This window comes from Cygnus olor, chromosome 4, assembly GCF_009769625.2.
Source record: "Cygnus olor isolate bCygOlo1 chromosome 4, bCygOlo1.pri.v2, whole genome shotgun sequence".
Lineage (NCBI taxonomy): Eukaryota > Metazoa > Chordata > Aves > Anseriformes > Anatidae > Cygnus > Cygnus olor.
In genome coordinates this window covers 61,155,612-61,277,685 of record NC_049172.1, presented here as the reverse complement: position 1 = coordinate 61,277,685, position 122,074 = coordinate 61,155,612, and the positions used below count along the sequence as shown (strand labels likewise).

Genomic DNA, 122,074 nt, shown 5'->3' with positions numbered 1-122,074 from the left:
AGTAAAGAAGTGCCCCCTCATATTGAGCTGGAACCTCCTGTGCTTCAGTTTGTGCCCACTGCCTCTCGTCCTGTCACTGGGTACAACTGAAGACACCGGCTCCATCCTCTCGACACCCTCCCCCCAGATACTTATACACATTGATGATGTCTCCCCTCACTCTCCTCTTTTCCAGGCTAAACTGGTGCAACTCTCTCAGCCTGTCCCTGTATGACAGGTGCTCCAGTCCCCTCATAACCTTCGCAGCCCTCCTCTGGACTCACTCCAGTAGCTCTATATCCTACAGATGGCCCACCTCCTTTTAACTTCTGCTTTTACTGACCCTTGCTCTAGACCAGTCACAAAATGAGCTCCAGCACAGGCATGGAGCTCACCTCACACCTTCCTAAAACGAGAAAACCCCAAACCCTGCAACCTGACCACTACCCCCAGCGGCAAGCAAGCCGTCACTCCCTCCACCAAACGTCCCCATCTCCTCCCTCCACCAAACGTCCCCATCTCCTCCCTCCACCAAACGTCCCCATCTCCTCCCTCCACCAAACGTCCCCATCTCCTCCCTCCACCAAACGTCCCCATCTCCTCCCTCCACCAAACGTCCCCATCTCCTCCCTCCACCAAACGTCCCCATCTCCTCCCTCCACCAAACGTCCCCATCTCCTCCCTCCACCTGCCCCTAGCCTCAGCTGATTTCTAAACCTCCTTTTCTGCACGCATGAACCGCCCCCACACCCCCGGGCAGCTCCGCGCTCCCCACAAGATGGCGGCACAGGGGTTGAGGCACGGCTCCGCCCGCCATTTCCCCGCCCGCCATTGGCTCGCCCGGCAGAGGCGCGGCGCCGCGCAACGCCCCCTCCCCCCCCGCATCCCCGGCGCCCCGCCCCTTGGGCGCGCGTGCTTCGGAGGCGAGCACGCGCGCGGGGGCGTGCACGCGCCGCCGGCTTTTCTCGCGAGAGCGGGCGGCGGCGCTCGCGCCGATTTTGAAGCTGGGGGCGGTTGGCGGGGAGCGCGCGGTGCCGTCAAGCGCTGAGGGGAGCTCTGAGGGAAGCCTGAGGCGCAGCCCAGCCGCCTCTGGTGCCCTCCTGCCGCCTCTCCGGTCGTTAGAGCCCGGGGTGGGGACCGTGAAGGGAGGTCGGGGCCGGGGCCGCGGCCGCAGCCATGGGAGTGGCAAAGAAGTCTTTGGAAGTGAAGGAAGCCTTTCGGCTGGCGCAGAAGCCGCACCAGAACCACGCCAAGCTCGTCGTGGCTTTGAGGAGCGCCTACAGCCAGGTAGGGGGGCGGACGGCGGAGGCTGAGGGGGAAAAAGCGGTGTAGTGGTCCCCTGGGGGGCCTCTCCAGCATTCTCTCCCCTCAGTTTGCCGCAGAGGAGCCCTGCGGTTAAAGGACAAGCCAGGGCACGCCAGGCTGCTGTAGGGAGCCCATCTGGGGCGTGAATCTCCGAGCTGAGAGGGGAAAATGGGGCCAGAAGGCGCTCGGGTAGCGGGGAAGCCGGCGGGGTGACAGTGGGTGACGGGGACCCAGGGCAGCCGGCGGGGTACCGGCACTGCAGCCAGTAACCGGCAGCTCCGGGACGGAGCCTTGTGTAGAGGCTTAGGGGCAATGGGGCTGTTAAACCAACCGAAATACTCCGTGTTATTATACCTGAACTGCTGCCGTCAGCGCTTTAAACATTTAAATGAGCGGCGCCGATTATAAAACCGTTTTTTAAAGGCTGCTTTTGAAGGATAAGCCTGGTAGTTACCGCTTGCTGTGGTTTGATATTTTTTTTCAGTTGGAAGATAAAGCAGATTTCCATGAAAAATTCATTCATTTCCTTAAGTATGCTATGATAGTCTACAAACGGGAACCAGCAGTGGAGCAGCTGATCAATTTTGTGGCTAAATTTGTTACTTCATTTTATCAACCGGAGGAAGGGGAGAGTAGCGAGGAAAGAGAAGAAGATAACTTGCTTCTGAATTATGTGTTTAACTTTCTGCTTGAGGTACAGTAATACTATTATATCTTTAACATGACAAATAGGAACTTTACATGGTGGGGAAAACTTGCTCACGCTTATGGTGTTATCTACAAACTGTAAACTTCAAAGTGAAAGAAAGGCAGGGCTAGTGCTTTATGACTTACAAAACAAAAACATGTACACACACAATACAAAAAAAGGTGGGGAAGAACACCCCCCCCCCCCCCCCCTCCCCCGCAAAACAGATTTTAAAAGTTAAGCCTCTGGGAAAATATGGATTGTTTTCTTATTTGGCAGTGGGGTGTGTAATTAAAGGCTTTACTGTGGGTGCATTTATAAGTGTGAAATTAATTTATATTGCTTCACTGACAAGTAAAAATATCACAAGATTTTTCACATAGGTGTGAGTGGCACGGGTATTATTAATCTCTGCTTATTGCAAGAGTTATATGTAGAAAGAAGACCGTCAATTCCAATAGCATGAAAGCACAAATAGAGTTGTTATTTTTTGAGCTATTGTTTTGACATAGAAAAATCATTGGTAATGCCAGGATCACTAGTTGTTGTTACTGTTTTCTTTTTCTTTTAATGTTTTATGGAGACAGAGGATTAAGTTAGCTCGTGTAGTGGTCTGCACTGAGTAGTGAGCATGTTTCTTCCTTTGTGAAGGCATTGCCAGTTACGTAAAGTGCTGTTATTATACGTGGTGGGCCATAAATGTTTTTCAGTGCTGTGAATTTTTAATGTTATTAAAATAGGAAGGGGTTTTTGAAATACAGAAATGCATAGTTAATGTTCTACATAGAATATTAACTTCTAATACATGCATGTTAATAACCTTGTAATGGAAATGTAAAAAATGTGGTTATAAGTATACATTCTTGTTTTTTCTTCCCTCCCCACTCTGTTCCATTTCCCCCCTAGTCTCACAATGCAAACAGCCATGCAGTTAGGTTTCGAACGTGCCAGCTTGTTAATAAGCTTTTGGGAAGTATGCCAGAGAATGCTCAGATTGACGATGATTTATTTGATAAAATTAATGAAGCTATGATGATTAGACTTAAAGATAAATTTTCGGATGTGAGAATTCAAGCTGTCTTGGCCCTGTCGAGACTTCAAGACCCTAAGGATGAAAACTGTCCTGTTGCTAATAGTAAGTAGTATTGTTTATTTTCTTTTGTTTAAGAAGAACTTACTGGCTTACATTGATTTACTTTAAAATGGTTTTTTTTTAAGCATTGAGTAAGCAATTCTTAGAGGCATTCTTCATGCAGTTGTTAGTAAATAGTGGATCTCCTTGTGAGTGGAGGTTGTATTTACAAGAGTTGCATATGTTCAAGGGGAGAAGGCAGAACTGCCTGAAGGAGATATCCTTTGGGGCTTAAATCACACTGGGCTCAGGCTGTTCTATAAACTTTGTGGGATTTGCGGGATAGGAAGGGTAATGGTGTGTGTTGCAAGTTGGGATGGAGATACAATGTATTCTTGCTCTGTTCAGACTCTGAGTCTGCCCTTGACTATTCCTTGACTATTAGTTGACCTGAATTTGTACAAAAACACTTAAAGGATTAGAAATGGTAATAGAATAGCTGATTTTTGTCCAAATGATGGCAGTCAGCTATATCAGAGAGGCAAATTGGTTATCGGGATTGTTGACCTAAGTATGTTTAACCCCTGACTCTTGTTGAGTCTCGTCTTGCTCGTAGATCGGTTTCTTTAAGAGGTTAGTGCCTCTAGAACTCGGGTTTCTTCATGCTGTTTTTATGCTGTCTGTGGGTTTCTTTTCTGGACAGTATGATTCTTGATTAGACCTCTACCTCAAGGTTTGGTGCTATGGTAGGTGGACTGTATGTTTGTAAAGTTAGAGTACGTTAGTTAGCTGGGTTCTTCTTGTTGTTTAAGTACCTTCTTTGAAATTGTTTTCTAAATGTTTTGTTTAAGCTTCTTAAGAGCATATAAATTTCATAGTGAATCAAAGTAGTCCCAGAGCAAGAAAGAGAGTTCAAGTATTCTCTGATTTTAATTTTTTTTGTTGCTGCTTTTAACTTTTTGCCTGAAGAAGGGGTGAGAATATAATCAAAAGTATTGCAAGAGATATATACCTTTTTTCCTGCTAAGCAAAGGACCAATACGATCCTTTATCATTCTGTCATTCTAATTTATTTTTCTAACACCTTCAGAAAATTTTCCCTGAAGCTTTCGTGTAACTTATTTGTGAAGCCTGATGAATCCTTATTTCTCAGTAGATTTCCTGCCTTTCCTCCTCAATACAATAGCTTGCTACTCTGCTTTTAACATATTCCCTTTCAGTAACTGCCAGCTATTCTTCACATGGAGATGTCAATCTTCAATTTATAGGAAAATTTGAGGATCCACCTCAAAGGTGATGAGGATGTGTTGACAGTGAATAGAGGTCCCAAGGAGCCAACATGTGGAAACTTTTTTTGGTCAGTTAATGACAAAGTGGTTATTTGTAGGTAGGATCTAGAGCAGTGATTTTCAGAGTCTGAAGATTCTACATATGTTTGCCAATGCTATTTCTGCAGTTGATTTACTTTTGAAGTCATAGTTCAGTGTACAATTGCTTGTGACCCTAAACTGTTCACTAAAATTATATTGAGTGTTGTGCAAAAGGCTGAAGGAATTTAATAACACCTGTTCATTTTTCTCAAGTATTTTCTATTTTTTCTGTAATGTGAATTCTTCAGTCTCTTATAAAAACCTATTACTATTTTACTTTCAGTTTACAACACACTGCTTGAAAATGATTTGAATTCAGAAGTGAGACGTGCAGTGCTGTCATGTATTGCTCCATCAGCAAGGACTTTGCCAAAAATTGTAGGCCGCGCTATGGATGTAAAGGAAGCTGTCAGGAAGCTGGCATATGAGGTAAATTGCATCACTTATAATTAATTTCAAACACTGGCTTAGGGAAAGGCTTTAAATCTTTTATCATGTTTCACTCGTTAAACGGTAATACCAGTTAAATAATTCATTTTCATTTACCAGAAAGGGGGGGGGGAGGAGACTGAATACAAATTTTCAGGAACTTGCTTGATTAAAAATTACATTTCTGATAGAACTCAGCTCTTCAGGATCAGAAAGTAGCAAGTATATTATTCATAGTCTGCTATTTTCTGCGTACATGTTAGGATGTTTGCAAAGCAATTTTTCTTCTGTTATTACATAATAGATAATTGAAGTTAGAATCACAGCAGTAAAATGTGTAAAATACTTCATTTTTTGGTATCCCAATCAATCGTTACCTGTGCTTACAAGTAGAGGTAAATGGCAAGAATGTGTGCTGTCATACATATATATATATATGTATGTATGTATATCACATGTACATTTCTTGGTCAGGCACCATAGAAATTGTAGGGCAAGATCTTCTAACAAAATGTTCATTTTTTTTACACGCAAACCTAATCCGTTGTTGCTTAACTTAGATTTTCTCCTTTAGTGGCCTTTAAGAAAAATACATACTTTAATTATTTCATTGGTGGTATTAAGTGCTCTTGGACCTCAACAGAGTTGTTTTCATATCCAGGTGTCGCACAGGAGCTGAGTAGCCAAGTTTCTGAGCTATTTGTTAACTGCATTATATATTTTCTTCCATGAACTAAAATCTGCTTATTAGCTTATTGTCACAATGGCGTTGCAGGCTTTTACTGCCTTGCAGTTTTTGTGGATGAATAAATCAGTTTAGACCCATGGTTAGCTCATGAATTCAGTTATTAAAATTTGTAGAAATGTATTTTAATATATTTTTTTTTAAGGTTTTGGCAGAAAAAGTTCATGTGAGAGCTCTCTCGATAGCACAGAGAGTAAAATTGTTGCAACAGGGACTTAATGACAGATCTGGTAAGAGATCATCCTTTTTAAATATATTAATGCAAATGTTTGACAGAATACTTTCTAATGTAGTGCGGTTCATTTATGTGGAAGCTGTCATGGTAGTAATAAGGAGCTCAAAGGGAGCCATGAGATGTCAGGAAATGGTTAAGCGCAAGAAATTCTGCTTTACAGCTTTTTGGTTTCCAGTCCTCTGATAGTGGATAAAACAGAGAAGGATTGCATTTTGAAAAAACTTGAAAGCTGCTGAGCTCTAAAGTACGACTGAATTCTATAAAAATTGAAAGAAACAAACACACTCCACAATGTAATTAAACACAGAAGTGGAAAAAATGTAACTAAGTGTATTGTGAAACAAAAATGTTTCATTACATACGTCTTTGTGACCACTATGTATATTAAAGAACTTAAATGTAACTCTAATGTCTTTTGGAAATTGTTTGAAAATGTTTATGTAAGTTCAGAGAGAAATTTTCTCCATTTGTCCTTTAACTATCTTGAATATTACTTCTTTTTTGATTGACCTTCATTCATTTCGTCATGAAGCAGCTTTATTTGTTTTGATGTCTTCAGTGCTGTATCGTTTTTATATAAAGAGCCATTCAGAACATGTCTACAACTGAGTGTGCTATTGTTGCCGAAACACCAAAAGGTCATGTGTGTCTGGTAGAGAATTAGACCTGCCTACCTGGGAAGTGACTTTTTTTTTGCAACAGTAGTAATTATACACATCAGTTTCACAGTTTACTGAGTGTTACTGTGTTATCCAGGTATTTTGTTTGGGAAGTCTGTACTAAGACCTGTTGGAATTTACTCTGAGAATTTTCCTTGCGTAGTAATATGCTGCCTGGGAATTTTGAGAAGTGTGGCCTAGGTGGGTATGCCCTTGCAGAACAAGACAAGTACTATGGTCACTGGTAACCAGAGCTCTTAAAGGAGTGTCACATGTGCATGTGTTCTGAGCTACCTTTCCTCCTGGCTAGCTGGACATCATATCGTGTTCTTGATAGCAATGGAGGAGAGGATTAGCTGAGTGCTCTCTTATGCTGCATTGAACTACACTTAAAAAGAAGTCATCCTTCTGTATAAGTTTTAATCAGCATTTTTCCCATTTACTCTCAATTATAGGAATTTAATGAAGTTTTTCAGGTTTTGTTTTTGAAATCCAACACTGAAAAAATATTTTATTACTGTTTCTTATCAGTATACTAGTTTGCTGTTTGACCTCACCAGCCACTTCTCGTTTGTTGTTCTTCCCCACAAAAGGAGACTAATACTTGATCTTGACTGGTAACTTTTGTCTTCTAGGTGAATGCATTTCTGTTTTAGTAATCTTTGAAAACTGGGGGAGGAAGCTACCTTGACCAGTTTTTTCTCTGATCCTTCCTGTAAGGAACAAGAATTTGCTGTATTTCCTTACTGAGAAGAGACAGACTTTTCTACACAGCTTTTATTTCAGTGACATTGAGGTGTTAGACATAGAACTACCTTCTTTTCTGATTCAGAGAAGATACTCCCTTTGTCTCCTCTCTCTTCCTTAGGATGATTCTTCATACCAGCTATTGAGGACTTGTTTTTCCTGACACCTAGAATTACAAGGGAAAATACCTGCCAGGGTCTGTAGCCTCCTTGGATTCGTATACTCTTTGCTGGGCAAAAGAGGCTTATGTTCCAAATAAGCTGCGTTTATATACACATCCATTAGGTTTCCCTCATTTTGATCTGTTTTGCAAATTCTTGCAAAACCTTGAATGTGCATATCTTTATTGAACTTGTCTGCTTGAGTAAGTCCTGAGCTAACAGAAGAGGAATCCCTTCATTCAAGACTGCTAGGTTGGAATTCTGGATGTTTTCCTTATTTGTGTTGGAATGGGGGGTTGTATTTAAACCAGACCTAGAAAAGATCATCCATATTGTGTCTAATTCTGCTTTTCAGGGTGTATTTAGTTGTCAGTTCTCCATTCTCTTTCATGCTACTGCATTTTACTACTTTATGCCTTTTACTTCTTGGAGAGGCTTCTCATTCATAGAATATTAAGCTCTTTTGAGGCCTTTTACAGAACTTTCTGAACTCTTAAAGATATTGACGTGCGGTATTTATTTTCATGACTCCTGTATAACAGGAAAGATGAATGTTGTCACTCTGTATGGTCTTTGCCGTTTCCCTTATTGGATATTGTTTAATGAAAGGTCCTAAGAACATACTCTAATCACTCTGGTGCAAGGAAAAACATAACTAAAGACTCTTAGACATTCTGTTCCCCTGCCGAAGTCTATGTATGTATTCTAGATGTTTCCATACTTTCTTTTCTTGATGAATCTTACTCCACTGATACTGAAACTATTTGTTCATTGTGGCAATGGGAAGAGGGTACCTGAAGCATTTCTATGTAAATTTCACAATCCACAATTCAAATAATTGAATTAACATAATAATTCTGTGTGGCAAATCAGACCAGAGGTCTGCATAATAGTATCTTGCCTCTGAAGTGGCTAATTACTAAATGCCTAAAACGGAAAAGGTATATAACAACGCTTCCCTGAAATGTTTCATTGCTTTACAAGAATTAATGGCTCATAGTTTTTCTGGGATGAGGTGCTATCTGTAGGCATAGCTATTTTTGGTTAGAGGGTTCATTTATTCTTTATAGGGAAAAATGATACTGTGTCAAATACGTGGTAGTGCCCCACAGGTAGTTTTTAACTGTTTTTTTTCTTTAAGGAATCATAAGTTTAACTAAACAATAACTTAATTCTAAAAGGCCTTTATATAATAAAACGATTTGTGAATGTATGTGGAAAAGCTGATATTTCTAAACCTATTTTAAATTGTTTAAATTCTTATATTATTAGATGCTGTTAAGGAAGTAATGAAGAAGAAATTGCTTCGAGCCTGGTTACAGTTTACTGAAGGGGATGTTTTAGAATTGCTTCATCGACTGGATGTGGAAAACTGCCCAGAAGTGGCCATTCTAGTACTGAATGCTGTGTTTTCATTAATTCCACTTAGTGACAATGTTCAGAACTGTAAAAACCTTGACAGCAGGTATGCAGATTAGTTTTCTTCTCTGAAAGATGAATATTGTTTATAAGAAAAATATCAAATTAAAGGTTTTATCTGAATGGGGAGCAGAATAACTATTGCCTGTTATAAGGAGACTGATATTGTAATGTAAGCTATGGTGTATCCCTGGTGTTTGTGTCCTTAAGTGTTTTGGATATGTGGTTTTGTTTTTTTTTTCTTTTAAAGTATTCAGCTGAAAATGATTGTGGCAGATGAAGCAAAAGGAAAAACTGTAAAATGTCTCTGACTTCTGTTTCCTAGACACCCCAAAAAACTAGTTTGTATTTACTCCTCTCTTGAATTCATCAACAAAGCAATTTTTACTATGAGCAATAGGATTTACTAATTCTTATTTTTTTTATTTCCCTGTGCTGTCTGTACAGCTTAAAATAAAGGCAATACTCTTAAATTACAATTTTGCAGGTGTAAAGTATTCTCTTAATCTGTGATATTGAAGAGCTCTTTTTCTTCCTTCCTGTCCCCACTAAGGCTTTTGATTACCACCCCCCCCCGCCCCCGTTTTCTCTAGCCCTCCTTGGCTTCCTTCTGTTCTTTTTTGCTGGCCTAGGAGCAGCATAGTCTGGGGCTGTTCCAGTTGTCCGTGTACTGATTGGAGAATCCATCAGAATAGAGTTACTGAGCTTTTTCCAGCCTTCTTTTGAAGGTATTTCAGTTGTACTAGCAAGGCTTAACAGAGCTTTGAGGCTTTGTTTCCTGTGTTTACTTTTGGTACAATTTGACTAAGTGAGCTCCAAAGATGCGATGAAGATGCCTTGATAAATATTAAGATCCATAAAGATAAAATGAAAGGGGGAAAAATGAATTGGAAACTATAGGGAAATTACTAAGGGGAACAAAATGGTATGAGAAGAAATGGCTTGAGTTAATTGAAGAAACCAGAGTGGAATGGTTATTAACAGTGCTAAAAATCTTAGGTGATAAACTTAAATGACGTGTCCCTGATCAAAAGGTGTTAACAAAAACCTATTCTGTGTTTTTTGGGGAAAAAAGCGTAATGCCATCATATGAAGTGTCTCGCATTCTATTGTAGTAGCTTATGACTGATATTTTGAAATCAGTAGATGCTAGATGCATTGTACCCCAAAGCTACAGATGCAGGCCTGTCTGTCTTTAAGTAGCACCAATAATGGGGAAATAACTTCCTTACAGCCTCTGGAAATGTGCCAATATCTTAAGAAGTTCAAAGGAAAAATTTATATAGTTATGGACTTGTCAGTCTGACTTTGAACAACCTCCACAAAACAAGGCTTCCTTTCTAAAAAGAAAATCTCGAAGAAGTAGATCTGTTGGACTAACGACCTTTTGAGAAGCAGTGAAATTTATTCAGCTTGTAATGAGGTTACATGATTTATGCAAAACATTTGGCAAGTTCTTGCATGATACTTTTGGCTACAGCTTGAAGTTTCATCCACATATTGCCAAGGTGGTTTTGTTTGTGTCGTGTGCTTTTGTTTGTTGGGGGGGGGTAGGTGGGATGAGCAACCTAAAGGGAAAACAAAATTTTTGCTGATAGTCTGCAAACAAGATAGGATTCCAGTGAGTGCTAAATGCTGAAGTGCCACTGACGGTGATATGCTGTGTCACTTTGGGGTAGAATCAATGCACAATTTAATTTTCTGCTTCTGAAAACAAATAACGTGCTCAGCTTATAGTGGAAAAGGAGTGCCATTCCTATGAGCGATAAACTGAGGCTAAACTTGCAGAGGATGTTGAGAAGCAGTTAATTACTTTTGTGTTTGATAATTACTTTTTGTGTTTGACATACTATTATTGCTACTGGAATATTTCGTGAAAGTCTTCTGTTAAGAACAGAATAAACAATTCACAAAGATAAGCTGAAAAATAATGCAGTTAATTCATTTCTGCAGATTAATGGAGTTTAGTTTTCCAGAATTGCAGAGACACGGTAATGCTTCATGGAGTTAGTTAGACCTAGGTGACTGCTTTTGGAGATCAGAAGGGCTGAGCAGAGTGTTTCTGCAAATGGAAGACCTTGATTTAAAATACTGAACGTGAACAGCATTAATCTAAAACAATGAAAAGCTCAATGCAGTGAGAGGTTCAAGTTGTTCTATGTCCTTATTTATGGAAGAAGTTATTTTTGTCCGTCTATAAGTACTTCTATAGAGAGCATCTTTGACAGGATTTTATTTTCTGCTTAGGAAACTGTTTCTTTGCATTTATCGTCTTTGGCCATATTTTATTTCTCTCTTTGCTTTTATTTTATTGCTAAGAAAAGTGATTCCATTGGAAGACTTAACAGCTGAGAATGTGTTATACTGGAGATGTCTTTGTGAACATCTGAAATCAAAAGCTGAGGAAGGTGAAGATTTGCTAGAACAGATATTGCCAGAACCAGCAGTATATGCAGATTATTTATTAAGGTACGTTACACTTTAAAATTTTCTCACATTCCACAAAAAATAGATATTTTTAAAAGAGAGAATGTTGAATGCTTCAGCTCCTTAAGTTTCCTCCAAAACCAAAATTCTGTTTGAACAGTCATTTTGGGGATTTTTTTAATGATTTTTCTGAGAGGATTTACTTCTTATAAACAAAAACTGTAAAAAGCAGATAGAATATTTCAAAATGGTTTTCTCATTACTTAATAATTATGAGCAAGATGGACTTCTAAATTGATTGCATATAATTCTTTGCCATTAAAGCTAATAGAATATATTATATTATATAATTATATATATATTATATATATAATATATATTATATATATTAATAATATATATATTATATTATATATATTATATATAATATATATATTATATATAATATAATTATATATATTATATAATATAATATATAATATAATATAATATATTGTCCATCTGTTAGTACATAGGTTGCTGTATGTTTGGCAAAGAGCTTGCAGAAACTGACACATTTTTTGTTTTTTGTTGTGGTAACTTGTAAAAATAAACTAAAATCTGGCTACTCTCCCCAGAAATGTTTTCGAAACCAAAAGTACATTCCCCTCTGTCTCCCTGCTCAAGCAGGCATGTTTCCCAAAAACTTAAGTTCTAAGGCAGTGAACAAGCCAATTACAGAACATTTAACAAAGGAGCAACTGTGGATATTTTGATAAGTCAATCTTCTACCTAAGTGAAGAAAGGAAATTTTATTGGGATACTCATCCAGAAAAGTTTTCAGTCTTAACATAAACATAAGCTCAGTTCAAATTTTATGAGCGTGGAGAATGCTGAGAAATTTTAATGGAGGTATTACACTTGTAAAATGTAGAGTGAAGGTTCCAAAAATGATTATAAATCAGTTCTGCTGAAGAATGTAGTACTTTGATAGATGTTTCCAATTTAATAATGCATATTCTCTTCTCTCTTTAGTAGGGTGGTAGTATGCTAATAGTACTCCTATGAATTGTTGTCACTTTTCAACATTGAATGTGCTAATGTCTTTCATAAACATTTACTGTATAGTGTCTGTACTTCTTTAATATAGAAGTGTGGATGCGGTCCGGTGGGTAAAAGTTTTCTAGTTCATAATTAAAGTGTCCACAAAACATTTGCTCTCCAAACAAACAAAAAAAAGCTTGTTCCATCTAATCTTACTCCCTTTAGGGAAGAGACTGAGGAAGCTTTATAAGGTTTGCTGGTACTTGGTTGTAGTATCAACTGTTAAACTGTTCATTGGTGAGTAGTGCCAACAGTTGTTTCAATTAAGATTTATAGTTCTGGTGAAGTCTTTGATTTACTTGCACTGTGAAAGCATCAGGAGGAGCAAGAAACTGCAAGTCACTGACACCTAAGAACAAATATAGGATTGTAAGCTTCATTTAGATATCTGTTGCAAATTACATTACTGTTAAATGATCAGCAACTGCTGCCTATATTGTAATTTCAGATGGCCTTAAATAGTAGCTGCGTGCTAAGCTTTTTTCCTAATTTTGAAGAATTAAAAAAAAAAAAATTGCTAAACTTAGCTGTTGCTGAAAAGATTATGCAATGCTATGGTAAAAATAAGTATCTTTTTCAAAGCTCATATTTGTTTTTTATATATTACATTATATCCAGCATTGAATGTCATACACGATATGCTTCACACTGGATTTTCTGAGCGTGCACACTCAAGTTAGTAGATAAAATTTAAAGAACAGTGACTCTAGAAAAATGAATAAACAAGATAGTGATTACACTTTCTGTGCTATGTGGCTGTGCGCATCTGACAACAGATTGTTCTTCTGTGATGGCATACTTGATCAGATGCATAATTTAAAAGATGTATATTTTAGTGATTTTTTTTCTTGTAGCCAATATAACGTTTCTGAACATGTATTTGTGGTGTGTTTTTTCATTCCAACAGTGATTCTGAAGTAATTTATCTGTTCTGTTTCTATTCAGTTACCTTCAAAATATGCCGGTTCTTAGTGAAGAACAAAAAGAAGACTTCACTTGTTTCGAAAACCTGATGACAAAAGAATTTATAGGCCAGCAACTGACTCATATTATAGGCTGCATGGATACCACCGAAGAGGGAGGAAGGTAAATTTAAATAGAAAATCTGTGTTATTAGGTTTATGACACACATGCCTGTGGAGAGGCATAAAGTCTCTGTTGGGAAAATGACCTGATCAAATGGACAAAATATGGTTCTCTGATACTTGGAAAAAAAAAAAGGCACTGTCTCTTTAATGGAGTTGTTCCCCAAAGGGTGCAAAATACTGCCTGCTTGCTTTTATGGAAAAATGAGGTTTAATGCACATATAACATTGTTTGGGGAGACGAAAATTGGTTGTTTTTGTAACATGCTCTTGAGATTATGAAGTTACAAGTCTGTTCATTTGGAATTTAGTATATCAAAAATAAGAGGAGATAAATGGATCACGGTCTTACAGATTACTTGTAGTAGGTAGCTTATGAGTTTCTTGAGTTTTAAGCCCAATTTGCTAAAGCCTAGAAAGGTACAGGTGTTTTAGATGTCAAGCTGAATGGGACTGTTAGCTGAGGTATTTAGATGATGATCTAAAGTTTGAATGGCCTATGCATGTGAAGTAGTAAGAGAATAAATTTAGAAGTTCATACCATCATAGCTATTTTCAGAAAAATAGAAATCATGATAGTACAAACGTGGTAACAATTTTATACCCTCAGTGGAATGCGTTCTGTGTTTTGCCTGACTGTCAGGATAGTTTAATTTTTATTCTTTTTTTTCTTTTAAGTTTCCACCCGGATAATTTGTGGAAGCATTCTATACTATTAACGCTTTCACTGTTTTTTAATGGAATGATCTTTCTTTCAACAATAGCCAGAACTGATTTAAAAAAAAATAGCATTTTCTAATTGAGAGATCAGGTGAAATTGGGAGATGATAAATACTACTAAGTACGGAAGCACATTCAGCAATTAAGTAGTTATATAGAGAAGTTTCTCTTGTAATATATTCATAACACTAACTCAAAGTGGGTAAAATAATAGCTCTTAAATATCTTCAGTTTTCTTGAATAAGCAGATTTATTTTTTTCTTCTCTTTAATGCAGAAAGCATCTGTTACTTGTTTTACAAAGGATTCTCGTTCTGCCTGCCACTTCAACGGCCCTTGTGCCTCTGCTTGTGGAAAGATTACTTAGTATCATTAAGGATGATGACAGAAGGATTCAAATTGTAAGTAATTCCAAAGGCTCATTGTTTTCTGGGCTCTGCTTTCTCTGTATATCAAATAGCCTTTACAAATTATTGTAAATGAAATATCAAGAATTAAAATATTTTTAGTTTGGAAACATATTTGTTCTTCCCTGCCATACCAGCCTCCTCCCCTTTTTTTTCTTGGCATCGCTGCATTTTGTGCTCATATGAAGATATGAAGTGCTCTGTCTTGAGAGTATTTGGCCGATTTTGTAAACGTAATCCTCAAATTAGGAAAGTATTACGCTTCAACAGCCTGTTTCAAAATCCTTTGTCATACTAGATCCAACTGGTTTTGACTAGAACATTCAAAATGAGGATAGTATGCATTTCCAGATCTCAGATTTTTCTTCCCTCTTTTCAGCTGAGAGCAGTTCTAAAAATCCTTATAAGAAAAGTATTTTATATAGCAGAGTCCCTATATGCAGCATAATTATTTCAACTTGACTCCTGAAACATGGACTCTTGGTTTTGCTCAAATACTTTAAATGAGTCTTGGACTTTATGGACAGAGACCACTTCTGGAAAGCCTCAGTCTAGTGGGTAAAGCTAGGGTATAGGTTTGTTCCCTGATTATGTTGGGAGAGCTATAGTAATTTTAGTGCTACAATGCTAACAGAAAATGTACGCTTTTCTAATGTGCTGATGAAATGCACTGATTCAATATATTCTGTTTATTGGATAAAGCTAGAGTTAACTGAGTTAAACAGAAGTTAAACTGAGTCAATCTGATACAAGGCAAATCAAATTAAGACTATCCTCATCTCACTCTTTAGTTTTCCTCATATTTCATTTCATTTTTTATTAACATAGTGGGCATCACCTTAAAGAAACCTCTAACAGACTGAAAAACCCTCAGACTAGTTCTGCTTCCAGTTCTACGCATATATTTGGCTTGGAATTCAATTACTTATATTGTTCCTCATACTATGTATGGCGGTTTATAGACCTTTAAATGATAGTGTTAGTTGTATTTTGACTGAAATAGTAACAGATTTAAAAACAAACAAAAAAACCCAAACCCTTACACCTGTTACTAGCCTTTCTTTTTTAAATGTGTGTTCAGACCTAGAGACAGTGCCTATGTATTGTCAGCATAGAAACTCATAACTTATTAAAAGATATGCAGTCTTCTATTTTCTTGTTTACCTAGCTAACAGTAGGAAACGCTCAACATACTAAATACTTGCCTAACAATAGAAGACACTGGACTTTGATGGTTAGGCTACTTGTCATTGAATAGCAGTCAAATAAGTTCTATTGCAGTGACTTAACAACTAAGGAAAACTGCACAGAAGTTTCAGAAGGATGGTATCTTAAGTTTGTAAAAAAAAAAAAAAAAAAAAAATGCATTGGATCTGACATCTAAGCTGAAGTTACTTGCACTGATATTTTGATTGTAACAACAGATCGCAGAAATCACCTCAGAGGTTCGTGAGCCGATTGCTACTGTTGACCAGCCTCTTGATGCTTCTGAAATAAGAAAGCGAGAGGTTAAGGTAGGCAAATGAAGAAAAATATTTTCTAAACTTATCCGTCAAATAAGAGTTTTATGTAACTGTGAATTATTGATTAATGTTGGCTGATATAACTTAAGTTATAATATTGCAATGTTTTCCTTGTACTTTATATTTCAGTTGGCTCAAATAAAAGTGAAACTTTTTGAAGCAAAAACGGCTTTGGAAGAATGCATTTCTCTTCAGGATTTTAATAGAGCATCTGTATTAAAAGAGAAAATAACTGAGTTGGAACACACAAAAGCCGATCTGATAAAAGAAGCAGAGCAACCTGAAATTAAAGAAACGCGTGTGGAAAAGGTTTCTTTTTCCCATCTTGTATTACCAAATGCTAATTGTGTTTTGATGTCTATTCAAAATGGATTACAGTAAGCTTCTTTTTTGTCCTTGAATGACTGAAGAATTCTAAAAGGATCTTGCTTTTGCTGTATTTACTCTTAACCAACTGAAAACATGAAACTTGAATCTTTTCATCATTGCTTACAGATTAATTTTGATTAATTATCTTGCAAATCAAGTGTAGTGGAAATGTTTATTTGGGTAGGAAATAATTATGATTAATGTCCCTGTTCTCATCACTGCCACCATTTTTAATAATGACTTTTTTCTTTTTTCCTGACTCACCTTGAAGAATGATCCTGAAACACTGTTGAAGTGTTTGTTGATGTGTTATGAGCTTCTCAAGATGATATCGCTTTCTAAAGGAATTGGTCCAACCATTAATGAACTAATTGAATCCATGGTATGTAATAATAAATACTGCTTTACATTATAATAATAATAGATATGTCACAGTTGGCACTTGGGTGCTGGCACGATGGTTTGTGATTATTTCAGAGTTGTGCTGTGTCTGGTGCTTTTAAGCCTTACCAAAACTGAGTGTCTTGGAGTTGCAGTCCAGATATGCTGTTCTGAGCTCAGAATCTACATCAGAACTGGATGCAGCAGAGTTACTAAAATAAAATGGGAATATGGTAAATAGCTGACTAATGTTTGACAGTGTTGGACAGTGCTGAGTTCTAGTGTGCTGCTTACGCATCTGCTTACTGCCTTTGTTTGTACTTTAATTACTTGGATTTTCTATTAGCTGATGGTATGACATCTCTAATAAAGAATTCCAAGGTACCTTTGTCTGGAGCTAGTCAAAAGCTCTTCATCAGAAAGAGGCTGGAGCCCTTGTAGACTTTTCTTTCATCCCTGCCTGGTACAAGCAAAGATGTTTTATTTTAGAGCATTTCTGCCTCTGTTTTCCTGGCACCTTTGAAGAGCAAAATGTTTCTGTACTGAATAATGAATGCAATGGCATGGTAGGCCTTTTATAGTCTGCAAAATGTACTTAGCAGTTTTAGTTGTGAAGGGTGTGGATTTTAAGACAAATGTTTCTAAATAACACAGAATCTTAGCTATCACTGAGTGTGCTGCTTCAAGAAGATTTGAACTGTTTCCTGTGCAGGCAATAGAGAACCAAGTGGAAAAAAGCAATGTGCTGCTGTATGAACACGTGGTACATCCTCATCTGAATACTAAAGGCAATTCTTATCCCCTCTGTCTAGAAAGGTTATATTTGAAATGGAAGTGGTCAAGAGAAGGGTAGCGAGGAAATACACGAAACAGCTTCTGAGTGAAGAGTGACTAAATAGGCTACCTTTTTGTAACCTGGAAAAAAGAGGACTTAGGTTAGCATCTGAGAGAGAGGTCAGAAATCATGCATATTGTGGGGAAAGTAAATAAGGATTGGATGATCACTTCACCAGGTAAGCTAGCAACTAGCAAGCTCAGAACAAATGAATTAAATGAGTTGATTCTTCTCCTAATATGTAATCTGTGGAATTCCTTGTCACAGGATGTGTGCATGCTAAACTCTTGCATAAATTTTAAGGAACATTGAGTAAGTTCAAGAAAAATAAATATTACGGAAATTAGGTAGATAAAACAGTCTCCCAGCTCTGATGTCTCAGCTGTGAATTGCTGGGACCTTGTCAAGAATTCCTGGGAAGAATCTACTTAGCCTGTTTACGTAATACTTTGTAGGAATTTGGTTTTGATCTTTGTTATTAACAGGGCAATGGGCCAGATGATTTGACTCAGTATGGGCATTCTTAAAATTCAAACTGGAAAGAAAATTACAACACCAATTTAGATTGGCTTAAATATTGTGGAATCACACCTGATTTCTTTCAGATATATAATAATGTTCTAAGAAATCAGTTTTGATATGTCCCACAGAACCCTTTTTCTTTTTAATTAGGTCTTTCTTTAATTCTCACATTCATTGTTTATTCCAGTCTTCTTTCTCCAAGATCCTGCTTTCATTTTGTTGTTCCTACTGGGTTTTCACTGATTACATGCTTTAGTATATCTTATTTGTTGTTTTTTAAACTTAAACTCTTCAATTAATGCCAAAGTATAGAATGACATCATTGTAGCATACTTCCTGTATGGAGCCTCTCTTTTCTTTCACGTGGATTCTTACCATTGATTTCTCAAAACTATTCCAAGTAAATGGAAGTCACATCTGTATTTTGCAATTTGAAATTGGGTATTGTTTCTCTGCAAGAATGATAATGTCTTTTATGAAGAAATGTTTAGGTTTGTCATTTATTTCACAATGAGTGGTCAATTTGAGTTGATTTGAAAACAAATGTTTATTAAAACAAATACAAAGCACAATGCTCATGTGAGCCATTCTTTTAGTGCTGATTTCAAACAGGATACTCGAAATACCTTTCTGTTTATGCCTTGATAAACAGAGTATATAGTAGTTACCAATTTCCAATCCTGTAATGCACTACGTTATTTCTAGTTTTAGGGTAAGGAAAAGTTAAGCAGTGTAGCCGATTTTCTATTTTCAATTTATGTATTTCAATTACAAATTAAATATTATTGTTTCCAGATACTTCCTGGCATAGCGAATGTCCATCCAGCTGTGAGAAACATGGCGGTTCTGTGTTTGGGTTGTTGTGCTCTTCAGAGCAAAGAATTTGCCCGACAACACTTTGCATTGCTGTTACAGGTAAAATTTCTGATGGGAAATAGACTGATGGTTTATGTGACTTAGATCCAAGAGTGGTTTTATTTATTATTACAAGTTATCCTACACATTACTTGAGTAGCAGTGATTCCTGATTTTCTGAAGATCTGGATCTGGAGAGTGTAGTTTCATGTAGATTTTTCTGATGTCTAAAAATATTTAAGCTTATGTTATTACATCTTGGTAGTATATGTTTCCTTTGTAAGGCCACCTGTTTTGAGAATTTCTAGGAACTCTTTATTCATAAGATCTCACTTTCTCTTCCAAGTCTGCATGAAATCAGTCAAATATGTTATTACAATGTAGAATAGAGAAGCTGTAGGATTCTGTAAGCCTTCCTTTCTTGGGAAAACAAACTAAACAATGTGACTGTTCTTACATTTGTTGCATACTTACTGTAATCTGGACATACGATTTAATTTCCAATGACTAATTTTGTATGGGTTAAGGAAGAGCTCTTAATACTGTTTTACACTCTAATTAAAACCAGCAAATGATAGTGTTTTGCTTGTTTTAATATTATGGTCAAACACCTATGAATATGGAATGCACTGGCTGGACTCAAGAGAATGGCATAATTCCAACATGTCCCATCTTGGTAGTAAATGTTCTGATGCTCAACTGATTGTATAAAAGATGTCTACTTTTCAAACCCTGGCTTTAACAGACGCATGTATGTTCCCTGTACTTTATTACGAGTTTGTACCTGTGCACACTCACGTGAACTGACAGCAGGCACGTGACTCCCATAAAGGATGAGATTTGGAAAAGGTGTGGAGATAGCATGCTCTGCTCAGACAAGATGCTAGACCCATCAGCAGAAGTTAGAGTTCCTAAAAAGCTAGCAAAACATTTTTAATCTGCCTTTAATTATGTCTCATTAGAAATTAGATTGTTTAGGGAGGATTTGAGTTGTTTTAACAACTTAAACTTTAGATTTAGTACCTACAGAAATGAGTAACTTTAAAACCTGTATTCTTTGTATAGGTGTAGGTTCTCTAGGCTACCCAGCCATATCTGCTTTTACTTGAATGTTGACTTGAAACATAATACATAACCTGTGCACCTTTATGACTTGCCTGCTGTATTTCATGTACTGTTTATTTTAATTAAACGATAGTCTTTTAGAGCAAGGATTATGTTAGTGTTTTTTCTGTAGTGCCTAATACTATGAATTTAGTACAGACAAATAAGATTTTTTGTTTGTCCAATATCTGCTTAGAAGTTGAACGATAAGGTTACATCTCATACATGCATGGTACACGCATGCCCTCTGTGAGTGAAGTTGGACAGATTATTTTTTGGTAATAGAATTTCTCATCTTATCTATGTAATTTCTTTCTCGGAATATTATAAATCGCAGTTTAAGCTTCATCTAATATCATACCTTCATAGAGTCTGAAATTTGTTTAATTTAGGAAACTTTGTATAGTGCTTGGGATAATCTTGCTGAAGCAAAAAAGCTAATATCCACTTATGCTTAACATTGGTATGCTGTAACATTATGGATGTATTTCCCTTATTAAACCTAGGTTTTACAAATAGATAATATAAAGATAAAGCTCAGTGCTTTAAAGGCGGTCTTTGATCAGCTGGTGCTGTTTGGGATTGAGCCTTTCAAAGCCAGACCAGGCAATGAGTCTCAAAGTGAAGATGTACAAACTGGAACTGAAAATTGTGAGGAAGAAAGTAAAACAACAGAGAAGGAAGAAGAGACTGCTACGATTCAGAGCTTCTTACAGCTTCTTTCTAGTTTTTTAGACAGCGAGGTAAGAGATTGTTACAGAATATGTCTTGTTTTTGTTCTAAAATAACTTTTGCAGAAGGCTTACCATTTTATTACATTGCATTTGAATATTACGTTATGTGTAATTGAATGGTCTAATGTTAGAACGGTTGCCCTAAAACAATATAACTTTGCTACTGATACTGACTAATGTTATTTTTGAGCCAACTTTTGAATTCTCTACGGGTGCAAATATGTGAATGTAGAGAATTGGTAGTTGCAATAGGATGTAGACTATTTTACTACGAAGTATTAGTGAAAATGCTGACACTGTGGTAGGTATGCTGTGTATATGATCAATTTTTTCTTCAGTTTTCAGAACTTAGGACAGAAACTGCAGAAGGCATAGCCAAACTGATGTTCTCTGGGAGGCTGATTAGTGCCAAACTTCTTTCTCGTCTTGTTTTGTTGTGGTATAATCCTGTGACTGAAGAGGATACTCAGCTTAGGCATTGTCTGGGAGTTTTCTTCCCGTTATATGCTTATGCAAATAGGTATGGCCTTTGTAAAATATTATGTGAAAATGTACGTTTGTCTTAGCAGCCTTAGCAACCCTTTTCAAATTGCACAAATGCAAATCAGACCTAATGGTCTAGCTCAATCCCCTATGCATATTACTTTTGAATGTATGTAAACTCTCAACCCATGACCATTCTGAAAACTTTCCATTAATTCCTTCTCTCTCTGTGACCTATGTTTTTCTTTCCTAGGACTGCTTGAGTGAAACAGTTCTTCTGGATATTCAGTTTAAAGATTAGTTTTAAAAGATGTACTTTATTTATGCTGTTGAACACTACAGGTGGGCTTTGAACTGTCACTTAAGAGCAGCTATCAGGCATGGTTCAAAATAGAATAAACAGTGTCCAGCAAGTTCTCAAAGAAACAGGCTGGTTTTTTGTTTTTGTTTTCTTAGCCAAAGAATATGCCAAACTAAATGCACAGAAGATTCAAAATCTTCTGTTTAGTTTGATAGTGGACAGAGGAGGTAGAGGGTTTATCTAAGGGGGTAGGAGTTTAAATAATTCTCAAGTCCTTTTACTTGCTCAAAATGGTTTTTGACTTAATTTTCAGCTGCTGCCAGTCTGAACTTGCTGGGGTTTTCTCTGCCTCCCCCGTCCCCTCTTTTTTATGGCTAAGATTTAATTTAGCAGTATTACATGGTACCTTATGTATTTTTTCCAAAACAAATTCAAGTTTTTGTGGTGTATAAATTGCCACAGTTAGAGTGGCATAGTTCAAGGGGGACTTGGTTGTGGGGAAGGAGAGGTGGGTTGAGTATTTTTTGCTGTTCTCAGAAGAATGATGGGAAAAGTAACCAGTCTACTCCAGTGTGTGTTTTTCCCTGCTTAAGTGCTATTGAAAATAGGTAACAAAAACCTAATTTCATATGCTTCCAGTACCTTTGATATTGAATAATGAGCATAGGCTTTTACCACGGGTGATCTCTTTGACCTGTGAATGTCTTCTGACCCTATGTATCTCTCTCTCTATTATGAGTCCTAATGATTGTCTCCCTGAGGCCCACCTGAGTAATTCTGTGTATTTCAAAGTAATTTGTGAGCAAGACAACTCTTTGCACTTCACAGATGATCTTTGGGGCAGGGTGCGTGCTTTGAGCAAAAAGTAGAAAAATCAATGGAGAAAAAAATTCCTAAATCTTAGTCTGGCTTGCTAATTCAGAATCTTTGTTAAAATAGGAAACCTCGTTAATTTTCTGTCCAGAACATTACCTGCATTCTGGATCTCACAAATGGTTCATTTTAAGATGAATCATGGAGTGTCTCTAGTTACCAATACTGTATTTTCAGAAGAGAACTATTAATTACCCTGTGGCAGCTGATTCAGAGCAGTCTGCAAAGTTGCCATTCAGAAAAGGAAAACAAAGGCAAATGTGAGAGTTTTGGCTGGGTTTTGTGCCTAATTTTGGTACTGATCTATTGCTGAACTTTTAAATTCTGTTTTCTGCATGTTGCTCTGACTTTTCCCTCTGATCAGATATAGTTAAGAGGCTTAATTTTTTAAATTAATATTTGAACTTTGTGTGGTAAACAAATGTTGCTGCTGGCTTTTATAAGTAATATTCTGTCATATCAAAAGAATGGCATGGCACGTTAGTAACAGGGACAGGGTCCTGTAACTGGTGAACAATTCTTATTCATGGAATGTTTATTAAAGAGTAATTTCCCTGGCAGCCTCGGAGGAAAATGTTCTGCCTTGTGCCTATATGCTACCAGACTTTATTTTATTTTTCTAACTTGCAGGAAATAATCTGAATGATACTTCAGTTGTACTTCAGCCAATTTAAAGCATAAAACTGCTGAATGGGAGTTTTTGCTTCTGTATTTTCTTGCCCCAGTTATAGTGCTCACAAGGTCTTTTGGTCAGCTCATTTGACTTGCATCTAGTGGCAAGCAAGCTGATTTTTTTGGAAATCATTATTTACTTTATTAGTTCTCTTCCCCAGTTAGTTGGGTTCAAATAGGAGGTGAACAACTATTTGAGATTTAAAAAAAGCTTTGCTTCACCAACCAGTACCTTGTACTTTTTGGCAACTTTCCTATTAAATTAATTTTACCTATCTCATGGAACTACACCTTTAGATAACTTGCTGCAAAACCACGTGCAACTACGTGATTTTTAGGCTTGCTTGGCAGGAGTTACAAACTTTTCTGAGAGAAGAAAACACAAGTATTTCTTTCAAAATCTTGTTAATCACCACTTTTTTTGCCAGGTCGCATTGTTTTTCTTACAGTGAGATATGTACCCCTAAAGAAAAATACTAGCAGGAAGGAGGAATGAGCACAAGAAAAGTAAAGATATAGGGAAGTGTATTTCTGTCCCTTGAGAGAGTATCTGTCTATATATGTCAGTTAGGCTTTTAGTGGTAAGGATGAACTTCCAAACTGTTCAGAGATACAAGTGCTACCTAAAATTTCCTTGAAAAAACAATGAGCTAAAAGGAGTTGGTTCTGTGAAGTGAGTTTTGTTGTCTTGATTCTGCTGCCTGTCTCTAATAAGGTTGGCTGCTCCCCCTCTGCTTTGACAACTAAAATATATTGTAACGGGTCTGTGAACTTTAATCATAGAAGAGAAAATTTAGGGGTGAATTAATGTTTAATTCTGTCTCCTTGTGCTGCTAATGTTTGACTCAATTGAAACAGGTCTAACCAGGAATGCTTTGAGGAAGCTTATCTTCCAACTCTGCGAACGCTGTTAAATGCTCCTGCAACTTCCCCTTTGGCTGAAGTAGACATCAGTAATGTTTCTGAACTATTAGTGGACCTGACCAGACCAAGTGGACTGAACCCTCGGGTCAAAAAGTCTCTAGACTATCAGGTACAGTGGGTTAAATTGAAAGAAAGCAGTATTTGTGTCTAGAGATTAAGAACTGCTAGCTGCTTGTTGGGCCTTCTGAGATTCCTACTGTCAGAGTCTGGACTAAGCAGTTGACAGTTCAGGCAATGAAAACTTAGCTTGATTCTCCTTCTCTCCATCCCCTTCCCTCTTATAATTAGGTAATGCTAGCAGGAACTTGCACCATCCTTAATTATCTGTATAGGGAAAAACAATTTTAAAATGCATTGTACAAAATGTACATAGTCAAAATTCTATATTTTAAGAAAATATTTACTATGTAATGTTAGTTATTAGCTACTTAAATCAGCATGACCTCATTGTTTGGTAAATAATTTTCAGAGAAATTTCAGGTATCGATTTCTTTCCTTTACAGGACTTCACAGTGCATGATAGTTTAGCACTGAAAATTTGCAATGAAATCTTGACGGACCCAACTGCACCAGATGTTCGTATTTATGCAAAAGCTTTAAGTATGTTAGAACTCAGTAGTTCTTCCACAGAGAATCTTCTGATTCTGCTTGATGAGATTCTAGAGGTAGGGCATAAATAACATGGTTCTTGCTTTTTATTTTATTTTACTATCAAATGGTCAAATGCTTAAAAACGAAGTGCCTGTTTACTATGACAATGTGATCAGAATTATTTTTTAACCAGTCTTTCAAAAATTCATTTTGATGAGGTTATTTATGTAAGTTATACAGTGGTCTCAGCTCAGTTTTTCGTATTTCAGCTACCATAGATAGCAATAACTGTCCAAGTTGATACAGTTCAAAACTGTAAGGTCTTATGGTAACTGGTGTGTAGTTAGTTCTTAGTCTTTAAATGTAAATAAAATTGAATATTCTTTCACAGTTTGCATGGCTTATTTAGTTAATTATCAACAGTTGAAATTTTATGCCTTAACTTGCATTGTAACTAAGATCATTAGGCAACATGAAAAGGGTGCTTGGTTTAAGATGAAGTAGGAAGGGATTACAAGTCTGTGAAAGTTTTTACATTTATCCATTTTATGGGTAAATATAAAGTAAAATTTGGGAGTGGGACCGAGGAAGACAGTGTTATGCTGAAATGTTGGAGAGTCCTGATCCCTCTGGGCATATCATCAAGAAGTAGCAATGTTCCAGGACTCACCTGGAAAGGTCCTATAACTTTAGTGCTTTTTCAGGCTTCCTTTTAAAAAGATGAAAATAAAAATTCTTCTGGAGTTTCTGTGCCAAGTGTTGATGGAGGAAGTGTTTCTCCTTTCAGCTAGAGTAATCAACTTTGTGACACTTTCTGTCATTCTTAGAGTAAATTTAACTAATCCTATTAATGGGTAAACTTGATAAAAGGAATGGTTGTAAAATTAAGTAGCATTTAATGTTAAGTGTCTCTTCCCAGAAAGTGAAAGATAAATTGTGTCAAAGAGCTATTGAGAAGATCAAGGTGAACCTGACCAAAGGCGCTAATGCGAGCAAAAGCCACTCTGAACAGACAGAGGAAACAGGCCTCGCTGAAGGGACGCAGGAAACTGGCACTGCGTTATCTGCAAACACTCTTCAAAATGAAGAAGGTAATTCAGGAGAGGTGCATTTCAGTAGGTACAATTGAGTGATTGTATGAAAAGAAGTCTTAGCTTTTCCTCTCCTAAATGAATCTACTTTTGGAAAAAAAAAAGTGGAAAAGGTAACTAGCAAAAATGTATCCTGTTTAATATGTTTGTTGTTAAGCGTTTTCTTTTTTATTGCTTCGTGATCAGTTTTTCTGATTTTTCTCTCCTTATTGCGCTAGTTTAACCAGTGTATTTTGGGTCTTAACCTATAGTTCTTTCTTTTTGACAAAAAAAGTATTAGCTTTTTTTTAAAGCTGTTTGTCATACTCATCTGCCTGCTAAATAGTATTGACTAACTCAACTTTAGAATGTGGCTCATAACAGCTCCAATGGACTATGGAATTACCATGCCTGTACTTTTTGGAGACTATTATAGCAATGTACAGTTGATATACACTGAACTGTTGACACTGGTCTTTCCTTATTACTAGTTCATATGTTGGAGCCAGATTTCTATTTATTGCTATTTAAGAGCTTGAAGTGGAAGTAGCTGGAAGACTTTCTGCTGTCTGAACAGCTTATGTGGCTGCACGTGGTTCAGCAGAGTATGTTTTGCTGATAGCACAGGAAGTCTAACGTATTAGTAAAAAAGAATCAGATGAAACTTGTTTAGGTTTACCTGAAGCAATAAAGCAAAGATACTGACATGCAACTGTTTTAAGCAGAATATCCCATTAAAAAAAAGTTTATTTTCTAGTGGATTATTTCAAGGCTTTGATCTGTTGCTTCTGAAAGTGTCAAATTAATTTTCTATGTTCTATGTTTCTGTATTGAAATATTATTGGATGGGAAGGTAGAGAAGCTAGCTGGTTTTGAGAAAGCAACAGAAGTATTTCTAGGTGAACCATTTTCTGCTAACAGCCAATAGTATTTTGGTATGATTTTCTCATGAAAGAAGAATTTTGAGCACTTTAGGCAAGCAGTAGGAGAAAAGTATTGTTTCCTTTCTCTTTCAATGCCACCCAAGTAAGTTTGATTTATTTTTAATGATCCAATCTTTACCTCTTCAAATACGGAAATGATAGCTGTGAGCAAAACCCTTTACTTTTTGTACTTCAATTGCTGCAAAGTAGATTTAGATTTGACATTAGGAAAAAAAAAAACCAACACTTCCTAGCAGTAACATAAATTGCTGAAGAAAAAGACTTCCTAAAATTGTTAGAAATACTAAGGGAGGGCTAAATAGTTGTCAGGAATAGTTTACACATGATTGACCTATGATGGGACAATGTTATGGCTGAATGACATTAAGTTGCTTTCTAGCCTTATTAATTAATTTCTAGTTTAAGGAAAAAGTGGAGTTTAAACATTGTATGGCTTTTTATATACTAGCCAATTTTAAGTGTACTGATAGTACTTTAAAGTACATAAGATAAATTGAGAGATGATTATGACTTCTGCATGCATTATTCTGTTTTAACAGAAAATACCAAAGATACTCTTCATACTCCAGTTGATGAAGCTAAAAGTAAAGCTACTACAAAATTGAAATCCACGAGAAACAAAACTGGCAGAGGTATGCACTGGATGTTTCTGGCTATAATGTTATCTGTTTCAAATAAAATAATTATTTTTGTGAACCTCTCTCACTTTGTTTAAAGAACTGTCTTCGTAATCTGTTTTTAAAAAAAAATATTAAAAGATTAAAATCATCTGTTTTGTGGAGGCTTTTGTTAGTCTTTCCCAATGAGAAATAAAAGTAAAAAAAATACTCCCTGTGACTACAGAATCTCAAGATAATTTGGTCACAGTCACTTACAATAATGTACAAATGTTTATGTGAGAAGTATTATCTTGTGGGCTTTTTGTTTGTTTTTGTCTAAAGAAAATATTCCATCTAATGTGGTGACTGCGTGTTATATGTTTAAATGGAACATCAAACACTGAGGAAAAGATACAAAACTGGTTTAACAAAAGAAATAATGTGATGCAAAAAGACTTTTGTTTATACTTAGGACAACGAAAAGCAGCAGAAGCGAGGTCTGTGAGCAGAAGAAAAACTGGCACAACTGCAAAATCTGGTAGTGAAAGGTAAATTGTTTACTTTCCACCTTCAAAAGCATGATTCTAGCAGTTCCAGCAAAGCTATTTAATTCTTCACTAGAAAGGAATATTTTTCTTTCTCAAAACCTAATGCAAAAGTAAATATTTAAGAAAAAGCATTTCTTTAAACTGATACATTTGAAATGTAATAGGTTTGAAAACTTCAAATGTTGTTGTTATTATTATTATTGCCTGGTAATTAATTTTCACGTACATTAGTACGTACAGTTAACATACATTCTGTCTGTCAAAAGATAAATTTTTGGTTGCATTACTCTCCTTTCAATTGCTTTTTGTTTTAATAACTGTTCTGTGAAGGATTCTGTCTTGTTTTTTTTCCCCCCGCCAAATTTCTGGCTGCTATTTTTGTTCCTGTCTTTCAACATTTAATAAACATTTAGAAATGAGTGATAAATGAATATACGCGTGGCATTCCTTCTCTTGAGATCTTGTAGGATTAAAATATAATCTCTGTAATTTTATGCGCTTCAGTTGTGATCTGTCTTTTTCAAGCAAGTAACCCACTAAGTACAAAATCAGTAAGAAGTACTTTTGCTCTTTAAGACCAAGATTTTGTTATACACCGATTTCAAGTTTTTCTATTAACAAACTCTTTAGTTTGCTTAGTCTTTTTGGTCATAATTTAAAATATTTTCTGTTTCAGTGGTGATGAAATTCCAGAATCAGTCCCAGTGCCCAGTTCAAGGCCTTCAAGACGAGCAAAAACATTGGCGCTTGAAAAAACAAGAATGAATCTTTCAAGCCTTTTGAGTGGGGAAGCAGATGAATGAAGACAAAATGAGAAAAAATGTCCTTTGGTAATGCTAGTAGTTAACAGCAGACTTGAAAAAGTAAGATCTATTTTGTTGTTAGTCTCATTTATTTCTTTCAATATTGAATCTTTTATAATTCCAGATTTTTATAGGAACTTTTTTAAAAAAGGTGCTTTTGTTTATTTTCGCCATGTGAAGTACATCATTCTTGTAATAAAATGACATTAAAATATTGCCTGAACAAATTGTGATTTTATTTATTTATTTTACTTTAAAAAGAAGGCAGCTTTTTATCTGCAAATGAAAATTGCTATTGGTGGTAAGTACTTAACAGTTGCCAACTTACACTTTTTTAAAGTTGTTTTTATATTTAACATTATTCGGACAGAATGTTTGAGCTGGAGTGGCTGTGTGTGATGGCAGCACTTTTGAATGTATCTGCCTTTAATGCACCTACTTTCTTTCCTTCTTGGTCTGAGTATCTGCTGATGGTCTAGAAAAAATAGATTTCATCTTAATTGTGAATTCTGCTTCCTGGACATAAATGTGTCTGCTTTATTTTTAAATGATGTCAATATGGTAAAGCTGTTAGTCTACAAATCGAAGCCTCCTACTCACCCTGTAGGGGACCTACAGGAAAGATGGGGACGCTTCCCTCCACGGAAGTGCTCAAGGCCAGGCTGGATGGGGCTTTGGGCAACCTGGGCTGGCGGGAGGTGTCCCTGCCCACAGCAGGGAGGTTGGAACTGGGTGATCTTTAAGGTCCCTTCCAACCCAAACCATTCTCTGATTCTATGACTTTGGCCTTATTATATAAAATCACTGATGTGCTTTTCTAAAAGCATAAAAATATTTGTGGCACAAAATAAGATCCAGTAAGGAAAGAGCAAAAAATAAAACACTTTGTTAGTCTGCATGTTATCTCTTTACAGTGGCAGACAACTGTGATTGGTTTATAACTTTGAAGATCACAAACTTTTCGTTAATGACAAGGAAAAGTCCAAACTTTTGCAGAGACAATAGAAGATTAAACTGTACCAAATATTCATTGTTGGCTGAGCATATTCACTCTGGAAATGTTAGGGTTTTGGTTTGGAAACACCGTCAATCATGTCCTTCTGTGTTACAATTCAGATGATTTCCAAGGCAGTCAGAGAAAACTTGTCGATTACACAACATGTGCATGTCAACTGCTGATGTCAAATGCAGCTTTCTAAGGAACTTCTGTTTAAGATAAATTAATATATTGCTATGATCTTTGGTATTTCTCTGAAATGGCTTAGGGACAACAGAAGTGAAAAGTAGCATTTCCAAAGTGTAGTGCCCAAACTACTATCCTATTTTCAAGTTTGCATATAGAAAACAGACAGAACTGTGTTGCTTTTCATCCCTTTCAGTTTTTGTTGGAAATCTTTCAAACCACAACATGCCATGACACATTTTTGTGCTGCAATATTTGCTATTCAGAGGCTTATGTAACTGTGATGAATTATTTTTATTCATCGTTTTAGACTAAATTTTGAAGTTTTGAGCTCCCTCTTTTGATAATTCTTTTCCTTCAAATTGTGTTCCCAGCGTGAGTTTGCATGCATGCAACCACTTGAGATCAGAGACATTGCCTTTCCCCTTGAATGCTGCCTGAACATAGTTCAAAAGGGTGAAGTATGTATTTTTGATTTTTTCCAGTTGATTGTCAATCAAAGTTTCCCTTGTATTTTAAATATTAGTGGTTTTATTTCCCCTCAAAGTACTCTCTCTGAGTGGTTCATTCTTCTGCCACTAATACACTTTCAACAACTGCTGGTAGTCCCTTCTGTTATTTTGGTTAAAATGAGTTTCTAGGAAAAACAGGAACAATAAAAATGTTTAAAGGCTTCTTTGTGAATGCCTTCCTGAATAAACTGAAGACCTTCAGTTTTGCCTTGCTGTGCTGTTGTGCCTTGCCACATATGCAGGTTCTGTCCCTGGAATCTCTTCAGGAATGCTGCACTAAAAGATCAGGTTTCCCTGAAGCTTCTCAGTCAGTGGCTGTCTCTGCTGTGGATATGGTTTCACTGGTGGGTGGCAATAGAAGAAAGACATTGACAAACTAGAGTGAGTCCAGTGGAGGCTCCCATGTTTGTCACAGGGCTGGAGCAACCGCTCTGGGAGGAGAACCTGGGGAGTTTGTTCAGTCTGGAGACTTTGGGAGGAGCCCCGGTTACCTTGGGACTCTTTGTTGCATGATGGGAGGTCAAGAAACAATGGACATAAGCTGAAGCTCAGACCAGATCTAAGGAGAAACAGGCAGTGCACCAGCTTGCATAGAGAGGTTGTGCAGACCCCGTCCTAGGAGGTTTTCAAGACCAGACTCAATACCCTGAACAACGCAGTCTGACCCCACAGCTGGCGTGGCTTTGGGCAGGTGGTTGCAGTATGGAGTTGCAGTATGGACCTCCCGAGGTCCCTTTGTGCCTGAATTATCCCACAGTTCTCCCCAGGGCTGGGAGCTCCACTGGCAACTGGCAGCTAATTTCCTGCCCCTCTCTGGGCTCTTCCCCTGCCCTGCACCCTGCCAGGGGTTTGCAGTGCAATAGAAAGTATGGTATGCTCACAAATTACCATCCTCTGAGGAGGGATGGCTGCTTAATTGCATGATCGCATGATTAAATGTGTTGCATTTTTCAAAGCTAATTATTAGCAATAATCAAGGTTTAAATGTATGCAGCTGTGTTTCTGAGAAAACTGTATTTAACAGAAATGGGGTGTATGCAGCAGGTGGTAAGGAGGCAAGTCTGGAAGTATCTTATTACCTGCAGTGAAAAATCTTATTATTTTTAGCTAGGAAGAGTAATACATATACTATTGCTGACTTTATTTTCTTTAATTCCATGAGGTGAAAGTACCTTTCTGGCTACTCAACCAAGGAATAAAATTTTAATTCCTAAGATATTCTGACTTAACAACAACAAACCCAACTCCATCCTCTTTGTTGCTTTAAACCACGTACTGTGCATCCTTTTGCTGGCTAAACACAACAGGATGTTCAGCATGCATTAACCCAAACTAGATCCAGTCCAGAGGACTTGATTCCATACTAAATGATTATATACTAGCGGTGGTCTTTCATTGTCAAACTTGAAATAATCTACTAATGTCTATTCCTACGCTAGTTTTTGTTTGCTTGCCTTGCCTCTACAAAGTCTCTAAAACCTAAAATGTTTTCTCCTGGTTAGTTTCCTTTGGCCAGTCACATCTCTGAAGGGTGAGTGCTGTACCAAGAACATTTCAGAACATTTCTCTATAGCTTTGCTGCTCCTTGTCTGACAGAAGGATGTGGTAAGTGAGCTTGTATTATGCCTCTATCTGATTTCTACCTGAAAACTTGTGAACTCGGAAGTCAATTGAAACTCAATTTGACACAGAGGAAGGAATCTGTATTTTTACAAGTTTACGGAAATAGACAACTACTTGGAGGTGAGACGCCTGTAATAGAGAAGTTTTGGCATGTACTTCGTCTTTGATACGAGAAAACCTATATGGCACCTCTTCCATCAAGGCACATGAGCAAGGTCAGGCTGCATTAGTTCCACTGCTTATTACATGGCTTTTACATCCCTTTTTGTTCACTGTGCTTTGGTGGTGCTCCACTGAAGTCAGCTTCAGTGCCTCTTTCCCAGGAAGCTGAATTCTCTTCTGGCTCTCTTGCCTCATAGAATTCAAATACCTTAAATAGTTTAAGGTACGTAAAGACCCTCTTAGTGTGGTGTGACGATGAATGTTCACTCTGCGTTGTCTGACACCTGGGTGACTCAGTATCCTTGTGAGAACTTAAGATTGTTGTGAATTCCAGTTATTCTTTATTTGAATTACTGGATTGCATCTGCAAGCTAACAAACTTATGGAAAGAAGAGTTGCATCTTCATTTTGTTAAGTAAGATGATAATTTTAAGTAAATCCTTGCAATGTTTGTTTTATAGTGTCTTCCAAGGAATTGCCCTTCTGGAAAATTTTTTCTTTGCAAGTAAAGGACAGACAACTTAATGAATTAAAAACCCTCTACTCTAGCTATTGAATGTATGACTCCAGAAAAGCGAAATAGATTGTATGGTTTTATTCTAACACTCTTGTTATAGCTCTATTAATAATAAAGTTTTGATGAATGAAGTACATGAACCTTGCTAAAGCTGATTTAGGCATGGAATGTCTACAACGTAGTCAGCTACAACCATTTACTATTTCTTTGAGTAGAGTTTAAAATTTTGTTGTTTACATTGAATTTCCAAAGTACAAGGAAAAAAAATGAAATAGGAGGAGCATTTACATCCATTTTAATTGGTGTCAGGCATAAATTCATAAAAACAAAAGGGGAAGAAAGACCATTTAGCAGAAACCTCAGAAAGTGCAGATACAGATTAGTTGAATGACAATCATTCGAGATTCTCCTGCAAGGTTGGCCTTTCTTTTAGACATTACAGTCATTAAACACTGCCACACAAAAGTTCTCAAGATAAATGAAGATGAAAGCATACTGCAGAAACAAACTAGTTGTTCGATACATTTTCAATCCATTTATGGTGAAGGGAGATCTCGGATAATTTACCTTCTCTTTACTGCTTTGCTTCGAGGTAGTCGGTCTCCACCTGTTACAGATTTGTTTGAATTATTACCATAAATCTTTACATGGTGACCTATGCCACAAATTACATAATATATTAACTTTCGTGCACAAAAATAAAATTGGGAAATAATTAAACTTAAAGAACATAGAAAAATCACAATACTATTAAAGGGGAACATCTGATTCTGATGTAAATTTGTACTGTAAGAATCCCATGATGTGAAACTTCATATTAAAAAAAAAAGTACATCAAAATGAATAATGCTAATAGTAATATAAAGCCAAATCACACAAGATCATTTCAAGATCAATGTAATAAATGCTTATTATTCAGCAGAAAAAAAATCAAGAACAATGTACAAAATAATAGTGCAAGAACAGCTGCAATCTATTTGTTCTCATCCGTTTTAAGATTTTGGTTAAAAACTTTACAGCTGGCGAGAGATGCTGCTGAAAAACTCAGATTCCACTCAGTGGGCTGATTAAGGCACATCTTTATGGACTTCAAATGTTCATTTTCTGTGTTCACGTCTATTGAATTCTGCGGCTCAGAGACTTTCACTTGTAGTGTGCTGTCAGAAAAGAAGCGGGGGTGGGAGGGGAGAAAATGAGAAAAAGTTTAGTACACTTTCCTCTCTCTGCAAACAAGCAAACTGATACGAGGCAAGGTGAGGTGGTGGCAGATTGTGTATACTGGTTTTTGGTTTTGTTTTATTGCAGTGTGTTCCAGAAACACCAACTGAACCTGACCTGTGCTCGGCTCTCCATGTGGCAAAGGCAGAAGGGAATGTTTGCATAGAAGCAGCTGGCCTTGCTGGTGTGCACAGGCTGTATTGGGTCAGTCTCCTGCTACCACCATTCCTCTGCACAGGAAGAGTAGTCTGCAGTCTGACCTTTCTTAATTCAAGTTCCACAAAGTAAACCCACAGAATAGGAACTGTGCAAGAAGTATTTTTTTTGTTACTTTTTTCTTTATGACATTAAGTTAGTACAGCCATAAGAGGACTAATACAGAGGTAACTTTTGTTGTATTTCAAAACTAGGAGAATAAGTAATGGAAAGGACAAGAAGGTTAGGAGGTGATGATCATGCTACCTGCACCCAGTTTCTCCTTTTACAGTGGCCTTTGCAACAAGAATCTCTCATCTTGTTGCATTTCAGGAAGCCAGGTCTACCGCAGGACTTAGGTGCAAATCATCAAGGATTGAGTCTGCTGAAGTACAGCGTTCACTGTAGTTATTATTTACTGACTATATAACCATACAATTGATTTTGTACATTTTGAAGACTTATCCTAAATTGCTTATAATACAAGTGAACGGTCGGAGGACACTGAGTAATTATAAGAGTATAACCTAAAATGTATTGTGCTTGTGTTACACTGTTGACTGATTTAGTTTAAACTTTTTCTTACTCGATGGCAAGAGGGAACAGTGAGTGTAACTGCTGAGGTGACAATTCATTACTTTTCACAGATGACCTGAAACACAACTTTTATGTTTTTACGTTCTTATGCAAGCTCTCTGGAACGTTATGTGCCTCTGTGACATGGCCTGGAACAGGCATGGCACCTCTGATTTACCAACCCTTGTTTCTAGCCCCCCGTAACTGGGGGTATGGCTTGTCCAACCAGTATTTCATTGTGTCCTTATTCTTCTGTGCTATCTTTTGTCTTGTTTTTGCTTTTGCACCCTATTTGTTCATTGTTTTTCTGGTTTGTACATGCTTTTGTTGCTCTGATCTTTTCTTTCCAATAGGAAACGGCATGCAGGTGGAGGTGACAGAAGACTAGTCTGTAAGGTTAACTTCTTGAATTTACAGCCTCTAAACATTTGAACCATTGTCCGTCCTCGCTTACTTTAAGGAAAGCCCAAGCCTCTTCTCAGGACCATAGATGAAGCATATATGAGATGGGGCTAGGGCTGACTTCTGACTTGCTGCTTTTGTCCCCCTTGCTCCTTATGTGCTTTCTAGGTAGCAAAGCTTGCTCTTATCAGTGAACAGAAACAATCAACTGCTCCATGAAGTGATAGTGCTGGAGCTATTATTTTTGTTGTTGTTTTGAAAGGAACACATGCCTTGGGAGTCTAGAAATTGTAAGCTAGAGGGTTGGGCAATCACCAGTTGAATGAAGTTCTACAAGAGCAAGTGCTGGATTCTGCACCTAGGATGGAGCAATCCTGACTGTACGTACAGACTGTGGGATGAGAGGCTGGAGAGCAGCCCCGCAGAAAGGGATCTGGGAGCAGCCCCACAGAAAGGGATCTGGGGGTTCTGGTTCATGGCAAGTTGAACATGAGCCAGCAGTGTGCCCTGGCAGCCAGAAGGGCCAACCATACCCTGAGGTACCTCAGGCACAGCACTGCCAGCCGGTTGAGGGAAGGGATTGTCCTGCTCTGCTCCGCACTGTTGCGGCCTCACCTCAAGTACTGTGTGTGTGATTTTGGGCACCACAGCATAAGAAGGACATAAAACTATTAGGGAGCATCCAAAGAGGGGTACAAAGATGGGGAAGGGTCTGGAGGCAAAGACATATGAAGAATGGCTTAGGTCCCTTGGTTTGTTCAGCCCAGAGCAGAGCAGGCTGAGGGGAGGCCTCATGGCGGCCTGCAGCTCCCACACGAGGGGAGCGGAGGGGCAGGCGCTGAGCTCTGCTCTCTGGGGACAGCGACAGGACTTGAGGGAACGGCATGGAGCTGGGACAGGGGAGGGTCAGGCTGGGTGTTAGGAAAAGATTCTTCACCCAGAGGGTGGTCGGGCGCTGGGACAGGTGCCCCAGGGCAGTGGTCATGGCACCGAGACTGCTGGAGCTCAAGAAGCGTTTGGACAACACTCTCAGACATGTGGTCTGATTTTTGGGTGGCCCTGTGTGGAGCCAGGAGCCGGACTTGATGATCCTTGTGGGTCCCTTCCAACTTGGGATGATCTATGATTCTGTGAAGTAGGATATAAATGCAAAATGCTTTAAAGAGCGAAGTTTGCACTGTCTTTAAAGCAGTAGACATATAAACCTTGCTTAATGCTGGGCGAATGTCAGATAGAAAATGACAAAGGTTTGGGCTTTTTCTGTGATTTGGCATGTTACTTTCCTCCAGAAACTAGGAATTGTACTGAGTAAGGATGGCCTGTTTTCCAACCAGACAGTACAACTACACTAGGATTTGGTGTAATTATGAACATAATTCTTTGCCATGTGATTTATGGTTCAATCTAAATGTGAAGAGCAAGAGGGGCATTTTTAGAGGGGCTGTCCTGCTATTTACCAAGTAATGTTCACAATGCCTACAGCTATGATCAATGTCCTACCCTGCCTACATTACATAAACACAAAAGACCCTGGTCTTAAATCTCTAGCCCATTTAATGGGGCGAGTTTCCATTCCCTTCCTCAAAGAAAACCTATGCATTTCATTCTGAACATGTATGTTGCCCATTTAAATCTTAACATGTTTTATTCATTTGAGCTCCTAATTCAAGTATTAGGGAAAGTATTTTGATATTCCATTGACTGAAAGATGACAAAATTGACTTTATTGCTAGGAGCTAATTGTTTTTATTTTTCTAGAGGATAGAAATTGTTTACAGCTTTATGGATTCATGGCTGACTAAAATATCAAACCCTGGAAGAAAGCTATTGTGGCAGACTATCTGCTTTTGAGGAACAACTGAAAGAAATGATTTGAAAACAGATCAGACTGACATGTTCCAATGTGTATGTTTTTAATCTAGTTTTGTAGAGGTTTCTGTACATGAGGCACAAATAACTTCGCAAAACTAGACCTGAAGGACATGCTGGTAATTTACGTTTTATGGAAGAACAGAAAACTCAAGTGTTGGGAATTTCAGGGGAATGCTTAAAAACAGGAGTAGAAAGATGTTAAATCAACATCTTTTTCACTTCCCCAGTATGGGTAACATCAACATAAAAAGCTTGAGTATTTTAGGAAATTTTAACCTTAATAAAGGCAAAGTGGGAAAAAAGTAAGGTTAGAGATCTGCATTAATATATTTTTTAACCAACATGAGCCTAGTCTTTCATCGCGCTTTTGGTTCTCTTTTATCTGTTGTGATTTATTTTCTAGTTGTTGATGTAATAAAAAGTATGCAAATAGTGTATTACATTCTTTTATTTTAAAAATACAATTGAAATTATGGACTAAAATTAAATAGAAGCAGCTGAATTTCTCCAGTCAGATTTGTCAGTATATTCTACTCTAAATTTTAACCCATTCTGCTTGTGAAAGGTGTGGTGTGCATTAAGCAGTCTTAGTGCAAAGAGGTGCTTTGTACAGCAACCCTTCCGCTAGGAGGAACTGCAGATTACAGCCTCGTGCTACCAGAAGCCATGAGGCCTATTTTGGTAGAACTTGGAGTGGGGCTGTATGGAGGCTGGCTCCTCTACAGCCTTCTTGTGCTCTCCACTCTCAAGGCTTGCCCTGGGAAGAGGATGGAGCTCTCTTTAACTTCTTGAAATGAAATGCCTTGACAAAAACAGGCATTTTACTGATCTTAAATGGCAGTCTCTAAAAAGGTTAAAACTCTGAAGACATCTGTTTTCTATTATAGCAATTATCATCTGTTTTGATTTTGTTCACTTGTCACTGACTCAGTCAAGCGGATTCCATGCACGCAATTTTTGGAAGTCAGATACAGGTGCTTCTGTAGTATGGAAAACAAATCCCAGTGATGGCACATTTGATAGTTCTGCTTTCCCTAGTGGATTTGTCACAGTCCACAGTGAAAAAAAAAACCAATGAAAAAGAAGAAAACACTCTTTGTTATCTCACACAAAGAAAGAATGTTTAAAGAATAGTGATAGTTCTTGAAAATTCAGCCTCTTTTCTTCACTTTCAATTACACTACTCTGTATCTGCCTTTGCCCTCTAACTACTCAGGGAGTGCTGTACCGTTGCTCAGTATACGGAGGATGTTCAGTTGTATGAATTTTTTTGACTCCGCATCAGCTGGATGCTGCTGACAGCGCTGAGGATGAGGGATCACTAAGGCTATGTTCCCAAGTCGCCACCACTAATCACCTCTGAATTTGCTGTCCTCCAACAGTGTTGGAGAAGAGCAATTGGCGATGTTATTATAACAAATCATAGCAACCAAATTAGATTAATGCTGACAGACTCCAAAGTCCTATCTAGTCCGCCCTGGCTAAGTAGGCAAGCCTGTATGTGGTCAAGTCTCCAGGCTTGCTAGGACCTAAAAGGATTCTTTCTCCCCACTAAATTTCCTTCCTATCATTAAAGCAAAAGGAATTAAATAGAAAGGTCTTTGAATTTGATCTTCTACTAAAGGAAGCAACAAGGGGCCTTCCCATGCTCAAAGATCTATAGATCTTTTTGATTCTTCTCCACACTTCTATTTAAAACTACTTGAATGCAAATATTTCTTTCTGAAGTTTTGCTTTTGTTATTTTAGCTTTACCCAAATCATCCAGTTACAATAATAGAAAAACTGACTTTTCATAGTAGGACTAGAGAGCAATTCTGTATGAGGCGATAGGCAGCCAAGCATGAAAAGAAAATAATATTCTTTGAGCTTTTTATTTTCTATGCAGTTTGTAACTGCATTCCTCAAGAAAAACAGGACTGTCACACCTACTGCATGAAAATGACAAAGTTGAGAAAATCTGTTTAGCTGAAGTGCACATTTGTTGCATTACCCTCTGTTTACTAGGTACCAAGGCCACACAGAAAAAGCAGGCATAGGGATAACTGTTAGGTGACTCCTCAGCCCTTACGTAACGTTGAAAAGATTACTGTCAGATGTTGTGCATTTGTATTCTGTAAAATGACTATGAGTGTCATCGCAGGGTTATGTTTCTCTAAATGTTTTGCAACATTCATTTCATAGCTAAAAAAAGTCTCCTTCCCAACTAGCTGAGCTACCTCATTTTTTTTTTTTTCCTCCTGACACAAATTCTGCAAACTGAACTTGTTAATCAAAACTTCATCAATGATATGAAAATTTGTAACTTGGAAAGCAAATGTCCATTCTTGACACACAGCACTGATTTGAGGCTTTTACAGAGAGGTTTCAAAAAGACTGAGTGGAAGTAGTAAAACTTTAGCAGCATAAATGATTTTCTATGTATAAACCACTCGAAGATCTCCCAGAAAAGGAAAATATTAGAACTCATACAGGTTAAATGCTTCACTGACTACAGTAGCCTTGGCATGCTTGTAAGCAGGGACTGATTTGCTAATGCAGCATACATTGAAATAAAGGCAAACCAAGCACGCACAGTCAGATTTATTGTCTATGAAATTTATACTCATCTTCACACAATGCCAAAATGCAACAACAAAGAAAGCTACAAAGAAAGCTTTTTATGCCTCATTTCTATTTATCAAACGGTTCTTGTTGGAATAAGAAATAGTATTTTTGAGGTGAATGGATGGAATCATACTTGCTAATATGTGAGAAAGAAGTGCCCTGGAAATAGATGGCATACCCAACTAGATCAAAGGAATTTGGGGGAATAACCAATATTCAGGGACCCTTTCAAAAATTAGATATATTAGATATTGTATTTAACACAGCTGGGGTACTGTGAAAAATAAAACAGTAAACAAGACCATAAGGAAGACAGGAGGTGAGTAGAGTCAAAAAAAATAGGGCGAGAAGTCAGAACCAGTCATAGTAACAGACTGAAATTATGGTGGAAAAGTTTCTTCTGCTCTTCACACTAACTCAGAAAATGTTTTCTTGGTCTGAGAGAAAAAATGTGTTGAGAAGAAAGGAAGGTTACATAAAAAAGAAGGAAATAGGCATGAAATACATAGGAAATATACAAGAAATATAACTAAAAGTTTGATAAATTGTCAAGAATATTTTATTAGCGATAGTATTAAAACTTCATTAAAAAAAGTGTTCTGTGATCTTTAATCTTTCATAGCATACTGCTTTCAAAAATCTTGGAAACAAAACACAGCTAACAGTTAGTAATCTAACGGTTGAAAAGAAGCATCATTAATTTCATGAGGAACATAATTCATTCTTAATATGGAGGCACTGCTGTGAAACGGCTGTCTCTTGCATGAAAGAAAACTAAATTTCTATGCATTACTAGAAGCTAGCAGCATACAAATCAATTAAAGAAGCAACAAAAATGTTGTGCAATGAATAGTGTTGAGTTCTCCTTAGAAACATGCTATAAAAGAAAAAAAATGGTTTTGCTATTTTTATTCCACTTAATTATAGAAAGCATTTGAACAACGTTTAAAAAAGGTTAATGTTGGAGGTTCAGACCATAAGATGCTGGTTTGGGCTCGTCTCAGAAAAAAGAGAGCACCACCACCTCAGTACTATGATGAATGCAGCTATGTAAATCTTGTCATAGGAGCTGGATAAATCTTTATTTATTTATTTATTTATTTATTTTTGGCTTTACAAATGCAGTTATATTACGGAGGGACATCATCTCAGAAATATGATGAGACAGTCCCCATGTGGCTTATAAGCCACCAGACTTCTGAATTAAGGAAGGTCAAACAATAATTTGCAAATAAGAAGTAATTTCCTTTCCTGAGATTTCTACTACATAAATTTTAAAACAGCTGTGAATAGTGAACTGAGAGATACGAACTCAGGAGCAAAACATACAAAAGAAGAATATTTTTGAAACTCACCTCTCAATTTTAAATTAGAAACACAAGTAATCAACACGACCACAATTTTAAGAATTGATACCTTAAGCATAGCTCTTAAATCTTTTCTTGCATTGTAAATATTTTTCCTAAATTTGAAAAACAAATGATGAGTGCTTTGAAATTTATGCTGAATGCCCCAATAGGAACACTGAAATCTAACTTTAAGTACTTATTTTCTCCCCAAATGTAGCCTCCATTCCAAATGTCGCAAACATATCACAAAGATAAAAAAGCACCATCTAAGTGAGCAAGAGACTATTTTTTTGGATTAAAAAAATGTCATATGGTATTCTTGCAGCTTCTAGATTTTTTTTCTGTTAGGCTTCCATTTCATATACAGGAAAATAATCCTTTATTTGAAGCAACTAATCAAGATTTTAATGGTTTGAAATACACACCATGGACGGCAAGCCGTTATCAGTAAAATGCCAAATATACTCTCTTGTTTATAAGAGGATAAGAGGAACTTGTGACAACATCCATCTGAAGAGACTGACTTCCCTAAGAATCTTATTCTCTCTGTCTGCATGTATTTTAATATGAAATGTGGAAGTCCCATTAGCCGTACCTAGCAGGGCCACTATTTAGAAATATTCTACCCTGAGCTGCAAAGTGAAAACCAAAAATAAGAGCACTTATTACACAGACCTGTTTGGAAAAAAACCATGAAGAATGTAGCCCTATTACTCACTCACGGCTTGACAATGTGCAACTGATATAAAACATTTAGAACCAAGTAGAAATGCATAGGCTTATGCTCTTGAAAGGATTCTAAACCCTAAGCTAGTGTTAAATTAAGGCAATTGCTACTGGTAGGCAAGCCTAATGATGGTCATCACTAAAGAAAGAGCTAGAGCCAAATTAAGGTGCTTGCCTTGCTTACAGACATACACCGTGTCGTAGGACAGAAGCACAGATCCCTTGCACGTCTGCCGGAAAGGGGAGACCAAAAGGAGCATGTAGCATTAAGTAAGAGGATGGAGAGTGGGTGAGCTGAATAAATGTTTGTGAAATAACTGCCTAGGTTTCATCTGTGGTAAGGGATAAAGCTGAATGCAGACCGAAGTCAGGTGAGTTTTGACTGCTGAAAGAACAAGATGGTGAAACCTGCCAGACTGACAAAAAGAACCATCAAAGGAATACAGAAAACAGGCCTAGACCCCATAAAGCATGAAGTTTCTCACTAGATATAGATTTACATCTTAATAAAGCAATAGATATCATTATTTGTACTCCAAAGAATACTGAAGAACAACCTAGAACATGACAGATATCCAGAACATGTGAGAAATCATCAGAAAAAGGTCCCCTTCCTTCAGTTAATTAAAAATTGAAAGAGGAACATAAATTGTTTCTAGAGCTGTTCCATAAGTGCAGAAACAGCAACTTTTCTAGAACTCTGAAGTGTCCAAAGCTGCTGGCCAAAAAGCATGGAGCTAGGAAGATAACTCTACCTATACACCTGCTTTGGAAAAGACATACAGCTTGGAAATAAGAAGCTGATGCCTTATGATAAGAAAATGCTGTTCTTAAAATATGGCCAAAATCTTATTTCTTTTTCACAGAGGGGCAGGACAGGCTACGTCATCGCATGTGGCAGGTGGAATCCCGCCGTGTGAAGCCCGCCAGAGCATCGGGTGGTGGTAGGAGAGCTGCTGGTGCTGGATCAGGGGAATGAAGCAGAGACCATGAGGTTCATTAAACGAGTCAGGATTTATTATACATGTGTAGTCAGCTATATATCAAGTCTACATTTCTGCTTTTATACTTCTGCATTAAAAATAGTCCACTTACTGAGAATAGTTGTTCTTTTCACTATTTTTTCTATGTTTTCAATCTATTTTCTTACTTTCTTTATGGCTGTGTGAAAAAGTAACTTCCTGCCTGGCAGTTACAGTTAGGAAAATGTCCATCTGCATCACAGGTGAAACATCCTGAAGCCAAGTACTTCTGATGAAAAGCCTTCCAGGAAGAGCTAAGATATGGCTGTTAAGAGGATTGCTTGAGATCAGTAGACTTAATGACCGTTTCAATGCGTCTCTTTCGCATTTTACCTCATCTAATATTTAAAATTGGTTCCACTTTAGGAGTGTAGAATGTGCTCCTTCATGATAGGGAAAGCTGGGAAGACTTGCTAAAAAATGTGAAGAAACTGAAAAAAACCTGTAGAAAATATCCTAGGTGATCAGAAGTCATTTTAAAAGCTTTTCTATGAGTTCCAACCTTACACAAAGGGTATGCAGACACGGATGTTGTGTCATCCGCACGCAGTGCTGCCTGCTACTGTATCAGGTCCACAGTTTTCTTTATGGCTCTGATAAATCCACACCCTCTGTAGTAATGTAAAAATATATTCACTATACGGTGAGTCTTTTACTGTGTTCCATTTTATTGTGGGATAATAGTTTTTCTTATTTTAGCTTGGCTGTCTTGAAGTTTTTGGATTTAGCTTGGCTGTCTCCAGGGCATGTGAGTGTGGTCTGAACCACCCTCATGGCAAGACACATAAATACTTTTCTAAAAGTTTTTTTTATATAATTTTCTTTGCCACCATGGACAGTAATAATGCTTCAATGTTCTTAAAGAAAGTAATTTAAATAATCATAACACATATCTACAGTAAAAGGGAACTGCCCTCAGCACATCAAATGCATTGTTGAAGCAACAGTTCAGAAGTTGAGTAGTAACATACAACATACAGACCAACGTATCTACCATCCACCTTACCTTGAATAAAACAGCTAATGTGAAAAAGGGATTGTTTTCTGTTGCTATATTGATTGCGTGGCTAGTTCTAGTTGCTTGGTACTATACTGAGCCATAAGAACTCGACTGACTTTATTCCACTTGCATATTCTAACAAAAATCAGGTACACACAAAAATTTGACAACATTCTGCCTACTTGCCACAATGCTTCATAATAAAACAGCATCACAATACCTCCCTCTTTCAGGAATATTTCATAAGACACCAAGATCAGTAAAATGTGAAGATAAACTTTAAATATCGATTGTGCCATCATAAAAACATTTCAAGCATGGCAACAGAACAATGATATAAATTATGGTACCACATCAACAAAAATACAATCCAGAGAACATATGAACGAATAATGATGTTTTCATGTGCATTAAACTTCCAGATGCAGGAACGATGTTTGAAAACACATGCATGCACAGCTAGAAATCATGTTCCTTCTTTTTTAGCCAGTAACTTACATGTTAGACTAAAAATATTTATATGATTTCCTCGGCTAGTGCAGACAGTACACAATGTTGAATCAACATGCTTAAACAAGACATCCTTTTCTATACTGCAAGAGTACGCTGAAAAAAGATTTGGGGTTACAAGCATGGAGAAAGCTCCAGAATCATCATTTATCTTTTAACATTTCCTTAATCAATGACCTTTCTGTTATATCCTTTCTAAAGACAACAATTAATATGAGAAACTATGAGTAAGAAGGAAAATAATAAAAAAAAAATTGTAAATGAAATAATGTAAAATAGTTATCAGATTTCCTAATGATCCAAAACTAAGGGAGGAAAGTTATCAGGTAAATAAAATTGAGTCCAAATTAAAACTAACACGAGACCATATCACAGTAATAGGTCTTACATTGCTATAGCAAGAAACAGTGTAAAGATAAATATAAATTGAATGCAAAATTTTCTTGGCTACAGTCAAAATTATGAAAGAAAAAGAAGTATGAGAGAGCTCTTTCTTCATTTGCAAAAAAAAAAAAAACATAGATGTTACCCGTTCCTTTTCTAGTTCTGGCTTTTTTATAGCAATCTTGTGTCAAGGTTTGAACTTCTTAAAAACTTTTTTTTTTTTTATGTTGAGTTTGACGCCAAGTCAGTGAATTAAAATACAAAACAATAGTTTAAATGTAAAAAAACTCTGTACCTTGGAAAAGCGCTGAATGAGCTTAATATGAAGAATTGTATATATTACATAAAGCACAAAAGAAATGAAGTATACAAGAGCCATAATATTGTTTATATTACAACTTAAATTAATACTTCAGTTTATTATCAGGGATAGTTTTCTACAATATAAAATACAAAGGGGTACATAAGATTTTGCTCTGTTTTGAATAGATTTTTTATCCTTTAGGCAATATAATCTGATTAGCTAATACAGTTTTGTTCCTAAAAATGAGTATTCCTGCAGTAATTTAATTCCTTATGCAGAACTCTTCTTCTACTCTGGTGAGTACTTAACACCTTAGTTATTTTATTGAAATGAGTTGAGACTTCTGTTTAAGGAGATCTCTTCACCCAAGAGAATAATTTCACAAGTGTACCCTCTTTGTAAGTAAAATAATGGCCTTTCTGAGATCACAGTTGCATAACAATGTATTATAAATATCTAGCTTTAAAAATTGATTTAATTTCACACTAGCCTAAAACCATGCCAAACGAATGCATTTAGTATGGTAATTGTATGTTGAGTTTGACTAATTTTGTATTTGAAATTGTTCTGTAAGGATTTAATGCACAAACCCTTTAGAGTCAGCAGATTTCATTTGGCATCGAATGGATACTAAAACGGATCTCTGAATGAATACTTCTCAGAAGTACATAGTACTATTTTTTACTATTTCATTACAAAACCATTACAGATTTACATTAGAAATCATGACATGACAAAAATGTTCTGCTTTGTTTTTAAACAACTCTGTTGGTTAATAAACTAAATTTCTACTTCATTTTATAGTTTACCCTTCTTCACAATATGAGTAACTACACCATGGAATGAAATTCTGTTCATTCTGAAATCAATAACCAGCTGCCACTGACTTCAGAAATGTCAGAACTTGATCTGTTGCCTCTCTGGACCGTATCAGTTAGCATTTTTCTTTCATCTTGGCATGCTATAGCCATAACACAATGTAACTCACTTATTGTGGCTGAAAAGTTAGTGTAAAATATTCTGTATGTGTTAAATTTGCACTTTCTGCGTTATTCTGATGCTATGTTTAATTACTTCTCTGAAATTAAAATGATTATCATGCAATAAAAAATAAAAAATAAATCCAAAGTGCTTAGTTGCTTGACCTCTCTAGTTCTTTAAGATTGCATTTTAAGGTGAAGCGGGGAACAGGAACTTACCTACTTGGCACTTTGGGTAATAAGTTGCCATTTGTCCACTATTGCATGATTGTCTCTTATGCCTTTTTCTTACATTTGTATCAGTGGTCTCCCATTGTGGACTTTTTCTTTTGTTTATTCTGATAACAACTTCAGAACTACCAGCAGGAATATCATCATGGCTTACACCACTACTTAATTTTCTGCTGTGAAACTGGTCATCCAGCCTTTCAGTCACTTTAGATGAATTAGATCCTTTAGATGTTTCCATTTCATTTTCTTGTTTCTTTAATGCATTTTGCTTAGTAGAATGGGACCTTAAAAGAGGATGTCTTTTTTCTTCCAAATAGGCCGGATGGCTTTTACTTTCAACAGCTTCAGGAGAATAAATGACATTATTTAACTTAAATGAATTGTGCTGCTCAATATGGTTGATTTTTCTCAGAAATATTCTACAATCTTTAAAGGTTCTGGCTTTCCATGTATTCTGAAACAGTTTATCTTGGCTTTGTTCTTTTCTACCATTTTGCTGGCAACAAATTGTTCCATTTGTCTCTGCATGTGACTTATAGAGTATATTTGCTAAACCGGGATGTGGGTTAAAGTCAGAAGATCCCATCATCTGTTGAACAAATGCATCTCTGGCTTCATTTTCAGTTGGCAAGAGGCTACTCTGAGATTCTACCAAAGTCTGAGTGGGCTGCATTTCTACTGTGTTTTTTTTCCTGGAGCTTGGGCATTCCATCATTGCTTTCCCCACTTGTACTTTTAAACAACTGGCTTTGGCAAAAGAACTGTAAATTTTTCCTTTTTGATTTCCAGCCTCCAGGAGCCTGGTTATACAGCTTTTTTTTTGTTTGTCCCCACCTATCATGCTGTAACTTCTTAAAGTCATTTCTTTTTAATCTGGCTAAAGTAAAATTACTTTTCATGCTTAAGACTGGAGACCTCACCATGTTATGTAATATCTGTAGTTTCCCTGCTGGTTTTGAAGGAGAGGATAGTGCAAACTTTTTAAAGTGCTTTCTGAAAGGGCAAGTACTAAGGTCAGATTGCTTTGTTTCCACCTTTATCTCTCTAGTACTAACTACTTCTAAAGGATTGCGAGCATTTGCCTTTCTCACTAGAGAGAGAGACTGCGTTTCTGTAGTTTGCATAAACCAGGTGCAGAGCTCATTCATATTACACTTTTTCTGGAAAAGCATTTTTATAGGTGATGTTTCAAGTTCTACAAGGCAGGAGTCTAAAGGGTTTGACATTTCAGTGTTACAGTCCTGTTCAACGGGATCCCTGTTTTCACACACACATTTATCAAACTCATTTCCCCCCACTCGCAACCAGGTATTCGTTATCTGTTCAAATCTATTATTTAGTTCTTCCATCAATGTGTCGCTTGAAGTGGAAGTAGCCCACCACCTGAGAGAAGGCTTCGATGAAAAGATGGGATCCGATGATACATCATTAATGGGCCCAAATTCGCCATCCTTAAGATCCTTTTTTGCACTTCCTGAATTTCGCATTTCTGAGGTATCTTTGGATGTGGCGCTCTGATTTGATTGCCTACGTCTTTCCTTTTGATCTTTAGCTTTTCTCAAATGGAGCTTATAAGACTTATGTAACAAGGCACTTCTACAAGTAAATGCACTAGAGGATGCTAATGAATGTAAAAAATGCAGTGAAGGTTTTCTGTCTCTAACAGAATGTCTTAATGGAATTTCACGTTTCCTTGACACTGTCGTAATAACGTTGTTTGATCCATCTTCTCTAGAATCTTTCTGCATGCTCTTTACTTGACCCATATTATTGCACAGTTGATTGTTTCTCTCTTGTGGTATGTTTTTTTCTAACACATTCTGCTGTTGTAAAGGAGGCAAACAGTTGCTAATACTCACTTTTCTTTCCTGAGGTGAAAATCTATTAACAGTCACGGATATACCAGAGATTTTTACTTTTGCTGGCCTACCAGGCTTTCGAACGGTGGTTAAGGGTTTCTTAATCGGCCGTATAATATTGCTGCAAGGGTGTGGTGATGCTAGGTTACTCTTGATAGGTCTAACATAGTCATAACCAGAGACCTCATTTTCAGTAGAAGGCTTCTGTAAGGCTTTTACTATTTCACTCAAAGCATTTTCAGTTTCCGTGCTATGCCGCACTTTGCTGTGGTCATTGGCAACACTGAAATCAACGTGTTTTGTGGGCAGAGTGCTGATGACATTTGGATTACCTTCAGAAACATATCTTTTAGTTCTTCTTGACCTTCCAAAAACAACCGTCACAGTAATATTTTTGTTGCCGTTAACTTCTTCCGTGACTGCTGCATCTGATTTGGTACTTTTACCGTCACTGTTAAGTGCAGGTCTATGTTCCATACTTTCAGTTACGTCTATTTTTGGCTTTGGAGGCCGCCCAATAGGTCTCTTAACCTGCTTAACGACTTGAGGACCTATTTTCTTTGGTCTACCAGGCTTTCTTTTTAAAACCGATTCACTGCTACTGTTTGATTTCTCCACAACTTCATTTTGCTTTGAGTCATTTAAGTTAGTTTGAACAACTGCACAAGAGCTTGTAATTTCTTCTGCATAAGCACAGTCTGATTCCTCCTTGGCATCATTTTCTTTGCAATCAAAATCCTTGTCACAGACTGCATGAGAAAGATCCTTTGTGGTCTGTTTGTCTAACACACTGTTTGGATGCCCCTGAAATAAACAAATATCCGTGTTTCCTTTAGAAGATGCAGTTGCAGACGTCAAAGTGTATTTGACTCCTTCACTACTATTAACCTCTGAGACAAACATAAGCTTAATAGGACTTGAGTAGCTTAAGGGAGATGAGATCTCCCCAGCTTCAGAAATTGTATGTGAGTTCTCATTATTGGAAGTAGAACTGGATGAATCAAAGGTCAGAGACTTCAAAAGGCAGTCATTAATTTCTTGATCTATAACCATCTCTTGTTTGTTTGTCGTCACACACACGGTTTTGGTTTTACTGCTGCTTGGCACATGTGAATGTGGAAGGAAGCTTTGTCCTGTGTATCCAGTTTCACTCAGACTGAAAGGTAAACCTCGTCTAGCAAGTGGGTTGATAATCTGTTCATAGGCATTATCTTTTAATTTTTGGCTTATTTTGTAAGCATCCAACCATGAGCTGTTAGTCTTTTTAGCTAAGTTTATTGTATCTTCTAAACGCTCTACAACAACTTGCAGATTTGTGTCTCTCACAATTTTGCTTATATTTATGTCACTGCACCTTTCAGCATGAACATCTTTATTTATTTCCATATTTTCCAAACCTTCTAAAGACTTTTTTGCATCAGATGATTTCCTAAATACAATATTGTTTGTTACATACACAGAGTACCATCCAGGAGGCACAATGTTGCGTTTAGTTCTGCCCGGGATTCCATTACTTTCCTCCTGAGGAATCTGATCAGACTCTTTTAGGCTTTCACAATCTCCTTGTGTTTTTGCAAATTTAGCCTGGTTGGCTGCAATAGCACTGTTTTCTGAAAGAAGTAGAAAGTCAGAGCTGGTTTGAAAATTAGTAAGAGGTAGTTTGAAAGACTCTGTTTGGTGTACTGGAAAGCACATTGGTTTGGTTTGGCAATTCATACGTGGATTACTTTCAAGACATTGCAAAGCTTTATCTTCTATCACTGTAAAACTGTGTCTTTTGTTTGGGTATATCTTATCAAAAGTCTTTGTAGATTTCTTTGCATTTCTATCAGAAATTGACTTTTTTCTTACAAGTGTTTCATCAAGGCTTGCAAGCTGCCTCTTGATTTGCAAAGACTGTCGCCGAATGAATGGAGAATCAGGAGAATTATACATTGCAAATAACGTTTCCTGACGCTTGCGGAATCTTGTTTGGATAATTTTATTTTCCATTTGTTTATCATGTTGGCGAAGTAATTCCATAAAACTATAATCACTTGCCTTAGCGTTATGCAAAAGGGAGGTTATGAAGTCTCCTAATTTTACATCATTTTCTGGTGCCCTGTCACTATTAGAAAACTTTACAAGATTTGTTGCTATGTCTGTAGTGTCTATTGATTTTAACTTTTCATTAATACGGTCCATTAAATCTTGAAAAATGGCATAATGTTCACTGTTCTCAACCTTCTCAGAATTTATGTAATTTTTGCCTTCTTGATCTGTTGATTGCAGTGTTCTATCTGAGTATTCAGTCACTTTTCCTCTGCATGTTTTACCTTCATATTCAAATTCTCCATTGCTACTTTCAGCTGGCAAGAGGGATGGAGGCTGGTTGATGGATATTTCAAGCTTGTTGTTATCTAAAGTTGGAAAATCTATGCCTGATCCTTCTGATATTTCAAAATCTTTACTCTGTACAGGTGACAGGGGAGGTGGTGATGGGCTGCGAGATCTATTTGAATTTTAATGCTGTTAACAGATCACAGTCCTTAGTTGAAGATGTACATGCTGCTGCTTTTGCAGAATGCCTGTTAGAATTTTGCGATTGTTCAGCACAATACTTATGAGAACTACACGCTTTGTTCACCATTGTCTTAATACATCCAATTGCTACAGCTTGGCATGACAAAGAATGGAAATCTTTAATACAAACAGATAGAGGTGGTAAACAAGTGTTTGGTCTTTGATTTCGTAAACAGCACCTTTTTGTCAGCACATGTCCATTGCAATTGCAAAATGGAACGTGAACATCCTCTTCAGTAAGGGAACTGGGAGTTTCAGAGTGGACCAAATGTGTTTGCTTGCAACTGCAAGCTATAGGAACATTTTCATCTTGTATTAAAAATTTTAACATAGCCAAAGTCTGTTGGCAGTGATATGAACAAAAAGACTCCAAAACTTTGTTTAATGTTGATTTTCCTTTTTCCAAACTAGTTGTTTCCTCTGAATTTGCATCAGCTGTTGAGCTTGAACTGAAAATGAAAACAAATCAAAACAAAACATAAATTACAGTAAAACACCATATCTAATGTTTGTTACAATGGCTAAGCTCAAGACTAAAAACCTGAAGTCTGCAAAACAGTTCTGTTCTATTTGCACAGTTCACTCAAACTTGCAAGTTTCACTAGAAATGATGTGCATCTTGTATATAGCAGTGGTAATCCTACCATAAGAAGAAGAATAATCAGAAAGAAACTAAGGGACAAAAAGAATAGTTCTAAAAATAGCTTCTCACATCTAAATGTAATTATAGTAATATTAACTTCCTCTTATTTCAAATTGTCTTGGTCATTAATGAAGTAAAACCTCACCATGAACCTGGGGAGCGTATTTTTTACTGCCATTGCACAAACTGAGTAGCTGAGGCACAGAGAGGGAGGGTAAATGACTTGCCTAACGTCACAATTCAAGCTTGTGGGTGAGGCAAGAATGGATCCATCTCTCCTGAGATACCTCCTAAGATAATCATGTACGCCTAAGTGTATTGAGCGCTCTTAGGATACTCGTTTAAGATCCTCTCAAAGACACTTATTTGTTCTTTCAAGAACACTTAGTAGGCTCACAAAGAATTTTTAAAATAGCCATTTGCTACTGTTACTGTTCTTTTCAGATACAAGCTTCCCTTCTGGTTTTTAAATAAATTGCAGTGGTGCATCACAGGCTCTTCATTGCAATGTATTACACACACATATACACACACGCACACAGTTTCCTTATACAGAAACAGAGATAATCACCACTGGAATATGAAACTGCTGTGTCAAAGGTTAATATCCATTAAATCTCAAATATAGGGTAGGTCTATATCTAAGAAAGACTTCTGAGCAGTTGTTCTCAAAGATATTAACTCAAAATAAAATCACTGATGAAATACTACCTTAACTATTTAATTCATTTCTCATAAATTATTAAAACTAATGTCACTACTTACCTAATCAATCATTTATATTGAAAAGCTGAAAAATTTCCATGGTAGAAATTAATACAGATAGTTCTTCAATTAAATACAAATTCCTTACACTGGATAGCAACTATCACCAGATAGTTATCATCTAATTCAAATGTTTTACTGAAACCAATTGCATGAGCAGAAAGTATTAAAAGAATTCTGTTTTAGAAAAGTATGTATTGTTTAAACATATCACCAAACTCTGAACATGACACTAACTTTTTGTCCTAATATTAGCTTATGTAACTTTTTGCATTTAAGCCTGTACTTCAGAAAACCTTCATTTTGGTTAGTTTTACAACTGTGTTGAACAAGGAACATACATATTTAAAATGTAATATATTTATTAAAAAGTTACCTATTTTTTTGTTAGCTCATACCCAATGTAATTAACATCAATAATAACTTTTAGCTTCAGGTTTCTTACTGGAAGTTATACACACAAATTTGTATTTTTAATGTCCCATGTGGATTGTAATGTTTAGAGTTTAAAAACAGCCAACTATGCTTAATAATCCCTTGTGTTCTTTCCTTCCTCTGCAATATTTAGTAAGAAATGGAATATATTGAAAATCAATCATTAGGTTCTACTGTTAACTCAAAAGCCTAAGGTAATTGTGATACTACTAATTGAAAATGTGATTATATTTAAACTGGAGACATAAAAAGACTAAAACCCTCTTTGTACTTGCAATCCAAAACAAAAACATTATTCAAGGGCATGTTATGTCAGGTTTTAACTAATTTTGAAACACCCCTGCACTGGGAAGAGTCAGAACATTATTTCTCTGGAGTCACGAGGTGTCGAACTGTATCACTACACTTGGGAAAACAAAGCTTATTCTAGCAATACCATTATGGATAAAAATTAATTGCCCTCCCCACTTTAATGCCCTCCCATGACTTTAATGAAAGAATGTATCAAAAGGCTAAAGACAAAAAAAAACCACAAACCAAACCAAACCAAAAAACACCCCAAGCACCAGGTCTTCAGTATTTTGTTTGTAAATCACAGTCCTTTTGCTACGTAATAATTTGCTACCTGATGGCTACTGTACAGATTTTATGGACCAAATCTCTAAACAGATGTCTGTGTCTTTCCAGGCTTGCAAGCTCTGTCTAATGCTGTTTCACTAGAGATATTTTAATGGAGGCTGCTTGTATCCATAATGTAAGCAATTGCTACTTCATATATGCTCACTGGTGGAAGAACCTTCCCAAGTGCTAAAACCTTCTCAAAGCTAAAACTGCTCTGAATTTGATATGTTGAGATTAATCTATTAAAAATTAATATGCTGGTTACCACAGACATACTGGACACTCTCCTAACATGATTTCTTTCCTGGCTACCTACCCTTGTGTAACACAACTATAACCTGCTTTCCCTTTGTGTTAGTTTCTAAAGCTGACAGACAACTTCACCTAGGGCAATGCTACCATACTCCAAAAGGTCTCTGAAGCTTGTGAAAATGCAGCATGGTCACCATTTGGGAGTAGAGTTTACTCTGCAAACACATTGAAGCTTTAAAGCAACACTTTTTCTTTCAAGAAAGAGTCTCTCTCTGTAGAGATGTCCATATATTTAGACAAACTACTTTTCAATAAAATTGAAAGGGCTCCCTGTAGCCCTTTAAATTTGTGTTGTCACACAGCAGTTAAGACTCTCTTTGGGACAAAGGACTTTAGCATTAACTGCCCAGAAGGACGAGCTATTTCACAACTGCATCCTTCCTTCACAGAACTGCCTTACACTTCCCACAAAAGACACAAAAAAAGGTGGCCAGCGAGAGCGGATAGGAAACGGAGGAGTTGAGAGGGGAAGGGACCAATACACACTGCTCCCCCAATACCTTTTGTGTACAAAACCCCTGAAGACAAAAGTCAAGCATGAAATTACATTACTTGTAATGGCAGGGGCATTAATACCACAGTGATGATCGACTGGAGTCCAGAACTGGCACAAAGGCAGAGATGTGGTAAGGTTAAAAACTAGCCCTTCAGCATATTATTTTAGATATAAGCAAATATTTCTCCTCAAATCCAGAAAATTCTCAGGAAAGTGTTCTTATGAGAGGACTCCCAGAAAATCTCCTTCCCTAAAGTTCTGTCCCTGTTGGACCGACCTAGCAATGTCGCTGAAGACTGAGCAGAGGAGCAGAACTGGGAACAGAACGCATCTGCATGTACTTGTATGGACCGCATAGAACTCTGAAGGAAATATCAATTTGTACTTACAGAAATTTCCTAAGTAAATAAATCTCTCCCCAAAAGCCGTATTTTATCTATAATAGTATTAGTAAAATGAATATTTGTTTCAATTTAAGCACCCATATAGCTTTTGATAATTTTCACTGCAAACTAATTATCTATCTACATAGTGTTGTATTCCGAATTTCCTGTCATTTATGAGTAATATTTCAATTCTAAGCAACCATCCTTCCTTAAAGCTATGATCTCTGCTATATAAAATTCTCATAGTAAATTAGTCATTAAATGCTTAATTTGTACAGGTCTTGATCTAATGCCCATGTTAAATATGTGCCTCAGGAGTAAGTCAAATGAGTCAGTGTACAGGTTTTTTGTTTCTTTTCTTTTTCTTTTTTTTCTTTTTTTTTTTTTTACTGAATGAGCAAATCAATCACACATCAGTGTTGTAAATTTATGTGCAAAAGCATTGAAGTGCTTTACTACAAATTACAACGTAGAAACACGTTAACTAAACAATTAAATTCATACAATCAGATTTAGGAATATAACAACACAAAGAAGAAACAGAATTACAGTACATTTACAACACAAGACAAATACATGGAATTCATTAGAAAATATTGTAATAAATAATTCATGAATTATAGTGCAATTGATTTATGCATAAATATAACTAATTGCCTAAAAATCAGTTGTTAACAAAAATCTGTCAAAAATCAAGGCAGCCACAGAGTTTTACTAAATTACTGCGACAATGGAAATACTGCAATTAAAAAACAAATACAAGTATTTGTACTGTAAACAACTAAAAAATCAGTCTCACTAAAGTTAATATACAATTTAATATAAAATTGTCATTAGCTACCAGAAATGGTTTAAACAGCTTTACTGAGCAGTAGTTCTAAAAACAGAGGCACTGTTTTTTAATATAAAATACTTGAGAAACATTCAAATAAGTAGAAAGCATGTAGGGCTTGCTTTCGCCTTCATTTAAAATTCTGCTGAAACATGGATTTTCAGAAAATGTCAATTACTAAGTAGTGACTGGTAACTGAATTTATAAAACAGTTCAAAGTGTGTAATTTAAATGACATTTAATGGAGTACATAGGGGTTGGGGAAGGAGAATCTACACATTTCCCTGCCTTTCCTTAGTTGTGTAATCAAAGGTTAGCCTAATAATTAGAAACAAATAATTCTGTTCCTTTAAACACTTACAGGTTGAGTATCATCTATAAACTATCAAAAAATATTTTAATATACTATTTCTGACCAAAAAATAAATACAAGTACTAAAATGTTGAAAATTAATTATAATATTACATACAAAACTACTGAGTACTGTTAAGTCAATAGTAAAATGATCCCTGATATTATGAATCCTGTTAATTTTTTGGTCAGGTCATCTTTTAAATGATATAAAAAGAGTACTGTAACTTGCCTTCAATATAAACTTCGGACTCAAATTTATAATATTGTCTGAGGAGTAGAAACACCAGTATGGTACAAATATTAGGCAAAGTATTGAAGCCCCAAATTTTTGCAAGTAAAACTGTATAAAGACAGATCTTGAAACGTTTAAGGTTTTTTTCAACTTCACTTTTCAGTGGGGATGCATTAAGAATTTAATCCTTCTGGCCCTCACAAAATATGGCTTAATTCTTTTAAAAGGAAAGATGACCCTGACATTTGCTGTTTTGTAACCTCCTAGTTATCAGGTACAGTTCTGCGTAAAAAAGGATTCATTTTGTAATATGCAAGTAAACCTTAGTCACTGAAGAAGATTCAGTATAGATCTGAGAGACCAAAGAAGTGATACACTGTTTGTGCAGCTTCACATAAGGAACATTATTCTATTTTAAAATGTAAGTTGATATTTTTTTAATAAGGTTAATAAATATGGTCTAGATTTTGCCATCAATATTGCAAGTATGTTCTCTGCTGACTTTAATGGCAAGTTTATCTAGAAATCAAGTCACCTGATGTGGCCCATATGTATCTAATGTCCCCTTTCAGTTTTTATAATTAACCTATACACAGGCAAATTTAAGTGGGAAAAAAATTGACAATGTATGCATGTGCAACAAATGTATAAAAGTTGGAGAAAAGTCTTTTTCTATCCCAAATTAAATGCATACAGAAGTAATAACATTTTGAGAGGAAAAGGGCATTGATGTTCCGTATCAAATGTATGAAGCAAGCCCCCATTCTTCGTATGTAGACACGTTTTTTGTGATATTCCATGAAAAAATTAAGTATGATATAAAGTCCAATGTGAATACTTTGAAATTCATTTAAAAACTGCAATATGAAGGTAATTGGTCTCCCTTAAATTCTGTTAAAAGTTACCTATTTAAAGTGAACTGTCTAGCTTCTAACTACCAAATTTATAAAGAATGTATATTATTGAACGTTCAAAACAGCTTCACTGTTCAATATTTGTATTTCTATCAAGACCCTGAACTGCAAATTTGGTTATTAGCAAAATGATAATGTAACTTGGTATTCATTTTGATAAACTGAAAATGTTTTGAAATGTCACAGCAGCAAATACATTACAGTTACAGTGAGGTTTTTCAACAGGAGTGTGACACAATCCTTAAATAAATTTTAAGTAGTCATAACGTCAACTAACCAGCACGTTTAAACAAAAAAAAAAAAAACAAAACAAAATGCCATTCTCAAGCTCATTCTGTGCACATTATGAACATGCTCTAAGTTGCATTTCAAACCTTCTTTTTAAACCTTACAAGTCACCTTATTTTTCAAACTAAAAAGGAAAATTAGGTTTAAGTTTAAATTATTTTATGCTCTTAGTATTCCATCTTATTTCATATTTAATAATTCTATAACTACAGTAATTTCTCAGGTTTCATAAGTGTACACTTTGTAAACACCACTTTCTTTCTAAACCACCAACAAAATTGTCTTAAAATGATAAAAAAAATGCAGTTTATGCCTGCTAACACACATTTTTAGTAATGAAATGTTTATTTCTTACTTGTATTGGATATTTAAGTAACGATGAAGTTTTTTTTTTCTTTCACAGAATGTACTATATCCTACTAATACTTCACAAATTCACTTTCTTTTAAGGAACTAGCTTTTTAAAAAATCCCTTGATTTGTATAATCTGAGTTACTTACAATTTATTGCAAGTATTCTGTGAAGTTTAGAAGTTTGCTAACCATTGATCGTGTATTTCCGTAATAAGATGGTTTGTTGAATGGGTAGAGTGGTTCTTCACCAATTAAAAATTATGTTTCACATGACAAATACTTGTTTTCCCAAAACATCTTTATGCTATTGACTACTAAATAAAACCTGAATCTTTTCACCTATTTATACAAGGATTATATTAAATACACACTATCAGAATTAAGTGAGCAACTCTATAATTCTGTCCACAGTGAAAACCCTGAATAAAACTATTTTTCAAAAGGCATGTATGTGGTTTTTGAACTGTATAATTTCACGTCTTCTGTCAGAGTGAACATATGTATTTCTCACACAGTGTGTGTATACAGACATACATACACACACACACAAAACAATTTGCTAACAATTATTCTACACAGGCTTGCTACTATTTTTGCAGCTGCCAGTCCCTGAATCTGTCATATTAAATAAGCCAGTATCTGGTAATCGGAGTTTCTTCTTCGGCGGAGTCTTCAATGTTCCAGATCTTTCTTTTACTTTATATTCTAAAGTGCTGTGAGGTACCCCATAAATTCCTTGTGCTTTGGAAACACTCATTTTCCCACTCATTACCATTGCAATTGCTTCTTCCATTATTTCATGATCGTACTGCCGATAGCGGCCACGTTTTTTTCTTGGCTGCTTATTATCTTTACGATCCAAACTATCTTCTGTATTTTCTGAGGTTCCATCTACTGTCCCATTCTTAGCATTAAGACACAAAGGAGAGAGGTCCCCATGCAGAAAGTAGGAATCAACACTTGAGTGAGTTACAGGTCCAGAACATTCAATTTTGTTCTGTTTAGGGAGTATATTTTTCAATTTTTGAAGAGCTGATCCTTCTAAGACTGAGGAGGTTTTAGAAACGTGGTACATAACATCCAGAAGACCAGCAGTATCAGACTGTGGTTTGGACACAGAACTTATTCTTAGCTGAGGAATTTTTAATTGTACAGTAGGACTTGTAGTTTCATATTGTAGATTTTCACTTTTTTCTTTAAATTGTGTGACCATTCTCTGTAGAGTTAACTGGTGGAGGTAACTGGAAGCTGTTGGGAATTTTAATTCTGAGGTTTCAAGTAGACTGAGTTTACTTTTTTCTGTGCGCTCTGCTTGAGCTCTTGCCCACAAGGCTACTTTTTGTAGGACTGCACAAGTTTCTTTACTGTCTTTAAATGAATAACTATCATTGAAATCTCGAGTTTTGTTTTTAAAAGGTGCAGGCTTTCCTGCTGGTAAGGCTTCTAAGTGGAGAAGTAAAGTTTTTTGAGGTATGCCATAAAGTATGCCTGCTTTATTTATGTCCAGTGCTCCAGACTGAATGTCTTTCAAAGCTTTTGAGAGCAAACCATCTGCAAACTCAGCACTTCTTTCCACATAGTCCTCTCTGTGTCTGTGTAGTCTCCTGGATGGATGGAATGAAACGATGGTAAACTGATGTATGAGAGACTCTCACACAGCTATGGAAGGGAAGGGTCCACTCCTTTATTATACTCCTTGCTTCGGTAACATCACTGCTTCTGATACTTTTAAGCCTTTGAGATGTGGTAGTTAAATGATTATCCTAGCAAAATGTTACAGTTCTGGTAGGACAGTGCGTCAAAAATCATACGGTGGCTTCTACAGCAGCCCTTCCAAGAACTTTATATCCTAGCTCAGTATTCGATAATATTCTCATGTGCTTGCTATATTCCCTTGTTCACATACTTGCAGAGCAACACTGTTATAATTTTAATTATACAATTAACGTTCCATTAAATACCCAAATCCTGAAGGAGTTTTTGTTAGTAGAAACGTGACGTTACCGCTAAACAAGTAATAAAAGAGTCAACCCCCTCATAGAAAATTTGCAGCAATAAGTACATAACTACACACAACCATCCCAGACTTACACAAAACTAGGCTTTCTACAACCATAAGGTAAAGAGCTGTAGTTAACAATCAAGTCCATTTTGGCAAAATAAAACACAGGTTTAAAAACTTCTAGCCACTATTTACAGCTTTCTAATTACAAAGTCATATTAATTTTTAAACTTCTTCATATCAGCAATTAATAAAATGCAATTTTACATCATCCAACAAATACTGCTATTGGACTCCTACTGGTAAGAAGTTATTTTGTAAGACGTACAGGTGACAAAAACGGTCCTGCTATGGCTAGTGGATGGGAGGATGCCAAAATCATAACGAAATCCAACAAAACAATGCATTTCACTAGCTTTGTGGTAGCTTTCAGCAGATGCAACAACATTTTTCTTGCTGAATAAAGAAATTTAACTATTTGCCACCACACACCATAGCCAGAACCATGATGTAAGTATAAGTATGATGATTAAGAGCTCTCTCTCTCGCGCGCTTCCTCTCTCTCATATTAAGGAGTATTACAGATAACAGCCATTTAATTGTTCATGTTAGTTGAAGAATATTTTAAATCTAAATATTAACATGGTAATTTTTGTCAAAAATTGAAGTTTCCTAAGTAAACTCTGAAAGAATATATTTGCATTCTCTTTTACTGTCCTACTGCTTTTATTGTGTTACATAATCAATTTTCAGTTCATTTTTAGTAACATGAACTAAAGTTTGGTGATTGTTCTGATAACTTTTCTTTAAACAGAAAAAAAGGAAAAAGACAAATGAAACATATGATATATACATAGACACACACTTATGAGTGACACAAATTCTTTTGAAAGCAAAATATAAACCACACGTGTGTGTCAGTATATACAAATATGTTATGAACATAAAACCTGACTTCAGAGAAGTAAGAGAAACCCCAATTTTCTTTTACATAAGCCGAAGAGAGTCCTAAACGTTGCTTACCCAGACACCGAGTTTTCAGAACACAATGGATCATATTTGGGTTCTTCCAACCTTGCGCTTTTCTTTGTAGAGAGATCTAGCACTCCATCCCCTGCAAAGAACGAGTAATTATGATAGCAGTTGTTTAAGGATGACCTCAGACATTTTGCTAGCAATTGTTTGTAGCTATGGCACAATTTTTAAGCAGTTAAGTTTACCTTGCAAATTTCTGGCATCCTATTCCTTTAACAATATCAGCTGTCTGCAAATTGTTTTATCTGATTTATAACAAAATTGTTTAAAATTAACAAAAATCAAAAAGCCATAACGAAATCATGAAATTTAAAAGAAGAATGTCTTAAACAGCAACATGTCTGTTTTCCTAAAAATCATGTATGCATGGATATTGCACAGTTTACTTTCAAGGCAACCAGAGCAATGTACTTCATATTATTGTACAAACATACTGTAAACAAACGAATCTGATAATGAAGTTAAAGTGGACATAACTAAATCACAGACTTACAGGATAATTCAGACTAGAATGGTCCTCAAGAAGTCTCTGGACCAACCTCCTGCTCTGAGCAGAGTCAGCTATGAGATTAGATCAGGTTACCAGATGAGAAAGGAATAGTAGTACCCCAATAATGGGAAGAGAGCTAATGCCCATAGTGTTTTCAGTGTATGTGACCTATGTCATTTAACAGCATAAACATTACTAACAGTTTGTTTATACAAACTCCCCCTGCTGTCCCCACAATGAAGTAATGACGTAACTAAAGGATCAGAAAGACCTAAACTGGGGTAGGAGTTCACTCTATTCAGTCACTGGCAAATGTTATATTCAAGATTTATAGCTGGACGTTGAAATCTATGAATTTTTGAAATAGACATATTTTATTTCAAATCAGTATTTACAAACATTGAAAATTAACAAACCTCTTCAGTGCCTGACATTTTCCTTCCAGTAAGAGTGTTGAGATTTTTTTGGTTTATATTTTTTTTAAATCACATTTAATTTATAGATAAATTGCCTAACCATATATAATTTCATACCTTTTTCCTTGGTTCTCTGTTTCAAACTTGGGCTGTTTTGTGTGCTTGTGTTATAGGAATCCAATTTTGAGTTTTAATATGTAGTTCAACATTCAACTCTAAAAGCAATCTTATGCTAGCCCTTTATACAGTAGTATCATTTTTATGTTATCATGTATTATTTGCAAAACATCAATCGTGTATGTTTTCCTACAACCTTCGATTGAAGACATGAAGCATTGGTTGGATTTTCCAAATGCCAAAACTCAAATGAGAATTCAGAAAAATTGTTAGGTTAACTCTGCTTTGTACCAATATTGCAAAGAAATATATTTTAGTGTTAGTTGCCCAACTGTTTTATGTTGGAAGAAGAGTAAAGAGAGAAAAATTAACATTGTAGGCCAATATAACAATATTAAGCATATATATAAATACACCACTTGTCAAAGATGCTCCTTTTCTCCTAAACTTGTTCCCTTCAAAGTCTTCCTTAAACCCTAAAGGAAGTTAAAGTAAGGACTAGTTAATGCTAATCAAGCTTTCTGAAGCAGTAGTATTCCAGAAAGAAAAGCCAACTAAAATCGCTACAGAATTATTCTGCAAGGAATATCCAGACTACTACCCAGCTGTTAAAAATCCCGAATACTTGCAATGACCCTGACTCCTGTGCAACAGACAGATTTCATCTGTTGTGTTTCGTTAGTGATACAAACTACGTTACCCTTTAAGGGTTTGTGTGTTCTCTTTCAGAGTAGTTTATCCACCTTCAGTTGGTATTCACAGGCACTGTGATATAAAATGTTTAGAAGAGATAGCTGAACAAAGTCACTGGAAAAATACCTCAGAAAACTACCTCAAAGTTCAAACCCATCAAGTTGCAAAAGCTAATCATTAGGTAGACCACTATCAAGTGACTACTAAGAACAAAAGAAAACCAAGAATAGATTAAAAACAAAACAAAAACACCAAAATGAAAACCCATTTTGAGAAACACTGTTGAAAACCAAATTAATCTACAACTTTGAAATAGAGAGTTTTGCTAAAGACATTAGAATATCAAGACAACCAACATGAATGGCTCTTTCTAACCACTCTACAAAGGAACTGACACTAACAAGATTTTTTGGATATCGCAAGATTCCAAAATGAAATGTGAACACACCAAATCATTTTTATTTTCAGTCTTTCAGAATTGGCTTTGACAACATAAGCCCCCAACAAACTGGAAAAATGACTAAAAAGAGGACAGCACTGAAAATACAGATTCCTGAGACACGAAATTAGATACTGCCTCTAAAAGGTAAGCAGAATGGAATAACCATTTCAGGTTCAAGACAGCTGAATGTTCAACACAGCAAATGCATTTATTAAATATATGTATGACTCTTCCCTGAAAACCATGTTCTATGGGAAGGCGATCCTCAGTAAAAAGAGTGAACAAGAAGCATGTGAGAGATTTGATATCCACAAAAAATAGCAGATAAAGTCATCAGGCTTTTCTTCAGTGATTTCAGTCAAACAAATAAAACAACAATCTGATGCAGGAGGTACTGATAGGTCAGAAAGTTTCATTAAAATGCATAAATCCTAGTGTTGGTGGATCTTTCTGCTTTACAGTAGAATCAATTACGATGAAGGAGCACCTCCAATTGGTAGGAACGCAAGAGCACTGGCAATAAAGTTTTAAGACCAAATGAAATTAAATGAATGTATGTATATATAAACAGTAGAGATCTTAATTTTGGTTAGGTTCAAGACCAGAAGTTTACAGAGCCAACTATCTATAACGAGATGCAAATAAACATGTGTCTAACCACATCTCCAAGCCAGGATTTTCAAAAGAAGCCCTGCTTCTGTGGGTACAGCAATAAATTTCTGACCTGCATAAAGTTACAAAGCATTCTAATGCTTACTCTGCAACATTAACACACCTTGTGGATACACTTACCCAGTCAAATATGATCTTTTGGTATCCTTTGTAAGTAATGAGGGCATTAATCCAGGTACTGCTTTTTGTAAGACTGTTTTCTCAGCCTAACAAAATTTCTGATGTAATAGGATGTTCACACACAGTCTAGTAATTTTATGTACATGTCTCCTGCATGACAAACAGAAATCTGTTTGAACAGCAGCACCCCCTGAGGTCATGCTTGTCCCCTGGGTACCTTATTGTAGAGGTACAGAACTGAGCAGTTGCAACTCATCCTTCAGCTCCTACCTTAATACAGGACCCAAGTCACAGTTTCCTAGTACTAGGGAACAAAAAACAGATTGTACAGGTGGACAACAAACCTTGAAAACCTCCATTACTTGCAAGGTAGGAACAAATCTTTTAAAACCAAACCAGCACTTCTATTATTTCTATCAAATCACTCAAACCACATGATTTAGGCAAAAATTCTGGAAAGGAAGTGAATAACATCAGGAGCAGAAAAAACTCTATATAATGTGGGTCTAATAAGAGCCATGGAATTGCTTGTACTTTTCATCTGAAACCATGACTATTACAAAAATAGCCTTCATAAACAGATACTCTGAAATACTCGTTAATATAGAAAAGTTATTACAAGTTTTTCAGGTCTGCTCCTCATGACCTTCTAATGAAATTCTTTCTGCTGCAATCCAATGATTTTGAACTTCAAAGAAATGGCTCTACCTCTGGACCTGACTGCTCAGCACCACATCATCAGGTACAACAACACCAAGGTACAACTAAGCTAAAACATCTTCAGAATAAATAGGACCACAGTAATGTGAACCTCCACCAGACTAGCAAGGTTACAGAAACAGAGAAAAAATAAGTCTGTATCAGACACCTGAGTTCCTACAATTGGTATTTCAATACTGATTCTAGCAAACATGTCATTTTCTGGTTTTCAGGAAATCTTTCACTGGTTATCTGCCCGACCAGGTCAGATGATCTACTCTACCCAGTCCTCTGACTCCAGTCACAGCAGGAACTCCACTCCCAGCATGGGAGAGCACATCAGCCTGGCCACCACCTGCAGCTCGTTCCTCTCCTACTCTCCCAGCAGATGCCACTGGATCACAGAACCCAGAGGTCCTCTCCCTGACTGCTGTCTTTACTATCTGGCCTTGGTTATATTAGCTGGGAAGTTATGAGAGGCCTTTTTTGAACCCACTGCCAATGTCCGTCTCTACCACCTCCTGTCACAGCAGTTCCAGATGTTCACAATTCACTGTGCAAAAGAAGCCCCTTACCTCTTTATTTATTTTCCTTTTAAAATGTTTCAGCAAACCTTGCCTAGTTCTAGTATTTTGAGATTCGGTAAATAACAATTATCCCTTTGCCTTATCCATCATACTGTGGCAAACCTCAATATAGCTTTAAATAGGAACAAAATGATACTGCCTTGTCTCTAACACTTCTCTTGACAATGCCTTGCCCTTTGCTGTCTATTTTTATGGAAACACTGTTTTCAGAAAACTATCAGTAAGAACTCCAAAGTCTTTTATTACTTTTTAACTACCCCTTTGACTAACCAATTTTTGCTGACCAGGGAAGTTATTTTATAAAACGAAGAACTGCCAGATTGGCTATACAGTAGGTGCGTGTGGCAAGGTGCTGGCAGCAGTGTGGCTGCCCCATGCTGGTTGACCGCTACTGATTCCAGTCAGCTCCAACAAACACACTGCAGGACAGCTCAGCCCAGCAGCCAAGCTGGTGGCACCTCTCAAAAAACACAGGAGGGAAAAATGCCTCTTTATTTTAATAGGCAATATTTTAAATTAACTTTCCCCAAGGTGAGTCTTTGTCCATGATGGCAAGCAGTAAGCCAGCACCCTGTCCTCAACTCAACTTATAAGCTCTTGTTTCTGGTCTTATTTCCCCCTCTGAGCTGCAGAAGAAGGAAGGAGTGAGCAAATGGCTCATTGGGAGTTTGTCCGTTTTCCACTACTGGCAGTCAAAGAAACAAAACTCTTTCTTTTCAGGAGTAGTAGTCAGGCATTGGAATGGGTTGCCCAGGGAGGTGGTGAAGTCACTGTCCCTGGGGGTGTTTTTAGGGACACGATTTAGTGGGTGATACTGGTGGTAAGGGGATAGTTGGACCAGATGATCTTAGAGGTCTTTTCCAACCTTAATGATTCTACGAAAACCCTGGACGCTGTTCCAAGGATGACCTTTTTACACAATTATTAAACAAAGTGTTTCTTGAATATATTTGCAGATTAAACAATTTATTTTTTTGAAACATAGCATGCGTACCTTCAAGGACACAGCATTTTTCCCACTATATATAGTGAGAACAGTGTATTAAAATAAAAAGATGGTAAAGGATTATTTTATTTGAATTGTTTTCAATACACCCGATTGTAGCAATCAAGAAGCCATATATGTCATGAGTCAAGTTGCCATACCGAGTTGAAGGAGGGTTTTCAAGTTATGAAACTACTTACTTCTCAAAAACTAAATTGTTCTGTTGGAAATTTTGGTGATTTCATATGCATATAGGAAAACTGGATAATAAAAAGCTGTTTTAAATCATTCAAACTGAATTTTTAACTCTGGTTATCCTTACTTTTCCTACTTCAAGAATAGCCAACAACGATATAGCTATAGAATAGCTTTAAGAACTTCAGTGCAGCAAAACTTCCCTCATTGTCACCCAACTCTGGAATTACTAGTAAATAGACAATCTATGATATTAGTTACTAGTACTTTCTACTTATCATGAAACAAGGAGGCATGAAAAAGCATTACGCAAATTCTCTTGCTTTTTTTGTGCACTATGTTTACACCCTATCACTCAGCAAGAAATTGTACAGCTAAACTAACTTCTTAGATTATGTACTTGTACAGTTTATACTTCTGCCTCTTTGCAAGTCACTCTGCTTATGAGCTTCAGGGTGATGAACCCTTTTGCATCTATTAAGGGAAAGAAGCCTCTACACTGAAGCAGCTGCTGCTGGGCTACACTCCCTAAGATGCCACACAAAAAAATAAAGTTGCTGTAGGATAGTCCAAAACTGTTCCTCACTCCACATTTTATTTTGTGAAGATGCTGCTTTATCATTAGGTTCATTCAGAGAAGGAATGACAAAAACCATACACAAATACTCTGTATTTGTTAGGCACATTGCAGGCAAAACAAATTTTCTCTTGTGATATAAAGACAGTATACTCTTTGTGAGTCCTTGGTAGCATTAGAATTACACAGATTAAGAAGCACTGGCCACTAGTGGCAGGATACTAGTGGATGTACTCAAGTTGAACCAGGGGAAATTTAGGTTGGAAATTTCTCCTAATTTCTTCTCAGAAAGAGCAGTCAGGCATTGGAAGTGGTTGCCCAGGGAGGCGGTGGAGTCACTGTCCCCGGGGGTGTTTTAGGAAAGGTTGGACCTGGTGCCTAGGGGCATGGTTTAATGGGTGATATTGGTGGTAGGGGGATGGTTGGTCCAGATGGTCTTGGAGATCTTTTCTGACATTCTACTGTCAGTTAGAAGTAACTATCTGAGCCTATGAGCCCAATTATTTACTAGCAAGTTGCAATGGAAATTATCACTCTTACACATACAGTAGAAAGCAAAGCATAATTCTGGTACTCCACTACCAGAGTCAGGTGCTAGCTAGAGTACTTGGACGTCTGTGCTTAAATGCTCATTACTGAATGATTCAGTACTGGGGTTGTGATGGGTTGACCTAGGTCAGCAACTAGACACCCAGTCTCTCTTTTTCTCCTCCTTTGTCAAGAGGCCAAGCAGAAAGAAGTGAGGTGGGAGGGAAGTAAGATGAAAAAGCTCATGGGTCAAGACAAAGACACCAATTATTGTTACAGTAAAGATGGACTTCAGTTATGGAAAATTAATTTATTACCAATTTAAATAGAGTTAGGTAATGTGAGGAAGACAGAGAGAACACCTCCCCACCCCAACTTTTCCCAGGCTCAATTTCCCTCCTTCACTCTCAACTCCACTCCCCCTCTTCCCCTGAAACAGGGGTTACAGTCTCCTCTCTGCAGCTTTCCTCCTCTCACTTCTCCCCTGCTTATGTGGGCTCTTCACAGGCCTCATTTCCTTCAGGAAGTGCCAAGTTGATCTGATGTGGGGACTTGCATTGGTTGCAGTGGGGATATCTGCTCCAGACCACTCTCTTCCATGAGCTGCAGGGAACCACTTGCTCCTTCATGGTCCTCTCCACAGGCTGCAGGGAAACAGCTGCAGCACCTCCTCCTCCAACCTAAGTGTTTGCAGGGTTGTTTCTCACTCTGCCCATCCAGCATTTTCACTCTTACATGTTTTCAGAGAGGTGCCACAAACTTTGCTGTTGCACTCTGCTTTGACCCATGGTGGGTCTGGTGCGGAAGTGGCTGTGCTTTGCAAATGGCAACCCCCAGCCTCTTCCTTCAGATGCCACCCCTGAAGCCCTCTCTCACTACTAAAACTGGCACATAAACCCAATATGCAGGGGTTTTGGCAACGTGCAGCACTGTTAGTGTCAAACCTAAATATTATGAGCATTCTTCAGAGACAGCCTAGGGATAACAAAAGAAGGCAAGAAACTTTCTGAGGTGAAGATAAGATCATCCAGATGTCTTCAGTGGCAGAACTTTGCTCAGCACTGAACTAGTGCTTAGCTTGGAGGGGCTCAGTGCAAGAAAGTGCTTCTTGTGATCTGGAAAATAAAGCCTAAAACTTCCTCTGAGGTAGTTCAAGAATCATTCCCATAGTACAGGTACAAGACTGCCTGCTTTTATTATTTACATCTGCCATTTTAAATGATACTATGGTAAACAAAAAGCACCTGCCTAATTAAAAAGATAAACCTGAAGAATTTATGTTTAGGCCATTATCTGCTTCATAGGAGAGAATTTGAATTCAAAAGATATCAACTTCAAGGATCCAACAACAGAACAAACATACAGATTTGAACTTTGTACTCTGTTACTGCCATTTCACTTGGAAATTACAACAAACAAATAATAGATTAAGAGGTGCAAGACAATTAAAAGATTACTAGAAAGGCAGCAAATAAGAACGTATAGCTTTTTTTCCTCCAGTCTGGAGACTCGAGTGCTTATGTTAGACGATTTAAAAAAAATTACAATTAAAAACTGAAATCATTGATCAATTGCGTAACAGTGCCTAAGGATCAGGATTATATTAGTTGTATAGACTAAGTCATCCTAAAGAACCACTGAAAAGCTGGTCCAAGATTATATCTGTTTGTATTTATATTATATTGCTGTTTACCCTAATTATAAGATTCAGATGACATGGAAGATAAAAATACCTCAAACTCTCTCTATGAACTTTTTTGGAGAAAAGATGAGTGTACTTCAAAATAGCTGAGTGACTGTAGCAGTGGAATTTTCTTCCTAACCCTATCCCATTGCCCCATTCACCCTCTACCTTCCTTTTCATTCCTTTAAGACTTACTTGTGTTCGGTGACCCAGAACCTGTCTTTGGGGACTTCACACCCTCATGTACATATTAGTGTTAAAATTGGTGGTTCTTTATAACCAGCTGTTGGAAGCAAGCAGCAGGTTATAGTGCTGATACCAGAAAAGTACTTTTAACCATCCTTGGGGGGGGTTGGTGGTGGAGCGGGGGAAGCTTCAGTCTAGAGATTGTAAATCTCTGAAATCTGTAATTCATCCACAGTGGAGGCATATCAAAACACAGTGGACTTTTTCTCAGGATTTCATCTGCACCGGGTATTTAGTCTGCATAAATTCATGTCTAAATCTAGACATGAACTAGCTTCTGCTAACCACACAGAATAAAAGCAGGAACTTCAAAATTTCTTAATGATTGTCAAAAAAAAGTTGTCTAAATTTCATCTAGAACAGGCATGTTTAGCAAGGTAGATCCATGTCAAAACCTTTTTCCCCAATGATGCATCATCTAACTGAAGACTGCATCATTAAGCATAAACATATGAAAGCTATTTCATTATGAAAAATGTAGTCTTTTGAAAGTTTAATTCTGCAGTTCTATCTTCTTTTAACTTTAGTATGATATATGACATACAGGTTCACTTTTCTCGGTGGTCTGCGATATAGTTGGACTAATATGAACCCTTGTATTTGCCAAAGACTAGCTGATTTTGCCAGTGTTCACAGTTGCACAACATTTACAATCCTCCCTGAGAACTACTGCTACTCCAAATCAGGTTTGGAGTCCAAAGCACTCTCATGATTATATTATCAGTTTTGGTTAACAGTATTTGAGAGTAAAGCAAGAAAAATCTCTCATTATCATTTACAAATATGAGATACCTTTCCTTGCCTTGAAGAATAAAGTTGTGTTTAATTCTTAATTTTTACAGATCAGTACAAAAAATTCATCCTTCCATCATTTTAACCAGTACTAAAAGAATCAGTGTCCGAGGGTTGAAACAGCCAGAATGAACTTTGCTCTTTGAAATTGCAGTACATTCTCTTTTCTCAGAAGGCTTAACAGCCCTTTCCTTCAAAAAAAGTCTTGAGCCACTGTTACCTGTGACAGCCACAGATAAACTGACTTAAGATCTGGTATTCTGACACCAACAAATTCCCATGCTACTTGAAAGCATGCACCCAGAAATTAGGATATTTATCAGTGAACACAATAAGAAAAATGCTTTTAGAAAGACTTCTTTTAAGCACACAATTTCTTTTTTTTTTCCCTTACGTACTGAGCACTGCTTTGGAAAGAGAATATATAGTTATTTGGCACAGACAAGAACAATTTATTTATTTTTAAGTAAAGAGACATAAGGTAGTAAATGACATCAAAACACAGAAAAGCAGATAGAGGATATTTACCTTGCTGAGTATTCTGTTCTTGAGTTCGATTCACAGTGAGGTCTAGAGGGCTATCCTGTTCTTCCTGAAGGGAGTTTTCCGTTTGGTTCATTTGAATACTTTTACATATCATACTTGGTTCAAACGATGAACCATTTCTGTTCTCTTGAATTTTGCTACTTTTTGAAATGTACTCAATCGCAAACTGGCGGATCATTTTTTTCATTAATTCCTGAGCAACTAGGGGAATGTTAGGATCACAGTTCTGAGGAAGATCTAGGAATAAAAAACAACAACAACACAAGCAACAGATGTATTAAGAAAACAAATTGAAATACTTTTTTAAAAATAAAGATTCCACATACAAACGAGCTCATTGCACACATTGTGCTTAATGAACGCGTTAATTAAGATACCTAAGGTGTTCTTTCAAATATTCCTTACTGGTCATTTGCAAGAGTGTGTTTGCATCAGCAGTTTTCACTTTAATTATCATGGAATTTCACTATCATGGAATAAGTCAGATTATATGGGAAGATAAACAATTCATGTACAAGAATCAGAATTTGTATTTATTGTTGTTAATTAAGATGAATTTTTCATTTCAAGACAATTTTCAGTTTAGAAAATATTTTGAATATTTAGTGCAAGGTAAATAGAAGTATGAATATACAAGGAGTTACTTTCAAAGAGCAAATAAAACAAATTACCTTTAAACTACAATTCTACAGATTAGTCCTTTGTATAATATAGAACAGTTGGACTTCTGAGAAGTTAATCTTAGAGAAGAGTTGTTTCACGTGCATGTTAGATCATCATGCCTATTTGAGGTTCAAGGTTGCAACATCAAATCTGATATGATATGACTTGAGATGTCCCATATAATTTGTAGTAATGCAAGCAACTGAATTTTACAATAATCTTCAGAGGTCAAAGTGCTAACAATGAAATCATTTGAGAGAAGAAACATTTCCTGTTCTGAACGGTATACACACTGTGTGTGTATGAGGACACGTGTATGTGGATACATACAACAATCCCATGGAAAAAAAGCATTTCATTTTAAAAGCACAAAACAAATACACGGATCAAACATGAGATCCCTATAACTTTATTTTAGTATCTGTCAGCTAGACAAAAAAATTTAAAGTTCATCTGACTAACAAAGCTGAAACTACATTTGTGAATCACCACGATAAAATCCCTCCAAATGCCAAAAACAAAATAAAAATTACATTTTTATGCTAAGTTACATAAGAAATCTACTAAGGAGTAAGCTGTATTCCTGATCAATGCAATACCAGAAACTGCGATATTTCAATTCAAAAGATGAGCACAATTGTCCATACTCCAATATCTATGTTCTTCCTTAATGTGGCAGTAGTAGTACCTATTCCACTCCTTCTTTCCCTAGACACTATACACACACAAAAACATGCATTTCAAAACTTTGTTTAACCCACTGTCCATCCTCAAGTTCACAGGTAACCAGCAAAAGAAATTTCTTCACAACAGACAAGAGGTTTAAAGCTTAAAAATAAAATAAAGAATTGTGAATGTGAAGAACTAGCTTTTAGATGATTCTTGATTGCCTGAGAGAAATGTCAAAAGGATATTGTGGCAGTTACCAGGGAACTTTGCAGTCCAGAACAGATAAGTAAAAAAAAAAAAGCTGAGCAGTTGAGTTTTGTTTTCCTGGAAGCTGAGAAACAGAAAGGACAGGATCTCATGAATATTTCACTCAGGCAGACACTGTTGGAAGATAGATGGATCACACAGTATTTGCTCAAGCATTTTACGTCAATGAAGCTATATCCATCTACCAGCAAGAGTGATCACTGAGATTGGACCAAAGAACACTGTTCAGGTTTAGGATGAATGTATATAAGACTGTTTATTTCATTTTTTTCAAAACATTCCACTTGAAGAATTCATTTTCACCAAGGAAGTATTGCAAGACATTACAAATACATATATCTGGTCTGCTGAGGCAGCTGACTGTTCTGGTGCTTCTTGATAATGCGTTTTCTTGATAATGCGTTTTGGTTACCAGATAAGGTAAAGCTCCAGCATTTTCAAAACCTCAGTATATGCTAGATGTCTTGGCTTCAAGAGACCTTATGCAAGGCATGAATAAAAAACAAGTCTGCTTATGATTGAATGCCTATCTTCTGACACTCCTTCAACCAGATTGCTACCAGAATTTCTAAAACTTGATAGGAGTTTATGGAGGAAGGGCACACGGTAGAATTCAAAATGCAGGATGATCCATATAGAGAAAAATCTCTCCCCATCATGTAGCATCCAGACACAAGTATTCTTTGTTTATTGGTATTTCCTGATTCCTGAATGATGAATCCATGAAGTGTTCAACTGGCATTTGGTTAGAGACCCAGAAGAAAACAACTTGACAAAAGATACTGAAGCAGCAAGGCAACAGATGTAAAAATGTTAGTGTATATACATCAGTAACAAAAGAACAAGGGAAGTTTGTTTGTAGAATTGGAAAGTTGAGTTACCTAGGAACAAGAGTGTCTGTCTAAAGCTAGGATTCCACCACTGTCAAGCAAAGAAAGTTACTGATCAATAACTTATCTTAAAAAACAAGCAAAAACCTTACAGTGAATAATCAAGAAACTCAAATACAATAAAGTATAAGAAATGTCAAAAACACCAGTCTAACAGATATATAAGAAGGGTCATTCTATAACAGTTGAGAAATTAGTCTGCTGTGTGCAGCCAAGAAAATCTTCTTTAAAGACTTTTTGGAAAACAGGTGATTATGAGCCCAAATGGGAAAGAGTTACTTTATATCCTGATACAATCTGTGCCTTTGAAAAGCAAGAGATCAGAAGCACAGGGTATACCCATAATTAACCAAAAAACCACAAATACCTGGAATAAGCACCTGCCTATTAATCACCAACATCAAGTACTGTAACTGAGACAAAATTCTTTCAGAACTACCATGTTTCTATTCTCTTCCTATTCTATTTCAGACTCTTCACACTGGTAATATCCAAGCATTAACTGCTTTTAGACATTTGCCTAACATGCCTGCTTTTCCATTAGCAGCAAAGACATCTTTTGAACTAGCTGGAATAACGAAGAATTTATTTTTTGCTCTTATATACTTTATTAGTCTTATTTTTCTTAATTATTTCCAAATACCCCCTACGGAAGAATAAATGCAGTAAGATTTCTCATAACTGCTACAACTACTGACAGTTTACATATTTAAATTTACTATAAAAGGTAGTATTGAATGGAAGACACACACCTTGGAGCACAATCTAAAAAATGTGCTACAGGTGCACATTTGCAGTATTCTATCTGCTAATGCATATTCAGTCTACAAGGCTAGACCCTAGTTAGTCTAAGCTTAACTGCTAAAAATGCAAATAGCATGACTATCACATCTTCAGTATTTGACTATACTCACACCCTTAAATCATAATTCACATTGGAAGGACCTTAGGAGGTCTGTAGTAAGACTGCATGCTCAAAGCAGGGTCACCTTTAGGATCAAACCAGACTGCTCTGAGTTTTACCCAGCTGGGCCTTGAAAATTCTGTTGATGGAGACTGTACAATCTTTCTGGGTAGCCTGTTCCACTGCTTGCCGATCCTCATCTCTGCTTATACAACCAAGAATATCTCATTTCAATTTGTCTTCCATTGTCCTGCTATGCACCACTTGAAGAGTTTGATCCTCTCTTCTCAGTAACTTCCTCAGAGGTATTACAAAGCTGCTGGTGATCCATTTTTATTAATACTGCATCTTCTCTAATGGAAACAAAGCTTATGTGGATACATAACTTGTAACATTAGGAAGAAGTAACAGAGTATTCTAAGTTAGAAGTAATTTCCTACAGCTATCCAAATAAAACAGGAGAGAGATGAGAGATGTTAGATATTCAAAAAAAGTGATATGTTTTCATATACAATTTTCTTTTTACACACTATATATTTTATAGAAAAAATTAGACTAAGGATAAATATAATTTTATATAATGTTTTATCAATATAAGACTGATCAGAATAGGGTACATGGTTAATGTGTATGACAGTCTAATTGCTTACATTCAATGTCTACATTACTGTAGAAGTATGCAATGAAAACATGTTGAGACCTCTAATTTTAAGTTCACGGTGGTGAAGTTTCACTACACATTGGAAATCTTTAACTAGTCATACAAAGTTTGTAAAAGCAATTTAATGTAAAACCAATTTAATGTATTTTGTGGGAAGAAAGTTATTAGACCTCTGAGCTTAGTCTCACAAGTAAATATTTCTTAATTATTATCAGCAGATGGCACCAAATATACTTTGTATGAACAAAAAAGTTTTTATTCTAATGATGTTTTATTAGGAGTAACGATTACAGCTAGTTTAAAATTCTAGATTTATAAGCCTACATCTGTTTAAGCTTCTATTTTTCAGATAGAATATTTACACAATAAGGCAGCTGTATTTACTCCAAGGATTGTGTATGCACATACATACCACTTCAAACCCAGCAAAACAGTCTCTAAGAATTTGGAGTAATAGGTAGCTCTGATGGTCCTCTAATTCCTCTCAGATCACTGTAGACCCTCCAAATATTATGATACAGCCTGGTATTTTCTGCTTGTGGAATATTCCAGCCAGAACGCAAAGGCAGCAGTAAAGATGATATACAATTATGACTAACTGCAACATTTTTTCAAATCTCACATTTAGGATTAAGACTCCCTCAGTTTAAGTACTATACCACCTTGTAGCTATTCAAATCCATATGCTTTACTATTCTGTACTTTATGTGAATTAGACTGCACAAAGTAAAAAATGATTTAACAGGTAATTCAGTCTTACACATGTATTTGGCAGGACAACAGACAAGGAATTGAAAGCTCCCCAAATTATGTTCCACATTAGCATTTTGTATCTTGAAAATTGAAAAAACAGTATTTTTTCCATTTAAAAGGAAATCGGGACAACAACTCTTAATTTCTCTTCTGATACAGTACAAAAAGGCAGCTGAAATCAGCAGGGAATCGTAACTCTCCTTGTACCTTACAACGCAGTTCTGTGAGCAGCAGAACTAAGAATACCAGGTTGCTTATCAGCATTTCCTGTACCACCTCTCCCCTTCACAAAGGGGCTGCATGTTTTCTAGAATGATCCAAATGATCAAAGTTATTTCCTCCTCTACTTAAATGACAATTTTCTTTACTTTGTATCCTCATACCTCTGAGGATTCCCTTAAATGAAGTTGAAAATGACCAGGAAAGTCAAGTTACTAGAGACAGTAACACTGGCAGACAGACAATCAACACATTGTACATTTTACTTCCTTCAGCAAGCAGTTGAAATCCTGCTAAACATTCTTTCCTGATGAACCTGAGGGACAGACGGCTTGTGCAGTACACTTGTATGACATCCTTGCTATGACAGTTCTCAGTTCTTACAGTTGTACTTAACCTAATTTATCAGGTAATACCAGACTTTGAAAAGACAAATCAGATTTCTTAGACTTATTAATAAAAAGGAACTGCAGGTATTGGATTAAGGAGTATGCACATCTCAAAACTAAACTTCAAAGTAAATTTTTAAAAATTGAATATTTAAGAACATTTCAATGGTTTTCTGTAGTTTGAGATTACAGCTGCAAGTCTAGATGGGGTTTACCAAACCCTATATACTGTCTGGGAAGCGTAATCAGCTCTTGACATCTCTGCACCTCTAAGATGCAACTAAGTAAAGAATGAGAACTCAGAGGCAAAGGCAATTATATGGTATGGTATAAAGACATACTTATGAAAGGAAACATTTTAGAACATGAGACACCTAGAAACAAGAGAAAATTTTAAGCTTAAAAGGAAGTTATTTTGGTGTTAAAAACATGATACTGAAGATACTTGACAGAGTACCCATAGAACCTAGAAATATTGAAGTCATTCAAGTCATCCTGACTATTTTACTCCCTCCATTTTTCTACCTTAATTCCTTTATTTCTATAAAAGATTTTCAGGTTTCTGTCCTGGTGGATCAGGACCTGAAGGTAGAACCTGATTCACAACTATGATTGTATTTTACTGACTTTTTTGGTTTAAGAGTTCATATTAATGTAATAGAGTCTGGAAAGAAAGGCTTCCAGGAACATACAATGTGGATTATCAGAAAGCCAGATAATTAATATTCAATGATCAAAAATGTCTGATAAAGCTCTTGAGCAACTACATCTCTGCCATGTAAGGATTACCACATTCTGTGATATTCATAGTCAAAGAAAAAACCTATGAGTTTCTTAAAGCACATGATATTTTTTTCTTCATGGCTGCTTTGACAAAAGAAAACGGATATTTTAACATTACATAAGTGAGGAATCTACTCTACTTACAACACCCATTGGGCAAAGAGAGATGTCATACCTAGGAAGAAAGCATTTGGTTTTCAGATAAATTGTTTAGTGTAAACAATCAACACAACAGGGGCTACAGCAGGTAACAAAAACTACTTCGGTTTTACTGAGGTGCCTGCCAAGGATAGGACTTCCTTACAGACAACTGTCTACCAAATTCGTCTTTCACTAACACAAAAAGTAGCTACCTAATAAAAAGCTACCACTTTGTTCTTTTATCTTGGCAGTAATTTTATCACTCTTAAAAAGAAAGAATCATCATCTTTGGGATTTTACAGACATCCTCATCAATGAATGCCTGCAGGTTGTATGCTATGGACAACATTTATAACATGCCTGCATGTCTGGAGGCCATCTGAACTAGATTCCTGGTGCCAAAAAAAAAGTTTGCAAATTAAAATACCCAACCACATGGTAGCATATTCTGAAAGTAAAAGGATAATGAGACCAATAAATAAAATTCAATTTGCTCAGTCTTAGAAGTTGTTCACAGATGCCCCAAATGAAATTCCGCTGGTCATGACAGTAAGAGACAGTATATGCTCTTGAAAAGTTTATAGTCAAAACAAATGAAATGACTATTACTTCTGTTTTAAAGACAGCCAACCAAGACTTCCATAGTACTTCGACCACAAAAGAGTATCTGTTTTACTACCAAGTGTAACAAAAGTTCCTTAGGCTAAACAGTTATTTCAAGTGTTCTGATCCCCCACCTTCCCAGCTGATAACTGATCTCAAAAGCCTACAAAAATTCTTAAAGGAGACGGGATTTTCCTAGCAAAACTCTTTGGCTTCCTCTTACAAAGGAGAAACTAATATCTCAGAAATTGGCTTTACATGCCCATTGCAAAGAACAATTTGTTCCTCTTCCTTCCATAATTTGAACAACTCACAAGACTTTGCTGAACCTGAACTGAAGCAGAATTCCTAGAAAACTCCTCACCACACTATCAGTTACCCAAGAATACACAAGACCATCAGAGAATCACAAAGATAATCAGGAAAGATTTTCCACTTGTTTTTCAATACACAAAACCTTTTAAACTGAGCTGATCTGGCAAATCAAAAAAACTAAGAAAGATGCCAAAAAGCAAGAGCTTTTCTGAGAAATTTCACAAAAGTCACTCACTCTGGTAAGGTGAAGTCATACCAAGTTTCACTTCTCCCATGATAAAATTTCCTCCCAAAGAGAATCAAAAGACAGCGTCTCTATGGAGATACAAAGCTATTATAGAGCATACAAGGGAGGGCAAAGATAGTGAAGGGTCTAGAGGGGAAGATGTATGAGGAGCAGCTGAGGTCCCTTGGTTTTTTCAGCCCAGAGCAGAGCAGGCCGAGGGGAGGCCTCATTGCAGCCTGCAGCTCCCTCACGAGGGGAGCGGAGGGGCAGGCGCTGAGCTCTGCTCTCTGGGGACAGCGACAGAACCCGAGGGAACGGCATGGAGCTGGGACAGGGGAGGGTCAGGCTAGGGGTTAGGGAAAGGTTCTGCACCCAGAGGGTGGTCGGGCACTGGGACAGGCTCCCCAGGGCAGTGGTCATGGCACCAAGCCTGTCAAAGTTAAAGGGACATTTGGACAACACTCTCAGAAATACTGTCTGATTTTTGAGTGGTCCTGTGTGGAGCCTTAAGTTGGACTCAATGACCCTTCTGGGTCCCCTCCAACTCAGGATATTCTATGATTCTATCTAAACTAAGTATAAAGCAGGTAATGTTGGAAAACACTGTACATCACATGACCAAGGAAACAGCTGAGAATGTAGAAAATTGAAGGAATTTAAATACTTGCCTAGGGAGGTGCCATGCAACTGGCCCCTTAATCAAAATATAATAGAAGTTTCATAAATACTGAGGTGGCAACATTTTATTTCAAACAGAAAACAAGTGGTTTTAAGCAAAGACAAGGAATGAAGATGAACTCAAAATACGTACTGCTCTCCACTGAAAGCCTTAAGTAAACCATAGGCTGAACAGACATGTGCTCCGTATGGAAAGAGATTATGACCATCCCAGGTTCAAAGGCATAGTAATCTCTTCCTGCTACAGCAAGGTAAAGCAGGAGAAAGTTAACTTCCCTTATTTTCCCCCACCTATGTGAAGTGAATGAGTGACTTGCTCTACTATGACAGAGCACAAGAGGGCTGTCACCTTTACCTATTTTGACATTCAAGTACACTGACTAGACTCCAATAAAAACCTGTGAAATCTGTGATGAATAAAGCTGCACTCACATTCCTTACACAGGAACTTCAGGAAGAAAATTAATAATTTCGCTTCTATCAATAGGGACTAGCTTACTGGCAAATAACCTACATGAACCAAGCTGACCTGTCAGTCACTCGTGTGCTGCTATAAGTTGCCAACTGCCAAAGAATGACAGTAGTCAAAGAATAAAATTTCTAAACACTGTTTTAAGAAGCTTCAAACACTGACTTGGATATATATGAAATCACAACTTCTATGTAAGACGATCCCAAATCCTATTTTGTAATCTGTAAAACACATTATCTCACCTACAAGTTTGCCTACTGAAAACTAGAAGTAAAAGCAGTTTTGGAACAGAAAGTGTTTAAATACTTAAAAATTCCAGAGAACAGCATCACAAGTTGGCATAGAAAAAGTTAGATCATAGAGGAAAAAAAGAAAAAGGTAATGAACACAGATTTAGAAGAATAACAAACAATGCAACAGGACTCTCAGCAATGGCGAGCAGAAAGAATTAGTGCTTCATTTGCTAAAATTATAGGAAAAGATTAGGGAAAAAACCAAAGAATAAAAAAAGAAGAACAGCATTCACAGCGGATTAGTCGAAACGACTTCAGAATCAAAGTCAACCCTAAATCATTTGATTCTGCTAGATTTATGTCATCTCTTAATAGAAAAGACGTGCTTTCATTACCTTTCTTTCGAAAGAGTGCATTTAGATAGTTTTCTGCTTGGCATTCAATCTTATCAGTGTTGGACTGGCCCTGAGATGATAGTTCCTCTGTAGGCGTTGACTGTGAAGAACCAATAATTGATGCACGATCCTAGAAGATACATGGAAGATTATAAAAATCTTTCAGAAGTTAGCCTACTGATAATATAATACACAACTAAGTTACTGAGCCACTAAAGAGATTTTTACTACTTCCCATCATAACCAAGCTATCTTAAGTCAAAATGCAGTATTAACCTATTTGCAGGATTCAGCTCTCTGATTCATACTTTCATACCAAAAATTAGGTGTTGGAGAGTCATGCTTGATATCACGTTCATACTTACACTGACTGTTTCTTTGTGTAAATTACAAAAGGAACATTTCTCATCCATAGACCAGTCAGTTAGCTCTTCTGGCTCACAGTCTTAAAAGAAGAAAAAAAGCTAGATGTTTTAAACACATAAAAATGGATTCAGAGAACAAAATACACATCCTACAATTCTCTTAACTAAGTTCCATTGTAATATAATATGCGTTTATTGGTACAATGTAGTCAATAGTATTCAATTCTTCAGTTATTTCAGAAGTCTAGTTTGGCTCATATGGTTCAACTTTCAAAACAGAGGGCATCTTCGTTAAAATGAAAAGTGAACCTGTACATTTCAGTTGATTACCTATCACAGTTACTGAAGGCATCTGCATACAGTAAATTAAGCTCTGATACCCAGTCATTATTCCTTTTAATTAAACATTATTCCTTTTAATTAAACATTATTCCTTTTAATTAAACATTATTCCTTTTAATTAAAATCTACAAGCCTACACCAAACTAAGCTAGGAATTTGGATACAGTCCTCTCATCATTTGAGCAACATGTGTCATATTTAGACTCATTTTATACTATTACTACAAACGAACCAAAACCCTATATTCACTTGTAACGCTTCATTTATTCTGATAAAAACAAGAATTTTAAAATCATCTGAAGTCATACTTTAGTCTTGAAGGAATATAGGACTTAAATAGATCTCAATGGAGACATACAATCTATGTTCTTTAATCAAGTTATTAAGCTCCATTTAAAAAGTTAGTTTTCAACCACATACTCTTACCAAACCACCAATCACTACAGATTTTCCAGAACTAATTTTAACTATCAAAGCAGTCAATCTTCTAGTTTCTTGTTTAAATTTACATATGGCAAGTTATACCAATCTGTTTCTGTGGCAACATTGTTCTTACACCTAAACAGTTATTGCTCATGGGTATTTAGCGCCTTGATGTACTTATAGAGAATGTTATCCCCCCCCCCTTTACGCTTAATTTTTTTACACTTCATTTTGCTATGCTAATCAAATCTACCTGAGTCTCTCATGAGACTCAGCCCTCATCATCTCTGCACTATTCCCACTTGAACTCCCGTTTCGTGAATACAGGTGACCAAGGTCTCAAGACAATAAACTGCAGCACCCCAGTTGCGTATGAGTCTTGATCATGGCTGCATCATTTTGGCAGGAGAATATTAACCATGTTAACTACAGATCTTCCTACATCCCAGTCATTTCTAGCTCATGCACTCACAGCTTAAAAATTTGTTTTCCTTATTAATACCAAATACATCTTCCCCTCAATCACAGCATTACAACTACAGTTCTGCTAGGGAGGTTCCTAGGTCATCTGCTTCCAGATACTGTGGTGGGTTGACCTTGGCTAGCTGCCAAGGGCAGGGGGTAAAAGTAAGATGGAAAAGTTCATGGGTCAATATTAATGCAGGGAGATCACTTACCAATTACTGTCACAGGCACAACAGACTCAACTTGGGGAAAGTAAATTGTATTTATTGCCATTTAAAACAACTTCCATAATGACAAAAAGGCAAAACTAATCACCTTTCCCCACCTTCTTCACAATCAGTCTTTCCTTCCCAACTCATCTATCTCCTCCCTGATCCCAAACAGGGCACAGAAGATAGGGATACAGGGGTTGCCATCAGTTTGTAAGAATTGTTCTCTGCTGCTTCTTCCTTCTCACATTTTTCCCCTGCTTCAGCATGGGAACCCTCCCACAGGCTACAGGGCTTCTTAAACTGCTCCAGCATGGGTCCTTTCTACAGGCTGCAGTTCAAAGAGCAGGTCCTGTCCACGGAGCACAGTCCTTCAGAAAAGACTGCTCCAGCAGGGGCATCCCAAGGGCCACAGTTCCTACCAGAAAATCTGCACCTGTGTGGGCTCTTCAAGGGCTCCAGTTTCCTTTTCAGGCCACCTGCTGTGGCATAGGGTCTTCCACTGGGGTGCAGCAAAGGTATCTGCTCTGGCACAGTTCTCCAAGGGCTGCAGGAGCTTTCCACTTCACTGTGGTCCCCTCCACGGGCTAATGCAGGGACATCTCTGCTCCAGCACCTGGAGCACCTCCTCCCTTTCTCTTGCTTTGGTGTCTCAGGAATGTTTCTGACATTCCCCTCCATCCCCATTCCTCTCTTACAAGTGCTCTGCAGGTTTTTTTGGTTTATTTTCCCAAATAGGCACAGAGGAGCCAAAAAATAAAATGAATCAAAAAAACGTTCTTAAGTTAAATAAAACATAACTAGATTTAAAGAATAATACTGAGTTACTTGGGTTACCTCAGCTGTCAAATGCTAATTTAGAGCAGAATTCTGTATTAACAACCTGTTATATACTTCCAGGGATGGAAACCAGCCGTTTTGATGGGTTGGACAGCTGATGATCAAAAAAGACATGGGATTTTTCCAACTGCACAGTAAGAAAAACAGCGAGTTATTTTTGCTAAATTAATCTAGACAACCCTGATTGTCAGAACTATTCTTTCAGGATGTCTGCACATAAAAAACTTCAAACATTATATACGTTCATAACAACTTCATGTTTTCATAGTTTTCCTTGCAAATCACAATAGGAATCTCATACAATGTGACTACTTATACTTGGGATTATGTGTACAACTCCAACACAGCTAGTAAATTTAGCAGAGTAATTCTTCTGCCTTGGAATCCTGAAGTTCCACTGGTAAAAGTCTAATTGGAGAACAATCCTTCTGTGTCACCAAACAAGCAACACTTGAGAGGCGTAAGGTCTACATCACGCTAAGTTTATTCAAAGAAGTGTAAATCATATACAGGGTATCATATTAAGAATAAGAGTATAACATAAGAATTCAGTGAGTTAGAGAACACTGCTATCAGAATAAGAACTCTGAAATATAGAGGCGATTGATCAATTCTGAGCTTCTCTAACAGAAATACTTTGAAACTTAACAAGGAAAAGAACAATTGTTGTTACCTGGAAAACAGTGGTTAAAAATCGTAATACTGATGGAAAGAGAAAGCCTAAATGCTCTCTCAGCGACTGTCCCCTAAAATTCAAGTCACACTTCAGGAAAAAGATAAGAAGTAAAGAGAAGAGAAGGCTCTTTACTATAAAATTATTTCCAAACCATCCTCTCAGACACCTTCCCTTCAGAGCTGCAGACTTTCAGCAGCAGCACAGCAAAGTCAAGAAGTCAAATAAGCTTGTGTGCATTAATGATGCCTGTTCCAGCTCAATGTAATGAAAAGAACTAACTACACATGCTTGCCTTTATATCCAGTCTTTCATTAGTTAATGTTACAGCAGCCATAGACCTAGACTCATTGCAATTTACTTCATGCACCACAGGTATCTTTTGAAAGAGTATCCCCCCCCCCCCCCCCCCCCCAAAAAAAAAAACAATCACCACCAACAAAACAAAACACACAACCAAATATCTTATTCTTCACCTCAGACCAGTGCTTATCCAAAATAAAAACAAAACACAAAACAGCAAATTCCCAGAAGCAACTGCCAGAGCTGTTGCTTGATGTATCAAATACATCAAATGTCAGGCACACAACAGTCTCAGGTCACCAGAGGAAACATACTGATGTCAGTATTAGTTTTTAACTACAGATAGGCCATCTGTGCCTCTGATCTTTCTCATAGTATGGTTGTCTCTCTCTTAGATGCATTCAATTTAGGATCATGATCATTCATTCCCCCATTTTATCTTGCTTGGGGTTGGCTGATAAAAGATTTGGTGAGAACTTAAAACAGCAGCCAGCCCATGAGAAAAAGTTGCTGGACTGTGCATAGAGCATTTTAATGTTAATGCACAGTTTGGACTACTACTTCAAACCAATGTCATTTAGTGCAAAGCTATTAAACCGATTTCCTTTTTTTTTTTTTATTAAATAATGACCTTTGACAAAAATTACCACCTGTTTTCAGTTCGTAAGCCATTCAAATGTTTGTTTCCTCCCATTATTTTTTTCCCTCCAAAGTCATGGTGAATTAAGTTAACAGACATCTATAGTACCAATCAGCTTTCATATTTATCTCTTAAAATGTGAAATTGTCTACTAAACCTAAGTCTAAAAAAAGTCTGACTTACACTTCCCAGGATTTTCTGCATTATTACAATGTCCCTACAAATTTTCCAGCAAGTTGTCACAATTTCAAACAAATCCCCTTTTTCATATGGCACTGATGATTCTTGATAATCACCTCAGATATTTTAATTTAATTATTATGTTCCTTCATCTTTTTAATTTCATAAAAACTTGACTATAACTAAAAATTCGTGTTTCTAATGTAAATTTTCACCCTATTACCTTCACTATGAATAAATATTCAAGAAAAACTTAGGAAAAAAGAACACAGCACACCCTCAAACAACCCTTTTGTATTATATAAAGATTTTTTTTCCCCTAGCAGAGGAAGAATAGCACGAGCTGTGTTTTACCCACAATAGTGTTTTTCTCTGTCCATAAGAGAAGAGACCCCCCTCCTCTCAAATCTCACCCCAAATCCTAGCACATAGTGCCAAAAGAATATACACATACCAGAAGAAAAGCTTTCTAACAGTTTAATTGAATATGCAGAAGTAGAATGTAAAGAATAACAATTTACATGTGAATCTACTTAGCTGAAAATGGGCATTAAGTAAAGGATTAGGAAGCCCTAAAGATTCAATGACACAAGAAGCCTTGAGAAGTTCTGAGCAGGAGAAAGGCTGGATGCCGAGATATAAGACTTGACACCTCTGCAACCAGAAGATACACTATCAAAGCAGTCGGGAAAAAAAATGGTGATGAATAATAGAGGTAACGATAATCATTTAAGCAAACAAGTCCTACATAAACAACATGTAGGAATTTTAAGATCATGAAAAAAACTTGCCATCAGATTATCATCTGTTACCATGGGTGGGGTTGTTCAATTAGTTTGGCTGCTTAGTAAGAAAGTTTAAAGTTTACAAGATATTTTCTTTGAAAGGTAAGAAAAAAAGGACTAGCAAAAATGAAGTGTACCCTTTACCATTTAAAATTGTCGTTTTTTTTTTTTTACTCAAGCAGTTTTACAGTAATTTAATCTATAGATCAAATACTATTTCAAGACAGAATTAAGGAAGAAATACACCAATTAATACATATTAGATTTTATGCATATTTTTTGTTACACAAAAAACATAAGAATGAACGAACAAATAAGAGAAAAATGCTACTGTAGCTAAGAGGCATGTATTTCAGCTGATTCTCACATATTTCTGGATAAGACATTTTATTTCTTAAGCTTTATTCAAAGAAACATACTCTCCTGCTAACAAAGCATAATGGTGCATGTTGATAGTATGGATAGCACTGATCCAGTGGTCATGATGAGCAAAATGGACACCTTATAGGATTTAAGCATGCTGCGGAGAGCCTAAAAATGTGGCTTCTATTCTATATACCAACCATATATTTTAAGTGAGTCAAATTTGTCTTAGTTTCATTACCTGTAAAAATGGAAAAAATGGCACTTGAATTATGACAGGGAAGATTTATTGTCAATCTTACTCAAGAGTTCTGTATTAATCTTTATAATGCAATTCAGATGTCAGTTTAGAAACAGCCCTGCATCCTAAAATGTCTGCTTCTACTGTATTTATAGAGAACATAGGAAGTCTCTTTCAAACTGTTGTAGTATCTATATCAAAAAATGAATCCAAAATAATAAGGCAAGGTAGGAATCCCATCATCCTTCATCTCTTCTGCAGTTGCTCCAGAAATAAAACCAATTTTATAGGTGTCAAACACAGAGAGGCTCTAACTGTCCAAAATTCAGGCACATTACTGACATTCTGACAAGGGAAAAAGAAATCACTTAAAACTTAAAATTTTAGATACACAAATTTAATCTGCAAGGACAAAAAGAGCCACTAGGGCATCCAGACAAACAATGGAAATAGTATATCACCTTAAACAGAAGGCCACAAGGAATCTTCAACAGCATGAGATAAATAAGCTGAAGCTTTTCCCTTAAGAAAGGAAGCAGCAAACACGAAGCAACTCTAAAGTAGTATTGTAACACTTTACGGTGGACTATTGGGGTCCTTTAGCTGTAATGCTTACGCTCTGGCCATTCGCTTGGTGCTTTGTCATCTTATGCAAAAGCCCAAAAAATGTCCTGAATTTTCTTTCAAACTGTAAACCCTTTGATGCAAGAGAATAATAAAGCTTCAATCACTAATCAACGTGAAGCCTAACACATAGCAACCCATTAGAATTACAACAAGAAAAAGATATTGTATACTATTACAAGATTAACATCGTCCTGTTCCCTTTCCAAAGGGTAGTGTGCTTGTTTTTTTTTTTAATCACAGCAGATGGGAGTACCACTCAAGAAAATAAGCTCTAGCCCAAATTTACAAGTTTCTTAAACATTTTTAAGAGTCTGACTAGTGTTATGCTTAGCTTTGTAAGTGGTAGAAAATTACTCTTAAAATAGCAGTAAAGTAATATTTCATGTTCTCTCCCTTCCCTTGAAAATAGTGTTATGCATATAATACAGGCCAAGGAACTTACACAGTACGAAGAGGATAAAACCTCAGCCAAGTTAAAACAATTGTTCCAAACCTATTATAAACAAACACACACAGTATATGACACACTGGCTCATGTACTAGCAGTATATTAATTACAAAACTTTATGAACTACACTATCAAATAAAATTGTAAGGAAATTAAACAGAACATTTTGAAGGTTTGATAAAAAATAATGCTTTTTTAAAGCCATGAAAATAATTTTGACAGTACACTTCTTTCAACACTTCAAGGCAGTTTTGTGCTGGATTTTCTTTCCCTGCTTTTGTTCAAGACTGATAACATCTGGATCTTTAGTTAAGTATTTATTAACACTTATTCCAACAAAACCAAACCCATTTGGAATAAGAATAGGTCTTAAAAAAGAATAGTGCATTTTTTTTTTTATAGAAAAGATTAAGCTTTCTTGACTACTACAAAAAGCAAACTAGCATTCATAATCTTCCTTTTCCTAATTAATATTGATAGGGAAGACAAGCTGCTCACCTTACTTTCTAAAAGCTGTCCAAAAAATGAAGCCAGAATTACAATATTCCGGAAAAGTTTTTTTCATGAGAGTTTAACTAATCCCAAATTTCCCTACATAAGATTGCTTAGGTACCATTTTAACTAATGTTTTGCCTATGCACAGTACTGACATGAGCACGATGAAAAATAAGTTGGGAACAAAACCAAAAGATTATTTTTAAATAAACTTTACATGCTTTAAAATGCCTCCAACTAAAAGAAAAGTTTGCAAATAAAGACTATTGCACTAAAAGCTGTCTTATTTACCTTCAAATAAACTGAGGTCTCTTCGTAGCCTTGGTCCATAAAGCCCTTCTAAAATACTTTCAAAACCTGGAAACGAAAGAAATCAAAGTTAATCAAAGTTAATCAAAGGTTTCTTATAAAAAGAAAGCAAGTTTGAAAACACTGGCAACAGATAGTCTCAAATTCCAAGAGCAATTTCAAAAATTGTTACATTTATCACACGAGTGCTTATTCCTGACACTATAGTACCATTCAGTAGAATTAGAAGATAAACATAAGACAAGGCAATTGCCATCTGCACACAGTCAGCCTATTAAGCCATGCCCCAACCACCTCATTAGACTTAAAATAACTACCATAGAATCTTAAGGGTGGGAAGATTAACCTCATAGCTCTACACTAGTAGAGTAAGTCTTTCTTACACTGAGAATTAGAAGTTGGGAAGAAGAGGGCAGGAGGACACAGGATTTCAAAGTCAGAAACTTCTCATTTAGGCTCACGAAAAATTACATTATATGAGTAGGTTAGTATTCCGCAAATAAAAGAAAAGAAAGCTTACTTTGCTTCTGATGTTGTAACAGTTCTGTATAAAAACGTTTTAAAATTGAGGATTAGATAAATCCAATTATTTTCCAGATTTACTAGCTAGTCTGTTTTAGGTATTTGGTAGAAGCACATACTGCAGCAGGGGAGAAGAGAGACAGAGCAAACAACTGATTAATAACAACCAAAAAAAGAAGAGGACGTGCAGGACAACTGATGAAACAGTCAGAATTTATAAGATCAGTAAAACGGAAATTTTGTTCAATATAGAAAGAATTTCCATGTGCCTCCTCTTCTCTCCTACAGACTCCTATATAATAAGCCTATTTTCAACTAAGAGGATAATTCAAAGCAGCATTTGAAGGTTCTCATTCTTTAATATGAACAGGTCTTGAGTATGAAGGCAGCACTTTGCAGGACTATTTTATCATCCTACTACATGAAAGATACCACCAGTATCTTCAGGAAACATCTGCCTACCATCAGCAGAGAACACTTCTAATTATAAATCTGCTCATCACCCATCATGCCCTTTATCACAAGCAACGTTTACTTTTTGGTTTAGATCGTATGTACACTAGTATGAGAAGGAATTAACATGCTACATAAGGTACGGTGGATATTTAATAACTTAAAATCCTAACATAGACAAGAGAAGTTAATTTAACATACAGGAGCTGTTCTGCCTGACTGGTCCCATTGTGTTAAAAATTACCTTTCAATTTTGTATAATTTCATGGGTTTTATATATGAATTATAATATTAAATTGACTAATTATACCTACTATAATTTTATGATTTGAGATAGAAATAAATATATTTCTAATTTAGGTTTCTACTTTTTTCTTTTTTCGCAATAAATATAGTTATACAACAGCACAAAGTAACAGACAAAACCACTCTCCTCTCAGGTGTTTGTTTTTTATTTTTTTAAATACAGCTACAAAAACTAGAAAGCAAAAATCCAAGGTCGAAGTATACACTAAAAATTATATTAAAATATCCACTGACTCTGAGATTCAATGTTGTAGGAATTCAGATCATACTGCACAGATTCCTAGCTCTTCTGACTTCAAAGGCAAGAGAAGAAATCTTGAGATAGCAATTCCCCAAACAACCACCCGAAAAAGCGAAATCTTAATAACAAAGGCAGTGTAACGTTATAAACAACAAGCCACTTAAGCTCAGCAGCTAGCCAATACTTAGATTCTTGCAAGTTACAGTTCGCTGGAGCATTGCTTGGAAACAGCTGGGCTTATTCCAGAAGAACAAATACTAACTCCAATTTTTTTTAGTACTTTCTAACTCTACAAAACTGTTCTTCTTTCCAAAACTGCTTTCCATGCATCTTGTGTTATAAATGCTAAATAGCACAGTTGGCTTTTATGGTTTTCACTCCTGAACAAAGCAGGCACCAACCCACTTCACTGATGTTTCACCAAACTTGGTTCCATCCTACCCATCCAAAGTGGCACTTCTCTTACCAGAGCTTCCTCATGCGGCCAACAGGTTTGACTTACTACTGCTGATACATGCCAGCACCATTTCATGAAACGTAACCACCTGAGCCCAGGAATTTCAACAAATCTTCATTTTATTGGAAATGGAAGCAGTAGCTTTGGAACTCTTCAAACCCTGAAGAGCCTACAGACTCTGGCCAAATATACTTTACTTACACACCTGTAGAAGTACTTATACACCTTTACTGATACACCTTTCCAGCAAACAATCAAGAAATCTGTTCTAAGTTCATTTTAGAAATGTCTTCATATCAGTCTTTTGGTGGCTGATTCCTTGCTTGACTCCAAACTGCCTTTCACAACTACTGTTAATTTATCCTTGACACTTTTTGGCTCCGAACTGAAGAGAAACACCATGCTTTATCATCTTGCAATGCCCTAGTCTATCAACTTAATTCCTTTTACCTCTAGCACATTTATTGTGTTACTTTTCTTCTTGTATCTTTACATAGGACTATCAGCTCTATCAATTACTTGACACCCGTTATGATCCAAGTCACATTCCTCCAACAATTTTCATAAGCAGAAGTTTATGATACTGCTAGTCTTTTGACAGTTAAGGAAAAATGTTTCCACAGTTAGCTTTTCTGAATAAAGCTGTCAATTTCCCCTGCAACAAGTATTTCTTCCTTAACCCCGTTATGATCATCCTCTACCAAATCCGTTGCTTTCCTCGCTCAGGGCTAGGATAAGGACTCCCAGGACATGGCTGCTGGAAGCTGTGACTTCCAGCTACAGGAAGAGGGCTCTCTTTTTCCATCAGTAGTTCTTCAGGCACTGAAAAGGTACACAGCCCAGGGAACAGGTCAGAAGGAAGAAGTTCTGCCAGGTTTGGCCTGATCCATGGGTCCACAACCAAAGCCACTAAAAAGAAGCAGTGACCAACAGTGGCTGCAGACTTCTGTATGTGTGGGATGAAGGCTTCCACACATGGGACATACTGTCTGTCTGACTGCAGAGGTCTGTTGTTCACCTGGGGTCCTGATCTAGGATATAGCTGAGAGACTTTTTACAGTTCACCTGACCATTGCAATGTTATTATTTGGTGCTTGTCTACAAGGCCACTATGATACTGCCAAGAGAGATCTTCAGCAGATCAGAGTTCACTACAGATATCCTGGAACAACAGGAAGGACACTGGTGGTGATCCAGGGAAAAGGCTTTGACAGGAGCAAACACATCCTGGGAGTAAGCATCTAGTTATCTGGCTGCAGGCAGGACTTCAGATTTTATGGCAATAAGAGTCTCTGAGAAAGTGCTCAAGAGAAACAAGATCCATTTGGTAATGAAAATCTTCATTGCCAACAGGCTTGCCTGGTAATGACAGCTCCAAACTCCATATGCCGGGGAAGTGCAGCCTGAAGTCCAGAAAGTGGGAGAATGGCAGAGAGGGTAAAGACAGGACAACACAAAAGCAAGGCTCCTCCAGTCCCCCTGAAAAAGTGGCATAAGCAGGGACACATCTCCAGTAGCATCCCACAGCTAAGCCTGCAAGCATGTTTCCAACAAGTTTCTTCAAATGACTCAGACCAAGCCTTAGGAGAACATCCAAGAAGAATACATATCATGTAACAAATAGAAGCTGGCATTTGAATACCACTTTCAAACACACCACTTGACAGGTCTGAAGTTGGAGGGAATTATTACACAGTTGGGGAAGAAAGCAGTAGTATATGTGCAAGTTATACTGAAATGTTTGATATACTCTACACCAAATTCATTTCTGGATTCCCTTAGTCTTGGTTATTGCCATATTAACGGAGTATTTGCATCTTTTCTTTTCCAGAGAAAACACATTTTATAAAAGCAGAGATATTTACATCTATCCTTGACTCTCATTCCTTCCCATCTCTTTTGGTTGTCACCCCCCCCCCATTTCATATATTCATTTTTCAGCAGTAATCCAATTCTACACCTTTAGCTACAAGGGTTACTCGTTTTTGGGGGCAGTGGTGGTATAAGGTCACTGCATTTGAAACACTTCACTGCAATTTAATCATCTTTGGTAAAAACAATTTATGCCTTTTTCCTTACTCTTTTACCCTACACTAGAAGACATTAATACTAGATCTCAGTGAAGGCCTCACAAGGCTTAGGCAAACTCCAGTAACCACACTTGATGCAGGGTATACGGAGGTGGTCGTCTACAGCCACTTGTAACTAGCGACCTAGGAAGCCCCATAACTAGCTATTCCACAGTAGCAACCAAGGAGAAGAAGAGTAGAAGGAACATCAGTGAAGGAAACCCCTACAACCTGAACTCTGGCCACACAAGTGACCTTGCAGTAAGTTACCTAGAAAAACCCTTCACTTAATAGTTGTTCCCCTCTCTGACATTCCCTCCCCCCATACCCCATCTATGGAAGCTTTTGCCAGTTTAGAAAAGTTTAAGCAGATACTGATAAAAAGCCTTCAAAGAAAGTATTTCTAAATACCTTCACTTATGATACTTTTCTGCACTCAAAGACTGTTTTACTCATATCACTGGATACACAACAGAAGTGATAGACAAATGGTCCTTACTTAGGTAGAAAAAATTAAATGGAAGAGAGGTGTTTAACAGTCTCGTTTAACCAATTCATATTTACTGCTTTATTTTTCACCTCGATGCAGAAAAGATATCTATTAGAAGAGATCACAGAACAGCTTGTATTGGAAGGGACCTTAAAGATCACCTAATTCCAACCCCCCTGCCACTGGCAGAGGCACCTCCCACCAGACCAGGTTGCCCAAAGCCCCATCCAGCCTGGCCTTGAACACCTCCAGGGATAGGGCATCCACAGCTTCTGTGAGCAACCTGTTCCAGGGCCTCACCGCCCTCTGAGTGAGAACTTCCTCCCAGCATCCAGTTTAAATCTCTCCTGTTTTAGTTTAAAACCACTCCCCCTTGTCCCATCACTGTCTGCCCATGTAAAGTCACTCTCCATCTTTCTTATAAGTCCCCTTTAAGTAAGGAGAGGACACAGTGAGGTTTCCCCAAACCTTCTCTTTCTCCAGACCAACAAGCCCCAGCTCTCTCAGCCTGTCTTCACAGGACAGGTGCTCCAGCCCTCTGATCATTTTTGTGGCCCTCTTCTGGACCCACTCTAACAGCCCCACAATCCTTCTTGTGCTGGGGGCTCCAGGCCTACACGCAGTATTCCAGGTGAGGCCTCAGAAGGGCAGAGCAGAGGGGGTGACGATCCCCTCCCTCACCCTACTGCCCACACCTCTGTTGATGAAGCCGGCCTTCTGGGCAGCAAGCACGCACTGGCGGCTCATGTCGATCTTTTTGTCCACCAGAGTCCTTCTCTGCATGGCTGCTCTCAGCGGGTTCTTCTCCCAGTCTGTGCTCATGGGTAGGACTGTCCTGAGCTGGGTGCAGCACTTTGCTCTTGGCCTTGTTGAACCTCACTAGGTTCACATGGGCACACTCTTCTAGCTTGTCCAGGCCCTTCTGGATGGCATCCTTTCCTTCTGGTTTATCGACTGCACCATTCAGCTTGGTGTCACCTGCAAACTTGATGAGGGTGCACTCAATCCCACTATCTATACCACTGGTAAAGATATTAAACAACATCAGTCCCAAAATGGACCCGAGGGATGCCACTTGTCACTGGCCTCTACCTGGATATAAGCAGCATTGACCACAACTCTGGCTGCAGCCACCCAGCCCTTTCCTTACATCCACTGACTGGTCCACCCATTTCTCTCCAATGTAGAGATCAGGATGTCATAATGGGACGTGTCAAAGGCCTTACAGAAGTCCAGGTAGATGACATCAGCCAGTCTTCCCTTGTCAACTGATGCTGTCACTCCATCACAGAAGGCCACCAGATCAGTCAGGCATGATTTGCTCTTGGTGAAGCCATGCTGGCTGTCCTGGATCTCCTCCTTGTCTTGCATACACCTTAACATTGCCTCCAGGAGGATCTGTTCTATGGCGTTCCCAGGCAGAGAGGTGAGGCTCACCAGTCTGTAGCTCCCTGGGTCTTTCCTTTTTAAAAACGGAAGGGACATTTCCCTTTTTCCAGTCACCAGGAACTTTGCCTGACTACAAAGACTTTTCAAATAAGATAGAAATAAATTGATGGGTATGATGGATCACATTGTTTTCTTGTGCCTTCAAATAAAATTTTGCTTTTTCCCCCTTTTCTCCAGTATATTTTCATTTAGATCTAAGAAGGGTATGACTGCTGCACACTGCTTTGAAGGACATGGGCTATCATGTATATTTTTATTTACTACAACGAAACAAGACCTTTAGCTTAAAGCACTGAAGCCTCTGAAGGCAGCGCAAGATCTCATATTTCTCTAAAACACACTTTTGTCAAACTACAACTCTGTTCACTTCATCAGGTATGTTGTAATCTTCCCAATTTTCATGCATCTAAAAATTATCAGAATCGTAGAATGGTTTGGGTTGGAAGGGACCCCAAACACCACTCAGTTCCACCTCCCTTGCCATGGGCAGAGACATCTCCCACCAGACCAGGTTGCTCAAAGCCCCATCCAACCTGGCCTTGAACACTGTCAGGAACGGGGCATCCACAGCTTCTCTGGGCAACCTGTGCCAGTGCTTCACAGTAAGGAATTTCTTCCTTATATCTAATCTAAACCTACCCTCTTTTAATATCCCATGAATTTCCATCTTCCTCCACTCTGTGCCTTACAACACTAGTAATCACATCTGAATTACTGGGGTTCAAGCTGGTTTGCTAGAGTCTATATCACTTCTGTTACTTCCACTCACCACTCTTCTGGTTTAAAGAGAAACACCTCCATTAAACAACACGCCTCACACAAGGAATACTGTTGCATACACCTTGTTTTTTTGAATTTTTACTTGATGTTATAATAAAACCAAATGAAAAGCTAAAGGAGAAAAAATGCACATGCTAAGCAGCATGCAGATTAGCACATGAATAATAGAATTAATGCTGCTTTTAAAACCAAAACTAATGTTAAAATAGTTTCAGGACTGCTGATTTTAATTGTTAAAGGACTGTAAAAATTAATAAATAGTCTTCAAAATGTAATTAGGAAAATTCAAAGAATAGGATTATATTTAATGAGATTATGCACAAGCACAATACCACCAGACAGCCTTAAAATTAAACTTATTTTTTGGTTTTCTGTAATAGTAGTGTTATTTCACGTACTGGCTTAAGTGACCCTATTACAACCAAGAGTTTAACTCCTACTTCTGAATTTGAGCCTGTGAACATTGTTATCTGGTCTTCATGTAAGTTCAGTTCCCACCCTGAAGTCATACATCACAACCTGTATTTTGAAGAGGTGTTTCCTAATCCATGAAGACTATTACACAAACCATATGAGGCGTCTCAGGAACTAAAATCACATTGGGAAGAAATTACAGCCTGCACACCCCAGACTGTCATAACCAATACACAACCTCCTTAACTGATAGCCTCCTTTCCCTCCCATATGCTTTTATTTCAGTAGCAATAACCTCACGGCAAAGCAATACATACAGTGAGCAAAAACTTTCACTAGTTAATACCGATGTTCTGCTTATGAAAATATTATAACGGAGGTTTGTCATTTATATATACACTTGTCCCCATTCTATACAGCTTCACAGCTGCGTAATTTAGTTTGGCTCAGTACAGGAGTGCACCTGAAGGAAGTTTTGTAGTTTGTATTAGCTATCTTGGATTCAACTAAGTCATACCACAGACAGAATCCAGTTTCTTTAGTCCTGTCAGGCATTAGATTTATTTTCAATTGCTTTTAAAAAAATAACCTATGCACCAAGTTTCACAGTCTCTCTGAATGACTAACTTCTGCTTCTCTTCAAGTTCTGTCTTCAATACTTACTTTAAATTACAGGTGCAAGAGTAGCAAGCACTATTTGTTTTGGCTTACTTAAAGAAAGGCAGATGACTCCTTTGCCTTTACAGGTTATCCCTTTGATAAGAATGGGTCTCAGAGCTCATGTTTACTCATCTTTTAATTTCTAATCATGTAAGTTATACCTTTCCAAACTGTAGCACCTGTGAAATGGGGGTATACTTGTACTCTGTGTTCCACTGTATTTGACAATGCACTAGGTCGCTGGTTCCTCTGAAAATTTTTTTATCTACATGTAAGTTTTGCCTTTTTTTGTCTCCAAATAAAGTCTCCTGTTTCTAAGTAGCAGGAAAAACAATTGTATCAAAAATTAAAACCCTTTAAGAACATATGTTCATTAATCATCACCAAGTTCCTTTGGTTTGTCAGACCACTCTCGACTGATTTAGAAAGCATTTTATGTCATTTTTGTAGCAGTAATTCAAATTTCTGAAAGCCATCAAATAGTTTTTTCAATCTCCTGCTCTATTACACCTGGATATCTTTAGCCCATTACAATACAAGCAGCAACTCCCTTATAGGTTGTTAAAAGAGCAATATTCTGCAGACAAGAGTTACTTCCATATTTTATAAGAGTAAAGAGCAAGGTGTTCAGCAGAGTAACTTAAATTTGACCTTCACATCTGTTGGTTTCTTCTGCCTCTCCCTTCCTTCCACGGGTAGGGGCTACCCCCCGAGCTACAGATGGATTCATAAATCTACTCTTTACATATTCATATGATCTCAGACTTTTTTTTTTAAATCTACTATAATAAGAACTTGGAAAGGATCTACCATGTTATGAAACCATTGAGGCACTGAGTTAAAGAAAATAAAATTTTTGCCATTTATACAAATAAGAAAAAAAATCCCACAGAACTAACTTGCTAGTCAAAATACCCAGTCTAAATCACGACAAGTGAAGCAAAAATAAAATTTTATTCGAGTGTTACTCTCCCTATCCCCCTCCCCACCCCCCTAATCTGCAACGTCAGGATATCTATTCAGTAAAACTTGACAGAATGCTGGCCAGATCCTCAGGTGAAAAATAGCCCCATTTTCTTCCTGGAACATTCTTTTTGGGACATAATCAAGGACAGATTTCACATGGGGGTGGTAGGATTGCGATAACGCTACTCTACACTATTATGCCCAGTTTGAACCCAGTTTCTGCTTATAGCACTAAAAAAAGTAGAAAGTTCTAAAACATATCTTATACTTAATATGTTCATTTTCTTTACTATTGATTCAGATCCCTGAGCAAACAGGAACCAACATACCAGAGATTCCAGCATGAAAGGGAGGAAATCCTCTATTTAGACTCCAATACAAATTCAGAACCATAGCTAAGATAGATATTTGTCTAATGCAAACCTTTACCCCAAAAATTAATCTGGTTCAGGACACTGCTGCTGCCAGAGAAAAAGAGACTGGGTGACCACAGATTGCATATACTTGTCAGTGAGATGTGCAATGAAACTTACAGAAAAGCTTCAGTTCTAACAGGCTACTTTTCAGTTAGGATAAAAATCTATGCTTTTGAGTCTTTACGCTGTGCTTCCTCCAGGGGATGCACAGCGATGGCACGGTTTCCAAGAAGAACATGTACATCAAAAGAGCTAGTTAACCCACTGAGCAGCTCAGCAGAAGGCAGAGAGGGAGTAACATGCAGTGCTAGAGGCTGACACCGGCTATACCTCGGGAGCAAAACAAAGAGAGGAAGTGTTCCCCACCCCCTCCCCAATTGTTCCACAATTTTAAAGAAAAGGGCGGCAGCCAACAGAGCAAAAATAAATCAGATCTGTAGGTTAAGCCAAGACCAAGACTAGCATTAAGTTTGATGTCTAATTTTCAGGTACTTACACATCACAGTAAGAGAAATGAGGTTCAGTAAATAAGGAAGCATCTCTGCACTCTATGCCAGTAAGAATGTGCCCTTGTAGAACCCTAAAAAGGAGAGCCCATGACAGCTTTTACTGCAGCTTCAAGACATTGTCAATAGACATTGTTGAAACTAGATTTAATCTCTAAAGTAGCAGCAAGATACTTTGAGAGATTTGCATTATTTGTAATCTGAAAAGCTTAAGGAAAACATTTCAGAAGTAATTGAGCTGGTATTGGGGTGGGGGAAAGAAAATTGTTTTTTTTTAACAGTTACTAGAATTTCATTTACTCTAAAAACCTCTAATTTCTTGGAAAAATGGTGTAATCCTAGCTGTCATGCAAGGACATTTAGATCTAGAATTGGTCTGAATCTCGCCAGACATCAAGACCAACCTCAACTTTACATACTTGCAAGTCAATGAAGGAAGCATGGCCCTCTGTTATTGTTTGTAGTGACCAGCACTGAAGCAGCAGACATTCCTCTGTGTCATGTAACATGCAGAAATCCATCCACAATGAGGCTTCATTCCATGACAAAGACATGGGTGACCAAGCCCAGGTAACTCAGTGCAAGATGCATCCACTATCTCCCAGAATAAAGGGACCAGAAACTGGCTAAATCATCTACTACCACTTCTCTCCCCACTTTCACCACTTCTTGGACCTTATTCAGCTAGCCAGCCCTGCAGCAGGACATGGAATTGAGACATTTTCAGCCTGTGGTCAAAGGGACCTTAAATACACTTCACATTAGCATGGGTTAAAAGTTCTGCCGACACTGAAGCAAAGCTTCTGCTTTTCTTTGTTCCAGTCCAACTCTATGGTAGTCTATACCAACTGCTATTCTGAACTGTGCAAATAGCTTCTGTTGGTTACAAGTTTATAGCTTCCTTAGAGAAGGAAACTTAGAAAGGCTTCATTCCTACATGCATGCCTATTCAGATGCTCACTGAATCATCACAGAAAAAAGCGAAGTCCACAGCAGGTCTCTAACAACAAACAGGTCCCAGCGCTGCTTTCCTGCTGTGCAGCACCACACGTCTAACCAGCATCTGGATGAAAGTCTAGCAGTCAACTAATGAATGAGTTTGTCTGGCACACTTCCTGGATTACCAGGATCAAAAATATGAAGCCTTCTGCTCGAAACGAAGATCTTAGGGAAAACTATTGGAAAAAAGACACACTTATCAGAAAATGGTAGTTCACTGAGCCAAAAAAGTATTTAATTCAAAACATCCCAAGCTTGATGAGCTTTTGAGAAATTGAAGCTGAGGGTTCTGCAACCACACCATAGCTCTGCTGCAAGACTTCACATCAAGACCTTGCAAGCCTTCAGGAAAGCTCTGTGAAACTGATGCCCAGCAGCAAATTTAACTAGTAGACTTCACAGAAATTCATCCCTAAGAAATCCTGAGTTTCTAATTCACGGGAATTTTCAGGTGATTTCCTTTTGGCTAGCATTTCTGCCTCAAGCAGACAACTTGCCTATTTGCTGCATACTGTTTTGAAATTACATTGACATTTATTCTTATCTGCTGAAGCTACAGAATGGAAGTCATCCTGTATCTAGATACCAAACTATCATGCAGCAAGCGCATTATCAACTCCATAAATATCAATCCTACATTCTTCAAAGTTTATTTCCAAACATTTTACTAACATACAAACTCCAAAGCCAGTTTATTGAAAATGTTAATATTTCTGATAATCTTGGACATACCCTAATTTTACCAGTGAGTGCAACATGCCTTTAAAATAAGTAAATTTAATAAATCTGTCATAAGTTTACTTTTCTACATTTTTATGATAGTGATGCCATGTATTTCCACCTTTACTTTTATAAATATCTGGTTAAAAAAAATCCACACAGCCACCATTTTTGTATCCAAAGAAAATTTGGCTTGGCAAATTAAGTTTCAAATGGCTAACGTGTCAACTAGGTCAACAAGAATTGAGCACTGATCTGCTATGTAAAAACTTCACCTGAAGTAAAAAAAAAGTATCAACTATGCCTCTTTTCTCTACAAGATTTTCTAGAATTCAAAGTTAAAACTGAAAGTGCCTCACTCACGTGCTTCAGTTAGGCTGGAAGAACTCTAAGTTCAATTCAACTGATTTCAGATCTGGTCTTAAACATGTTCAGCGCTAACAAGAAAAGACACCATTAGTGAGAGTAACTTGAGATACATTGCCTATTTACATGTCAGGGACAACCAACCTGCGATCTACATCTTATGAGTGTAGTTAGTTCTGTTGAACCTGTATGGTATAACTAAAACCATATGCATACATGCAAATTTCTAAACAGGTAATATTTAGTAAGAGCTAAATTTCTTCAATTCCCACTGGAGATTGAAAAAGCAGAAATACAGAAACAAAGACCCTGAATACAAGTTTTAGCTTTACATTAGGCACTCGCAGTGAAAAGATGACAGATATAAGAGAACAGAAAAAAGTGAATTGGTCTCTTGTTTTAGTTTTTAGAATTAGAGATACCTCAGAGACTAATCAGGGTGTTTTACTCTTGTTTTTTAAATTTAAAAAGTAACTTGTACACATCTATACAAATTTGATTAGCTTGCTCCCAAGCATTACGTGGCACAAGACAAAACACCAAGTGATAAGATTTAAGTTTTGGATTCAGACTCACCTCTGGTGTGGAACAGAAATCACACAGTGCCTAAGTGTACATGCTCTGAGAATTCATTGGGCATTAGCAAAGTCTATAATGATCTCGTAAATTAGCTCCTGCATTCTATAAAACTCACATTATTAATGTCTGACTGGATGGGGGCAGGGAGAGAAAGGAAAAACAGACTAATTTCAAGTACATAGTGGCATGACTGAATACAATAATCATGGGGAGAACAAACGAGCTCTTACACAAGGTGCATGGGTTTAAGCACAGTGGACTATCCCGCCTTAGAAACACTCCACTCCTGTGTTCCAGCATTGGCTCCTCCTTAGCAGAGCCACTCTATTTCTAGACAGACACTGATTTCCAGTTGTGAATTCATTAGTTTACTTTAAAATCTAAAGTGATACTTTTCCCCCTTTTCTACAGTACAAAATGAAAAGTTACATACCTATTTTGTTCTTTAAGCAGCTGAGAGATAAAGCATTTGAAGCAGAAGCATTACGCAGAACAGCTAATAGTTCTTCTGGAAGACCAGGAACGAGAATAAAATCAGAGAAGGCTGACTCACCCCCAGGTTTCACTACTACTTTGACAACGTAGTGTTTCTTTGACCCAAGACAGTCATGTTATTGCTTCCAACAAGTTTCTAGTAACGCAAAATGGGAAACTTCAGTACGTCAAGCTGATCTTTACTTAGGATTTTTCCCGTTAATTAAACAATTTAGGAAGACAACAGCAACCACTTATGGAGGCCAACTTGAACTGCAAGGTCAATACAAGAGTAGGATTTTTTTTTTTTTTAAAGAAAGTCTATTTCCAGCAAGAGGGAAACTACTGCAGGAAGCAGATAAATCTCAGTTCCAGCATTCTGGAAAACATCACATGAAGTTACTTCTCTGGTACCAAACTTCTTAGTCTCACAGGTCAAAGTCACTCATATTCCACACAAAGAGCAAATCAGTCTTTTTTACTGATCTGTAAGGTCAAGAATGAAGGAGAAAATGCCAGAGGACCATTATAGATGTGCTACTGACAAAACTGCCTAGTAACTAGTTTGTAATTGCTCTCCATGCCACATAATCAGGTCAGTTGGTTGTCAAAGGTTAGGTGGTGAAGTAGTGTCACAGAACAAAGGACAGTCAACTCTTCAAATACACCATCCAAATCACCACCAAGTAGTTACTCTTGCAGGCAACAGTAGAAGAGGCTGCTCTGGTTCTTGAGTTTGTGATGCTGTGGTGGGCAAATGAAGCTGACAAAGCGACAGAAGATGTGCAACCTGTTGTTCCTACCTAGGAAATCAATATAAAGTTCTTGAAAAAAACAAGTAGCTGCTCTACTGCCTTTAGGGAGCACAGTTAACAGTTTCCTCAAAAAAATAAAGTGATTTGATCCCTCAAGAAGAGGGATTCTGTGAAGATGCCAAGATCTCCTTAGACAATATGAACAATATGGGACAAATGACTACCCCTCACTTCAAGCACGAGCCCCCAAAATGCTACGATAGGCAGAATAGGCAGAAACCTGAAAAAGTAAAACTGGGTTTGGGTCATCCCTCCTTAAACTACTGGGTAAGTATTTTTAAGGTCACCAGTTAAGAGGCACATTCAGCAAGCAAGACCACAAGTTTCAGTAACCAAAATCATCACGCTGTGTAAGCTTTTTCCCTCACACGGTGTCAGTGCAGAAAGCTGCTGACAAAGCTGTCCTGTACCTAGCTCCTAGTTGTTCTCTATGCCATGTTATTAGGTCAGTCGGTCAGCAAAGGGCAAGCGGAGAAGCTGTGTCACACAGAACAAAGGACACTCAACAAGAATGCCCCACAAAATAGTGGGGGCATCTCTCAGCTTTTTCCTCCCACAGCGTCAGTGCAGAAGGCATTGACCAGTTAAATGAGAAGCCCACGATCCTTGAATTTTCAGTTCACTTCCTAAAGGTCTGTGGGACGAAGATCTCTTGCTGGAGATCATGGCCAAAATTCAGGCATGACTTACAGCACATAAATCATTTAGAGCTAGGACAGATAGGGATCAGCATTTTGAGGCAAAATTTTGTCAAGCCTGAGGAAATAATCATGAAACACACACAAAATAGACATGGTACTAACAAGAAAGGAGAAGCTTAACAACAAGTAGTGCTGAAGAAGCCTGGAGATAGGTTATTAGATTTCACTGAGGGTAAGTTTTAGCATATGACTTGCTAAATACACTTTATCAATGATCACAAGAAACATACCTGAAGTTCTGACTGTGCCAGAACAGAAGATGATGGCAGCCTCAAACACAAACATGACATTTCATCACATACTGATGGTATGAAGTGCAGGAACATACGCACCTGAGGACCACTGAAGAACCCATTAAGAGCTGAACAGTAGAAATTACTTTGACTGAAGGGTCTGTTTTCCCAACAGATTACAACACGACTATAAGCCGTTAAGTGAACAGTTCCTCAAGTTTAGGCATCAGTAGAAGAAGGTTTGACAAGACCTTCAACAGTACAGCTTTGAAACAAAGCTTCTCTAATCTCTTCCTTACAGCAAAACTCTGAACACCACCAGCAGACCTCTAAACTCAAAAGCCATATATGACTATGTAAAATGAAACAGCTTTTCACTTTGGAGTTCTACCAGTTTTTAAAAGGTGAGATGGTAGAAGTGAGTTTATAAGCTGTATTTCTAATAGCCATTGTACTGTATCACTGCCAAGCTTGTTTTCCATCAATCAAGTACTACCAATGAGTTCTGTACTGCCCGATCTACAGAAATTTTCATTTCCAACCCCTCAGACCAAGCAGCTAACCCTTCTTTCTCTCCATCCTCTTGTAATAAGATTACAGACTCTTTTGAACAGGAACACAAAACAAAAGCTTTTTAAAAAACTTCCCAAGGAACAGATATAGAAATTCTTGCATAGATAACTAGCTGGTTAGAAGACAGAAATGAACAGATAGTTTTCCCAGCAGAAGGACACAAGAGAGTCCCAGGGCTGCCAGTGCTCTTCCACCCAAAGAGATTATCTAATAGATTTACAGTTCCCTACTTGGCACAGTCTAGTATTAGCAAGGGGGAGGCGGAAGTCAAAGAATGTCAGGGGAACTTCAAAATGCTGAGGTGTCAAGGTGGTGAAACGGAAGAGGATAACCAAAAGCATGTAAGCGTTAAGCTGAATGGTGAAGAAAGTAAGTCCTCGCATTAGACAGCAACAGGCACCGAACTGACTCGTCACTCAGGTTTTAATCCTGGGGTTCAAACACACAGTCCTGTGAAAGAATAAGCTTGGTAAATGGCAAGTAATATACCATGACTTTATGGAGTTCTTAAAGGAGTATCTTCTGCATCGTTCCCCGGTTTGTCACCACAAATTGACACAATCTTGGCTACTACATGTACTTCTAGCTCCACATCATAAGATACAAGCAGAAGGAGAAAGTGTAAGAAAGGAGGGAAGAATGATCAAATTTAATACACACCTTCTCTACAAGGAACACAACTCTTCAACTTGGAGGACAGAAGAGACTGCCAAGTGAAGATACGTCAGATCTTCAGAAAAAACAGAACTGGAAGAACCCCAGAATCACTCAAATAGGAAACACCTGTTATCACTTTTTTTTTTAAACATATATATTTTAAATAATGGTTTCATACGGTGCTTCCACTTCTTGTTTTAGGACAAGCAAACGAGTCACATAAAATACAGAATCCATAACCAGAAGACAGAGATTCACTTAAGTTTTATGTTGCTTCAAAAAAAAAAAACAAACAAACCACACACCCACACAAAGTCAACAATAAATAGGATCATCTAGTAAGGCAGTTATCAGAACAAAGAAAACTTTCTCTAAAGGATTGAGATGAGTCGTTGAAGGATGAAAGGTATTTCTGAAATATAATTACGTATTCATATTTTTCCCCTAGTGGTCCACCACTGGCTGCAGACAATAGGTCCCGGACTAGACAAGTTTGCTCTGGTTTAGTAGAGCTGTTCTTATCCAATGATGCAGAGACACTATTACCACCCCCACTGAGCACAGCCCTGACTACACTTTGTTAGAAATACTGCTTGGAAGGACTCCTTAGAACCCATTCAAGCTGGAACAGGAGGAAAGGAAAGACTGCTCAAGGAGATCACCAGAGCAGAGAGCTCATTATGGCCCCTACACTGCAACTGGGATTGCGCCACACTGCAGACAGTAAACTCTGGACAACATCAGCTATTAGCAGTCTACATTAGCATGTATATTTGTAGCTGTATTCCCCCCCCCAGCTTGTCTGAACAAAAAAATTCAAACCCACTAGGATGACTTGGGTCATTTGTACTCCTTGTCCACTAATACTCAGTTTTTACCATGTTAAATAAGTGAGAATACCTGAATAAGAATAAAAAATGGGAGGAGGAAACAAAAAAACCCAACAACCTAACAATGTTACCACAGTGCACATACACTGGGGATAAATTTAGGCTAGAAATTAGGACACTTCTAGCCAGAATGAGTTTGGAATCCATTTCCAAAAAAAAAAAGACAAACAACAAAACAGAACACTAGTCCCTTCGCATGGGTACTGATAAGTGTGCAGAACTCTGATAATAAGATATACTTCTTGACCTGGCAAGATTGCCAGAGCCTGACATTTCCTGGATAAGGTGATATGAAGAAACACACACTCCTTTTTCCTCAAGTACCATACAGTGAATTATATAGCAGCAATATCTGAAGGAAGAAACTGAGTTGACTAAACACTTCGAGAAGACTGACATCTCTTGGACTGAAGGACTGAAAGTATTATTTACTTGGTGAGCAAGTTTTTGATGTAATGCAAATAAACTATGAAGAAACTCCATATAGAAACACATCAAAAAAGTCAAAAGCTAAGAATTTTTTTTTGTGTAGACAGTTGTTAAAATTGCTTTAAAGCAAGAGAGAATAATGATAAAGGTTTGGAAGTAAACAACTTGGTGATTTTAAAAAGCCAAAGATTGGAAGTTACTGCTCATGAAAGTTGAGGGGTGAACAGATAGGGTGGTCCAGGAACAAGAAGATTGAAGGAACGTGAACCAGACTCGGAAGGAAGTCCACAGTCTGTGTCACTCAGCTGGTAGCATAGCAAACTTTTAAGACTGAATTTGGCACAGCTTGCACTATGTACAGAGTAGTTTAAGGCAGCAGCGGATCTTGAGTAGATCTTGTTTTTCTTTCCCCCACTAGATGACCTGCATCCAATCTACGGGTCACAAATGGACAGCTTCTTTCTATAATCTACATTATATATGGCAGCAATATTTGTTCATCATTAATCAAAGATACCTAGCAGTTTTGCACCAGTAGTATTTTAACCTGGCATAAAATTGTGTAGCTTTAAGAATGAAAAAATCTTTTAAATATGATCCGCAAAGATTTTTGGTATGCGTTATGAAAAGCAGCAGCATATTCAACCCTGGATTATTCAACACTCCTCTGACCTACCAGTGGCTAAGCAGACTAGAAAGCTAGCTTATAAAGCAGTGGAATTATGACAGGGGTGACTAGTCTTCATATATAAGATTTTAACTAGCCTTTAACTACGACAGTTTGTAGTGAAGACTTGCAAAGTGAGGAAGATTATATTTAATTTTCAGATTATAAATATTTTTAAGAGCAGTTTGTAGTATTTCAGAATAAGACACAGCAAAAACAGTAGATATTTCTACTGAAAAGCTCTTTAAACAAGATCAATTGCTCATGAGTCGCCACAAGAGCTAGGATGTTCCATACTTAAAAAGCAGGGCATTACAAAGTTATACAGAACCTGAAAGCTGAGGAACATAATTAGAAGAGGTTACAAGTTCAGTCATCTTCCATTTACCACCAGACCTTAAAAAAAAAATTAAGAATTCACATCTAGTGACATTTACCCCTCTCACCCCTACAATACAACACATGGTGCTACGTAGATGCAAGTCTAGATGGATGTTGAGAACCAAAAGACAATTAAAAATTACAGCTGAGACCTCAAAATTTTAGAAAGAATGAAGCATTTATCTCAAAAGGGTTAATCCAGCTTCAAGATACTACACAGGAACCAGGTCTGTGCCAAAAGTGGACACAAAGATGATGATGGCCTGCTACATGGGTCTTTGATCTGAGAATTCACGTGCAGCTGACCACATCCAATAAAAACAGATATGACCTCTATATCTCGATGCATTTCTGCAGATTCGGAATCCTCTGCTCTTTGTAATACATCATCTACTCCCTTACGGTCTCAAATAGATGAGCCACTACATCCATCTTCCCTACTCTCTCCTCCTTTCTTCCTGGCTTTTCTATGCCTTTAGCAGATGGAAGGATAAAGTGGTAGATTAGCAGTGACAAAGAGATAGATCACATAATAGCTTTACACCCTCAAACAAGCTTCTCAGTCCCTTCCAGAATACATGGTAGTTAAATTTATAACGCCATCCTACTTTTCAGGAGTTTGATACCAGAAATACGAATCTCACAGATTCATATCTCTATCAATATTCCAAGCTATCAAAGCTTCCCCTGTGTACATAGAAGAAAACAAAGTTCAAGAATAACATGAAAGACAAGGTCCTAACGAGGACAAAGAAGTTTAAGTTAGTGAAGTCTATAAAGCTCTGGCTGACCTCTACACTGTACATAAACATACTGAACTCTAAAGGTTAGAATAACAACCTTGTTCGAAGCCCTGATACTTGAGTCATATTCAAGAAGAAGGGATCCATTGTAACTATCTATTCAAAACACCCATATAATAGAGTTGAGAAATAAAGAAAAGGCAGGGGCGGATAAGGGGAAGAGGTACTCATTTTTCCCATTGTGGCTGTAGGCAGTACAAGCCCTGGCTACTTGCCAGGAGCTGGAGCACAGCTAGCTCCTCAACAGCACAAACTAATCCAATGAATTGATCGGCACGACAAACTCCTGTTTCCAACCCCCCCCCCCCCCCTTACACGATTACTAGTACTTATTACCATAGAAAGCCCGTTTGGAAGACTCCACAGAAAACTTACCAAGAGGAACAACCACCACAGAGGCCCCTCAGAACCACTTAAAAACAGAAAGGCAGTTGGCTACTGGATCAGACCAGTTCCACCACAAAGGAGAACAAGCAGAAACACATTATTGTTAGCGGTACTGTAACCTTGCTCTTGTCAACAACCGTGTTGGTTGGGATGCTGTTCAGCCAACTCAGTCTCTAGCTCATTTCAAACACCACCAAAAAACCCGTTGCTAGAAGTAGTTACTAAAAATCCTAAGCCTTGTACTCTCTAGTGAAGCCACTTATACTTGACTGAAGGAAAAACAGCAGGTACGTAGTAAACCTGACTAGGAAACCGAGCCAAGCTAAACTAGATCTGACCTTTCCTTCCCTTTTCTTTCTGCTGCCACGTTTCCCCTCATTTGCTAGGTTAGCTTTTTTATAAAATTAAGCTTATCATCTAGTTTGTTGGGTAGTTTAATGAATGAATCCTTATACCATCTACACAAACTATGAAGGAAGGTACAATGAGTGCAGAACCAAAAAACCCACAGAATTGTGGTATGTATCAACACAAAAGTTACCAACTTGGAGGTCTGTACAGAGTTACTGAATGCCAGCTCAAAGAAAAAAAACAGACCGAGTTGCAATGACAACACATCTCGCCATTTTTTATTGGTTTACAGAATTTACAGCTTAAGCTGTTAGTGCCTACAATGAAGAAAGACCAGCAGAGTTCAAATTTCTCAGCTCACTATCAATCACACAAAAATAAACAGCTGCCATTTAAGAACGTACAATAAGAAAGTTCAAGCTATGCCTAAAACCATAGACAAAGATTACAGCAGTTCCTGGAACACTTAAAACTTGAACTGCTTCCATATGCTAATATCTAGAGACAAGGAGCACAAAAACGATCACAGGTTTTATGCGCACTACCGAAGACACGTGTATGTACTTGTATGCTCCAAAACACATTTCTGTTCTGAGGGCAAATAATTCCAGCAGAGCATTGCTTGCATCCCGCGTGGTCTGTGCAGCAGGTACCGTTTTGCCTGTCACAAAGGCACACTCTGTACCACCTTACAGCTGCAGGCTCACAGCAGATCAGCAAACTACTCAAGCATCTGCTGCTAGATATACGTAACAATGCTGCAGCTTCCCCCCAACTTTTTAAACTAAGTCCCTGAAAGTCATTACCCTACCTTCTGTATTGTTTTCCCAGGTGAAAATTTCTCTCAGGAACCCCATAAGATATTCCGTCAAACACACATAATGACAACAGTAGGCAATGACTTTTTGAGAGAGGAGCTGATGAACTGGACAAGGCTTGTGAGAAAACATGGAAAAGAAGCTGATTTAACACTGCTTATTGAAGCAATGATATTCCAAAACAAGCAAAGCAAGCCCCACGTGTTTTCTCGTATTTCAATCCAAAGACAGCTCACGTGATATGCTGCAGCAGCCTCCAAAGACATATATACGTGCACCGGGTCTAAACGTTTTCTTTATTACCCTGCTTGTCACATCACAGCTCAAAGCATGACAGAACCACAGGAAGACCCTACACCGGTATTACAGCTCACACCTGACAATGACTTTATGGCCACAGTAAGCTTGTTGGCTGTTTTAGGAGCCCAGAGTACCACAGAAGCAGGTATTTCGAAAAACGTTCCTGCACATAGCCTTGCCAGCGTAACAGAGCATCAGTGCTGGCAGATACTGGCTGTCTGCAGCACTAGCAGATGTACAGCGAAATAGGTAGTTCTGCCACTCTGGCAGCTGTAGGAAGTCACCTACAACTGAGGTGGCATTACAAAACAAAACAGCAAAACCCAGTGACATTGTGCAGAGGGCCTACAGCCACGGGGAAAGTGGGGACACTCCTGTGTATTGCAGGGATAAAGACAGGAAGCAGTTAATGCAGGAGGGCTCCAACAGTGGGGATAATACCAAGTGCAGGAGCTACAAGTCTTTGGTTTGGGGGGAATTCCACTTGAGAACTAACTTGTTCAAAAAGAACAAGCTGGAGCAGACATTCAAATATTTTTAAAAAAGCAACTTTTAAACTTTAGCGTCATCAAAACAAACACTTAGATTTACTGATGTACCCTGGTTTAGAAAGCAAGAAGTCTGAAACAAGTGACACTGAAAGCAAAGGAAATGGCATGATTTGATTTCACAGGCATACCAAAAAGTACATTTTCATTTTGATCAACTTTCAGCTTTCATAAGAAAGCAATTCCAAGGCTATATTCTGTCAAATGCGTGCCCCCGAGCTGTACCAAAGGATCAGAACTTCTATCCTTCTCCTAAAGAACGATGCATTTATTTTTTAAGAATTGGTTATTATTAAAATCTTTCACTTCCACATTGAAAGATCATTCCCACTCTTTCGTATTTTCACAATACAGTGCAAGGCCCTAGTAAGAAAACTTCAACTTCCATGACTGGAGTCATTAAAGAGTCTCTGCTTAACACAGATGATACCACAGTAATATAAATAAAAGCACCAGCTCATGCTGTAGCTTTTCCATTTAGCAATTCCTAGGCCTCTCCTCTGTGCCCATGCCATGAAAGTTATGTGGGCTCAACATACCTGCCAACACTTTGCCTGTAAAATCCAAGTAAAGTTGATCGGTCGGTGACTGTTTCAGAGAACTGCATAAATCCTGTTTCTTAAGGCTGACTACAGTCTGACGCTAAATTTATATAGCTCCCTCTCAATCCAGTGGAATGCATATAACCACTTCGCACTGCAAAGTTTTAATCAGATAACTCAAAATTCGGGTGTGGTGCCCTTCTGATACACACCTCTATGAATTTTTTTTCAATTTACACCACCGTGGAATTCAGTTGTTGCATAAGTTAGGTACTTTAACTCCAAGCTTTCAGGCAGTTTTCATAAACACGGAATTTGGAATTAGGGTACCTTGTTTATTAGTTATGTAACAAAGATTGTGCCTAGAACAAAACACACCTGTAAGCAGGGCTCTGAACAGAACTTGTTGGCACATCCTGTGCACGATGCACGAACACCTACAGGGTCAAGAGCTGCAGATGGCTTCTGAGAGCCTCTAGGTTTGAGCTTGGTGTCATGAAAGAGCTAGGTGCTCTGGAGCAAGGCACATCCAGAAGGAGAAGCCTAGGCATCTTAGGAATGTTAGTGCTCAAAGTAACATACACAAAGCTTACCATCTGAACAGCCATTTCATACAGCATACCTATTCGGGACCTATGTGACTATATTCCACTCATTTACAACATGAAGGTTTTTTGGGATACCTTCAAATACATTTAGATCTCAAGTAACAGAGTTCTCAGCGAAATTTTATCACTGTTTTTTCCTCCAAGCCTTTAAGTGCTTGAACATTTTGACCTGGGACTTAAAGTAATATTCCACAAGTCACTAATTAACACAATAGCCTGGCAAGAAACAAGCTTTTAATTCTTAAACCCATGCAAACATTCAAGTCTGCGATGAGGTTTTGACAGATGAACAAAAACCCATTCAGCAATCAAACCCTTCAAGCAGAGGTCCCTAACCGTTACTGACCCTCAAGCAAACAGTACACTTCAGACAACCGAGTTATTTTCATCGTGCTGCTGTGGATACAAACAATCTGTTGACTATTAGCCTCAAGCTGGGCAATCAGTGTCTTGGAAGGATTACCTCTGGCTCAGTTTACCATTTCCATAAAGCATGTGGGTGAGGCATCCTTCACATATAAAGGATTTCAAGGTGCCCAAGTGACACCATAGCACAGAAATGCAAGCATCAGATTTAGCATCAATATAGCAAACAATGTAAGAAATCAAAAAGTTGTTCATCCAAACGGCTAGCAGATGACATGTTGAAGGAATCTCTGCTTTTTTGCTTCACTCTCTTAACATAATGCTTAACAAACTACAGTCCACAACGTCACATCACCTTTCAACAATTTTGGTAATAAAAATGTTAAGGGTAGAATGACATATGAAATGTGGTTCTTTTTAGGACTGACATTAAGCTAGCTCAGGCACTGGTGGACTACTACTTTGCCACATCATTCTCCTCACTTTGTTACACAGGTATGACTCTTGAAAAAGGTGGAGGAAAAAAAAACGAAGTTATACCAAATATCAATCACATTCACCACTTCCCCCTCCCCCTTGTTGCTGTTTCAGCCATGAATTGAGCAATTGTTTAGACCTTCCAGTTAACACTAGCTTTGGTAAGACTCTTCAGATCTTTAGGAATACTTTGCTGACGGAGAATAATTAACCGTTTCTACTTTGAAAGTTAATTAGCACCAATACAGGGGGTTACTTCGCAGAAGTTAATGCTGCAGAATTTCAAAGGATTAAAAATAAAAGCAGTTAAGTGTACTCTACCTCTATTACACTGACTACCTACCCACTTTCTTGCCACTACCTTTACACTTTCTCTCAGATAAGGGCTACTCAACAAGCATACCAAGTAACAGTTCTTAACAGAGAGCGCTCTTGTCTAACTATTAAACCATAACCCACGCCCCTCCTCCTCAGCAGGAGCTAATCATAATACAGGGCTCCTTTCTATTAATTGATTTTTGCATACGAGTATACGAAGAAATTATATCCTAAAAAACATTTCAAGTGGAATAAGAGAGCACAAAGTGATAACAGAGGTCTGTGTAAAGTGTAAGTAATTATTTTCTGGTTTTACACATAACAAATCTCAGTGAAAGAGCAACCCCAAAGCGACTTGGAAGAAGTTTCTCAAACACAACAGATCTGCCCAGCAGAGGTCCCAGTCTACGGTGACATTTTATCTTACAGAGAGTTCATTGCATTTCTTCGCACTCCTTGTCCGCGCTGGTCATGTGCCACTGTGTTCCTTGAATGCATCTGATAGCACACTGCTACAGCTCAAAGTCCCTTCAGTTATCAACTGTCAAGCAGGCTTTTAGGATCCCAGTTTAGATTTAAAAAGGAAATGTCATCAAGCAAGATGTAATCAGAGGAGCGGATGCTTCATATATAATTTGTGCGAGGTATCGGCCCGTCAGCTTTAGCAGTGCACCACGATGTCTGCGCCAATGAACTAGCTCTCGCTGTGTATTCTAATTAATCTTAATTCTTTCCACAAAAGTGGAAGATGAATGTACAAGTATGTGGAAATGCATTTTGTTTTCTCACGAGTGTTATGTTAAACGTGAAGGATTAAGGAAGTGCACACATGTACAGGTGTTGTAGTATACACACAGGTGTTTGACAGCACGCATGAAGGAGCCACCGGGCTCCCCAAAACACGCAGCGGCAGCACCAGGACAGGGTCACCCCTCGGTCACCCCCTTCCAGGGCTCTGCCCGCCGGCCCTTTGGGACCGAGGCCTTTTGGGGCCGGAGCTGGACGAGCTCCGTCGAGACAAGCGAGCGGGCACGTGCGCGCCCCAAAACAGAAGGAAAAAAAACACGAAAACAATAAAGGGGGGGGGGGGGGTGTAGAAAGGAAGAGAGAGAAGGCACAAAAGCCCGGGGCCGAAGCCAGCAGCGGGCGGCGCAGCGCGCACCGGGGCAGGCGCCGGGCGCGGCCCCGCAGGTACCCGGGAGCGCGCCCCCGCCCCGCCCCGCCCGGGAACGGCGCCAGGGCCCCGCGCGCCCCCGCTGGGGGGGGGTGTCACGTGACTCGAGGGGGGAACCTCGCGGCCGGGGCAGCCCCAGGGTGGGGGGGGAGTGAGGGAGAACTGCCGTCGCCATGACAACTTCCCGGGGGGAGGGAAAACTTCAAATCCCAACCGTCAGTGCAGGAGCGGCTCGCTCTTAAAGGCGCACACACACCACCCCCGCCGCACCCCCCTCCCCCCCAAACAGCCGCGATGGAAGAAGGGGCGTGGGGGGGGGCGGCAGGGAGCCGAGACAAAAGGAGCCGGAGCCGGGGAAGGGGCGAAGGCAGGGCCCGGGCGGCCCTCAGCCGAGCCGCGGCGCCCACCCCGCGCCGCCCGTTGGCGGCTCAGGAGACCTCGGCTCGCCCCCCGCCGCCCCTCATCCCCGCTGCCAGCCGGAGGGGGAGGCTCGGGCTGGGGCTGCCGTGCCCGCTCCCAGCCGCGGAGACCCCCGAGCTTTCACCGCCCCGCTCCCCTCCCGCAGCCCCCTCCCGGCGCTTACCCACACAGTGCATGAGCCGGTGCCGCCAGGAGTCGAGTTCGCGGCGGACTCCCCTGCGCTCCGCCGTGCAGCGGGGGCTCCGGCACTGCGAGGAGGAGGCGGCGGCGGCAGGAGGAGCGGGAGCCGCGGCGGCCATTCTGTCTGTTCCCTTTTCCATCTGCCTCTGACCTCACGCCCGCTCATTTACATACGAGCGCGCGCTCCCCCCCCCCCCTTCAAACCTCAGCGAGCGCGTGCCCGCGCCTGTCCGCCCCCCCCCACCTCCTCCCTTAGCATCCGGGGCGGGGAGCGCGCGCGCCGCCTGGCGGGGTGATTGACACGTGTCCACCCCCTCCTCCCTTCCCGCCTTCCGGGCTCCTCACCGCCCCCCCCCCCCTCCCCGCTCCGGGTCGGTAACCGGGCCGCCAACCGGCCCCCCCGCCTCCCCGCCCCGCTTCCCATCCATGTCCCCCCCTCCGGCCTACAAATCCCGAAAGGCAGCGCGCCACCTGCTGCAGGCCGGCGGGGGAGGCGGTGCAGCAATGCATGCCGGGAGTTGTAGTCCGCCGAGGGGAGCCGGGAGGGGTGTAGCTGAACGCCTACCCCGGAGCCGTCCCCAGCGGGGGACCTAAGTAGAAGCAAGCAGCAGCTTGGCAACCTCCTCGCTTCCTCCTTCTTCACCTCAGATCTGTTGCGAGCACCTCGTGTCTCTTGCCCTGAACTTCAAACAGTCACCAGCCTCGCCTCAGAGAAACAGCGAAACCTAAGGCAACTCTTGAAAGGCATCATCAGAGCCCACGCAGAGTAAAACGCGTGAGGACAGAATGCATCGGTTTCAAACTAATAATATCCTCTGAAGGAAAAACTATTAAAAATGTATATATGTCTATTTTTTCTTCACAAGATGGGCTTAATAAATCTGTTTGTGCTTTTGCTTCTTGTGCAAAACTTTGCAGATATTTCCTTCCGAACTTGTTCAGATGTTTTTGTGGGCAAAGGACACGTTCAGAGATTGCCTGCAGAGCGCAGCCACGAAGATCACCTTTGTTTCCACTGGAAAGAACTAAACTTTTGTAACAGATGACAGGTCACGTCTTTTATCCTTTTTTTTTCCAAATAGATTTCATAAAAATAAACTTTGTCGTTTGTGTAAAGCAGCTAATAGAGCTTGATGAATTCAGCACACAGCAATTTTAAAAACTATTCATTTAATTGAACCCTGGAGGTCATCATAATTTCATATGGACACAAATTCCTTCATCTGAAGAGGGTTTCCTTTTTCTTTTTTTTTTTTTTCGAGATGCCTATGTTTAAATAAAAAACAGATTAGACACCACCCCCACTCCCTTTTGTTCATTTAACACCATTTTTGATCTCGTTGCAAGTCCCATTGGAGAGACTTCTCCAGGCACTGCAGAAAAAAAGAAGTAAACATGGCTGACCAAGCTGGAGGGTGAATTTCAGGGAGAGGGAGGAATGGGGAAAGAATTTCAAACATTTTTTTTTCTAGCTCTCTCAATTTTGTATTCCTAGGCCTTCTGAAAATACTGCCTAGATGTCAGACACTAGGTATTGAACAGCTCCCTCCCTTTGAGATGCCTTGTTCTTCCAAATCTAAAACTAAAGCAGGCAACCCAAGGATCTTGTTTAGTCAAACCCTCAGGGGTGTTGTTTTTAAATTAATTGCATTGGTTTTCCTTCTGTATCAAAATGACTTCCCAGCCAAGAGATTACTGCTTACATGGATTTGGACTTGATTTTATAGAAGTGATTCCACTGTTGTGAACAAGGAAACTCCAAGACTGACTGAGGGCAGAGCCAGGGGCAGTGAGGGCTAATTTTAACTTGGTTCATTTTAGCTGCCTATCCTAGCTAATTTTTCTGGGATCAGAGAGTCAGTTAACTTAGAAATGGCACTGGAGGCAAAGTCCAGTACAATTTTGTTTAAAGCTATAAGAATTGCTGTTATGGTCTTTAGGCATGTTTCATCTCTCATATATTAATTTGGGGGTAAAGACAAAATAAAATTGTCACAGGAGCTTATCTACAACCCTATCATAATCTGAAATGTTGAATTAAATTTTTTTTAAACACATACTGGGGAGATTTAACTGTCTTATTGATACATTACAAAACTGTTCATCACCGAAACCTCTTTATAATTAATCCCCAAAGATGAAATTCACTCCTGTACAGACAGCTTTGTGTGGCTCTTTGTCACATAAGCACTTCTTTGTGGAAACTGGGAGTAAGGATGAAGTGTAATTAAAACAGTCTAACTTGAACAGACAAAGCCTTTGCAGATGGTATCTTGAAATGAGTATGTCCTGAAATGGTGAACCTCCCCCCTTACATGAACACAATTTGTAAATCTGGAAATTGTCAATGTTTCTGGTAAAACAAAAAGGGTTAAATAATGAATTGTACAATAGCTTTATGAATGAGTATTGCAGAGAACTATTAATATTTGAAAGATAAATGACAACAGAAAACAGAAGGGTTTAAAGAATAAATGCTAGAAGAGATTTCACAATAAACACTAACATGGTCATTTGGGTACAGGATCTAGCCAAACTGAACAAGCGATATTTAATAATCACTGTGAATATTAGATTAGCAAAACATAACTGCTTAAATCTATATGCAATATACATATTCCAGTGATTTAGTACATTATAAAGATGCATAAGATCACAATCTTATATGCTAAAATACCATGAACTTCACAGATTTAGGCTGATGCACTGAACTGTGAAATGCTGAATAGCCAACAAATGTTTAATTCTGCTACTTCCCCTAAGGGATGGCAGCTTCCACCCAAGAGAGGTAAGCACAGACAGCTAGCAAATGATAAATATTTTGCCACTGTGGTTTGATATGTATGGTTTAGGGCATAACTGATCCACCTACTCTTTCAGTTTCTTCCAGCAGATACCTCCACTATTCCAGGTTTGATACACAGCCTACTCTTTTTCCTCCAGTGAAGGAGGAAAGTAGCCTCCAGCAGCATAAACCAGACCAGCAGCTGTAGTGCAGTGCAGCAGGAGTGCTGTGAGAAACCTGCCCATGGCGGCAAGCAGCCTAGCCCAGGTGAAAAGATTATGACTAATCTAATAGTTCAGGATTAGAATTTCATAATATCCTCAATCAGTATGAAGTCACACAAAAATAGCTTTAAAAACATAACTTCTTTTATAAAGGTTGAAATCCTTTACAGTTGCGGACATCTGGGTTAGGGGCTCCGTGTGCCTTGCAACAAATCTTAAACCTGAGACATTTTCCTTGCAGAATACTTGTTGTTCAGTGACTGCGTGTTTCAGCAGTATATAAAATGAAAAATACTGCTCTCTCTTAATTACAGGGTCTGCCTTTGGGAATCTCATCAGCATCGGTTGATATTGCTGTCTTTCAATACATGTGCACAATTGTCTTTGTACAGGTTAATAGAAAGCCAACCAAGGTGAATTTCAAAATGAACAATAACATTTTTGGCCAAAAACTTCTCTTTGAATCTCTGCCTATAAAAAAAGACCAAGAAACTCATAAAGTGAAGCTTACCGTAAGTAGAAAGGCAGCACTAAGCCAATTAAGCCAGCGCTATACTTGAGTTCATGTTGTTGACCTAATTCTAAGCACATGAAACCTGATTATTGCAGACAGATGACTGTTTTTCACAAACATCCGTATCTGTCATAAAGGAAGATAAAAAATGGGAAAATGCTTCTTCTTGCGTGTTCTTGTCATAGTGCTCTTAAAGCTGTGAGGACCGACATAGGTAAAAAGTTTGCACGTGAGTAGATGTTTTCTTACCAGACCATCTAACTGACTTATCTAAAAGCAGCCAAGCTTTCAAGAACACGAATATTCTTCATGTCCTGTCTACTTTAACTACACTAGCTGATTTAATAGAGATGTAACAGCCATGTATCAAACTAGCCTTGTTTGGAGCAAGCAAGGCTTACAATAAAACCACACAGTAAATATTTATGATAGATACACTCAGTTTTACATGGTTAACTAAGACATTTATGGAACTGTTGGTTTATACCATTTTGGAACCCAAAGTGAAATTTTCATACGTTATTTTCAGATCTGAGTTTATCACTATTCTTTAGAGGCTAAGGGTCTGGCAATGCTCCCCTCTGCCAAGGAGCTATAGAGAAAATTCATCTACTCTAATTACAGCATGATGGCAGAAAGTTCCCTTACAAGGTTGAAGAAAGGGGTTGCCTCCAAAACAACTCATGCAAACGATGCAGGTGCCATATGCATAGCTGTGGTCTGCAAGGCCCTCTCCATGAGGGTTATCTTTCTGTTGAGTGGACATGGTACACAAATAAATTCTTTGTTAGTTCCTAAGATGGAAACTTTTCCCTAAGCAGCAGTAGATCAGAATGAGGAGAGGAAAGGAAATTTAGTACTTCACACGTCTATATTTATGTACACTGCCACAGACTGATCAAATATGTGATAATTTTGTTTGTTTGCTGGATGTGGGTCAGATTGTATGGGTTACCACAGTTGTAGAGATAACTACACTGTGACTTCTGAAAGGGGATAGTATTTGTCTGTAGAGGATATACTATACACTGTGAAGAATTTTATGGGTGATCCTGGACCAGCGCCAATTTGTTAAATCAAAATTGGTTGCTTCAAACTGTATTAGCTACTGTCAGGAGATTGGTTGTTACCTTATTCATTTACTAACTTATTAAAATATTTCAATAAATCCACTAGGTATAGCTACAATTCCTCTTTTTTCATTTTCTTTCTTTTTTTTTTTCAACCTGCATATAATTTTAATAAACTTAGTAATACATTGAAGCCAAGATTTTGAATCAGCTCAGACCTACTGATTATCAAGAGGTAAACGTACTTTAAAAAACAGTAGACAAAACACACCAAATGAAGCGCAACCCTGAGAGTGAAACAGAAGCCAGAGAGTTGCACAGAGCAAGCATTTCCCCTCTGGTTGTTAGTCCCCTTTTGCCTTCCTTTCCAGTGTGCTGCACTATCACACCACCTGATACAGCATCATTTGTCCTCCTTTATTTGGTTTTCAAAGGCCCAGCTATGAACCAGCCATTTCATCATCTGAACTGCTGTCAAGAGTGAGACAGAAATGGGGTGACAGAAACTCGTGGAATATTTCTGTTTTGCCCAATACTTGACTATTCACCTCCCCATGCTTTCACAAGAACTGTAAGTGCTCAGAGCTATTTGGTATCATTCTCAACGTGTTCCAGAGAAGTCCTTTCCAAGTTTCCCTGTTTTCATTCCTCCTCTGAATTTTATACCTATTTTTTTTTCTCTCTGTAACAATATAATTCACAGTGTGCTTTATCTTGCTTTCTAACATGCAAATGTGCTCAGGTTTCCAGCATAATAGAAGATTCTTCAGAAGCAAAAATGTTTGAAAAAGAAGAGGAAATATCTCTCATTATTTCTTCATGACAAAGCTAAAGTTGGCATTTTAATATTCTGCTTCCCTCATTCATAATCTGACTGATCATACCATGGTAAATTCTCTGCTCTCCAACTCTGCTCTGCTAAACAAACTCATTTAAAATAAACAACTCTTTAGGCAGTCAACAAAGGTTGGGCCAAGACTGACTGCAAAACATTGCTATGGGCTACGGGATTCAGGATAAAGATTTTTAATACTGATTTCCACTTTTTTTTTTTTTTTTTAATATGAGTAGAATTAATTTGTGGGCTTCTGAACAGCAGAAGTATCATTCTCATCCCGTGGCAGTACTGCCATCTTTTATGGCTCAAACAACAGCCCATCAAGGTACTTGCAAGCCGCAGACCAGAACATGAAACAGCATCCTTGGAGAGTGGACGGGCACAAGCTGTATGATGTTGTTTTTGGTGGCCCACTCTGTGCCACACTTTTCCTGCTTATGTAGCCAAGGGGTCATTTTCTCATCACACACACTTTACTGTGCAAGAGTGTATGTGTATTAGGGCTGCAATCCATTTGGACAAAACCGTAGAGCTGGAGAAAAAAACAAAACAAAACAAAACAAAAACAAACAAAGACAACAATTTTTATGGCAAGCTGAGCACATTTGATCAGAACAGTATCCCAAATGTTACTTCACAGAATCACTTCACAAAGCAGAGCTACATTTTGGTGGATATCAAGGTAGGAAGGAAAAAAAAAGCTTTAAACAATACATGCTTGCAAGGTGATATTAGATGCTAATATGCAAACTACATAAAATATTCTGTGTTTTTATCTTTTAAAAGCCAATCAGAGTACTTTGCAAGTAGAAATATAACAACTTTTGTTCAGTACTGATTTAAAACATTTATTATTTTTAAGTGCTTTTCTGAGGATGATACATCCTATGTTTCAGCACGAGCCTGACAGAAAAAGGTGTGTAAGTGAAAGGAGCCAGCTTGAAATAAAAAAAAAAAAATTAAAAAGAGGAAAAAATAGTCTTCTATAGATTAAGCTGCTGTTTTAACATGTCATTATATGACTATTAAAATTAAATTTAGAGGGAAGGTAAAATCCTATATATATGCCTAAGTGATGTCTCCATAGCACTATCTGTCAAATATGGCTGTTTTTGTCCTTCCATTTAAACTGTTATCCTATGTTCCACACAGCTGAGTAATGTCACTCACTCTCTCTAAAGTTTCCCAAGTGGCTTAGTAATTTAAGTATGCCATCACCAGAGCAACTCTGCAGCTGAAAATATACTGCCATTAAACCCAGAGAGAATAGATCACTAATTGCAGCTTAATATTAGAGATAGACATGAAATACTGAGCCAGTCATCAGGGCAATGTGCCGGTAATCCAAACTTACACTAGTGAAAAGACAAAGAACTGTTTACTGTCATCATGAATGACTTCTACAATTATGCTAGATAAGTACTCCCTAAAACTAAATACTGCAAGGGCTGCTAGCTCTGCTGCGGACCACAGATTAATTACAATTTAAGCTAAGGAGGATATTGTTTCTCCAATACTACTCTTCCTTGCATGGGACATCACACTGGGTAGGTTTTCCTGTAGTTTCTGGCATAGTCTGCTATTTCACAGCCAACCAAACCAGCACCCACCGTGGGAGGTGGCAGGAAATGAGACTGGATGGCTCATCGGTCACTCGAGTAAAGCAGCTTATTTCCTGGAACAGCACTTGCACAGTTATTACCTCTTGAAGCAGAGCTTTTCATGGTTTGATTTAAGACAACTATTTTTATTACATCTGTAAACTTCATCTTATCAGTTTTATGTATAACCTTTCTCTTAACTGAATTGTCTGTGTTTTAGGTTATGTTACCTTCTGAATTCTCCACTTAACTCCCTTCTCCCTCCTTGCCCACCAGTTTCATCTCTTCCATTTTCAAGCTAAACATCTCAAACTGAAAAAAAGTAGAAGAAAAAGAAAGGGGGAACATTGTGGATGAAATTCACCACTTCTTTAGTGAAATAAAAAGAGAGCAATACAATTTCTCAGACCCAAAATTATTTGAAAATAAGGACTTAGCTAGATTAGTGCTACAGGGTTTAGTTTGCTATGGCCTTCACATGACAATTCTTGAAATGGTTGTTTGCTTTTCTGCAGTTCTCAATATTTGTCTTTTCATATGATTTTAATCAGTCTCAGTACTGCTGTAAAGGAACAACAATAAAATTTATATTTTGCAAAGACAGATAATACATTTAACATAACTGTGATTTTCTTATTGTACCTTTTTTCAAATGTAGGTTTTAAAAATCAAAGATATGGAATGATTTTTATGTTCATTTTATTTTCCAGTTGCTTTTCTGAAACTTGATTTTCTGATTTTCTTATGTTTTCTAGCCATAAAGTTTTTCCCATTAATTTTTAAAGACTATTTTTGTATTATGTTAATTCAAACAAATTAATAGAAAAAATAGAGATTCACATTAAGTACTCCCTTTTTGGGACTGTATGAAGTAATCACCTCAGATAACAAAAAATGAAGTCACACTAGGATGGATATGACAGACGAAACAGTTCCTCATTGGACTCCTGTTGAGAAAGACAGATGGCAGAGTAGATCTACTGTGGATCACCATAAGAAATGATGCAACATTACTATTGTCATTTTCCATAATTTGATCACCCCCAAATGGCCTTATTCCTTCCAGTTATTCATGGGTTCAGATGCTGACAGAATGAGTCTTTTCCTCCTCTATCTTATGCAAGTCCACTTCCTCAAAACAAAACATTGCTTTCTTCCCTTTCCTCTTGTTTAAAATTCAAGAGTTTAGGCTTTCACCATTTGCCTTGAAGGACACTTTCACAGTTAGTTATCTACATTCCCCAGCAATGTGTGCCCACAGCAGGCAGCAAAGATGGCTAGCTAGGAGGTGTGGGTCTGAAAGCCCTGTAGCCATGTCAGAGTAAGGCTGGGATCCTGCTCCTTCCAGTTTGGGTGCTGTGCCACAGTGATCCAGACACATTGCTTCTCCATCTAGCCTCTCTATTACTTTCTATTGTGCTTCCCCCCCACCCTTGTCTTTCAGTTTAGGATTGAATCAAGGGATGTTTTTAACTCTTTCTGCATTATTATGTCTAGAATTTCTTTGAAGTGGAAGTCAAAAGTCTCCCGTCTTCACTTGATTCCATAATCTTGGGCTTAAAAAATAAAAGATTTTGAGATATGAATGTAAGAACTGACAATGTTTTGGTAGAGACTCTATCATAACTCTAGTGCTTTACTATTTATAATAAGTAAAATAAAAAACAATAGACTTATGTGTTAAGCAAGTAAATATTGTTACAAGCCAAGGGTGTACCACCACTTGAGCAGGTTTCACAGTACTGAGTACTTGCATAGACTTGTGACAAGTCCTCCCCCATTTAGATTGATTCTCTTATTCTTAGACAATCTCAGAATCAGCTTTTCTAAACATTTGTCAGCCAGGTGTTAGTGCCATAAAATAGATTCTGGTGTTATTCAAATAACCCTTCAGGCTGGAGAACCAAAGGAGGTGCTGGGAATGCCTTTCACCAATAGCTTTTGTTGCTCTTGGTTAAAGTGGGCTCTAATCTTTTACCTTTTTATCTATACGACTATGAAACTGGAATAGAATAAATTACTTGTAAAATCCAAAGCAATTTTGATCTTGATCTCATTCTAATTTATTTATTTATTTGCTTTGAAGGCGGCAATTCTCTAGTGATGCTATCTCCTGTCCACAGGTCTGAAGAAGTTATGAAAGGTCACACGCTTCCAGTAGTAACTCAGCTATTTCATTCTGAAATTCATTTAGAACTCAAGTCTCGATGATTTTTTTAGTGTTTATTTAGCAACTTTTTCCACAGATCTTCTACAGCCACTTTGATATCAGACAGGTCCGATGCCAAGTTCCCTCCTACCAGAAATAAGGGTTCAGCATAAGGATCTCTCCAGCTTCTGCCACCTCCAACATCAATGCAAAGAAATCATTAAGCTCCTCAGCAGCGTCCTTGTCCCCCATGAGTGCTCCTTTTCATACAAGGAGTGTGCCTTCTAAAATAAGGCTCAGTTCCATTTCCATGCTGACCTTGCACAACTGCTTTGCATTATTATCGGCAACAGATTATTGGAAATAAAATCTTTTCACTCCTAGGATCAATATTTCTTATCAGTGAAAATAAAAGATTTTAAAACATATTGCACTTCCTCTGTAGCATAGAAAAGTATAGGAAAAGCATGCTAGCTTGCTCGTAACTAAAACTCCTCTCCCTTTATT

The 122,074-nt window shown here is 37.8% G+C and overlaps 2 protein-coding genes across 10 annotated transcripts; one reads left to right on the top strand and one right to left on the bottom strand.

The window, feature by feature from the left end:
• The first annotated feature begins 872 nt into the window (after positions 1 to 872).
• On the top strand, positions 873 to 28,880 carry NCAPG (non-SMC condensin I complex subunit G). The gene is made up of 21 exons (XM_040557150.1): positions 873 to 1,266; positions 1,769 to 1,978; positions 2,879 to 3,107; positions 4,698 to 4,843; positions 5,734 to 5,818; positions 8,663 to 8,855; positions 11,129 to 11,278; positions 13,265 to 13,405; positions 14,401 to 14,524; positions 15,955 to 16,044; positions 16,183 to 16,362; positions 16,694 to 16,804; positions 18,956 to 19,075; positions 20,626 to 20,862; positions 21,192 to 21,373; positions 24,041 to 24,215; positions 24,610 to 24,771; positions 25,617 to 25,788; positions 27,251 to 27,343; positions 27,783 to 27,858; positions 28,535 to 28,880. Exons 1-21 carry the CDS (start codon positions 1,156 to 1,158, stop codon positions 28,659 to 28,661), a joined length of 3,114 nt encoding a protein of 1,037 aa, XP_040413084.1. The 5' UTR covers positions 873 to 1,155; the 3' UTR covers positions 28,662 to 28,880.
• Positions 28,881 to 32,722: 3,842 nt separating this feature from the next.
• Positions 32,723 to 112,642, bottom strand: LCORL (ligand dependent nuclear receptor corepressor like). 9 transcript variants are annotated; one of them, XM_040557145.1, is made up of 9 exons: positions 91,341 to 91,422; positions 86,864 to 86,929; positions 85,464 to 85,524; positions 81,861 to 81,944; positions 79,539 to 79,618; positions 79,174 to 79,303; positions 69,895 to 70,149; positions 60,112 to 60,202; positions 57,293 to 58,690 (listed from the first exon to the last, which is right to left on the bottom strand). In XM_040557145.1, the coding sequence occupies exons 5-9, from the start codon at positions 79,584 to 79,586 to the stop codon at positions 57,658 to 57,660; spliced, it is 1,557 nt and encodes a 518-aa protein (XP_040413079.1). In that variant the 5' UTR covers positions 79,587 to 79,618; positions 81,861 to 81,944; positions 85,464 to 85,524; positions 86,864 to 86,929; positions 91,341 to 91,422; the 3' UTR covers positions 57,293 to 57,657. The 9 variants fall into 9 exon arrangements, with proteins under 9 accessions (XP_040413082.1, XP_040413081.1, XP_040413079.1 ...); XM_040557144.1 differs by lacking the exons at positions 85,464 to 85,524; positions 91,341 to 91,422 and adding an exon at positions 112,370 to 112,386; XM_040557143.1 differs by lacking the exon at positions 85,464 to 85,524.
• Positions 112,643 to 122,074: the final 9,432 nt, after the last annotated feature.

Excerpts from the sequence above, each read along its gene's own strand:
- NCAPG (XM_040557150.1), top strand. The coding sequence starts at position 1,156 with ATGGGAGTGGCAAAGAAGTCTTTGGAAGTGAAGGAAGCCTTTCGGCTG. Across the intron at positions 13,406-14,400 it reads ACCACCGAAGAGGGAGGAAG|AAAGCATCTGTTACTTGTTT; the intron begins GTAAATTTAAAT and ends TCTTTAATGCAG. Across the intron at positions 27,344-27,782 it reads GAGAAACAAAACTGGCAGAG|GACAACGAAAAGCAGCAGAA; the intron begins GTATGCACTGGA and ends GTTTATACTTAG.
- LCORL (XM_040557140.1), bottom strand. The coding sequence starts at position 112,526 with ATGGAAAAGGGAACAGACAGAATGGCCGCCGCGGCTCCCGCTCCTCCT. Across the intron at positions 86,930-112,369 it reads CCGGCTCATGCACTGTGTGG|GTTTTGAAAGTATTTTAGAA; the intron begins GTAAGCGCCGGG and ends TTTCGTTTCCAG. Across the intron at positions 58,691-60,111 it reads TCTGAAAACTCGGTGTCTGG|GAGACTACACAGACACAGAG; the intron begins GTAAGCAACGTT and ends CCATCCATCCAG.